General features: G+C 46.7%; 4 protein-coding genes and 1 pseudogene across 13 annotated transcripts; 2 read left to right on the forward strand and 3 right to left on the reverse strand.

The window, feature by feature from the left end:
* Positions 1-472: 472 nt before the first annotated feature.
* On the reverse strand, positions 473-13,919 carry LOC110197178 (actin, cytoplasmic-like). Its single transcript, XM_020970861.1, has 9 exons — positions 13,846-13,919; positions 13,368-13,507; positions 9,073-9,201; positions 8,587-8,697; positions 7,501-7,585; positions 6,714-6,875; positions 5,298-5,483; positions 2,989-3,170; positions 473-830 (listed from the first exon to the last, which is right to left on the reverse strand). The coding sequence occupies exons 1-9, from the start codon at positions 13,880-13,882 to the stop codon at positions 687-689; spliced, it is 1,176 nt and encodes a 391-aa protein (XP_020826520.1). The 5' UTR covers positions 13,883-13,919; the 3' UTR covers positions 473-686.
* A 23,956-nt stretch (positions 13,920-37,875) lies between these two features.
* Positions 37,876-66,252, reverse strand: DHCR7 (7-dehydrocholesterol reductase). Of its 3 annotated transcripts, XM_078148783.1 has the most exons (9): positions 66,145-66,162; positions 51,713-51,854; positions 51,416-51,519; positions 46,251-46,473; positions 45,859-45,949; positions 45,304-45,517; positions 43,340-43,544; positions 42,354-42,485; positions 37,876-40,584 (listed from the first exon to the last, which is right to left on the reverse strand). In XM_078148783.1, the coding sequence occupies exons 3-9, from the start codon at positions 51,511-51,513 to the stop codon at positions 40,120-40,122; spliced, it is 1,428 nt and encodes a 475-aa protein (XP_078004909.1). In that variant the 5' UTR covers positions 51,514-51,519; positions 51,713-51,854; positions 66,145-66,162; the 3' UTR covers positions 37,876-40,119. The 3 variants fall into 3 exon arrangements, with proteins under 3 accessions (XP_078004909.1, XP_020826513.1, XP_078004910.1); XM_020970854.2 differs by lacking the exon at positions 51,713-51,854 and having other exon boundaries at positions 66,145-66,252; XM_078148784.1 differs by lacking the exons at positions 51,713-51,854; positions 66,145-66,162 and adding an exon at positions 59,822-59,897.
* Positions 66,253-66,931: 679 nt separating this feature from the next.
* Positions 66,932-95,443, forward strand: NADSYN1 (NAD synthetase 1). 6 transcript variants are annotated; one of them, XM_020970850.2, is made up of 21 exons: positions 66,945-67,591; positions 70,665-70,725; positions 72,199-72,315; positions 73,141-73,194; positions 73,844-73,933; positions 75,557-75,608; positions 76,718-76,806; positions 76,945-77,062; positions 77,828-77,959; positions 79,464-79,538; positions 79,820-79,944; positions 80,861-80,909; positions 84,667-84,769; positions 87,040-87,208; positions 87,897-88,032; positions 89,703-89,809; positions 90,053-90,184; positions 91,339-91,408; positions 92,498-92,626; positions 93,503-93,679; positions 95,197-95,443. In XM_020970850.2, exons 1-21 carry the CDS (start codon positions 67,507-67,509, stop codon positions 95,248-95,250), a joined length of 2,124 nt encoding a protein of 707 aa, XP_020826509.1. In that variant the 5' UTR covers positions 66,945-67,506; the 3' UTR covers positions 95,251-95,443. The 6 variants fall into 6 exon arrangements, 5 of the variants coding, with proteins under 5 accessions (XP_078004644.1, XP_078004646.1, XP_078004645.1 ...); XM_078148521.1 differs by lacking the exon at positions 70,665-70,725 and having other exon boundaries at positions 66,947-67,591; XM_078148519.1 differs by lacking the exons at positions 89,703-89,809; positions 90,053-90,184; positions 91,339-91,408 and having other exon boundaries at positions 66,941-67,591.
* Positions 95,444-95,535: 92 nt separating this feature from the next.
* LOC110197176 (mas-related G-protein coupled receptor member A-like) lies at positions 95,536-98,902 on the forward strand. 3 transcript variants are annotated; one of them, XM_020970857.2, is made up of 3 exons: positions 96,135-97,427; positions 97,622-97,937; positions 98,046-98,902. In XM_020970857.2, exons 1-3 carry the CDS (start codon positions 97,354-97,356, stop codon positions 98,739-98,741), a joined length of 1,086 nt encoding a protein of 361 aa, XP_020826516.1. In that variant the 5' UTR covers positions 96,135-97,353; the 3' UTR covers positions 98,742-98,902. The 3 variants fall into 3 exon arrangements, with proteins under 3 accessions (XP_020826517.1, XP_020826516.1, XP_020826515.1); XM_020970858.2 differs by lacking the exon at positions 96,135-97,427 and adding an exon at positions 95,536-96,127 and having other exon boundaries at positions 97,622-98,902; XM_020970856.2 differs by having other exon boundaries at positions 97,622-98,902.
* Positions 98,903-108,582: 9,680 nt separating this feature from the next.
* Positions 108,583-109,662, reverse strand: LOC144455475 (mas-related G-protein coupled receptor member X4-like; annotated as a pseudogene).
* Positions 109,663-141,689: the final 32,027 nt, after the last annotated feature.

Below are 141,689 nucleotides of genomic sequence, written 5' to 3' on the forward strand. Positions count from 1 at the left end.
TTTCCTCTCCTCCCACTTGATCTCTCATCAGCACCCATGCATTTTAACTGCCATCTCTATGCTGATGATTCTCAAATCTCTCCATCCTGACCCAACCCCTCTTAACTCTAGTGCCTTCTCTCTGTTATTTCCTATTTGTCCTTAGCACAGTGCCTGGCATATAGTAGGTGCTTTGTAAATATTTATGATTAATCGATGGATTAATTCTTACAGGGTTGTGGAGAAAATGAAGGAAAAATTAAGGATTAGTGATAAGGTATATATATATATATTATATGTATGTATGTATATATGTGAATATGTGTGTGTATGTATAGATGTATGTATGTATACCCACGATTTAGTCTAGAGGGTAGTGTTTCTTTTTACAATAACTTCGGGTCTAATGACACTAACAATTCTGTTAACTACAACTTAACATAGTACTTTAAGGTTTGCAATGCTCTTTACATATATAGACTTACATGTGTGCACGTATGTGTGTATTCATCTCATTTCAGCCTTCTAACAACCCTGCTGGGAATAGGCACTACAGTTGTTGTTATCTCCAAATTTTAGATGCCCCAAAGATGACTCAGGTTGAACCTTCAGAAAGAAGGCCAACAGGATGTGTGCTGGTACCCCAGCTTTTTATCGAGGGCTACCTGAGCGTGAAGATCAGAGTTGGGGCAGGGGTAGTAGCAAACTCAGAAGCCTCGACGATGGATGATAGAAGGGCCGAAGTCCTCATATTCATAAGCATAGATCCACATGTGTTGGAAAGAATTCAGGGTGGTCAGGATGGAGCCTCCAAACCAGGAACAGAAACGGCATTCTGTCGGCACGACCACCTGGAGGAGGAAGCAGAAGGAGGAAGTGGGAGCCTCCTGGGGCTGAGGACTGGCGTGGGCACGGGCCTGAACTCAAGAGGCAGAAAAGACCTTGCTCCCACCCTTACCAGCTGCATAGCCTCCTCCTACTAGTGCTATGATGTCAAAGGGCTGTTATCAATAGAGTATGGGGAAAGACCACTGGCTGTGGACTTAGAGGATCTAGATTCAAATCCTGCCTCTGGCATTTACTGCTTGCAATATTATGGGAAAGTCATGCCTGTGGGACTTTGAGCAAGTCACTTAAGCTCTCTATGCTTATGAGCTGGTAGAGGCATTTATACAAAATAGATACCCATTTTTGTCAGATGAGGGCACTGAGGAACAGAAGGAATATGTGACTTGCTCAAGGCTATAGAATGAGTCCTCCTGACTTTGCATAAAGAGTATCCCTGGTGCTTTTAGGAACTTTACAGACTATTAAAGACCTGTCTGAGCAAATGGCCTCCTTAAAGACTCTGGGTTGGTGTTCTCTGCTCACCAGGACTCTGGTCCTGGGAAAAAAAATGCATACATAGATCACAGGAGCTGGAGCTTACATTTGTATCTCCATGTCTTGGCACCTAGGAAGCACGCGACAAATCCTTCAATGCATTCATTAGAAGAGATCTTAAGGGGCCATCTATTCTAACCCTTATTCATTTTGACAAAGGAGGAAATTGAGTCCCAGAGAGGGGAAGGGGCTCTCCTACACTCAAAATAAGGGGAAAAGTTGTTATTTGAACTCAAACTCTTCCCCTTGTCTGTGTCCTTTAAAAACAATGATTCACACATGTAAACTCGATACTTCAACTGAGGTCTAAGACAGGCAGAGCCCTTGAGGACATCCTTATTCCTGGACAGTCTTTTCCTATTAGTGTATCTTGGGGAAAACATTAGCATTTTGAGCTACCATATGGCCCTCTTGCTTCTCATTGGTTTTAAGAGACCACCAAAATCAATGGATCTTCTCAAGGGGATTCCTATCTAGAGGTGCTCCTAACAAGACCCCATCAGCACCCATGAGCCCAGTTCATTCTCATTTCTCTCTAGGCAGTCACAGGCTACTTCCCTATCTAGTTGGAAACAGGAGGATGGGTCAAGGATAGGTGAGTGGGAGAGAAAAGCAGCCTGGAAAATGGTGGATTTTTTCTCCCTTAACTATAACTGAAACAACAGCTGAGATGATTAAACTCTCATCATCAGCATGTTTTCAAGGGGAGAAAGGGCCATATTTCTGCCCCTGAGCTTTCTGGGCCACCAGCAAGCAAGCCAATCTTGTCTCAAGTCCATGGCCTTGCTGGCAAAGGGGTCCACCTTAGAGGTGTGCCCCCTGGCTCTTGCTACCTGCCCTGTCACTAACAAGTTGTGCTCATTTACATCAGCCTCCAATTCCTTGTGCTTCTTTCTGGCTTTCCTTTCTCATTTCCAAAATATTTCTATATCAAATTTCACAATAATCTTGTGCCGTGAAGAGGAAAAGATTTTTTCCTTCTTCTAAACAGAGAAGGCTGTGTATGCTAGCAGGCACATTTGCTTGCTTTGCTTAACCAATGCCCTTAGGGAGAGGCCATCCTAGTGGGGGAGAGTTATTAGGATGTGGCTGTTATGGTAAAAAAAAATCTCAGAAATAAGTATCAATGAAACATTTTTAAAAGAAAGGGGAAAAGAGAAGAAGTTCCACAGGATTTAAAAGGTAGTCTTCTCCACATTCTACTAATGAGGAAGTGGGTCCTGAGAAGGGACTTGCTGAGGTCACGTAGTACGTTAGGAAAAGAGCTCAGATGAGAAGGCGCCTAACACCATGTTCCAACCACTCCTGTCATATAAATGCCAACAAGTGGAAAAGGAGCACATGGGGCCAAGAGAAGGAAAAATAAGTGTCTGATAGATGAAATTAAATACTCAGTCATGTTTTCTGAAAGCCTGCAGGGAGTTCATCCAAAGAACTATTCTGTGCTGCTGGCAGTCTGCTGAGAAGGGTCTCTTTGTTGGGCCATGGACCAATCACATAACTAAGCCTTAGTTTCCTGGGCTGTAAATTGGGGATAATATCAACTATCAGTCTCTCATGGAAAGCATTACCAGACTCAGGATTATCCAACTGGGAGACACCTGCCCTACTTTAGGAGCAAACTACCTTGATCTTAGTCATCTGGGGTGCCTGGGCCTTGATTTCCTTCGTCACACGTTCATTCATGCCTGGGAATGACATGTTGCCTCCACAAAGGATAGTGTTCACATAAAATGTCTTCCTTATTTCAAAATCACATTTCATGAGGCTCTCATGTATGTTTTTATGAAGACCTGGAGATGTGGCCCCTGCAAAGAAAAGGGAGTGGGGACGGGTTAGCATTTGTCTCTTAGGAAAGCCCTCTGTACTAGCAGCAGGGAAACAGCAGAGCAGGCAACGCTTGAGCTCCGTCAGCACCATGGCTAGGTCCAGGAGCAGATCTGCAAATTGCTGAGCTGCCTGCTGCAGCTAACTGCTGGAGAGAGCACTCAGGGCTGGCGAAGCTATTCAAAAGGGAGGCAGAATTTTCCCAAGGGCTTAGAATTATCCAACTGGGCTGGCTTCTGAGCCCTCAGGGACTTTAGATTATTCCCAAAATAAGTCCAATGAGGTTAAACCCACCAGGGTCAGAAAGTTCTTCATGGTATTGTTTGTGTTTCCCAAAGAGAAATGTCTCTGATGTGGGTCTGTTAGTCAGTCAACAAACATTTGTTGTGGTTACAAAGAAAAGCAAAAGACAGCCCCTTTTCAAGGAACTCATTCTAATGGAGGAGACAACATGAAACTGAATATGTAGAAACAAGACATAGACATGACAAATTAGAGATAATGCACAGAAGGAAAGCCCCTAACATTAAGGAAGGAATCAGGAAGGGCTTCTTGTAGAAAGTGAGATTTTAGTTTATCTCTGGATCTCTTCCCTGGTGCATAGACCAGCAGGGATGCAGTTAGGGAAGGCTTCTCTATATCTGCCAATCCTCTGCCCAGATGTTATGTGTCCTGGAGCGATTCCTGGTGCCATCCCCAGGGGAGGAAGGTGGTGCTGATCTGCCAGTCAGGCTGAGTCTTTGATGATAAGCCTGTGGTGAGGCAGCTTGGGATGCATCTCTTATAAAATGAGGATCCGATTCTCTGTCTGTCTCTCTCTCCCTCCCCCCTCCTTCCCATTCTCTTTCTCTCTCCCTCCCTCTATCCTTCCCACTCCCTCTCCCTCCCCCCTCCTTCCCACTCTCTCTCTCTCTATCCCCCTCTCTCCCTCCCCCCCCGTTTCTGTTTCTCTCTGTGTCTGACATCAGTTTGCATGACTTCCGTTATCCCTTCCATGCAGCTGATTCACAGATCTATGTATCTAGCTCTGATCTCTCTCTTGAGCTCCAGACCACCATCACTGGAGCTGCCTGTTGGGCATTTCAAACTGGATGCCCCGCAATACATCCCTAACTGAGCTCATTATCTCATCCCACCCTCCCCTCTTCCTGATTACTGTCAAGGGCCCCACTAGCCTCACAGTTGTCCTAGTTCAAAACCTCAGAGTTCTTTAGTTTTCCCTTTCCTAATTTCCAACATCTAATCATTGTCATGTCTTAGCCATTCTATCACTACCACCACATCCCTCCTGACCCTTCTTACCACTCACATGGCTACTTAGTCCCACTAGCTTGCCTTCACAACTGCCATGGCTTCCTAATTGCTCTCCCTGCTTTCCAGTGTCTCCACACTCCAATCCTCCTTCTCACAGCTGCCCAAATGATGTTTCCAAAGCAGAGATCTGACTGTGTCACTCCTCTGCTCAAGAAGCCCTGGGGCTCCCAGTTGCTTCTAGTATAAATCAAAAAAGCCTGTTTGGCATTTAAAACTCTGGCCTTCAGTTACCCTTGCAGGCTTACTGTACATTCTCCTTCACTCTAATTTCAAATAAACTGGCCTTGCTGCTGGTCTTCTAGTTTAGTCTGTCTTGCTCCTTCCCCAGTGCCCTCCCTTCCAGAAATCGCTTTATGTTAAAAATATGATTCTGAGAAGGGATCTTCAGGCTTCATTAGACTGCCTAAGGGGGCCAGGACATGAACAAAGAGCCCTTGTCCTCATAAGCATAAGCCCCATGAGGGCAGGAGTGATCTCTTTTTGTCTGTGAAATGTGGATGCCTAACACAACACCTGGCACATACTGTGCACTTACTAAACGAAGGTCCCCTCCCCTCCCCTCCCCCCAAGTCTTCTCTTCTCAAGCATGAAGCCTTCATTTCCTCCCGCCCCCTCCGCATTCTGGCTGGGACTGCCCCGGTTCATTTGTTCAACACTGGCCCTCATAATCCCTGTCCATGTAATTACTGTCTGCTTTGGAAAATCCTAGAGCAATGGATGGTCCATGTGTAACAGGTGGCATAAGAAGTATGTATGTATGGGGCAGAAATGTGCTCTGTCTCTGGTGGACACACCTAACCTGGATGGTTCGAACAAGGCTTCAGGACAGCGGAACCTCTCCCTGCCCATGGTAATGATTCTGCCATCAGGGAGCTCATATTCCTTCTGTAGGGAGGCTTCTGGAGTATGCATCTCCTCTATGTAGTCCAAAGCCACGTAGCACAATTTCTCCTTCATGGTTCTGACCATTTCCCATTCAGCTGGGGAAGAGAGAACACTGTAAAGAAAAACGTGCCCACAAAAAGCAAGGTGTGTTTAAGGTCCAGTACCTCATGGGGCTAAGGCTATGAGCGGGGTGGGCTGGGAGGATGCCCCCTTTTTTAGAAGGGACTTTTACTAGAAATGACCACCCAAGTAGCATATAAGCTTTTTGAGGCAAGTCCTTTCTCCCCTCTTTTCTTTTTTAATCATCTCTGTATCCTCAGTTCCTGCCACATATTCATCTATGTATCCATCTATTCACTCATCCATTCTTTCAAGTATCCATTAAGTACCACCACATGCCAAGCCCTGTGCCAGGTGTTGGGGATACAAATCCCAAATAGAATAGCCCCTGACTTTGGACCTTACATTTAATTGGGGGTGGAGCTTGGAGAATGGACAGCAGGCACACCAATGCACAGATAAGTAATTGCAAAGTACACTCCTCCAAGGGCCTGTGATCCAGTGTGAGTGACGTTCACTCCTACCATGACACAGATAAAATAAAATAAATACCAAGTCATTTTGCTGTATGGGGGCCATTAATAACGAATGAATGGCTGAGATCAGGAAAGATGTCTTGAAGGAGGCAGCTTGAAGAAGCTGAGCCTTGGAAAGGGAGAATGAAAAGGCACGGGGAGAACACTTCAGGCACAGGAGCACAGTCCTTGCCAAGCCACTGAGGCAAGAGAGAAAATCCTGTCTATGGAAAACAGCTCCCAGGAAAGGCAGGTGAGAGCAGAGAGCTTGGAGGGATGGGATGAGGAAAGCTATCTTCCTGGAAATCTTCCTAGAAAGGTAGGCTACACCCAAACTGTGAGGGGGCTTTAAATGCCAAACAGAAGAGTTCGTATTTCATCCTAGTGGCAACAGATGGCTAGCCACTGACCAATACCTCTGGCGCAGGGGTAGTGACATGATCAGGCCTGTACTCTAGGCGTATCAATTTAGCAGCTGCGTAGAATACAAGTCAGAGGAGACAGACGGGGAACAGGGAGCTCAGTCGGGAGATCATTGTAATGGTTTAGGAGAAAAGGAATGAGGGCCCAAGTAAGTACACATTTAATGTATGCTTGTTGAATCACAGCCCATCTCTAAGGGCAATCCCTAACACGCCACTTGTCCTATTGGTTGACCCTCTGTAGAGCAGAGGAGGGGTCTGGTTTTGGCTGCATCATGAGGCTTAGCTCCTTTCCCTGGGTTGCCTGGTCAGGGCTGTGCTGTCTCACCCATGGTGCTAAGGGAGTAGCCTTTGTCCACTAGAATCTTCGTAAGGTACGTAGAGAGGTCCTGGCCCGACACTTCCAGGTTCACGATGGCGTCAGACAAGATGTAGCCACCTTCGATGGGAACGCTGTAGGTCACCTCATCCCCGGAATGCACCACGAGCCCTAGAGCAGGAGAAGGCACTGGTGTGTCCCAAGGAAGAAGCTTGCTCTCCTCTTAAGGAAGTTAGATAATCATCAGCCTGATTATAGAACAGCCTAAGCCAGGTAATTTGCGACTAAGCTACGTGAGGAAAACTACACAGGGAAAGGGAGAAAACCAGGGTATTAGAGAACCACTGCCGCCTGTTGGTGAATATGCACTTATATTCCCCTCACTAGTCTTGAGGTCAGGGAGCTTCGGAAGATCCTTAGAAGAGGGGCATGGGAGGTCACAAGCTGGGAAGGGCCTTAGAACACAGCGTGTCAAGAGCTGGCAGGGACCTTATACCATGAAATCTTAAGAACAGGGAGAGACCTTAGAATATGAAAGATCAGAGCTGTCATGGCATTAGAGCATAGAATACTATAGCTGGGAGGGACCTGAAAACACAGAAAAGAGTGTTAGAGCTGGGAAGGACCCTAGAACCTAGAAAGTGTCAGACTGTGAATGTCAGAGATAGAGGAGACCCTGAAGTATTGAACGTAAGAGTTTGGGGGGGGGTGTTTCTTAGAGATAATGTAATCTACCCCTTTCCTCCTTTATAACTGAGGTTTCAAGGTAAAACAGAATGGATACATCAGCACTCACCGGTGGTCCGGCCCGAAGAGAAAAGGGACAGAATGTCCTGGATTCCTACGTACAAAGCTGGTATTTTAAAGGTTTCAAACATAATCTAGAAAGGAGAATCAGCAGTCAAAAGGGCCTCTATTGGATGGAGAGGAGGCAGACCAGGAGGAGGCAGTATTTCAAGAGATAATATGAATTTTCAGTCTCAAAGGCAATATTTACTCACAGAGTTCTGGAGTATCACTGTTAGAAAAGACCCCAGCCCACTGACCCTCCTTCTCACCTGAACCTCTCAGCTACAAGGAATCCCCAGCCTCCTTCAAAGCACCACCAGATGCTGCCTTCTACTCGAGGCCTTTCCTATTCCCACCCCCATCCTCACCCCCAGTTACCAGTGCTGGGTCCCTCTTGAAATTGTGTTGAATTCCTTTGCGTTTACCTCTCTGAGACACACGTTATCTTGCAGATAGAACATAAGCTCCCTGAAGACAGGAAATGTGTAATTTTTTATCTTTTCTTTTTTAGCCCCTAGGACAATGCCTGGAACAACAGCAATCTCTTCTGCTACAAACCCGCCAAGCAGCAATCCAGCCTTTGCTTGCAAACCTCCCATATTGATGTCTAGGGCCATGTTGGGAATTGGCACCTTAGGGTAAGATTGGGAGATATGACAATCTCCAACAAGGGAAGGCCAGCTCAGGGTGGTGCATGTACTGTGCACCTTTAAAGGGGGAAGAAGCAAAGGAAGACCCTGGACACCTCCCTCATTGTTCACTTCACCAACGCACACACAGTCTCATAGAGGTTCTGAATTCATAAGGAAGTAAGTCAGGATTATGGTATATTTAAGCCACGGAGAGGTTTCGCTCCCTTCCCACAGAGACACACCCATATCGATAACAGGAACCCAGATCTAAGAAGAAATCTTAGAATGCAGAATATCAGAGCTGGACGGGATAAGAGAACGTTAGAACTTGGAAGCCCCTTAGAACATGGAGTGTAGAGTCAGAGCTGGGAGGAGTCTCAGGTTATAGAATGTCAGGACTGGGAGGGACTTCAGAGGTTGGCATTCTTCCCATTCCTTCTCTCATTCACTACCTGGCTTACCTGTATTAATTTCTCTTGGTTGGCCTTTGGGTTGGTGATGCTCTCTGTCATCAGGAGGGGATGTTCTTCTGGGTCTATGCAGAGCATATTGTAGTAAGCGTGATGCCAGATCTTAGGGGAAGAAGCAAATTGGTGTAACTCAGCTCCTGCCCATAGCAGCAGCCATCTCCCATGATCTCATTTGGGATTCATGCAACATTCTACATCTGTAACATGCCCTTCCCCCAGCACACCTCCACTCTATTTTTTTTTAAAGTTAAATCTAGTTGAACCCTCTATGAGGACGGGATTCCTGAGTTATCTAGTCCTGCGGCACACTTCTCTGGATATGATTTAATTGCTCAGGGATCCTAACAAATCTCTTCTATTAAGGCACTCCTTCCCTAGCCATGGACATAGGTATTGTGGTGGTTTGGTCTAGCCGAGTGGTCCCAATAGCAGCCATCCTGACCAAAACCTTCCCCAATGCCCTGGCTGCACACTGACCTTCTCCATGTCTTCCCAGTTGGTGACAATTCCACGCTCAATGGGATATTTCACTGTGAGCTTTCCCCGCTTATTGGTGACTTCATTTCCAATGAAAGTCTCCCTCGCGTACATTCCACGCATCACACTCTGGAAAATGCAGGTAGCGACTTGTCACTGGCAGGACAATCAGCATGCCACAGTGGGAGGCAGAGGGTCATTTTATGTGGGACCCGGGGGCACTTCTGCCTTGATGTCCCTTCCAGCTACCATTTGTTGAAATGCCTATGAATTAAGTGTTCTCAATAACTCCTCTGGGAGGTGGTCGAGTAGGGGCATTCCTCATTCCAGACAACAGGCATTTTGTAGACAAAGCAAATGAGGCTTGCTTACATTACCGAGCCAGTCTTATTCCTTCGGGAAGACTATCTTCACTCACTTTTCCTGCAGAATTTTCTGCAGAATTCTCCTCCTCTTCCCAAGTACCTCCCTGCTCAAAGCCCTTTGTCTCTGAGCTGCTCCACAGACTTCATTTTACCCTATCCTTACACGATGTGGTGTGGTAGGGGCCTCAAGCCAACCAAGGCTTTCCAGTGACCCAATGGCCAGGCACCGAGAGATGATAACTTCAGATTAAATACAAGTGGCTGCAAGCAGGGCAGAGTAAGCAAATGCTAAGCACTTATGCTCAAGACTGTAGTAGGATTTAAGTTGGATCTCCATGTCCCTGGACTTGACGAAGCATGCCTGAATAGGATCTGTGCTTAAGAGAATAGAGAAATGGCCAGGTGAAAAGCATCCTGGATTTGGAGTCTGGAGACCTGGTGTCTCCTGCCTAGGGGTACCCCAGTGCAAGTTCATGATCTGAAAAGAGTGGATCCAGATTTTTAAAGAGTCCTTTAGCAAACACAAGCAAACACCCACTGGAGCTACAAAGATGCTCATCAACGACACCTCCAGGTGCGTTCTGGCCCACAGGCACACAACTACCTCAATGACATGGACCATCCCATGAGAACGAACAGTTCATCACATCCAAACAACTCCTCCCTTCTTGATACTGGTTACTACGTGATTCCTGAAAGCTACAGGTAACCCCTCCCTCCTCTGATTTCCATGATGAAGGCCTACAACTGCATTTCAAATAATTAATGCCTGATCAGTCCCTGTTGGCCCAGGGCCTGGGCAGAGCAAGTATTGCCTGCGATGCCTGGGTTCTCCTCTCAGCTCTGATGCTGACGCATCGTATGAGCATGAGCGGACTCATCCTTCTCTGTCAAATGAAGATAATGGGAATCCTTGCCTGAGCTGACACAAAGGAAAAGCACATGAGATGCTGAGAAGGCTTGGTAGCAATAAAGCCCAATACAGTGCAACCCATAATTAATTAATCGTGATTATTTTTTATTATTGTCTTCAGAATCACAGAATTTCAAAGTAGAGAGAACTCAAGGCTGACCAAGCATCCCCTCAGTGATATACTTCCCTAATAAGAGGTCCTTCAGCCTCCGCTTGAAGACCTCTAGGGACAGGGAGCTCACTACTTCCCAAGGTAGCAGCCATATTTGGGCAGCCAACATTGTCAGGAAAGTCCATCTCCATTTGCTTCTTACCAACCTCCATTCAGGTTTCATTGTGGTGCCTTCTGGATCAGACAAAACATGTCTCATGGCTCAGAGATGGTTATCTGGCCTCCTTTGCTTTTCTCTGCTCCAAGCTAAACATCCCTGGTTTCCTCAACCACACGTGTGTGTGTGTGCGCGCGCGCATAGATGTCAGTATATATACATGTATATATGTACAAATACATGTGTTTGTGTGTCAGCAACTCCCCGTGATTTATACTCCTTAGAACCGGCATGAGAGAGCAGATGATTAGCTTTGGGATCAGGAACAGCAGAGTTCAAGGCCAAAGTGTGACACCCATGGGTTGGGTGGCAGGGTGAGTGCGGCTCAGCTCCTGCCAGGGATGCCAAGGGGGTGGTCAATGGATTCCTGTGGATCATCAGGCCCAGGTGTGTGGATAGTGGGGGACAGGGAAGCTTAGCCTCAGTTTTGGGACTCCCAAAAAGGGAGTTTAGATGCCCTTTCATTGTATTTTCAAGTAAAAAGCCTTTTAAAGGGCCTTGTCCTCTAACAGCTGGGACTGTGTTTGGTGCCTGCTGACCTGCCACAGTATATAAAGCAGTGGGCCTCAAGTCAGGAAGCCATGAGGCTATATTCAACCTCAGACACTTATCAGCTATGCGACCCTGGGGCAGGCCACTTAACCTCTGTTTGCCTCAGTTGCTTCAGTGGTGAAATGGGAATAATAATAAGTTTGACCTCTCAGTGTTGTCATGAGGATCAAATGAAATAATATTTATAAAGTGCTGGTTCAGTGCATGGTGCCTGGCACTCAGTAGGTGCTATTTAAAGCTTTTCCCTTTCCTCTCATAGCAAAGCTCTAATTTGAGCCCAGATTCTGTGATTCTAAACCAAGTACTCTTTCTACCCTGGGTAAGCTGGGTTTCTGGGAAAATAAATTCACGTCAAAATCAGCCAGAGTCAAACATAATTTGGAAAGTTATTAATGACTCCTATCTTGTCTCTCAAAGCAAAACAGACACAATTGGCCTTTGAATGGACTACTGCTGTTTTAGGTTACCCAGAAATCCAGAGCCTCATAGATAACTGGGAGTCATATTGATGTCATGATTTAAGGTGTGTGTGTGTGTGTGTGTGTGTGTGTGTGTGTGTGGTTATGACCCTGATTTCACAGGAAAATGACAGTAAAGCCCAGAGGGGTGGAGGGATTGGCCCAAGGTGGCCCAGCTAGTCATTGTGAAGGATTTACAAGGGGATTATACCCAAGAGGGAGAAAAATCTCCCCAAATACTACTAGCTATGCTTGGCCTCTACCTGGAGAGCCTCATGGGATAGATGGAGGCGTTTCATTCAGGAGTAAAAGGAGATATAGAGTTTGAGAAGTCAACTAAAACGTAGGAAGAGGGCAGAGCCAGAGGGAAGGCACAGGGAGGTACCTGGCTCCTTTAAGCTCAAATGAGGGGTTACAATAGCATCTTTCCAAAGGAGGAGAGGCTGAAGGAGACTCTGAGAGTGGAAGGGACTTGGCCAAGGTCACACAGTTATTGGGGGCAGGTCCAGGGCAATAACTCAAGTGGGGCCATTCAAAAAAGCCTTCAGTTTTATGGGCCTCTTTGAGAATCATAAGGCTCATGTTTAGCTCTCTGCCCTGCTGACTGGAATCTTCCATACCAGAATTTTCTGTGCTGGAAACTTGTACAGCCTGCACCTCTTAGCCAATCCCTGACCTCTGATTACTTATGACATCAGAGATGGGAAGCCAATCAGACACTGCTGAGTGAGACTCCACCCTCTCTTAAAAGAGCAACAAATTGCATTAATTACATTGCTAATGCCTAAGGAGGTTGCAGTCCATTAAAACCCACAGATCCTTTTCTAACTCTTGTGAACTTACATCTTGTATTGTGAGGTTGAGTTTTTGAATCCAGGTACAAAACTTTACATTTATTCCTATTGGACTTTATCTTATTTGATCCAACCCAATGGCCCAGTCTGTCAAAATTCTTTTGGACCAGTCACTCACTGTGTTAGCTCTCCTCCCTCACAGCTTTGTCATCTGTGAATGATAAATACGTCATCAATACCTTTTCCAAGTCCTTGATAACAATATCAACGAGCAATAGGTCAGGCATAGATCCCCATGGTCCCCACTGGAGACCTCCTTCCACCTTGACATTAAAACATTCACCCTTGCTAGTCCTGAATTCATCTGCCTGTATTACTATACTCTTGCCTACACCTCTTCATCTTCTCCAGAAGAATTGTATGAGCTACCTGTTAAAAGCTTTGCTAATTTAGGTGAAGCATAATTTTGCCTCATCTATTATAGTTTAGTAGTCCTGTCAAAAAAAAATTGAGGTTAGTCTGGCATGACCTACTCTTTATGAAGCCCAACTGGCTCTCTGTGATCACTGCTTCCCTTTCTAATTGTTCAGGAACCATCTTTTTAATGATTTCTTCTACAATTTTCCCAGCGTCATTCCCTGCCCTGAACCCCACTCTCCTTCATGTCCCTCCCATTGTAAGTACAGCCTCAAGATGTCCTTTGTATGAATTTGAAGGTGCCTATACTGAAGGCCTCTGGCTTTTTCACATAACTAGTCAGTCAGTCTGTTTCTTTTATGAAAGCCTCTGAGTCCCAGAGCAGCTGTGGGGACTGCCCCTCCCAGCTTGGTGTTCCCCAAAGAACTCCACAGATATGGAGGCTATTCATCTCAGCGAACACTAACCTGCCTTTGGTAGCACCCAACCACGCATGGGAAAACAAATCGGGGGGCTTGTTCTCCGCCATACCCCACTTTGAAGTACCTGGAGCCACCATCAAATACAACAGCCACAGGATCTTCAACTTCTCCCAACTTCTTTGTGGCTGTTGAAAAGAGACGGTGTAGTCCTGCTTTGTCCTGGGTCCAGTCTTAGGGCTGCTAGGTCCTCAGCCAAAAGGCAAAGACTGAGGATCTCAGAGACCCAGAGGCGGTCGTTCCTTGTCCCTGGGGACTCAACCATCCTCCCACCCATCACCACACTGAGGAAGGCAGCTGCTAAGCAGAGAAATAGAGCCCCTTTCCGATCAGGGCCAGCCACCCAGCGCCCTGCTGTCCAGTTCCACCACTCAGGGCCCCAGGGAGGTGTTGTCAGCACCACAGGCTTTCCTTGGGCATCTTTGCTGCTGGTTCCCCCCCTCCCCCCACTTCCTCATTCTCTCACATGATTGGCTTTGACGGCCCCATGCATTTATAACCATTTCCACCGTGACTTTCTTTGCTTACTGACCCAGGTATCCTTGGACCCTGATTTGGCAGGGCCTGTCTGCATTGTGACCTTTGCAGGACCTACATCTCTGACCCTGGGGGGTCCTGGGCCTCACTTCTGTCTAACCTACTGAGGCTGTGACAGCCCCTACCTGAGCTAGATATCTGGGGCCCCAAATTGTCTGGCTTCTATTCACCTCTAGACACTTTCCCGGTCGGTGTCAGGTGGCTGAAAAACTCCTAGATTGGAAGTCATGGAACCTGGGTTCACACTGGCTTTGCTGCCTATGGTAGTGGGTAAATTCCTTTCCCTCTCCACACCTTACTTTCTGACCCTGTAAAATGAGGGGATTGTTGGACTTGGTTATCTCTTACATTCTATGTTCATTGTTTTAAGGACCCTCACAATTTAAGATCCAGTGATCTGGCTATACATGGAGATTGAACATATATGATGGCAGAGTGGCCTGGCCAGTCTTCGCTAGACCTAAGTTTTGGGGAATAGTTGCCCTCAACCCATGCCACAGACAATAAAATCAACTGCTTTATCTCCCTGCCCTAAGACTTCTTCTAGAATTGAGTTGTTATTTCACTCTTCATCTGCCAATACCATTACCATTGACAGGTAAGCAAACTTTTGCTTTATAGGTGAAATGCTATCATACAGTGAGAGGAAGTGTTACCTAATGGATGGAGAACCAGTCGGGGTGAAGAAACCTAACAATCCCTTGGGCCACATTGCAGCTCTCCATGCTGGAGGGCCCTACCTTAGTTATCCACCTCTACAATACTTCATTTTTTTCAATGAATGCATTTTGCTTATTTTTGATTTACCATCACAGTGATTTCCAATGTAACCTCACCCCCAATCCCAATGAAACATTCCCTTGTTAAGAAAGACAAAAAGAGAAAAAATGACCCAGCTCTGATGTCCTCTTCATGTGACATTGTGTATTGTCGCAAGCTTCTGGACAGCCCCACAAGATGAAGAATTGTAATCACAGAGAGGGAAGGAAACTTGGACATGCTTTATTTTACAGGTGAAGAAACTGAGGCTTAGAGAGGTAAAGGGCAAGGTCAGTCACACAGTTCATAAGAGGCAGGGCATAGGTTAGATTCTAACCCAGGTCTCCTGTATTCCAATCCAGCACTTACTGTATTCACCCCAATCCCTAGGTGTCCACAGCATGTGGCACACAGTGGGCATTTAGTTAATATTTGGCTAATGAAATGAATAAATGAATATACGGAGGCAGCTGTCACCTCATATAGCCAAAAAATATTGCTTATGTGGCTCAGAAAAAAAAAATTAATGTGACATTTATTAGCTGATCATGGACATATTGTGTTTCAGCAAAGCTGACAAACATAAACAAAAATCAAACATGAACAACGCATACTCCCTGAAAACTGCTACTCAAGCCAGCACAAAAGCAGGAAGGCCAAGAATTCTCACTTTTACAAGCTAAGACCAACCCCACGGCCATTGCTTTTCCCCTGCATCTTGCATCCCTTTGGGGTTGTCTTCATCTGCCTTCTTAAAGTTTCTGTGGATGTGGCTTCCGTGGCTTGACTTTCTTTATGCTATCTCCCCGCATCTCTCCAAATGCTTCACACTCATTTCCTACCACGTGCAATAATATTCCATTCCATTTCCAATCAATGGGCACGTAACTTCCAGATTTTGGCTATTACAAGTAATGCTCCTGTGAATAATTTTTCTCCAGAAGGGACTTTTTAATTTTGTAAATAACCTCCTTCAGGGCATAGAGACTTAGTAGTGGGATCCCACAGTCAGAGGATGTAACAGTTCTAGAACTTTTCTTGTCTAATTCCTAAAGTGATTTCCAAAGCAATCATCTTAATTAGTAGCAGTAGATTAGTGCCTGGCTTCCTTCAGCCCCACCAACATGGTGAGAAAATACAGAGATTATATAGAAGAAACCCCAATTTTCTCCCTCCTCACGTCAACCTCCTGGCTTCCTTCAAGTCCCAGCTAAAACCCCACCTGCTACAAGAAGCCTTTACTAACACCCCTAATGTCCTCCCCTTAGATTATCTCCAATTCATCTTGTATACATCTTGTCTATACTTAATTGTTTAACCCCCCAAACTGGAAGCTCACTGAGGGCAGGGATCATCTTTCTGCCTTTGTTATCTCCAGCATTTAGCATAGTGCTTGACATCTAGGAGGTGCTTAGTAATAGTTGGTGAATGAGCAAATGACTATCTTGTGACTGTCAGAGCAGGTAAGGAAACACAGACCAATGCAGCTTAATTGTGCGTTCATGTTCTTTGGTTGCTTTTTTGTTGATCTTTTTTCCTCATGCTGACAATTCACAGTTAAATCGACTGTTGATCATAATGATCTCCTGACTCTTGTGATTCAGCCTCTAGTCAGCTCTGGTGTTTACACAATATTCTACACTGGATCTATTTCATTAAAAACCATTGGGAAGTACCCAATGTACTCCTTTTTTTTCCAGTAGAATCCAAGTTCCTTGAGGACAGGGGCCATTTTTTTTTCTCTTTTTCAGTAGCATCTAGCACAAAACCTGGCACATCATAAGCTTTTAATAAACGCTTATTGAATTGGATTGAATTGAAGGGGCTCTGCTATAAAAATGATTCACTGCCTTGGACTAAAATCATTAATAAAATTTTGGCCAAGCACCACTGAGCCTATTTACTGCCTGTTCTGAGGAAGCTACAATGGGAACCTTACACATTGTCTCTAGTTCAAAGTGCAAAAGGACAAAGGCACAATGTGACAGCATCCATGCATTCACAAAAGTTATTTTAACTTAAAGTGGATCAGTACACATGAGTACTTGGAGACCTAAATCATTTTCAAGATGACAGGAAGGTTAGCGTCACAGCCCCGAGAATTAGGCTATTCCTTGCAGCTGTTAGCATACCTGCACCAGGTCTCTGGTCAAATTCAAGATGATCCTCATTTCTTTGTTAAGCCCATAGCCATGGAGGTCTGGTATTGGTGAAAATGGGGTCAGAGGAGGAAATGGGACCAGCAGCAAAGGAAAAAGAAGGTCATTAGACAATGGAAACTGAGATATAAATGTGTCCAAGGGACATTATACAGACTTCAGGGAAGCTGGCAGGAGGCGACTTTATTTAGTGCAGAAGAATTTTCAGCATCATTCAGATCATAATCCAGAGATTCCCTACTTGTCTATGCCTAACATTCAGCACTGTCTGTGGACTCCAGAGTCCAGGGTTCCAAATATATTGGTGGAATGCAAGATCCTCGAGGGCAGCATCTGTTTCCTGCCTGTCTTTGTGTTCCCAGTGCCTGCTATAATTCATGGCGTAGTAGGCCCACTAACTTGTACTTATTAATTGAGCCATTAGTTGATCTCTGAAGATGGACTTCTCTTCTAAAACGTCTAGTCCTTTGCAGTTGCAGCATTTAGCTTCTTGTGTCCATTTTTAAATCCATGGGCTTCTAATGCTTTGACATTAATTTTATGAGAAAATCCAAGCTATAATCATCTAAGGAGGGGTGGGCTGGTCACAAAGCAAGAGTGACGCATCACAGAGAGACAGCCTCAGGTAGTGTTCCTGTGGGGGCAGCCACAGACCAAATCAGGGAGCCTGTTTCAGCACCTGAGACAGCTTCTCTAGAGAGTGCTGGAGAGACACTGAACATCTCAGAGGAGGTAACCAAACGGATGAGAACTCTCAAAATATGGAAGACTTTCAACATTGATTTTCGGAATTCTGCTCTTGAAGTAAACTAGTGTGATATTTGAGTTCAATTAGCTTGTTCTCTTTTAGGAGGGATTGTTCCTAGAGGTCTTTCATTTGTGTAATTTCTTCTAAGACACTTTTTCTTTAATTTTTCATTATTGCTTTGGGACAACCAAACAAAAAATACATATTGAAGTCAATTGAATCCATTTGCTTTTCACAATGATGGCATAATTGTGCTGCCTTGCCCCTCCAGAGGCCAGTTCTGATCTCTTCTTCAGAGCATCCTATGTAATTTGCAGTCATCAGTTTCCTGGCCAAGAATGCTGGCTATCACTCCCTGGAGCCAGCATTTCCATTGATTTCATTATTTGTTGTCTCTTGCCTTCTGATTATAATCTTCACATTTTTGTCGTGGAAGAAGCATCTGCTAGGCAGGAGCAGAGCTCTGATTTCTATGAGCTGTTGTTGTGGAAGAGTCAACTTCGACTAGGAAGCTGGCATTTCTCTCATTATTTTGGCTTTTATTGGTTTCTTCTCTCCTTAACATTTTAGAGTTCATAATTTCAGAAATTAAAATCAACATGTGCTACAAGAAAGTCAGAAGTCTAGCTGAAAGGCATAGGAAATGGTTGCGACCTAGAAAAATTAATGGAAAGGATCATGGTGCACGCTTACATACAGAGTTTTGTTTGCTTTTCAGGATGATTTATTGTGTCTCTCCATGTTGGTGTTTATCAATAAAGCTGTTTTGTACAAAACTGGAATGATTTTTTTTTGTATTTATGGATTCCCTCTGGCTGCTAGTGACCTCCTTGGGCTACAATCACAGTAGTGGGACCTAGGGGTCAATTGGAATGAACAGCTGGATAACTTTTTTGGATAATACTTTTCAGAATGGCTGAATCAATTCCCAGCTGCAAGCGATTTAGTATTCCTGTTGGCCTGGTCCTAACAATAAGTGTACTCAATTTTCAGCATCTTTGATAGCTGAGCGGATACCTAAGGGTTGCCGTAATGTGTATTTCTCTGGTTATTATCATACGTGTTTTAACGTACTCAACGAGCATTGTGGTGAATTAATCTGTCACTGCTGCTTTTCTTAATTCAAGGGACAATGCAAGCTAATTCAAAGCGCTCATCCTCCACATGAACACATACCTGACCTTAGATAGACAGACAGACAGATAGATAGATAGACAGGGCCTTGATTAAGTGTTTACTATGCAGTAGCATTGTGCTAAGGGATAGAGATGCAAATATAAGCAAATTAGGCAATTTCTCCCCTCAAGCTGCTTACATTTTAATGAGTGAAGACAGCACCCAAAGGAGTACTAGAAAGGAGGGAACTGGGGAAAGGGTAGCTAAGTGGAGCCAGATTGGTGGGGACGAAGTTTGGAGAGGGAGTTGAATCAGGAATGAAATGAGCATAGCAAGCTAGAGTCTCTCACGAAATGGTGGTTTAGGCTAGGGACTCAACCAGTCTTCTTTATCTATATTGGAGAGAACCCTGGAGCATGAAGCTCTCCGGAGGAATCAAAATTGCAGGTTACACTAAGGACCATGGTGGCTGTAAGTAATCAGCAGCATAATATTAACAAGATGTTGGTGTAAGAAGGGACAACAAGGTTATTATCCCAGAAATGTGTGAACTGAAAGGAGGCAGATTATGAAATGAGGGGAATGGGGAATCGATGGAGAGGATGAGGACATTCTTAATTCAGCCCAAACTCAACATGGACAAAACAGAGTTGACCGACTCCTGCCCCTCACAACAACCTAGCTCCTCTACAAACCCCTCTAGCTCTGCTAAGGGGATGGCCACCCCAAGGTCGCCTCCTTCTCCCTCCTCTCATATATTCAATCACTCGGCAAGTCTCGCTGATTCTATCTTCAAAACAGCTCTCACATTCACCCCCTAGGCAATGAGGAGGAGGAGGAAGAGGAGGATGGCAATGATGACTATGACAATATCAGCAACTAGCACTTATATGGCAACATACAGGTTTGTAAAAGATATCACAGCTGTCTCATTTTATTCTAATAACTACTATGGGAGATGGCGCTATTAGAGCTATCACAGATGAGGAATCTGAAACTGCCCATAGGTTGAGTGACTTATGCATCAGTGTCTAGGGCTGGATGTAAACACAAGTCCTCCTGACTCCAGGACCAACTGTCTCTCTACTGGGCTACCTACCTGTTAGGCTCATACAGTCACCAGCCTCATGAAGGCTCTATCACCTCTCCCTTGGACACTTGCAGCAGACCTTATTGATCTCACTGCCTCAAGCCTTTCTTCTTGAATACATCTTCCCCGAATATCTAACCACCTCAGGCCCCTGCTCAGGAAGCCCCAGTGCTTCCTTATTGCCTTGGGGAGGAAATAGGATCCCCCCTGGCATTTCAAACCCTTCACAGTCTAGCTCCAACCTACATCACCAGGCTCATTGCATATTCCCCCCCTTACCGCCTTTTCTGGTCCAACCAAACTGAGGCACTTACTCCTTGGATACAAAGTTTCACCTGTAATTTCTGTGCCTTTGCTTAGATGGTCCCACTGTTCAGCCCAGAAAGCAGTACTTCCTCACCTCCACTTGTCATGGTGGTCTGCTCTCTTCAACACTCAGCTCAAGTACCTCTCCCCGCCCGGCATGAGACTTCCCGATGCCCCCGGTCACTAATTCTCTTTTCATCCCTGAAATGTCTGTACATGTACTTTGTGTATTTTTAAGTGATAGCCAGCATGGATAGAATGCTTTGAGGTGTACAAGATATTTTATACTTCTTACCTCACTTGCTCCTCTCGACAACCCTGTGAGGGAGACACTATTATTTCCTTTGAAGATGAAGAATCTGAGACTAAGAACGGGCAAGTGAGTTACCCAGGGTCACGCAGCTGATAAATGTCTGAGGGGGGATGGGATCTCAGGTCTTCCTGAGCCCAAGTCCAGTACTCTGTCCATTGCTCTACTCAGCTGCGTAACATTTTGTATTCCAGTATATGTGTACACATTAATTCCCCCATTAGAATGTAAATTTTTTGAGGGAAGAGTTTGACTTTGTTTTTCCAGTGCCTGACACATTGCAGGCCTTAATAAATGCTTGTTAAAGGAATGAGTGAAATATGCCCAAGAAAAGAGGTTTTCTGGAGGAGCAGAATGCAGCCTAGATTTTGTCACAGGAGGCCCAGGACTTGGGTCAGATGGTCAGAGGGCAGCTAAGGATCGAGAACCACAGGAAAGGGTTAGGGCAGATTCTATCACTTCTTCCCAAGCTTGCTGCACATATCCCTGGGTCAGCTCCATACAATAGGGTTGTTCTGGGATATGGAAGAGGTGCAGAAGTTTTATAAAGCAGGGGTTCAGTCTCATAACATGTATTTAATTGGCCTCACTCTCAGAGAGGCATCAGTCAGCATGGTATCTGGAGATAGAAAGTCCGGGGGGGGGGGGCGGGGATGGGGTTAGGGGACTTGGCCAAGGCAGAGAACACTTGTCAAGGCCACATCAGCCTCCTTTTCCCCACCAGGGAGGTTCTAGGCTGATCCAGGCTCTGCCTCTGATGAAGAATGTCTGTTACCTGGATTTCAACCCACAGTTACATGTGAGATCCCTATAGAATTTGTCCAACAGTCTGTGTAACTGGGAGCAACAGTGCAGATGGCCACAGGGTTGACAAGGGCAGAGAGACTGAGCTGCATCACCTTCAGGAAATGGCCAAGCTCTTTTCCTGACCTCAATGTTCCCATGAAAGCCAAGGCTCACCTGGCCAATGATACAGGTGTTGCTATTTGGTAGTGAATGAATGAGCGCCACTGCCTACGAAGGGCTCAGGGTGAGCATCCCAGAGAAAGGCAGGGCAGGTGAGAGCAGGCTGTAATTCCTAACTGAGGAGGGACTCTGAAGAGGAGCAGAAGACCAGATGCAGGAATCAAAGAAAGGTGGGCTTGGGGCAGGAGGCACATTGGAGGGATGAACTGGAGAACTGGAAGGGCCCCCTGAAGATGTCAGCAGAAAGTCAGGATGGCCCCCAGCATGTTGGGTGGCCAACTTGTGAGAGGACCTGGGCAAGGGCTATATGAGATGGGCAGGCATGGGAGGGGACGTCTGGTCCAGGTTGCGGGAAGGAACTCCAGAGCTGAGGAGGACACACTCATCAGAGGCTTTGAGAGTGAGCCAGATGCTAGGGATGCAGAGACAGAATCTGTTCTTGCTTCCTCTGCCTGGCCACATGCCCCCACCAGGGGCAATAGTGGGTGCCATGCTAGCCTTCTCTGTTTTTCTTCCCTAATCAAAACTACCTCTCCCACGCCATCCCATCTCCTGTCATCTGACAAAAGAAGGGGTTTTCAAAAGACTACCATGCATCCATTCCCTCCCTGGCCCCCCACAATGTAATTATGCAAGAATGGGGTCTGGTGCCTTACTGAACCCCACCTGCAAAGGGACTGGGGCAGCTGTCTAGGGGAGGCACATTTTAATGCCCTCCTCTCTGTGTGTGAGCTGGCTTTGCTGTCTTCACTCACTGCACACTTTTCCATTCCTCTAACTCAGAAGGTTTTTAATTTTCTGCCTCAGACAAAGGCACTGCTGCCCTTCCTTTCATCTCTGCTCCTTCATCTGAGTGTCAAAGCTGCTTCCCCACAATGGAGTACAAGGAGACACATCGTGCAGCTCTGTGTGCACTGTTTGGTTTAATGGGGTAAATTGCTCCTCCGTGTCTTTGGAAGTCTTGGGTAACTGGGGGCATCCACAGGGTTGTTTGGAGTAAGTGAAAGGTCTTGTTTCAAGTCCTAAACACAAAGAAAACAAACAAAAGAGGCCAGATGTTAGATTTTTCAGTGTAACAGCTAAAGTGCCCTGAGACCACCTGAACATGTCCTGGACTCAGGAGGAGGGAGTCCTGCTATATCCTGTCCTGGTGAGAACATGCCTAGAGGACTGTGGGCGGTTCGAGGTACCATGTTTTAGGAAGGACATTGATAACCCAGAATGGCAGTGGGCTGGACGGCTTGGGTTATGCCGAAGGAAATGGGGGTAGTTAGCCTGGAGAAGACCCAGGAGGGACATAATGGCTGCGTTCAAGTATTTGAAGGGCAAAGGCAAGAGGGAGCAGCCGTGTTCTGCTTGGCCCCAGAGGGTAGATATGTTACAAAGACACAGATTTTGGTTTGAGGTAAGGACAATTTCCTAACAACTGGAACTGTCCAAAAAGAAGGATGAATTGTCCTAGGAAGTAGTGACGTTATTCATCGGAGGTCAGACAGCCCCTTGTTGAGGAGGATGGAGAGGGGGTTCTTATTCCAGTATGGGTCAGACTAAAGAACACTGAGGTTTCTTCTAACTGAGCTTTAGAGCTCAAGATGGTTGGCTTTCTTCCCCTGTATCTTGTCCAATGAAAGAGAACAGGGCATAGGGAGTACTCTCCGATTGTCTAATTCATGTGATTAGTTAGGTTCCATCTCCCTTCCTGCTTGGTGAACTAGACTGAAAAGCACTGAGAAAAAAGCCCCTGAGAAACCCCGAGACCCCTTTACCTCAGGTCTGCCAGCACCAGATGTATGCAGGACTGTGTCTGTAGCCTATGACCTATATTTGCCCCTCCCTGGAGGCATTTGCTCATAAATTCAGAACAAGGAGAGACCTGAGTGATTGTCCAGTCCAGGTACCTCATTTTATAGATGAGGAAGCTGAACTCCAGAAGGGTTAATGATCATAACAGCAAGGATTTACGTAGCGCTTTGAGGTTTGCAAAGCACTTTATACATTTGATCCCCATAACAACCTCATTTCTATTGTCTCTATTTTAAAGACGAGTAGAATGGGGCACAGAGAGGTTAAGGGACCTTTCCCAGGGTTCATACAGCCCATAAGTGTCAGAGATGAGATTTGAACTCAGATCTTTCTGATTCCCAGGTCTAGCACTCTATCCATCACACTACCTGTTGGGTTTAGTTAGCTGCCCCAGTCATGCCAGTAGTAAGGCAACAAATACCAGAACCAGGATTTGAACTCAGGTCTTCCAACATTAAATTCATCACTCTTTCCACTATTCCTCCCTGCAAGCCCATTTTCTGAGAGTCTCAACATTCCACCTGCCAAAACATTCCCCCTTTGGAAGCTTCATCTTTGAGAGGCAATGCACATGGCATCAGTCAAAGCCCACATGAGTCACAGGATTCCAGGCTGAATCTCATCTCTGATAGACTAAGCTGGGCAAATCATTTCTTCTCTCTGACCCTGAATGTCCTTATCTATGAAAGGGGGATTGTTAGGGCTTTATATGACCTGTTCCATGGGGTTGTTGTCATGAAGGTCCTTTGTAAATCAGAGAGAGTTACTGGGGAAATATAGTGTCTGGTTTCTTACTTTATCACCAGGTGGAATATCTTTCTACCTCTTGGATCATCTGGTCAAAACTGGTATTTGAACCCAGCTCATCTGACCAGCACCCTCTCCTGTCTATAATGGACTGCCTGGAGCAGTTCTACCCCTAGTCTATCAATCATCATTAGTCAGGCATTGTTGTGAGTCTTTCATTATCCCATCTTTCCTCCCTGAATAAATACAGTGTGCAAAAGCAATGCCCTGTTCAAGGTCATCATTCGGGAAACTCTGAGATCTCTTTCCCACACACCCTCCTTGCCCTAGCTTTTGTCCCAGTTCTATGACCTCATTTCTATGTTCTTCCCATTTCTTCTGCATCCGCCCATGCCGGGGTTTACCTGCTCTCCTCTGGTTCTCCCAGGACCCTCCCTTTCTTTCCTCTGATACTCTCTCGTCCCACCCTACCATGTCCTCTTGGGGGACCATCCCAAATTGAGATGCTCTGCCTGCCAGGTCATGAAAGACCACACCTGCATAGGGACAGGAGAACTAAGTTACGTCCAAGGCAGAGATGACTCATCCAGCTGGGGTAGACTCAATCTTTTCAATGCTATTCTTTTTGTTCATTGTCCTTTCTTCTCTTCCAACCTTCCCTAGTATTATGTGCAGGGCACCACCATTCTCCTGGTCACCCAGGTTCCCAACTTAGGTAACAACAATAATAAGCTAGCCCTTATATAACATGTACTATGTGCCCAGGCCCTGTGCTAAGCTCTTTACAAATGTTATCTCATTTGATTCTTGCAACAACTATGGGAAGGAGATGCTATTATTATCCCCATTTTACGGTTGAGGACACTGAGGAAGACAGTGATTAAGTGACTTGTCCAAGGTCACATAGCTAGTATGAATCTGAGGATAGATTTGAACTCAGGTCTTCCTGATTCCAGGCTCAGCATTTTGTCCACTGCAGCACTTAGCTGCCTGATGGCAGCTTCAATTCCTGTTTCTCTTTCCCTTGCCATAATCAATCTGTTTTCAAGGCCCATCAGTTTTAACTTAGGAACATTTCTTGCCTATGTCCTCTTCTCTCCTCTGACCCTGCTCCCACCCTGGAGCAGACCCTCATCACCTCATACCTGGACTATAGGAATAGCTGGTGGGGGTGGGGGTGGGGTGGAGGTCTGCCTGCCTGCAGTCCCTCCCTGCTCCAGGCCATCCTCTACAGCCACCAAAGTGACCATGGTGTCCTCTATTCAGCAGACCACAGGGGCTCCCTGTCACCTCCACGATCAAATGTGCAACCTGGCTTGACTGTTAAAGCCCTTTATGACCTGGGCCTTTCCATCTTCTTTTTTGTAAGAGCTTTCTTCCCTCCAGATACTCTGTGACCCAGTACCTCTGTCCTTCTGCTTGCTCCTCAAACAAAGCCCTCGATCTCTCCCCACTTGGGGCATTTTTACTGGCTCTCCTTCACTCCTGGAATCTCCCCTCCCCCATCTTCTCTAGCTCCCTCCTAAAGACCAACCCAGCTGAAATCTCACCTCCTCCGGAAGCCCTTCCAAATCTCCCTGGATGCTGCCTTCCACTGAAGGAGATTACTGCAAATTCCTCCTGTCTATCCCTCGTTTGGTCCCGCTTTGCATGTGTCTTCCTCATTAGGCTGAGCTGAGGGCAGGGACTGAAAGCTTTGGATTTGTCTTTGTATGCCCAGGATTTAGCACAGTGCTGGGTACACAGTAGGTGCTTAATAAATGCTTGTTGAATTGTTGTCTTGTTCAAGTGGATAAGCAGCATATACTGGTGGCATCTAGGGGGCACCGCAGTACAAACAGCTAGAGTCAGGAAGATGAGTCTTCCTGAGTTCAAATCTGGCCTCAGACACTTACTGTGTGATCCTGGGAAGTCCCTTAACTCTGTTTGCCTTCATTTCCTCATCTGTAAAATGAGCTGGAGAAAGAAATGGCAAACCCCTCTAGTATTTCTGCCATTACAATTCTATGTGGGGTCATGAAGAGTTGGAAACAATTGAAATAACTGAGCAACACGCCAGTGAGCTCTGGATGTGGCAATCAGAGGATGTGGGTTCAAATTCTGTGCCTAAATTTATCCTCTATGTGGCTGAACAAGTCCCTTAACTTCTCTTCCTCAGTTTCCTTATCAGTAAAATGGTGATGATAAACGGGATGATCCCTGCTTCCTGGGGACTGTTAGGGGTGGGGCCTTAGCCTGTGATCTCATGAGTCTAGAGAGCTGCCAGGCAAGGAAGCTCAGCCCCTCTGGACCCAGGCCATCCCAAAGCCAGTAAGGGCCGGAAGGGGGACCTGACCCCGGGCCTTCCGGTGTGTGGCATGCACTATAGCAGGCTACCCTGGGACAGCACCACGGGGTCTTGGTGAGGAGCCAGGGAGATCACGGGTGTGGAGTATTGACTGCCCTCTACAAAGACTCATTAAGGACCCAAGTTCCTCTGGGGACTGCTCTCCTTCTCAGCTTAGACCTGAGCTTCAGGCGGACCCTCCCCCTCCTCAGGGGCTCCCATCAGGCTTTGGGACACTGGAGCTCAGATCGTGGCATTCTTCAGTGAATAAAAATAGAGAAAATGAGGGCGTATTCTTATTTCCTTTTCTTTACCAAGGTAAATCCAACCAAGGCACCACTGCCCTCTGGTGACACATCTCCTAACTGCAGGCTAGGAGCTTAGAACACTGGCAGTCAGAGGTGGATGGGACCTCAGGGCAGGGAAATGTGGAATGTCCAAGCTAGAACCTAGCTTGCTAGAGCTGGGAAGGACCTTGGAACATGGATTGTCAAAGATGCGAGGGCCCTTAGACTGCAGAACCTAGGTCAGAGCTGGGAGTGGGGTGCTGCCCCCTAGTCAGTGTGCCCCCCATTTGACTTGTGAAGAGAGGCCATTTCAGTCCCTGTGGCCCTGGGACCCAGCTGTGCCCTGGGGATGTGGCGTCTGAATGAACGCATGTGTCCAGCTTGCAGTACAACAGAGCTCATGTGTCCTGAGAAGGCTATGAAGCCTGGTTTTTGAGAGTGCCAGGGCAGTGTCCTCAGTATTGCTGCCCCTCCCCCTTGTACCTGGCACCAGAGAGGCAGCAAGGGAAGAGGGCCTCACCTGGCTGGGCCCCAGAAGCCACTCCAGGGAAGGGCAGGGGAGGAAGGCAGTCTTTCCTTTACCTTGGAGAGAAGCTTGGTAGAACTGGAGTCCTGCCCCACTGAGTCAAAGTCATCCATGCAGTCCAGACCCTGATGCCAACTCTCAGAGCCCCTACCCCGGGCTGGAACCCATTCCTGGTCCCGAGGCCTCCCAGGGCGAGAGCAGAGCTCCTGCTCAGAGCCAAATTCTTCCATCAAACAGCAGCGGCTTCCTGAGCTGGAGGCCTCTGGATTCCTGTGATGCTGCGACAGTAGCTTGCCCATCATCTGCAGCTTCCCCAGATGGACCTCAGGGCTGCTGGGGCCAGGATGGCCGACTCCCCCAACCTGTTCCTGGGGGGCTCAGAGAACACAGGGGGCTGGGTGATGAGGTATTTCCTTGATATCACAATGCAGGCTCTTTTAGGTAAATTGGTCCTCTCTTTATGAGCCTAAGTGATTTGCTGGCAGCAGCTAGGGGGTAGAGGGGATAATGTTCTGGGTCTACAGTCAAGAAGGCCTGAGTTCAAATCTGGCCTCGGACACTCGCTAGATGTGTGACCCTGGCTAAGCCACTTTAACTGCTGTGTGCCTCTCTTTCCTCCGCTGCAGTACTAGCTACTTCCTGGAGTTGTGAGAATCAAGAGAGATATTTGTAAACAGCTTAGTACAGCACCCAGAATGCAGTAGGTGCTATGTAAATGCTGGCTATATTAACAGCTGGATCAGACATGAGAAAGAATGGCCCAGGGGTGGGTTGGTGGGTGACAAGTAACCCAATTAGAGAAGCCAGGAGTATCAGAAGAGGGAATATTTTACTCATCAACCCCAAGAAACTGGAGCATGCAGAAGAGGAAACTGAGGTCCAGAGGCTCATAGACCTGGAGAGCTGGAAAGGACCTCGGTGAGCACTGGTCCAACACTGGCCCAATGGCCATCCGGCCTCCCACCTGAAGGAGGAGGAATTCCCCTTGCCTCCTGCTTTGGGGCGGGTCTCATGATAGGAAGCATTTCTTGATCTCCAGCTTAAAATCACCTTCTGGAAATTTCTGCTGGTTCCTCCTGGTTCTGCCCTGTGGGGCCACAGAGAAGTCTCCCCCTTCCTCCTCAGGGGCTTGAGGGAGGTATCTTGTCTGCCAAGTCTTCCCTTCTTTCCCCTGTCTTTCTCAGGCCTCTTCCTCTGGACCTGCTGGCCCAGTGATTCTCCAGGTGAAATCTAACCAGGGAACAGCGGTAAGGCTGTCAACTGCAAATTTCTGGACGTTCTGCTGTCTTCATCCAGCTAATCTTATTTTGGGCTGCCGGACTCCACCGCTGACTCCTACAGAAGGTAGGATTTGAAGTGAGTGTTGAAGGAAGTCAGAGAACCAGGAGGTGGGGAAGAAGAGGGAAAACATTCCAGGCAGAGATAGGAACAGTGAGTGCATGGGGTGTTGAGTTCAAGAAGTAGCAAGGAGACCTGTATCATCTTTGAATCCAAGAATAGGTTGGAGGGGAGGAAGGTGGAGGAAGCCTGGAAGGGTGGGGAGGGGGTTAGGAAGCCTCTGAAAGCCAGACAGAGGACTTTACATTGGTTCTGGAGGAAATAGAGAGCCATTGCAGTTTACTGAGGAGGGGAGTAGCCTGGTTAGCCTTCTGTTTAAGAAAATCAGTTTGGCACCTGAGCGGCTTGTAATGGGGAAGTGGTTCTGGTGGCCAGGGAGGCCAATCAGGAGACTGGGACCATCATCCAGGCAAGAGGCGGTGAGGACCCTCACTCCAGGGCAGGGCTGAGTCAGAGGAGACAAGGCAGGTGGGATGCATGTTTTGAGAGTAGAAGTGACAAGCCTTGGTCACAAATAGGATCCATGGAGTGAGTGAGTGCGTGTGAGAAGGAAATTGAGAAGGACATTGATGCCATGACCCTGAGGGACAGGGAAGGTTGGAAGAGGGAAAGGTTTGGGGGGAAGATGATGAGCTCAGTTCTGGACAGTTTGAGATGTCCTTCCCACAGGCAGCTGGTGGTGCTGAAGGGACTTGTTTCTTCTTGTTTGCTGGGTAGCAATGTAGTGGGCTTTAAAACTGCTGGTTTTCAATATTGGAGCTTTTCTTGTATTGTCTTTTGTGAATTTCTGGCTGTCTCATTGGCTTTTCTTGACTGTGTTCTATGGTATCTCATTCTAGGAAAGTACAGGGGGGGTCATTTCTCCACATGCCCCCACCCTCTTTTTAAATTGAAAACCTCTTTGATTAGGTTGGCAAGACACCTGACACATTCTTACCAGCCTTTGTTAGGTGTGCTCCATTTCTGGTCAGGAACTGGTCATCCCCATCTTGGATGCAGTGGTCCAGAAGCTCACTGCCAGGCCCCACTTCCCAAATCCATTTTTCTCTTTGCTATTTCTCGCCTTCAATGGACATCAGGGAAAACAGCCTGTGCCCCTGTGGCCTTCAGTTTCTTTCTCTGGACTTCTCCATTGTTGGCCAGACATTTTTGCTTCCTTCTGAGGGATCATTTGTGCCCATCCATGTACATCCCCAGTGATGGGTAAAGCTTATCAGTTTGGGGCAGTCTCCAGAGATTTTCTGTTATGTCTTGGACACCAGCCCAGGAATTAGTAAGTTAATTTAGGTAAAATTGTCAATTTTATTATATTGTCTTGACTTACCCATGAGCAATTAATATTTTCCCAATAGTTTAAATCTGCCTTTATTTGTGTGAAAAGTGTTTTATAGTTGTGTTTATACAGTTTCTGGGTTTGTTTTGGCAGGTAGACTCTCAAGTATTTTATACTGTCTACAGTTATTTTAAATGCAATTTCTCTTTCTATCTGTTGCTGCTGGACTTTGTTGGTAATGTACAGAAATGCTGATGATTTATGTGGGTTTATTTTCTATCCTGCAACATTGCTAAAGTTGTCAATAATTTCAGGTAGGTTTTTAGTTGATTCTCTAGGATTTTCTAAGTATAACATCACATCATCTGCAAAGTGATAGTTCTGTTTCCTCACTGCCTATTCTAGTTACTTCAATTTCTTTTTTTCTTATTTCTATAACTAACATTTCTAGTACAATATTAAATAATAGAGGTGATCATGGGCATCCTTGCTTCCCCCTTCATTGTACTGGGAAGGCTTCTGGCTTATCCCCCTTACAGATAATGCTGCTGCTGATTTTAAACAAATATCACTCATCATTTCAATGGAAGCTCCATTTATTCCTATGCTCTCAAGTATTTTTAATAGGAATGGGTGCTGTATTTTGTCAAAGGCTTTTTCTGCATCTATTGAGATAATTATATAATTTCTGTTGGTTTTGTTATTAATATGGTCAATTATGCTGATAGTTTTCCTCATATTAAACCAGCCCTGCATTCCTGGTATAAATCCCACCTGGTCATAGTGAATGATTCTTGTGATATGTTGCTGTAATCTCTTTGTCAATATTTTATTTAAAAATTTTGCATCAATATTCATTAGGGAAATTGCTTTAATTTTCTTTTTCTGTTCTGGCTCTTTCTGGTTTAGGTGTCAGTACCACATTTGTATCTTAAAAGAATTTGGTAGGACTCCTTCACCTATTTTTCCAAATAGTTTATATAGTATTGAGATTCATTATTCCTTAAATGTTTGATAGCATTCGCTTGTGAATCCATCTGGTCCTGGGGATTTTTTCCTTAGGAAGTTCATTGATGGCTTGTTCGATTTCTTTTTCTAAAACTGGATAATTTAAGTATTTTATTTCTTCTTCTGTTAATCTGGGTAATTTAGATTTTTGTAGCTATTCATTCATTTCAATTAGTTTGTCAAATTTATTGTCATATAATTGGGTAAAATAGCTCCTAACAATTGTCTCAATTTCCTCTTCATTAGTGGTGAATTCAGCCCTTTCATTTTTGATACTAGTAATTAGGTTTTCTTCTCCTTTCCTTTTTTAAAATCAAGTTAACAAACGGTTTATCTATTTTATTGTTTTTTCCCCATAAAACCAGCTTCTAGTTTTATTTATTGGTTCAATGGTTTTCTTACTTTCCTATTAATCTCTCCTTTGATTTTCAGGATTTCCAATTTGGTGTTTAATTGGGTATTTTTAATTTGTTATTTTTTTAGTTTTTTAATTTCATGCCCAATTCACTGATCTGCCTTTTCTCTATCTTGTTGATGCTTAAGTAATTAGAGATATAAAATTTCTCGTAAGTACCACTTCGGCTGCATCCCATAAATTTTGGTAGGTTGTCTCATTGTCATTTGCTTTAATGAAATGATCAGTTGTTTCTATAATTTGTTCTTTGACCCACTGTTTTTTTAGGATGAGATTCTTTAATTTCTAGTTAATCTTTAATCTCCATTGTCCATGCATTGAATGTAATTTTTATTGAATTATGATCTGAAAAGGATGCATTTTACTATTTCTCCTTTTCTGCATTTGGTTCTGAGGTTTCTAATGTCCTAATACATGGCCAATTTTTGTATAGGTGCCATGTACTGCTGAGAAAAGGGTAGATTCCTTTCTATTCCATTCATTTTTCTCCAGAGATCTACCATATCTAACTTTTTCAGAATTGTATTCGTCTTCTTAATTTCTTTCTTGTTTATTTTTTGATTAGATTATCTAGTTCCGAAAGGGGAAAGTTGAGGTGTCTCCCACCAGTTATAGCTTTATTATCTATTTCCTCTTGTAATTCATTCAACTTCAAAAATTTAGATGCTGTATCATTTGGTGTATATATATTTAGTATTGGTATGACTTCATTTTCTGTGGTACCTTTCAGCAAGATACAGTTTCCTTCCTTATCTCTTTTAATTACATCTCTTTTTGCCTTTGCTTTTTCTGAGATCATGATCGCTACCCCCACTTTCTTTGCTTCAGCTAAAGCATAATAGATTCTGCTCCAGTCCCTTAACTTTACCCTGTATGTATCTCTGCTTCAAATGTATTTCTTGTAAACAACATATTGTAGGATTCTGGTTTTTAATCCATTCTGCTATCCAATTCTGTTTTATGGGTGAGCTCATCCCATTCACATTTATAGTTACAATAACTAACAACGTATTTCCCTCCATCCTATTTTTCCCTTGTTTATCCCCCCCTCTCTGTTACCCCCACCCTTCCCCTTCTCAGAAGTGTTTTACTTCTGATCACCACCTTCCCCAATCTACCATCCCTTTTATCAGTCCCACCTCCCCTTTCTATTATCCCCATCCCTTTTTACTTTTTTATAGAGTAAGATAGATTTCTGCATGTAATGGAGTGTGTGTGTTATTCACTGTTTGAGCCAATTTTGATGAGAGTTAAGGTTTAAGCTTTGGCCTGTCACCTCCGCCTTCCCCCACCCCGATCTTTTCCTCCATTATAATAGCTCTTTCATGTGTCTTTTATGTGGGATAATTTACACCCATTCCCTCCTCCCAATGCAATTTTCTTTCTCACCCCTTTAATTTTTTTTGGGGGGGGATATCATCCCATCAAAGTCACCTTATATCCACACTATGTCTATTTATACTCCTAATTGCTCTTATAGTAACAAAGTTCTTAAGAGTTAAAAATATTATCTTGCCGTATAGAAATATTAAGTTTATCCTTATTGAATTTATGTTTTCTCTTTCTTGTTTCTTTTTTACCTTTTTATGTTTCCCTTAAGTCTTGTGTTTAAAGGTCAAATTTTTTATTTAGCTCTGGTCTTTTAATTAGAAATGCTTGAAAATCCTCTCTTTTATTAAATATACATTTTTTTCCTTGAAAGATTATATTCGATTTTGCTAGGTAGGTGATTCTTGGTTGTAATCCTAACTCCTTTGCCTTCTGGGATATCATATTCCAAACCCTCCAGTTTTTTATTGTGGAAGCTGCCAGATAAACTTTCTCTTTGATCTGTGAGCTCTAGAATTTGGCTATGATGTTACTGGGAGTTTTCATTTTGGGATCTCTTTCAGGTGGTGACAGGCGGATTCTTTCAATTTCTATTTTGCCCTCTGGTTCTAATATATTAGGGCAGTTTCTTTTGATAATTTCTTGAAAGATGTCATCCAGGCTTTTTTTTTTGATCATGCTTTTCAGGTAGTCCAGTAATTCTTACATTATCTCTCCTGTATCTGTTTTCTAAGTCAGTTGTTTTTCCAATGAGGAATTTCACATTTTCTTCTATTTTTTTTTTACTTTTGTTTTATAGTATCTTGTTATTTTATAGAGTCATTAGCTTCTACTTGCTCAATTCTAATTTTTAAGGAATTTTTTTTTTATTGAGCTTGTGTACCTCCTGTTCCATTTGACCAATTCTATTTTTTATTTTTTATGGAGTTATTTTTGCTGGTAAATTTTTGTATATCTTTTCCCATACTATTAACTGTTTTTTTCATGATTCTCCTGCATTATTTGCATTTCTTTTCCTAACCTTTCTTATACTTTTCTAATTTGCTTTTTAAAATCCCTTTTGAATTCTTTCAGGAATTCTTTTTGGGCCTAAGACCAAAATGTATTTTTCTTTGAGGCTTCACATGCAGCCCTTTTGACACTACGGTCCTTTTCTAAATTTATGCCTTGATCCTCCCTGTCACCATAGTAACTTTCTATAGTCAAATTCTCTTTTATTTGTTTGTTTTCTGTTCATTTTCTCTGCATTTTTTGGTGACCTGATGTTTTTTATGTGAGAGTTGGGCTCTGGTCCTGCACCGTCCCAAGCTTTCTGTGCTGGGCTCAGGGTCTTACTGCAGGCTTTCCCTGGGCTGATTCGGGGCTTGGCTGCTTGCTTTCTCTGGAGGGTAGGCTTCCCTTCTGGCTTGTACTGGGGGGTGGGGCCTCCTTGCTGGCCTGTCCCAGGGGTAGGGCCTTGCTGCTGTGTTGCTATGGAAACAGGACCTCTGCCAGCAGGCCCCAGGAGTGGAGCTTCACTAGTAGTCAGCAGTGGGGTCAAGAAGCCTTCCTGGGGGCTTTGCTGCACCGTGCAGACTGCTCACTTGCCTGGGGGCTCCTGGTTTGCAAGAGGGGAGGGCCTCGCTGGTGGATTGCCCCAGGCTAGGAGCCCTACTGCAGGGCCCCTACTGGGAGGCTGGCTGCTGCTGCTGCTGCTCTTGGACCCTACTGCCTCCCACCCCAGGGGGGTGGACCTTTCCTGCCAGCCTGGTCAGCCGCTTGCCTGCTCCCAGACCAGTTCTGAAGTGGTCTTCTAGTTGTCTGCAGGGGAGCTGGGGCAGAGGGGGGGGGCTTCAGAGGGCTCCGCCTTCTTGGCACGAAGTTCTCAGCTCCTCTTCATGTACAATTTTCTCCCATTAGAACGCAAGCTCTTTGAGGGCAAGGGATGTCTTTCTTTCTGGATTTGTATCAGCATCCCCATCCCTTAGCACAGCTCCTGCCCTGCTCCTCCCGGGGTGGCCTGGTCCACTTTCACAGAGCTCTGATCATCAGGAAGGTCCTTGTAACTGTCACCAGCCATTCACAGTTTTTCCATCCCGGCCATGCCGGAGTCAAAACCTTCTCTTCCACAGGAAAGCCTTTCAAATACCTGAATTTAGCGCTCATTCCCTGCTCCATTCCTCTTCCCCCACCCCACCCCACTCCTGTTTTCTTTAGCTTTCTTTAGCTAAATTTCCCCATCCCCTGCCACTCTTCCTCATAGGGCTTGTCCTCAGAGACCTGCACCGTCTTCTCTGTCCTCTGGACACTTCAGCTCACTAATGTCCTTCATAAACCATGATGTCTGGAGCTCAGCCGAACAGTCCAGATGGGCCGACCAGGTCAGAGGCGAGGAGGATGTCCTGGGAACTGGGCACTGCCTCCACCAGGCAGCCCGAGGCCACCCTGGCTCCTCTGGTTTCCGGATCACAGGGTTGGCTTGTTGAGCTTCTGGGTAATTCAGGGAGAGCTAATTTCTAACCCTGCCTCCCCTAATGCCTGGTGCACAGGATGCATTGACTGAAAGACAGGAAGCTGATTTCATCAAATTAGATGTAAGGCTTTTCATCTGTCCCTCTTATATTTCATTTCATTTCATTCAGGCGAATTTCCTAAACTGCCAAGATCCTTTTCTGATCCTGTAATCTGGGGTTTTAATTACGCCTTCTCCTCTTCGTCCTCATCCTAACGTAAGGAGTATTGATGTAGGATTTTAAGGTTTGAAAAACACTTGAAATGTTTCTCTTCACAACAGCTCTATGAGGAAGGTACAATTATTATCTTCATTTTGTATATGAAGAAACAGGCTGAGAAATTTGAAGTGCCATGCCCAGGGTCACCTATCTGGTCAGTGTATGAGACAGGATTTGAACTCAGATCTTTCTGACTCCAGGTCCAAAACTATCCACCAAGTCACCTGTATGCCTAATTTGACAAACAACATCTATACCTTTATGCAAATTACTGATATAAAATATTCTAAATCACAGGGTCAGGGAGAGATCCCTGGAACACTCCACTGGTGACTGTCTTCCCAGTTGACATAGAACCTTCACTACTACTCTTTGAGTTGCATTACACAACATTAAACATAAGTATGATTTTTTAATATTTATATCACATTTCCAAGGACATCCCTTCTCCTCCCCTTATAAAAAGCCATCCCTTATTTAAAAAAAAATGAAAAAGAAGCTCAGCAGAATGAACAAGGCAAATTCTCTAAACTGTTATAATCCACAAAGGAATCCCCTAATCCCCAAGGGTGGAGCACCTGTGATGAGTCACCAGTTCCAAAGTCTGCTCATTCCCTTTTCATTTGAATTTACAGACATTCCTGAAAGGGGATTTTCCCACTCACTGAAACTGGTTGCTTTCCTCCCTGCCTCCAGCTAAGGATGGTTCTGACTCCTCAGGCTCATCTCTACTCAGGCGAAGTCTTCCAGGACTCTGATGCTAGGGCAGGGAGGAAAAAGATGGCAACATAGAATTAGTCAAGAGCCCCAGCGCAGGCTCGTGGTAGGAGATGGATAAGACTTGTCTAATTTTGCTGGGTTGTAGGTAAATGATAACCACCACTCCTCCTCTTCTTACCACCACCACAGCCAGCACCACCACCACCACCACTGCTACCACTGCCACTACCACTGCCACCACCACCACCACTATTACCACTACCATTGCCATCACTACCACTGCCATCACTACCACCACCCACCACCACCACCACTGCCATTACCACTACCACCACCACTACTACCACTACCATTGCCATCACTACCACTACTACTACCACCACCACCACCACTACTACCCTTATTAAGCCTCCCCACCATTACTACCACTTGGTAGACAGGTGCTATTATCATCCTCATTTTACAGTTGAGGAAACTGAGGCAAGCAGGTGAAGTGACTTGCCTAGATTTACACAGCCGTCTGAGGTCAGGATGAACTCTGGTTTTCCTGACTGTAGGCCCAGCACCTTATCCGCTGCACGACCTGTGTTACTAATGAAGATTTGGGGGTGGAGGAGTAACATTGGCTAGAGAAATAAGAACACCTTTTTTTAAAGGACTTATTCTGTGTACCAACCATGAGGATGAAAATAGAAGGGTGAGACAGCTCCTGTTCTCGAGGGGCTCCCACCTAAGTGAGGTGAAAGCATATGAGCAAGGCTTCGGTTCGTGGTGGACACAAAAGTCCTGGTGGTCCTTGGGTCCCAGCAGACGACATCAGGGCAGATGGAGGGCCCTGAGGGCCTTGGAAGCAACAGCAGGGCAGCATCCAGACAAGTGGGTCCCTCAACACGGGTGGGAACGGGTCGCTGGGGGGCTCGGTTGAGGAAGGGGACAAGGGTCTGTTGGTCCTCATCTGGTAGCCAGGAACACTGGTCCTGGGGATGGGGTGGCTGCTGGTGAGCCAGGAAGTGGGAGGTCCCCAGCTCGGCCTGAGGAAAGAGCAGGGCCAGGAGATTTTCTCAGCAGAGCACGAGGGCTAGGCATGTTTACATACATCAGGCAAAGTGCTGGGAAATAACCGGCTGAAGATGAAGAGAATGATCTGTGGCACAAGCCAGGCAGCGGGAGGGTCTTGTTGCCAGGGCACAAGTAGAGGGATGGCTTCAGGAACAGGTGAGTCATATCTTCCTCTGAGATTTGGGTCCAGGAGGTGAGGATAGGAGTAGCGCACGTTTATTAAGCATCTGCTACATGCCGTGCCGTAAGCTGTGCTAAGCGTGTTACAAATATTACCTTATTTGATCCTCACAACCACCCTGCAAGGTTGGTGCTGATATTAAACCCATTTTATAAATAAAGAAACAGATGACAACAGAGGTTATGTGACTTACCCAGGGTCACACAGCTAGTAGTGTCTAGGGCTGGATTTGAATTTGGGTTTTCTGACTCTAGGCCCAAGTTTCTATCCCCTGGCCATCTGCTGAGGCTGATGGGCTTGGAGGACAGGGTGATCGAAGGGCCGTCAAGCGTCCAAGAGGAAGATGGGGGTGGGATGAAGCCGGGGCAAGAGAGGAAGGTGAGTGATGGAGAGGGGGCTTGTACCAGTGTTTCCCCACCCTTTCCTTCCTCCCCCTGACCCTGGTGTCAAAATGGTGGTTGTTATAAGAGGATCAAGTGAAAAATGAATGAATGAAAAAACGTTTACGTGCTTACTACCAATCACCAGGGATCCAATCAGAAGATCACATTCTACAAGGGAGACTCCGTACAGGGAAGTAACTGACAAGGGCAGAGTGAGGGAGGGCTCACGGAGGGCAGGCTGGCAAGGCAAGGGCCTTGAATGCCAGGCCATTAGGGGGTCCACAGGCAGGGTTTGAGGAGGGGAGGGACACAGGCAGGTCTCCAGGCATGAGGAAGATTCACCTGCTTCGGTACGGCATCAGATTGCAGAGGGGAGCGCTAATGCGTCAGACAACAGAATTCATTTTTTCACAAATGTTTATTAAGCACCTGCTGTATGTGGAACACAGGGCTCAGTGTTAAGATACAAAGATTGGAAAAGAACGCATTCCTGACCACGTGGAACTTCCAGTCTAGGAGATTCAAAAGCATCTTCCCAAGGTAGGAGAAAATTCAGTAAGAATCAAAGGGGTCTCACTTTTGCTTTAAAAAAATCAACAGAAAAAGCACAGGTTTGGGGAGGCACCTGAACCAGAAAAGGGAACATGAACGGAGGTTTCAGTGATGGTGGCATGGCTTATGGAGATGGGTGTCTTCTGATCTCCTGGCCTGGTCGCCACATACCTGAGGGCAGAGCTTCTGGACGGGCCCCCAGGACGGTGAGAGGACGGAGACCCTGCCACATGCAGGCTTAAGAGGGATGAAAACCCTTGGGGAGGGTGGGTCTGGCCCCAAGGCAGATGGGCAGGAAGGTCCTGGCACCAAGTGCCACATGGTCCCCCCTCAGGGCAAGGCACAGGGGCCCCTTGGAGGTTAGCACCCTGGAACAAAGTCCCGTCTGAGGCTGGGGGAAGGGCCTGGGGACAGAAGGCAAAAATTGGGGTGTGGAAAGGTTATAACTATTTTTAGGTAGAACCAGGAATGGTGGTTCTAGGCGGCAGAGGTGATATCAAGGCTATGGGCAAACAGGCTTTCCTAAGAATTAGTACTCTCAATCAACAACCATTTATTGAATGCCACTGTATACAAAGGCACTGTGCTTGGGGCTGGGCCACAAAGCCAGTCGGGAAATAGCAAAGGGGAGGATCTTGGGGACTCCTGTCCAGCTCCATCACAGGGGTCCTGAAGTTCCCTTTAAGCCCTGGGACTCTAATTCTGCCGGGGATGGACCCCCAGATGTCCTGGGCAGTGTGGAAGTGGGGGGACCTATCAGGAAGCTTGCTCCATACCAAAGAGCTGATGCTCTTCTGGGCCACAGTGAAAGCAGTCTGGACTGGCACAGAGCGTCACCAGCATCCTTCCCGTCTACAGAGCTTTGCTTCAAAGATGCCCAGTGGCTGAAGGCCAGACAAACTTCACGGCCCCAGGGGCAACGGCATGAGGGGGAGAATTTGTTTTGGTGGGGTCCAAACCTGATTTTATTGAAGTGGAGAGCTCAGCTCTTCCAGTGTGGAAACTACCTCCACAGAGGCAGTTCAGAGCTGCCCAAGGCACTGAGAAATGGTCACCTGACCCTGGTTTTCCAGACAGTCTGAGCCACAGACGGGTACCCCGTGCCAAGGCCTCAAGGCCACGGTGCTCTGCCTCCAATGGATTTGATCTGAACCTAAAAGAGACCAGCTGAATAGAAGGCCCGAGTCACTTACTCAGGCTCGCAGACTGAGGCGTCCAGCCCTAAGCTCCCCTAAGCCCCAGGATACAAGAGCAAACGTCCTGCTCAGCTCTGTCTCGTTGCCCCCGCCGGCCCTTCCAGGATGCACGGGCCTTACACCGCCATGCTCTCAGCAATCCAGTGACTCCGGCCTCCCGGCTACTCCCTGTCTAAGGGCCTCCATCTCCCCAGCACCTCATCCTGCCTCCCGGCCACCACCTTATACAGGAAGCCCCTCCTGGACTTCCTCAACGCCAGTGCCCTCCCTCTGCAGGCAATTCCAATCCATCCTGTCCATCCTGTTTGGCCACAGCTGCTTGCACGTTGGCTCCTCCCCAGGAGGTAAGCTCCTTGAGGGCAGGAATGGTCACCGGCCTTTCGTTGTATCACTGGAGCCCAGCACAGTGTCCAGAACACAGTAGGTGTGTAAGAAATGCTAGTGGATTGACTAACGGGATTAAAGCCTTAGCTTTCAGTAAGAAAGGTAGAAAAAGGGAAAAAAAAAGACTCCTTTGACTTGCTGAGGAAAAGAAATCCGATTCAGACCCTGGGATATTGTGCAAGAAAATTGGGCCGCAGGGGCCCGAGACCGAGCGTGGGCAGAGAGAACTTGGCTTCTGATCTGAGGGGCGGCTGGAGGAGCTCAGGGCACGAATCCCCGAGGCGGAGTCGACCTGTACCCGAGGTAGCGTTCCCCACTCAGCTTCCCAGACTCTGGTTCACAGAGTTTCTTACCACTATCGAGAATCCCAGAGCACACCAGGGAATCAAAGGACCTCACACTGCCCTTCTGACCACGAGCTGGCCTCTGTACACAGGCTGTGTGGCTGCTGAGAACGGGGCGCTGGGGGAGCTCCTGCAGCCCTCTGGGGCTCGGGCCCCACCGGGTCCCCCTAGAAGAGGCCAGGCAGCAGGCGCTTGGGCACAGCCGTGGTGTAGCGCTCCCAGTCGCGGCCGTACTTGCGGGAGCAGCGGTCCTCGTCACGCAGGCAGCGGTGGACAAGCAGGAGGGACATGTAGATGACGTAGAAGTAGGGCAGGAGGTGGGAGAAGCCGCAGGCCAGGCAGTAGGCCAGGCTGCCCATGAGGTCCCCCGTGTAGTTGAGGTGGCGAGCCAGGCCCCAGAAGCCTGACACCATCAGCTTGCTGCGATGCCTCCGCCCATCGGCCGACACGTAGGAGCACTCGATGTACTTGGGCTTCCGGCCCCAGATCTGGCAGTTCCCGTCGGTCTTCCGGAAGAGGTCCTTCTGGTGGTTGGCCTCCCGGAAGACGCAGTAGCCCGCGAGGCCCAGCAGCAGGACCGCCAGCGCGTGCGGCGTGGAGAGCTGCACCGGATGGTAGACCAAATACAGGCCCTGCGGGGACGACGAGAGGAAAGGGGAAGCCTGGAGGGCTGGGCGCTGATCTCGCGGTTCTCAAAATGGCGGCCATCGCCCTGGCACAGACCAGCCTCGCCTTCCCTCGCTGTCAAATGAACCGGTGGCCCTGGAGGACACTTCTAAAAGCCCACCCTCCTCCCAGGACCCACGAAGCATCGTGAAGACTGAGGGCAAACACAACCCCATCCCCCTCCCTCACAAGGGGCATCCATTCCCAGGGCACCCCTTTGCCTGGCTGGATGTCCCCACCCGACTTCTGCACCCATCAGATCTCCATCTGAGCCATCCAGGTGCTGTAAGGCTGAAGGACGCCCACAACGATGCCCTGATTGGGGTCCTCTGGACATCGGGGTCCCCATTTTACAGGTGAGAAAACCGAGGCTCAACGACATGGAAGGAGGTGTCCGGGCTTCTAAGCTGGACGGGCAGGATGTGGCCCTGTCCTCTCCTGACTGTCACTGTCCTGGAGGCCTTACCCTGGGGTCTGTGAGCTTCCAAAAAACGATAACTGGATTTCAACAGAATTCACTTCTTTTTTTTTTTGGGCTAGGCAAAGGGGTTAAGTGACTTGCCCAGGGTCACACAGCTAGTAAGTGTTATGTGTCTGAGGCCAGATTTGAACTCAGGGTCCTCCTGAATCCAGGGCCGGTGCTCTATCCACTGCACCACCTACCTGCCCCCTAGAACTCACTTCTATTGTAATCCCATGTGATTTATCTTAGGCGTTCTGGGAAGGGGTGCTCAGGTTTTGCCAAAGGGCCCCAGGGCACAAGGGTGGGGATCCCTGCATCATGCCGCTGATCTGGTCAGTGCTGAGGAGCCCCCCGCAGGGAGGAAGGCTTTTCTGGGGGCATTCACTGAGTGCCCTCAGGGAGATAAACTGGGAAGCCAAAGGCCCGAGGGCAAATTCTGGCTCTGCTATTTCCTATCTGGCCGCGCTGCACCGGAGACACTCTGGATTCCGAATGAGGAGCGATCTGGGTTCAAATCCTGCCTGGGACCTTTACTAGCTGTGTGAGCGAGGGCAGGAAGCTCCCTGAGCTTCAGAGGCTACCCCGTGTGTACGATGGGTCCTGGTGAGGCTCGGATCACGTGCTGCAGAAATGCCCGTTGCTGTCATCACTTACCCAGCTCCGGCCCTTACCTTTTTCATCTACAAAATGGGGACAAAAACAGACTCCCTGGCTTTCCTACCACACAGGCTGGGGCAAGGACCAGACGAGCCAGTCTGCGCCCAAGAAGCTGGTACAACGTATTTTCAGATGAGCACAACATGGCATTGGCTGTCAGTCACATCTCCCTAAACACACTTTTCTCATTTCCTATGTTGGGTGCAGTATTGGTCCGTAAGATTTTAATCTACTTTTTAAACTCAACATTTATTAAGCACCTACTGTGTGCCAGAGTCTTTTGTCTCTTCTTCTATCCCCAGTGCTGTCACACAGGAGGTGCTTAATAAGGCTGATAAGTCCCATTTCTCAGAAAGACCACGGTGTCAGGGGTGCATCCTGCTAATAATACTGGCCCCCCGAACCTGAACGGAGGGTCTTCATGAGTTCATATGGCCTAACAACCATGGAGGCCAGCCCCATGTTGGCAATGGGCGATGCCTCCTCCACTTTGGAAGGCTGATGGGGACAGAACAATTCCTGGTTGTGTCTGCCAGGGAGCCTGGATCATGCCTTCCCCCTCCCAAGAAGGTCTGAAAGGAGGCGGGATGAACTTCCCACCTCCACACATCTCACCTGGAGGGTGTAGAGGTAAGGCAGCCAGACGCAGTCGCCCCAGCCCAGGTACCAGCCAAAGTGGTCATGGCAGATGTCAATGGTTTTCAGATACCAGGTTTCATTCCAGAAAAAGTCTACCACATAAAGAGCCTGAAAGATAGCAAGGGAAAGTTCACTGGCCTGGTATCCGCCAGGACCCTCAACCAGTCTCTGGGGGTGGGTACAAAGTCCAGAGAACTGATGAAAAGGAGAAAGGAGGCAATTTCGGGGGGATTAGCCAAGGCCTTGGTAGCATCTGAGCTGTGCCTTGAGGAAGCTAAGGGTCTCAATAGGCAGAGTGAAGGGCAGAGGCTGCCAGGCAGAGGGGCCACCTAGCCCAATGGTGCCCAAGTGGGCTTTTTCACCCATTGGTCAAATATGGCACCAGGACCTGGCTCTCAGGGTGGGTGAGGCTGGGGGACAGAAATGGAGGCTTGGGGCAGCCACTTCCTGGAGTGGGTAGATGGACAGATCCTTAGCTGCACTGAAGGCAATTCCAGCTGAAATGGGCTAACACAAGTCTGCAGTTGATTTCCTAATGCAGCTCCCTCAGCACTGCAGGGGCAGGAGCGGAGGAGCAGGGAGGTGGGGGGTGATGCCAGAGGTGAACAGCATTGTGACCGTGGAAAAGGCCTCGGGTAGGGGCTGGGCAAGAGCCCCACTCTTGTGTTTGCTGACCTCACAGTTTGGAAATCCTGTCTTCAGTTACCAAAGACTTTGTAAGTGCCAGATCCTGAGGCCTTTTCTCACCACTCATCCCGTCTGACATCTCTGCACTGGTGAGGGCCGGACACCCCCGGTCAGGGATGAGCTAGACTCCCACACAGAGGTGCAGGAGCCCCACCCCAATGGGGAGGGCCCGCCGTCACCCAGGAAGGGCCGACTCCTTACAGACACCACCGTCGCTGACAGCCACGGCACAGAACAGCTGAGCCGGCTGGTGCCCAGGGCACGCACTCACTCACCTGCAGGACGTTGACCAGGATCATGGCGTTGGTCACCGAGCCAAAGCGCTCCTGCTGCTTGGCCGCAAAGGACAAGTTGATGAGCGTCCAGGCGACGATGCCCGGGCGGCCGTTGAAGAAGAGTTTAAAGTCAAACCACTTCCCTATCCTTGGGTTGAACTCCACGCCCATCATGTAGTTGTAGAAGAAGTTGCCTGTGAACTTACTGAAATGGGCAGAAAGAGCAAGAGGTGACCAGGGGCAGCAGATGCCTCAGCCTAGTGGCCACGACCTCTAAGTGGGAACCGCTTCTCTTCCCGTGAGCTCTGAGGTCCATGAGGTGGTGGTATTGGACCCAGCATCAGGAAACGGAGCTGAAATGACCCCGCCTCACCTGTAAAATGGGGTTAGTAACAGCACTGACCCCACAGGGCTGCCACTGTCGGTAAAGTGCTCAGTGAACCTGAAAAGCACTCTCCAAGTGCTAGCTACTCTTTCCGTTTAACCGTCTACTCTGTTCATTCCCCAAGCCCTTGGCCACCTTACAATCTGGCCACACTAGTCACGTGGCATTCCATTTCTGGCCCCTGGGCCTTTGCAGACGGGTCCCCACACCTGAAATCCCTCCTCTGCCTTTTGAAACCAGGAGCACCTGTCAAAGGTCAGCTCCAGGGTGACCTTCTAGACCTGGCCCTTCCTGATTTCCCAGTGGTCAATGTCCTGTCTCTCCCCCTAATCCACACAAGTATATACTGTGTTTTATAGACACGTATATACACACTACATTAACACATTATATATATATATACCTGTGTTATATGTATTTTGCATAAACATATATAGATAAATATGAAAATGTTCTCTCTGTTAGTGAAAATTCAGAATCCCAATAAACAAACACATCCCGATATGTTGGTGAAATGTTACTAGTAGAATGCAGCCCCCTGAAAGGCTGTTTCACATTCGGTCATCGCCTCTCCACTGCCCAGCACACAGTAAATGCTTACTACTTGTTGGGGGTGTGTTTTAGAGGGGATACTTGTTCAGGCACCTGCTAGACTAAATGGTTCCGGGGTCTCTGCCAAACCTGACATTTTATGGATTTTATGGTTCTGTGACGTGACCGCCCTATCATGGGGGCTGGGCTGCGGCCCCCTGTGATGAGGAAGTTTAAAAAAAAAAATAGAATGTAGCATGGCTTCAGTTATGACCTGAAAACCAGGAATCTTCCCTTAAAAATGCTTCTGCTGCAGATTTTCAGGAGTCAAATGGATCCAGAAGTGGTAGAAGCCCTCTTCAGACCCACATCTTCCAGAGGACGTTCTGCAGGGCGCACAGTAGGTGCTTAATAAGTGGCAGGTTCAGCAAGACCTCTGGATTTAGAATCCGCTTTCCCAGCTCTGTGCTCCGGGGCTCTCCCAGCCTGGACTGTCCACGATTTGAGGGTTTATTGAGAGTGTCAGGGGAAGAGGTCACCGAGTCCCATTCTGTTGCTTTCAGGCGGGGAGTGGACGTCACAGTCAACACCCAGCGTCTCACAGAGAGCAAGTTGGGGGGAGGGGAACCCTTGACTCCACCCCCAATCCTGGTGTTCCTTGCATTAGGGCAGAGCCCCTTGCTGCCCACACCTCTGGGACTCACTGGTGACCATGGCAACAGCTTAGGTCGGGAGGAGGGCTTGGAGAGATGCCTGGGAGATCTCCACAGAGTATTCTGCTTACTATGGCAGGAGAATGGAATCCAACATTTTTTAAAGTCTTTAAACTTTTTACGTTTTAAAAACATTGTAAAGGAGCAGGGTGAAACCTAATAGACATTTAGCTAGTCAGAAATGAATAAAAGTATACTGGTGATCTGGGGTTTCAGCTGCTGAGTCTCCTCCTTTCCTCCTCCTCCCCCCACCCCCAATGCATTCTCCTCTTCCTCCTCCTCCCCATGAGAAACCAAAGGTCCATGTGATTTTCCCACCTGGCCATGGAACATACCAGTCTTTGGCATTGGTGGGGAACAAATATCCTTTGATGAGCGCGAAGGTGGACACAGTGTAGCCAAGAATATTGGCGCACCAGAGCAGCGGTATCCAGTTGTCGAAAATGATGGTAGGAGAGAACCAGTGAAAGAGATGAGCATTTGCGAACCACAGAAGGTGCGTGATGAGCCAGGCCTGAAGACCGTTGATCTCATACTTATTTACCATTCCTGCAAGGGAAGCAAGACAGGATGGGGGAGCAGCTGCATGTGTGGCCAGGGAGACGGGCGCATCAGCAATGCTCTCCTCTCCACCTCTAGAGGGGGCGAGCGTCCTGTTACTCCTTCCCAGGCCACAGCGACCCTTCCGTCCCAGGTGGGGGCTCAGAGGCAAGGGCCGCAGGTCAGGAGGCCCCAGCGCTGGCCCAGGACATGCCTCTCCTGCGCCGTCCCCTTCTGGGCTGGACGTTCTTTTCTATCAATCTGGGCACCCCTACGCTGTTGCAGACAGGGAAGGGAAGCACAATGAGATGGGGACTCTGGCCGTCTTCTGGCCAGCGGACAATAGTTACCTGCAGGGGTTACAGCCCCTTCCTGAACGCCTCCCACGTAGCCAGGCAGAAATTTGTGGCAAAAGTCAGGAATCATCATGTACAAAACCACCTGAAATAAGATGTGTGGGGACAAAATTACTGGTCAGGTTGCGACAGTCAGGGTCTGTAAGCAGGGGAGCCTCTCTGATCTGAGGGTATTTGCAACTCAGAGAAACCTCATCGTTAACTTAGCCTTTCCTCCTGCCAAAGGGGTCACGAGGCAGAGACAGCTGTAATCCAGCAAGGGAACTCCAGTCTCTTTGAAAGTGTGTCTTGGCAGCCTGGGCTATTTGCACTCAGAGTCAACAGGAAATGCGGTAGCCACCCCGGCCTGAGTACTGTAACAGCTGTTTAGGAAAGGGGGGGCTGACCTGAAAAGTGACCCAGGTGACGTAGATCTGAGCCGCTCTGGCCGTCACACCCGGCGTGTGGGCCCAGATGTCCGAGAGGCTGGATTTCCCAGTCACCATCTCCACCACGGGCGCAGTGAGGGAACAGCCATACTGATCACAGGACATGATGAAGTAATAAACAATGAGTGGAGCAAACACGAGCAGGAATATGACGCTGGCCAAGGAGAACCAGTCCACCTCCCTGCGAGAGAAGACAGCACAGGGTCACTGGGGTGCAGGTACCAGCATGCCCGCCCGCCCTCTGGGGAAGGCAGCCAAGTCCATGGTGGCTAATCGGGCCAGCCCGAGGCCATGAGGGCAGGGCCAGGGAGAGCCGAACCCACCAGGCTGCTTTCTGGGGCTCTGTGGGAAGGGCCCTCTGGACCCTCTCGAGGCATTTTCTTAGGACACTGGGAGGTCCAACAACAGTTAGGGCCGGGTGCAAACAGCATTAAGCCCTTGTGGCTGAGCTGGTCTGACCATTAATTAGACTGGGAACTTCTTGAGGGGGGGACTGGTCACATTTTATAGATAACCAGAATGTAGCATAATGCCCAGCACACAGTAGGTGCTTAATAAACGCTAGCCACGGACTCCCAAAGCCAGCCTGTCCACGTGTAAAAGAGCCCTGTCAGTGAAACGAGAGAACTCCGGGGGTGGGGAGCAGATGGATGGCACAATACACCCCCACCCCCACTTCTAGTGCAATATCACCCCAGGGGCTATGTCACCTGCCATCGTGCCCCAAGTGTGCACCTGTGCGTGTGCGTGTGTCTGTTCTTTACGTGGTGCAGATAAAACCAGGGACAATCCCAGCCCCTTCCTCCCAGGGATGTTTGGAGTGCCAAGGGAGATAAAGGTGAAGCGCTTTGAGACAGGACCTGGCACACAGCAGGGGACACACAGACTTACCTGTAGTTATTATTATTAAAGCTAGTGTGTTTGATCTTGGCAGAATTACAACCCAGCCAAACTGGACATGCTCAAAACATGCTTTCCCCTTAACTTAGGAAGGTGAGAATAATTAATGACATCAGGACAGCAATTATAGCTACCATGGAGAGGGAGCCCTGAGGTCTGCAAAGCGCTTTACAAACAGGATCACACCTGGGTCTCCCAACTGCCCTGGGAGGTAGATGCTGCTATCATCCCCACTCTACCCATGAGGCAACCGAGGCACACAGTAAGTGACTTGCCCAGGGTCCCCCAGCTAGGAGGTGCCTGAAGCCAGATTTTAACCTGGGTCTTCCCAGGCCCTGCGGTGCCCCCTAAGTACCTCCAGGACCTTCTGAACCCGGGTTTTCCCACAATGCTTTGTCGCTCCTGCTTCCTGGTATCAATTATTTGTGCATGAAGGGTCCGTGTCTGAACACCGTGTCTCCCTCCTCCCTCCCTGGGACAGCAAGTACCTTCCTGGACATGGCTCAGTTAATCCCCAGCTGGTGCGGCTGGGAACAGCCAGTTCCTTTGAAATCAAGTAAGGCCGCGGCCCCTTTCAACATCCCACATTCCTCACGTACAAGGATCAGGGGGTCAAGAACCCGACATCATCCACCAAGACCCCCCATGTGGTCAGCAGGGAGACGGTGCCCAGGTTTCACCTGGCAGGAGCCTGAGAGCCCAGAGAGTGGATATGGGCACCTGGCCACCCGCATCCCAGCTAGGCTCTCCACCCACCTGCATTCCACCCTCCCCACAGCAGCCAGACCTGGGCTGCTTAACGCACAGGCATGACCGGGAGCCACCTTGCCCAGGGGCTCCCTCTTGTCCTCCACACACACACAGATTCCTCCGGTTGGCATCTTAATGCCCTCCATGAGCAGCCTCCAGCTCATCTTGGCCACCTTATTACATATTATTCACAACATATCATCTCCTGCCTCCAGGTCTTTGCCCAGGCTGTCCCTTCTGCCAGGACTGCACTCACTCCCTCCTCAGCTGAACTCTTTGAATCCCTTCAAAGCTCAGCTCAAGGGCTACATTCTAGATGAGGGCCTTCCGGACTCCCTCCCTTCCTCTCCCCTTACCCTTTCCCCTGAACGTCTTTATGTGAGCACATTCCCACCACCTCCAACAGAATGGAAAGTCCTTCAAGACAGACACTATCTCTTTTTTTTTATCCCTACACATAGTAGATACTTGACGGATTAAGCCAATTTCACAAATATTAAGTACTTGCTGTGGGGAAGGCACTCAGCGAGACCCTGGGAAGACAAGGACATGATGGAAAGTGGGACCTGTCTTCAGGGAGCTTCCATTCTACCGGTGGGGAAAAGCCCAAAGGCACAGATAAAACACCTACACAAAGTGGGGGGCACTCAGAACAGGGGGCACCAGGAGAGGCTTCCTGCTGGAGGTCGCGCCTGAGCTGACCCCCAAAAGGAACTGGGGCATGGCATTCCAGGCAGGGGAGCCTGTCCATGCAAAGGCATGAGGGTGGAAGAAGGTGGGTCACGTAGTGTGGACACCAGTGGGACCCTTCCCTTTTCTAGGTCTCAGTTTCCTTCTCTGTCAAACCATCACCTTAGACTAGGTGACCTTCAAGCTTCTTCCAGTCCCCCATCCTGCATCACCATCTTCAGGGAATGAGATATTAGGGTTGAGGGCAAGATATGAAAGGGAGAGAGGGGGTCCTGAGGCCCATTCCCCTGGGGTTCACAATCCAAGTGGAGGGAGAGACCAACCTTTGGTGCATTCTGTGCGATTATTTAAGATACACTTCCAGAACAGCAATCACAGCTGTAAAAACACCACTTAGAAACCGTCCCATCCTTTAGGCAGGCTCCAAATTGGGAGTTTCATTTTCACTAAGTCTGAATCTCCCCAGGGGATGTCCCCATCGGAAGTTTAACCATAATTCCTTCATGTTCCATTCTCTCTAACAGCTGGTCACAAGTTTTAATTGGGGGAAATGTGAACATGATTACTGTCTGTTTTACTTTAATAATAATGTAAGTACAATATTGAAATTATCGTAATAGTAATATTACAATTATAATATCAGAAACAATCCTACCCTTCTGTGGTATCCTGCACAGATGTCGCAGGGTTGGCCCGTAGCTTTGTGGATGGACTTCCAGATCAGGACATTTATACAGGGGCCAAGTTAAACATCTGCCTCTATAACTGTGTATGCTTTTTGAAAAATAATTCGGAAATGTCATTCGTGGCTGAGAAAAACTAAAAATGCACAGAATGACTTTGGCTATAAACTTAGCCGTGACCATTTCTGATCAATCCCTAGGACTCACCCATATTTGACACATCCTTGTAATCCTCACACTACCGTGCCTCAGCCTTACTTCAATGCTCTGTGTCACTTGGAAGTTGAAGATAAAGTAAAAAAAGGATTCTATGAAGAATTTGATTAAGATTCTCCAAATGGAATCAGCATCTAATGCTTGATACTCAGGGGCTTGGACACCACGGTGGGTGCATGGGACAATCTGGGATAAAGAAATGAGGGGCGGCTAGATGGTTCAGTGGATAGAGCTCCAGCCTTGGAGTCAGGAGAACCTGAGTTCAAATCTGGCTTCAGACATTTGATACTTACTAGCCATGTGACCCTGGGCAAGTCACTTAACCCCTACTGCTTCACCAAAAAAAAGAAAAGAAAAGAAAAAGGTCCAGGTTAAGCCTCAAAAGCATAAACCCTGTGAGACAGCAGAGGCACTGGATATGGGGGGCACCATCCAAAAGGGAAACCTATGCTATGACTGGACGCCACGGGGAGCCATGCACCATGTGCCAGTGACTTGAGATTTACTAACTATGGACAGCAAGCACTCAGTCCATGGACTACTTAGAATGAAGGTGAAAAGTCACTCCCAAAAGGGTATGCTACACACATTGCCCATACATGGTTGGTGAACCAGCTGGTTTTGCTGAACTGATTTTTTTCCCTTGCTGTTCCCCTTGGGTTTTAATTATTTGCTGGGAAGGAAGATGGCATGCCGCCGTGGACTGCGGGCCAGTCTCAAAGCCAAGAAGACTTCTAGCCTTTGACACTGTGAAGCCACTTAATCTTTCAGTGCCCTTGGCAGTGAAGACTATGTTGCAGAGAAGATGCCAGCCTGCATTTGCGGAGGGAGCAGTGAAATTCCAGGTCAAGTCCCTAGCTCTCAGTCTATCTAGGTAGGAGAGGAGAAGGTGGGATTTCTCTGGAAAAGATGGCAAGGTAAACAACAAAGGTGCTCACTATAACTAAGAAGTGAGAGACTGACATTCAGTTCTAAGACAGATCAAGAGCAGGAGTGGCCTGAAATCAGGACAGCTCAAACAGCCTAGTTAATCCAGTGGTTAAGGCTGAGAGAGAGAGACAGAGACAGGGACTGAGAAAGAGAATGAGGGGTGGGGGAGGGGGAAGACAGCAACTCCAGTTACCATCGCTGCTTATTCAAGAGTGAACGGGGCAAAGAGTCACCCTGACAAACAGGCGGATGGGGGCCGGGAGCTCGTGGATCTGCAGCTGGGCCCCGGGGCTCCCATAGCAGCTGATGCTTACTCTCGGTAATCAAGTCACTCACCCTCCCTAGGATCCAGTTTCCTGTTCTGTAAAATGAGGGTGTTGGGCTCAATGACAGGAGGCTCCCCTGCCCGCCCCAACTCAGATGTCCGACCCTAAGACAAAGTGTGTGCATACAGGCACACACATACGCACTCATGCATGAGGAAGAAGGGGAGAGCTGATAGCTGAAGGGGCCTCACACTCGTCACGCTGGGAGGGATCAAGAGGGTGCCAGGCAGAGGCAGCAGCCCCCGTGCTTCGGCCACTCTTGCTAGGCCTTGTGGCTCTCACTGACGCTCTTCTACTCATGGGGGGGTGGGGGGAGGGCTTAGACTTGTCAGGAAGAGTGGGGGCCAAATCTCTTCTCTGACAAAAGTGGCCACAGGCCGGCCCTCACTATTCTCCTCCAGAAAGCTCAGAGAATTCCTCTAATATTTACTGGCTATGGGGAGGCTCAAATGAAATGAGATAATGTATATGAAATGTGGGTAATTATTGGTCTTATTTACAGCAAAAACAACTTTACAAAAGCTTGGGCAAACGAGACATGGCTAGAGCCCAAGGCCTTCTACTGTTGGCCACCCACCACACCATGGCCACCCTGCCCCAGGCCGTGGAGCTGGAAGGAGGATCTTACCAGGCTCGGCCCCACTTCCCTTGAGCTGTGTTGTCACCATTTGCGATCTTGTTGGGGTCCCTCTGCTTGGGGGAGCCGGCCGAGGCACGCATCGCCATTGGACCCTAAAGAGAAGAGATCCATATTACTGCTTGGGTGCAATAATGGTGAAATTCCCAAACAATCCCTAAGCATGTATTAAGTACCTACTACGTTCCAGGCATTCTGACACTAGTTGATCAAGGTTGAGTCACCTGAGCCTCAGTTTACTTATTTCTAAATAAATTTTAAAAAGGGAATCCTGTTTGTAGCACTTACCTATCCAATGGCAGTTAGGTGGCGCAGTGAATACAGTACTGGGCCTGGTGTCAAGATCCGAATTCAAATCCAGGATAAGACACTTTCTAGCTGTGTGACCCAGGACAAGTCACTCAACTTCTGCTTGCCTCAGTTTCCTCCACTGCAAAAGGGGGGTTATAATAGCACCTAGTTCTCAAGTTTGTTGTGAGGATTAAATGAGATAATATTTGTAAAGCGCTTAGCATGGTGCCTGGCACACAACAGGTGATCTATAAATCTGACAGCTCACCGTGGCACGGACGGGCATTGGGCATGGGCAGAGTGATGGACTTCATGTTTACTGTGTCTAGGACTGGTCACCGGGGGCAGATGTTGGGGCAGCGTTCCCCAGAGGCCACACAGAAAGAGGACAAGAGCCTTTCGGGACCAACGGCCATCCAGAGCCGCTGGCAGGGTACAAAGAGGGGCTGGAAATCAGCTGCTCTGCAGACCTCAAGAGCTCTGCAAACACCACTTTTATTTAAAACAAAACAAAACAAAATAAAACAACAACAAAAAAACCCAACACTTTGCAAAAACAAGAGGCAATTGTTACTTTCCACAATAAACTTTATTCTACCTGACACCATGCAAAATGCTGAAATTAAGAGGAAAATAACAGCTGCACCTTTTTGAAATTCATGAAAAACCAGAGTTTAGCCAATGGCTTAGGCCACCAAAGCCAGTCCATCCAAAGCAAAGCAGCACCTGCCAGTTAAACACTCCAACAGCCTTCTGGAAGAAGGGAATTCACTTCACAGCTCCCTGTGGCTTTCAATGGACAGTAGCTGAACAAATTTCAAAAATTACAAAATTATGGGGTGTTTTAGCAGTCTCCACCACTTGTTTTTGTTTTTTATACTTTATTGTATCAATATATTATTAATTATATGTAATTAATATATTAATATAATAGACAGTTTATATTATACATTTACAACTGTACATGTAATTATACAATAATCCCAAAAACATCTGGAATAAAACAATCCATCAGTCCCTTCCAGGAAGAATTACAGGTCAAGACAGTTCAGTGGACTTTGAAAGGTCAGAGTCCTTAGCTAATATAAACAACACACTGGCCTTGCCAACCACGTAGTTTGTTTCCATTTATCTTTCAAAGGATTATTTAGAAGGACCTTTTTGAAGGTCATGCAGTGAGCTTTCCTTGGGCTTATCTTAACTATATTTTGTGGCCCATAATGTATTTAAATTTTAGGAGACTACTTCATGATAAATAAACTCCAAAAAATCACATCCATCCCACAACCTTTTCCTTCCTCACCTCCTATGTGTAAAAGCAGTCAGGATTTTTCCACTGCTACAGTGTATGTTTGGATTCTGGAGAAATAATCCAGCATTAGATGTCATGTTGGTAAGCCTATGTAAAAAGAGCATTTCTCTGCAGTCCAATTCTTACCGTCCCCACTGTTTTGAACACCATCTGATCACAGGATTACAACGGGATCAGAAATCAGGGACCACCCAGTTCAACGTCCTCGGTTTAAGGATGAGAAAACTGACCCCGAATGATTTACTAAGATCAACCGAAGAGTAAATAATCAATCCAGGATTTAAATTCTTGTCTTCTGACCCAAATCTAGTATCTTTTTCCATGCCCAATGACGACTAAGGATCTGGGGTCCTTAACGGGACCTTAGACATCATATAGTCTAACAGCTTCATTTAACATATGAAAAAACTAAGGTCTAAAGATAGCAAATGAAATGCCTACAGCCTCCAACGAAGCTTTTGACATGCATGTGTGTGTGTGTGTGTGTGTGTGTGTGTGTGTGTGTGTGTAAGAAGAAGTGACTCTAGATTGGTGGAGAACATGGTGATAAAGACATGATCCTGCACACACGCATATAAGAAGAAGTTGGGATTGAGCTCTGGGGAGAGAAGCGTGTGAATTCAGAGACATTTTGAGAGAGACATACATAGAGATGGCAATATTTAGGAGAAGCTAATGTCCTGTAATTTGCCTTCCTAGAGACTTCTAAACTTGATCTTCTTTCTTTTTTAAAAAATCTATTTATGTATTTTTAGTTTTCAACATTCACTTCCAGAAGCTTTTGTTTTAAATTTTCTCTCCTTCCTCTCCTCCCCCTCCCCAGGATGGTGTGCAGTCTGATAAAGGCTCTACTTAAAGAGCAAACAGCCTGCTTTCATCTGCATTCAGACTCCCTAGTTCTTTCTCTGGATGGGACAGCATTTTCCATCCTGAGTCTTTTGGAGCTGTTTCAGATTCTTGTACCGCTGAGATCTCCACCACTTATCTCCACGCGATGAGGAAATACTGGGGAGAAAGAGACCATTACCTGATCTCCTCTTTACAAATTAATCCAACGCAAGTAGAATCAGAAGAACAGTTCAGCCAGCTGGTCAGTCACCAAGCATTTATTAAGCACCCAGGGAGGACTAGGGGCACAAAATCACAATGGGACCAATGTGCCAACCCGACCAGACCTGACGGGCTGACTCGTCTGCCCTGCTCAGGAATATAAAGATTTATGGTAGTCGTTGCAATGGCCTCACAAACTTGGAGATACAGCCACACCGGCCTCCCGGCTGTTCCTTGTCCGAGGCTCTCTGTGTGTTCTGCAATGTTCTGCCTCAGCCTGGAGTCTCTTTCTCTCATGCCCTGGACACTCTGAATCACTCTATCTTCTTACACTTTCAGTACGTACTATAGACCAAAAAGCAAAATCTATTTTTAAGGTGGACACTATCTTGTTTAGGTTTTCTGATGCTAAATATTGCATCAGAGGAGCCGGAGGTCACAGGAGACCAAACACACAAATTATGAGATTGTCCAGTTATCAAAAATAAAGCATTAGGAGAAGCCTGTTTAGCTGGTCAGAAGAGAAACGTGATTTTTACTACAAAACAGCTGATCTAAGTACGGAGGGATCAATGCAGAGGGCCTCCTTCACTTACTCGCTAACATTCCACCTTCCACAGGAAGTCCTTCCAGGTTCCTTTAATCTTCCAGGCTTTCCTCAGGCTTATCTCCCTTAGAGGTATCTGCATGTGGTCTCCCTGTCACACTGAGCTCCTCAGGGCAGGGTCTGCTTTCACTTTTCTCACTATCCTGGCCCTTAGCCCAGGGCATGGTTGGCACTTCCTTAATGTTTGTCGACTGACATATGCCCAGACTTCTTTCCCAGAAATAACCGGCTTTCCTTTCATCCAGAGTTGACACAGTCTTGGACAAGGAAATGAAGGTCACTCTACCGGGAAAAGTCACCTGACATGCCCCATCAATCTTGTTGCTCTTAATGGGCACTTCTGATGGCCTCTTAATTTGCTCCAGTCATTTTTTTTATTAATTTATTTTGATTTATCAACAATCACTTCCATATGCTTTTGAGTTGAAAATTTTTCTCCTCCTTCCTCCACCCCACCCTCCCCAAGACGGCACACAATCTGACATAGGCTTTACATTTACATACCCATTAAACATATTTTCACATTAGTGAAGTTGTAAGTAAAAATTAAAACCAATAAGAGGAACCATCAGAAAGATGAAACAAAACTCAACAGAAGGTAAAAATAAGTGATAGCGATTCGACTTCCATAGTTCTTTCTTTGGATGTGGACAGCATTTTCCATCCCGAGGCCTCTGGAGATGTCTTAGATCCTCGTGATGCTGAGAAGGGTTCAGTTTAACAATCTTAGTCATTGCATAACGTGGCTGTTATTGTGTACAAAGTCCTCTTGGTTCTGCTCACTTCACTCACCATCAGACCATATAAGTCTTTCCAGGTTTTTCTGAAGTCAGCCTGTTCATCATTTCTTATAGCACAATAGTATTCCATTACATTCATATACCACAACTTGCTCAGCCATTCCCCAATGGATGGGCATCCTCTCAATTTCCAATTCATTGCCACCACAAAAAGAGCTGCTATGAATATTTTTGTACATGTGGGTCCTTTTCCCATTTGTTTGATCTCTTTGGGATATAGCCCTAGAAGTGCTATTGCTGGATCAAAGGGTATGCACATTTTTGTAGCCCTTTGGGCATAGTTCCAAATTGTTCTCCAAAATGGTTGGATCATTTCACAACTCCACCAACAATGTATTAGTGTTCCAATTTTCCACATCTTTCCAACATTTATCATTTTCCTGTTTTGTCATGTTGGCCAATCTGATAGGTGTGATGTGGTACCTCAGAGTTGTTTTGATTTGCATTTCTCTAATCAATAACGATTTAGAGCATTTTTTCATATGACTATAGATGGCTTTAATTTCTTCATCTGAGAACTGTCTGTTCATAATCCTTTGACCATTTATCCATTGGGGAATGGCTTGTGTTCTTATAAATTTGTCTTAATTCTCTATATATTTTAGAAATGAGGCCTTTATCAGAGAGACTGGTTGTAAAAATTCTTTCCCAATTTTCTACCTTCCTTCTAATCTTATTTGCATTAGCTTTGTTTGTGCAAAAACTTTTCAATTTAATGTAATCAAAATTATCCATTTTGCTTTTCATAATGTTCTCTATCTCCTGTTTGGTCATGAATTCTTCTGTTCTCCATAGATCTGATAGGTAAACTATTCCTTGTTCTCCCAGTTTACTTATGGTATCAGCCTTTATATCTAAGTCCTGAACCCATTTTGACTTTATTTTGGTATATGGTGTGAGATTTGGGTCTATGCCTAGTTTCTGCCATACTCTTTTCCAGTTTTCCCAGCAGTTTTTTTCAAAGAGTGGGTTCTTATCCCAGAAGCTGGGGTCTTTGGGTTTATCAAATAATAGATTACTATAGTCATTGACTACTGTGTCTTGCATATTTAACCTATTCCACTGATCCACCTCCCTATTTCTTAGCCAGTACCAAGCAGTTTTGATGATTGCTGCTTTATAATACAATTTAAGATCTGGAATTGCTAGGCCACCTTCCCCTGCATTTCTTTTCATTAGTTCCTTTGATATTCTGGACCTTTTGTTTTCCAAATGAATCTTGTTATTATTTTTCTAACTCTATAAAATAATTTGGTAGTTTGATTGGTATGGCACTGAATAAGTAAATTAGCTTAGGTAGGATTGTCATTTTTTATATTAGCTCGGCCTACCCATGAGCAACTGATGTTTTTCCAATTATTTAGATCTGATTTTATTTGTGTGAAAAGTGTTTTGTAATTGTGTTCATAGAGTTCCTGGGTTTGTTTCGGGAGGTAGACTCCTAAATATTTTATAATGTCTACAGTAAGTTTAAATGGGATTTCTCTTTCTATCTCTTGCTGTGGGCTTTGTTGGTAATATATAGAAATGCTGATGATTTATGTGGGTTTATTTTATAGCCTGCAACTTTGCTAAAGTTGTTTATTAACTCAAGTAGTTTTTTACTTGATTCTCTAGGATTCTCTAAGTATATCATCATGTCATCTGCAAAGAGTGATAGCTTTGTTTCTTCTTTGCCTATTCTAATGCCTTCAATTTCTTTTTCTTCTCTTATTGCTAAAGCTAACGTTTCCAGTACAATATTGAATAACAGGGGTGATAATGGACATCCTTGTTTCACCCCCGATCTTATTGGAAATGCTTCTAGCCTGTCCCCATTACATATAATGCTTGTTGAAGGTTTTAGATAAATGCTATTTATTATTTTAAGGAAGACTCCATTTATACCTATGCTTTCTAGTGTTTTTAATAGGAATGGGTGTTGTATTTTATCAAAAGCTTTTTCTGCGTCTATTGAGATGATCATGTGGTTTCTGTTGGTGTTGTTGTTGATATGCTCAATGATGCTGATAGTTTTCCTAATATTGAACCAACCCTGCATTCCTGGTATAAATCCTACCTGGTCATAGTGTATTATTCTTGTGATAAGTTGCTGCAATCTACTTGCTAGTATTTTGTTTAAAATTTTTGCATCTATATTCATTAGAGAAATTGGTCTATAATTTTCTTTCTCTATTTTTGACTCTTCCTGGTTTAGGTATCAACACCATATTTGTATCATAAAAAGAATTTGGTAAGACTCCTTCTTCACCTATTTTCCCAAATAGTCTATATAGTATTGGAATTAATTGTTCTTTAAATGTTTGATAGAATTCACATGTAAATCCATCTGGCCCTGGAGATTTTTTCCTAGGGAGTTCATCAATGGCTTGTTCAATTTCTTTTTCTGAGATGGGGTTATTTAAGTATTTTACTTCCTCTTCAGTTAATCTGGGCAATTTATATTTTTGTAAATATGTATCCATTTCACTAAGATTGTCAAATTTGTTGGCATATAGTTGGGCAAAATAATTCCTAATTATTGTTTTAATTTCCTCTTCCTTGGTGGTAGCTTTGCCCTTTTCATTCTTGATACTAGTAATTTGGTTTTCTTCTTTCTTTTTTTAAATTAAATTAACCAAAGGCTTATCTATTTTATTGGTTTTTTCATAAAACCAGCTCTTAGTTTTATTTATTAGTTCAATAGTTTTCTTAATTTCAATTTTATTAATTTTCCTTTGGTTTTCAATATTTCTAATTTGTGTTTAGTTGAGGATTTTTAAGTTGTTCTTTTTCTAGTTTTTTTAGTTGTATGCCCAATTCATTAATCTCCTCTTTTTCTATTTTATTTATGTAAGCATTTAGAGATATAAAACTTCCCTAAGAACTGCTTTCGCTGCATCCCATAGGTTTTGGTATGTTGTCTCATTATTGTCATTCTCTTGAATGAAATTATTGATTGTTTCTATGATTTGTTGTTTGACCCAATCATTTTTTAGGATTAGATTATTTAGTTTCCAATTATTTTTTAGTCTATCTTTCCATGGCCCTTTATTACATATAATTTTTATTGTGTCATGATCTGAAAAGGATGCATTTAATATTTCTGCATTGGATTGTGAGGTTTTTATGCCCTAGTACATGGTCAATTTTTGTGTATGTGCCATGTACTGCTGAGAAAAAAGTATATTCCTTTCTATCCCCATTCAGTTTTCTCCAGAGGTCTATCATACCTAACTTTTCTAATGTTCTATTCACCTCCTTAACTTCTTTCTTGTTTGTTTTGTGGTTAGACTTATCTAGTGCAGAGGGGGAGGTTCAGGTCCCCACTAGTATAGTTTTGCTGTCTATTTCTTCCTGTAACTCCCTGAACTTCTCCTGTAAGAATTTGGATGCTATACCATTTGGTGCATATATGTTTAGTAATGATATTACTTCATTGTCTATGGTGCCTTTTAGCAGGATGTAGTTTCCTTCCTTATCTCTTTTGATTAGATCTATTTTTGCTTTTGCTTTGTCTGAGATCAGGATTGCTACCCCTGCTTTTTTTACTTCAGCTGACGCATAATATATTCTGCTCCAGCCTTTTACCTTTACCCTGTATGTGTCACTCTTTTTCAAATGTGTTTCCTGTAAACAACATATTGTAGGATTATGGTTTTTAATCCATTCTGCAATCCATTTCTTTTATGGGAGAGTTCATCCCATTCACATTCACAGTTATGATTACTATCTGTGTCTTTTTCTCCATCCTTTTCCCCCATTTATGCTTTTCTTTCTCCTTTTTCCTTTCCCCTTCACTAGTGTTTTGCTTTTGACCACCGCCTCCTTCAGTCCCTCCCCCTTTTATTATCCCTTTCCCTTTTCTTCCCTTTAGTCTTACTGTTCTCTCCTCTTCTTTCCCCCCTTTTCTTTCCCCCTCCCTTTTCTTTCCCCTTTTCCCTCCTACTGCCTATAGGGCAAGTTAGATTTCTATACCTAACTGATTATGTTATGCCCTTCTTGAGCCAAATCTGATGAGAGTAAGGTTCAAACAATGCTCCCCCCTCCTCTTTCCCTCTGCTGTAATAGGATTTTGTGTCTTTTCCTGTAATGTAATTTACCCTTGTCTGCCTCCTCCTTTCTCAGTACATTTTCTAAGATCAGATTGATCCACTTATTTTGATCCATTTAACCCACTTGATTAGATTATTTTTTATCATTACATCAGAGTCAACTAATATCCAGCCTCTTTACTTATACTCCTTTAACATGGTGTAATAACAATACAGTTCTCAAGGGTTGCAAGTCATATTCCCTTGTAGGGGTTTAAACAGCCCCCCCATTAACAACATATTGTATCTTTCTGTCCCATTTACCTTTTTAAGTCCTTCTTGAGTCCTGTACTTGAAGATCAAATTTTTTGTTGAGCTCTGGTCTTTTTATCAGGAAAGTTTGGAAGTCTCCTATTTTTTGAATATCCACTCCTCCCTTGAAAAATGATGCTCATTTTTGCTGGGTAATTGATCCTTGGCTGCATTCCAAGCTCCTTTGCCTTATGGAATATCATGTTCCATGCCCTGCGGTCTTTTAATGTAGAAGCTGCAAGGTCCTGTGTAATCCTGACTGTGGTTCCATGATATTTAAATTGTTTCTTTCTGGCTGCTTGCAGCACCTTCTCTTTCATCTGGTAATTTTGGAATTTTGCTATTATATTCTTGGTAATTTGGGATCTCTTTCAGGTGGTGATCGGTGGATTCTTTCTATGGTTATTTTCCCTTCTGGTTCTAGGACTTCGGGCAGTTTTCCTTTATGATTTCCTGAAAGATACTGTCCAGGCTCTTTTTTTCATCATGATTTTCAGGTAGTCCAATAATTTTTAAATTGTCTCTCCTGAGTCGATTTTCCAGGTCGGTTGTTTTACTGATGAGGTATTTTACATTTTCATCTATTTTTTCATTTTTTGTTTCTATTTGACTGATTCTTGCTCTCTCATAGAGACATTAGTTTCCATTTGTCCAATTCTAGTTTTTAACAGATTGTTTTCTTCTGTTAGTTTTTGTACTTCCTTCTTCAATTGGCCAATTGTGTTTTTTAGGGACTTGTTTTCTTCAGTGTATTTTTTTTCCAATTGGCCAATTGTATTTTTGAAGGACTCTTCTACCTCTCTCATTTGACTATTAAAATCCTTCTTGAGCTCTTCTAAGAAGGCTTTTTGGATTTCAGACCATTTCAAATTCCCTTTTGGTGTTGCAGATGTGGGTTTGTTGACAATGTTGTTCTCTTCAGAATTTCTGTCTTGATCTTCATTCTTCTCATAATATGAATCTATGGTATCGTTTCTTTTTACTCATGGTGTTTCTTTATTCCCTGGCCTTTAAAGAGATTGAGCTCTCCTGCTGGGGAACAGAGGGTACTGACCCAAGCTTCTTGTGTTGGGAGCCTAGGTCTTGGTCACTGGCTTTGTGTGCTGGGGCCTCTTATGCTGGCAATTGGAGGCTGTAGGTTTCTGCCAGCTTACCTCGTGTTGGGCTGGAATCAGCAAGGCTGGAACTTTCAGGCAATTCTAGGTTGCCTGCTTTTCCTTTCCTTTAGCTTTCTTCAGCTCTTTTTAGATGGGTGCTGCAGGGTGTTTATCTGCCTGGGGCCCCTGCAGTGTTGTCTCCCTGTTTCTGCTAATGCAGCAGGAGATTCCTTTGCGGTGGAGTGCCGAGGCTCCTGGTGGTTTTTTGAGCTGGTTTCCACTGGTTCCCATGCCCTCACTGAGGCACTCAGAGGTCCAAGTGTTGTTTGCCTGCTCTACCACCTGGGCTTCAGGATTTCTTCACAATTGGAGGCTTCAGGGCTCCTACAGCTCACCTGGTGTTGGGTTGGAATCAGCAAGGCCAGGGCTTTAGGAAGCCTTTAGGTTGTTTTCTTCACCTCCTTTCAGATGAATGCCCCTGCTTACTTATCTGCCTGGGGCCCCTTGTAGTTCTGCCTCCCTTATTTTTCCTGAGGCACTGGGAGACCCATTTGCTGGGTCTCCTGCTGCTCCTCGTCTTTCTTCTAGTTCAGGTGTTCCAGGGTTGTTTTTCTGGGGTGATATTTTCTGGGTTTTCAGAGGTTGATAGGGGAGAGTGAGAATGACTACCTTTTCACTCCGCCATCTTGGCTCCCGGAAGCGGAAATGTGCTCCAGTCATTTTCAAAAAAAGCAGCTCATCTTGGGCTCATTTCCAGGGCTTTGGATTGGGGAGGATTTGAGTCTGAATCCCACTTCTGATGCGTACTCTGCTCAAGTCACCTAGCCTCTCTAGATCTCAGCTTCCTCATCTGTAAAAAGAAGGGACTGGATTTAATGGTCCCTAAAGCCCCTCCAGGTCTAAATTCGTGCTAGCCAGGAGAGGTGGTGGATGGAGAATGGTAGTCGGTCCTCTATACCCATAACTGACACCCCCCGTTCAGGCCTGCTAGTGCTGGGGAGCACCAGGCAGCCCGCTTCACTAAACATATACATCTCTCCTCTGTCCCCACCTTGCCAAGCTGAGAGCCCACTCATCAGACAGATGGGTCAATAAGGCTGAGGTCTTCCTAGCAGAAGGACACATCTTCTTCTCCCAGGACACACAAATATCTTTGTAACAGGGGCCTTCTGGAGACAACTCTCCCAAATTGACGAAGGGAGACTATGTCCGTCCCACCAGGGCGAGGGGAGGGCACCATCCTGGCTGGCCAGGGCAGGGGCGAGATGTGGGAGGAGGAGGAGGGCTTTGTGACCTTCTGAAGCTAGCCTGCAGCACTGTTCTCCATGTCAGGAACAGGCTGCCCCAGTCAACATGCTTTTTTGTCACCTGAAACATCTAAACCTGCTCATCTTTCCCAACTGAATCAAACACGCATTGACAGAGTCCTCGATGGCTGGTGAGGAAGAGCTGTGTCTCTGAAGGCAGCAGGCATGAGAAGGGATGGGGGAGGGCAGCGAGGCTCGCTATCCAAGGACACCTCCTTCCACAAGAAGATTCCAAGACTGGGCCCAGCGTGTGCCAGGGGCCAACTGACTCAGCTCCTGAGTTTGGGAGGGGAGTGGGCTGAAGAGCTGGCAGGTGTCTTCTGCCAGATGCACCCTCTGCCAAGACAGCTGCCTCTGAAATCCTTCAAATATTCACCTGTCTAGGACTCCAACAAAGGGCCTTGCTTTAGAGCTGGTCCAACCTGTCTCCTCGTACAGAAAAAGCAGTCTAACTAAACAAAGGTTAAAAAAAAAAGCCTAAATGAGTAAAACAGGAATAGAGATCTTTAAAAAACTCAATTTCAGGAAAAACAATTCAAACTAGCTTGGTCCGGATATAGTTATAGTTGAATTGTATCCAGCTTCTAAAGAACAACAGTTCCGTACTGTTAAACATTGGGAATGAAAACACTGCCATTTAGGAGATAACTATATTCTTCATCCTTAACACTAGGGAAGGGGAAGGCCAAGAAAGCCCCACGTCCCTAAGTCATGGATGAAGATTAATCCAATTATTGACTGTTGACTCTCCTTTGCCTCTGCATCGGACTCCTTCTAGACTGGGCTCAAATCCCACCTGGACCTGGAAGCCTTTCCCAGGCCCCTGGCTCCCCCCCACCCCCGCCCCCATCACAGCACCTTCGGGGCTCCTCAGTCCCTGTCTTATGGCCACCTAATTGTGGACATGTGCTTTCTCCTCTGCCTTTTTTGTAGGCCCACAAGTTAGCACAGTGCCTTGTATACCTTCAGCGTTTACTAAATGCTTATGGACTGAAGGAGCACAACCAGGAAAAATGGAAAAACAAGACCCAAGATGAATAATGTGTAATTTTATAATGATCAAGCTTAACTTTTACTGCCTCGCCCTCTCCTTTCTCCCACATGAGGTCGGGGCTATGAGTGTGGACTCCTGAAAACAGTGTCCCATGGTCGGTTTACTGACTAATTTCACCTTCGCACCTTTCCTTCTTTCCTCCTCAGGTTGTGGTTATTCTTAGGCAAAGAAATCCATGGTGCTCTGGAAAACCAGCCAGGAGGGAGCCGGGTAGGAAATCCATTGGGAAATGAAGGTGACGCAATAATAATAAAACAATAATAATACTATAAATACTATATATATATAATACTATATATAAATAAATAATATAAACAACAACAATAATAAAACTGTGACAACCTAGTCTTCCTCGTCATCACAGTGACTAGAATAAATATATTTTAAAAAGGAAATGAGGAGGAAAGAGTCCCTCCCCCCCCCCCGGTTGCCTGGAGGCCCCCAGAAGTCAGTCTGGTTTGGAATAGTCATCCTGGTTTTTCTGAGAGGTGTTAGACAGGTCCTGCTCCTCCTAACTGCATCCAAAATACAATATGAGTTTGAAATCATATTTCAATGGAAACCACGAGATTTTCAGGAAATGCCCCCAGCCAGGGAAGCTGGGTCTGAATCCCTGTAGGGATACTTGGCTACTCGCCCTCTCTGGGCCTCAGTTTCCTCAACTGCAAAAGGAAGGGGCCAGACTGGGTGATCTCTAGGCTCCTTTAAGCTCTAAGCATATGACCTGAAGCTTTGGTGACCAACACTCTGGGGCTCATTTCAGCCAAGATCAAGTCAGCAGGGAGTGAAGCTGTCTGTTCTGGAGGATAAAAAAAGAACCAGATAAACATCCCTCCCCCCAAATGGGCCAAGAGCCAGCTCAGTCCAGTTTGCCTCAGAAATACCTTTACACTGCTTTGGGGGCGTGGCCCCTTTGGGCTGTTGCTGAAGCCTCTGGATTCCTTCTCAGAATCACTTTTTTAAAAGCACAAAATATATAGGATTACCAAGGTAATCATTTCTATTGAACACTATTCTATATTGTCAAAGCTTGCAAAATCTCTGCTCTAGAAAGAGGAAAATGTGTTTCCTTGGGCTGGATTCTGATCAAGGAAGCCCCGCTCATCAAAGACGGCTGGGCCCTGAGCCTCCAGAATCCTCCCTTCCCCAGAACCACTCCATAGGAAAAGGAAGATTAAAACATTTACAGAGCACTTTATCTACACACATCTCATTTGAGCCTCACTATGAGCCTGGGAGAGAAGTGGGAGCAGGAGGAGGGGATAAACATCTAGGTAGCACCCACTAAGCTATCTCCTTAGGTCCTCAAACTCTGCTGCAGTCACAAGATTAACTGTCAGGCTGGATTTGAACTCAGGTCTTTCTGATAGTACTTTCTGACTGTAGGCCCTGCACTGTACCAGCAGCTACTTCCCCATTAATGGAAATACTACCACCACCTAATGCCAAGGGAGCTAGCATGAGTTCAAACATGCCATTGAGAACCTGAACAATTTGCTTTAGCTTTCCCGTTTATAACAGGGGGTCCTTTCCCACTCTAGATCCTAATGAAGATCTGTACCCTTGGGGTGGGGTCATCAAAGTCAGAATAGGGACTCCCCCCAGGAGGAGGCAGGAGCCCAAGCTCAACCAGAGAAAGAACAACCCTCTTCTACTATCCACAACAGGACCTGAAAGTTTTAATGCTACCTGACGTTGTCCAGGGGTTTGCCCCCTAGAAAATTAAAAGAAAAAACCAAACTGTCTCTAGAGCTCTCATCTTGATTCTGTTTGGCTGGAAACCACACCAAGCTAACTCAGAGTTTACTTACCCAACACCACGATTCGAGAGAGGCCATTGTTAACACCTTTCAGAGAAACAATTTTGGGTTTTTTGGGGGGTCACTTTTTGTAATCACATAATATCGGTTTTCTTTGCCCATGAACAACAATTCAAACAGTCTGAACCATCTCTACACCTCACACCACTGGTGGATAACAAATCAGAGCAAAAGTCCAAGGACGTTTCAGAGAGAGGAGGGGGAAAGCTGGGCCGTCCCCAGTTTTCTGCACCTCTGCCAGTCAGGCACATTTACTCATGAAGATGAATTCTCTGGGGTAATTTAGGAAAAGCAAAACCAAAACGCTGCCATTTTGCCCCGATCTCTTATTTCACTTCAGAGCTCAGTTTATCTTGAAGGTTATTTTTTCAATTTCATAGTTATCATTTCATTCGATTCTTTAATGTGGTTGGTGTGTACCATGTGTTTGTTTGCATTACAAGATGGTGGTTAAGATTAAGAACTGACTGCCCAGGCTTTCTTTGGCATTTTCACTAGACTGAGTTATGTTCTGAATATAGTTAGAGCTGGGCTGCTGCCTCGTTTTCATATTGCAAGGTTTAAAATGTGAAATAAATGCAAAAGCCCTCGAAATTGAAATCAGAGAGCAGCAAGTCTGCTCAGTGTTTTTGAAAGGCATTGCAGCATTTTCCCGAGCTCCTACTAAACGCTTCTGTGGGCTCTGCAGGCTCTCTGGAGCACTCCCCTCGGACCTGGGTAGCTAGTGCCCCTTCTCCGGGAAGGCCTTAGAGATGGAGCCACCTTTAGATTCATCACAGCTACGACTGTGAAAGCCTACAAGAGAGACAAGCACTGGGGCGCCTCTCAGCCAAGATTTAGGGAGCGCTGGGGTAGGCCTCGGAGATGCAAAGACAAAGGCACCTGCAATCTAACACATCTGGACACCCCATGAAGGGCCGACGCGTGTGCTCTGTGAGCCAAAGCCAAGATGCTGCTTGTCCAGAGTGTCCCACAGTACCCCAGGTGAACCTCTCCAACTAGCTTGTTTGCTTGGAATCCCCAAAGTCCTTGGGCCAGTTCCCGCTAGGTTTCTTACCTCCCGCACGCTTCCGCGACCCAGCACACCCAGAGATGCTTCTAAAGGTAGGAGGGCTGGGAGCCCAAATTGATGCAACCGCTTAGGGACCGCCCTCCGAGCCGATGCGTCCCGCGGAGGCGGCCAATGGGCTGCCACAGATCCCCCGATCAGAGTGCTCTACACCCTTAGATTGGTGCAGAGGCCTCAAGCCACCCCGAGCCCACCAAGGAGGAGCCAGTCTGGCCACTCAGCAGCAGGAACAGGGGCGGGACCCTGGTTCAAAGGCGCCATTTCCCTCCCCCTCGGCCCAAGCCAGGCTTTCTCCTGGGCGGGGATCATCAGAGAGGGTGGGTCTTTAGGGAGCCCCAGGGGGAGGGACAGTGAACCGGCATCCAGCTGCAGGTAGCCTGCGTTGTAACCGCCAGGAGTATCTGCTTCCCTCTAGCAAGAAGCACAAAATGCTTTGTTTGTCCTATTATTCCTAGCTCTGTATGCTTTACTCGAGAATCCAGCCGTGCTGGCCTATTTTCTGGACCTGCCCCCGATCCCGGGAATGTCCCCCTCCCCCGTCTGTTCTGTAGTGGTCTTGTATGTGCACGTGTATGTGCACGTTGTCTTCCCCGTTGCTGTGTAAATGCCCCTGGAGGGCCAGGGATTTTTTCCTTCTTTGTATTCTCAGGGTCTGGCCAAGTAGCGTCTAAACAATGCTTTTTGATTATTAGGGCTAGGACTGGTGATAGCGCGTCAACCCCACCCCCACCTTGGGATTTAAAAGGACTTCGTCCTCTGAGGCAAGCTTTAGCTGTCTCAGGCCACGGGACCGAACCTACCGATGTGGTCACTGGGGCCACATCTGGAGGGGGAGGGGAGGAAGAAAGGTGCTGGAGGTCTCGCGGACAGTACTTGACCTATCACTATCTGGCCAGCTGGTGCCACAGCGTGTCAGCTCGTCTGAACAGCCTAGTCCGCATTCTCAGTCTGGCCCGGCAAACCTTCCGCCCTCCAGCTCTGAGGTCTCTCTCTGGCCAAGCCCGGCCGGGACGCGGGAGGGGGCCGGGCTGGGGCTGTAGCCCCTGCCCGGTTCAGCTCCGGGCGTACCCGGAGCCAGCGTCCGCGAGCACGACCCCCCTCCCCAGGGGTACGCTAGGGCGTACGGCGCGGAAGGCTCGGCCAGGAAGCTCCCGGCGCAGACCAATCCGGGACAGCCAAGGATACTTTGTAACCTTTTGGCTCACTGCATTCCATCGCAGCGTTGCGCGGCGCTCGGAGCCCGGAAGAGAGAAGGCCGCGGCCCCTGCCGTTGCCCTTACCCTTGCCCTTGCTCCCCCGGGTGCGGATCGAAGGAAGGACGGACCGAAGGAGGCCGACGAGGCAGCAGGCATGGGCAGGAAGGTGACCGTGGCCACCTGCTCGCTCAATCAGTGGGCCCTAGATTTTGAGGGCAATTTGCGGAGGATTTTAAGGAGTGAGTATGAGGGGAAGGGGAGGGTGCCCCCTCCTTGCAGGCCTGGGCTGTCGGGCGTCGGGCGAGGGGCCCGAGGGGGCAGGGATAAGAGCCGCCTCGCACCCCAGGCGAAATCCTCCCGCTTTGCTCAGTGGCCCCCCAACCCCCAGGTCTTCTGAGCCTCCTCCAGGGAAAATTCCTGTGGGCACAACACCCCAGGACAGGGCGGCTGGAAAACTCGTTCAGTCCCACTAACAAGTGCCAAGCAACCCCTAGTCTCTTCAGACACCTCCCTGCCTCCCCAGATTGGGGTGTCTCCCCTGCTCAAAGTTTGGGATAGTGTTCATTCTTTGTACGTGTATCCTCAGTGCCTGGCACACAGTAGGTGCATGATAAGTGCTTGCCCAGCGCAAGGCATCCCGGGAAAAAGGCCCTAGTGATCCCCCCAGGGTAGATCCCAGGCCACCCTTACCTTCCTCACAAAAACCATGGATCCTTTTCAATTGTACAAAGCTGTAGTAACCAGCCCTTGGGCGGCCTGCCTGTGAGTAGGGGCTGGTTCTGGGAAGCCTGAAGCTTTCCCAGCAGCTCCCCATCGGATCCCTGGCAAAGTCTCCAGCAGGCTGGGGCCTCACCTCCAGACATCCCCTGGGCAAATCAGCCCCAAGACTTTGGACGGTGGATCTTTGTGCCAGCCAGTGGACCATCTAAGAAGGTGTGACCGGCAAACTTCGGACACTTAAGATAAGGGCTACACAAACATTTGATAGGGTTTTATCACCTTGTTGTCATTAGTCTCAGTAAACATGGAGTTGGCCTTGGATTTCCTCAGTTTTAAGGTGAGATGGGACACCATAATACCTTTTCCCTTCCGCAGTGGGCTACTCTTCTGGATCTGATGTCAAGAGGCTGCCAGGGGAGGAACGTGTCCTTTTCTTCCTGCCCCTCCACGCCCTGGGCGCCTGGCTGCCTGCATGCTGGGCTCCAGCCCCAACCTTCTGCACATGATAAACAGCAACTAACATTTACATAGCAATAATGAAAGAACAGCTCATGCTTATGTGTGACGTTGGCTAAGTCAGCTGGCTCATCTGAGGCTCATATTGGAAATCCACTTACTTCCTTGGCTGCCTCGTGAGGACAGTGAAGACTGGGCTGAGATAAGGATATCAGTGAAAGCGCTATACACGCATCCTTCACTACACTGTGGCCCTAGGCCCGGGCCCATTTCCACTGGTGTACCATACATCACCTTAGAGACGAGCGAGGCCCAGAGTGGTTAAGGCTCTGACCTAGAGCACGTGTCACCGGGGAAAATCCTGGCTCCCACTCCTGTGTTTTATCCCATACTGAGCAGTAGTGACCGGAGCTTGGCGCTATCTCAGTCACTCATCGCCTCTCTGAGTCTCAGTTTCCTTATCTGAAAACGGGATAAAGACGGTAACACCAGAAGTGCAAACCTCCAGGCTCTGTATATTTGTGATGTCTTGTTGTTACAGTAATGAAGCTCTGTCAGCTTGGGAGCTGTTATTAGTGGCCTGGTAGCGATGTCCCATTAGCTTTAGTACTATGTTCTATAGAAGTGGGGCTGGCCTCTGATTTCATTGGTACAGGGAACTCCTGCTCATACGGACTGGTATACTGAGAGGCTGCCTGGGGGCAAGGGAAGGAGCTAATAATAATTATACCTTACATTTATATAGCACCTACTATGTGTTAAGCACCATGTGAAGGACTTTTAAATAATTATAATCATAATAAATATGTAACATTTATGTGGGCTTGCTATGTGCCAGGCACTATGGGAAACCCTTTATTAGTAATAACAAATATCTAACATTTATATAGCACCTACTATGTGCCAGGAACCGTGCAAAGCACTTTTAGTGCAGTAACAATAATAGCACACACTAAGTGCTATATAAATGTTAGCTATAATAATAAATTATAGCTAACATTTATATAGCACTTACTGTGTGCTAGGACCTATGTGGATCATTTTTTATTAATAATAATAGCAAACATCTAACATTTATCTAGTGCCTGCTATGTGCTAGCACTTTTAAATAATAATAACAATAATAAACTATAGTTTATATAGTCCCTACTCTGTGCCAGGAACTATGCAAAGCACTTTTTATGAATAATAAAAAGTAATAGCTAACATTTTTATAGCACCTACTATGTGTCAAACATTATGTACTTAATAATAATCCGCTGTACTTAAATAATATATGTTATGGTTATAATATGTTTATATAGCACCTACGATGTGCCAGGCACAATGCAAAGCATTTTTTAATAATAATAATAATAATAATAATAAAAACCAGCTATCATTACTACGTGCTAGGCACTGTGCTAAGCACTTTTGATGAAAATGATACTAAATAGCTAACATTTTCATAGCCCCTACTGTGTGCCAGGCACTGTGCGAAGCACTTTTATTAATAATAATGCTAATTGTAACTAACATGTGTACGTGCTGGGCATTGGGCTAAGCGCTCATAACAATCCTACAGGGAGGTGTTGCTATTATCCCTGTGCTATAGCTGAGGAAACTGGCGCGAGCTGAGGGGAAGTGCCCTGGCCCAGGGTCACAAAGCTAGCAAGTGTCTGGGACTGGATTTGAACTGAGGTCTTGCTCACTCCAGGCCCAGGGCTCTCTCCACCTGGTCACCAGCTAACCCTGGGGCCCTGAGAGAGACGTCAAGTGACTGGCTTGGGGTCCCGCAGTCATTGTTTGTCAGAGACGTCACGGCACTGTCTCTTAATATAGCATCTAAGGTGTGACAATTATACATCATAATATAAATCTACATGTATTAAATATGGATGTAGAATTTCTATACACATCCCCACAGATACACACACACACACACACACACACACACACACACACAGAGTCTTCTGTTCCTGTCATCTCTGGCTGGCTTGTCTAGGCCTGGGTGTGACCCGGGGTCTTTATTATATTGAATTAATTCAAAAGATGATCTTGTTGAGAAGCCAGGTTGCTCAGGAGTGAGGAACGAGGCTTTCCTTTGCACGGAGAGATGCTTCTCTCATTTTTTTCTCTTTTGCACGTTTATAACAGGCATCGAAATTGCCAGAAACAAAGGCGCAAGGTACCGGCTCGGACCTGAGCTCGAAATATGGTGAGCCTCCTGGGTTGATGAACAGAAGGGACAAACTCTGTAACCCTGACACCAGACCATTTGCCTTCACAGACTGTTCTTGAGCACCTGTTGTATTCTAGGTGCTCTCCCCCGGGCTGGAGATACAAGACAAAACCTGAGCATTTCCTGTCCTTGAGGGGTCACGTTCTGCTGGGGAGATATGTAGAAAAATAAATACAAATGGGCAGGGGGATGGTCGGGGAAGGCCTCTCGGGGAGAACCACCTGAAATTGAGCTGAGCCTTAGAGAAAGAATAAGGATTCTGTGAGGCAAAGGTAAGGAGGGGGGGTATTCCTGGCATGGGGGACAGCCACGTGCAAAGACACGGAGGGGGGAGATGAGCCTTGTGCAGGGCACAAGCACGGCCAGTTTGTCTGGAACAGAGAAGGGTCGCCATTCGGCAGTAGCGGGAAGGATGTGGCGGACTGAGGCGGAATTAACCTGACGTCCCAGACTGGAACAGCCCAGCTTATCATTTCTGCACAGGAGCAGGTCACCTCCAAAGACTTCTCACAGAAGAATGAGTTGCTGCTCCTGCTTAAGACTTTCCTGGCCCGGGGGTCCTGAAGCAGGGGCCAGACGAGCACAGGCAGGGGCCATTGGACATAGATGGGGGTCCTGGCCATCCTGTCCGATTCAGAGACTGGGGGATTCAGCACCTTCCTGACGTTCTCGGATCCCTTTTGGAAGGGAGTGAGGTGGTGTGATCAATAGAGAGGTCAGCCTGTGGTTAGGAAGACCTGAGTTCCAGTCCTGCCTCAGCCACTTACTAGCTTTGTGACCCTGGGCAAGTCACTTAACCTCTGCCTGCCTTAGTTTCCTCAGCTGTAAAGTGAGGATAACAATAGAGCACCTACCCCCCAGGTTTGTTGTGAGAATTTGATGAGCTGATACTTTTAAAGCTCTTTGCAAACCTTAAAGTGCTGTCTGAATGATGAATTAAACATTTATTAAAGACTTCCTCTGCAAAACTAGAACAGTGAGACCCCTTCTAATAGGGGAGAGCCCTGGAGGGATGACCCTAAGTGCCATGTAGATGCCAAGGCCAGCTCCTTCTCAGTGTCTGGGGGAGGGGTTAGAGAGGAAGAGAATTTGGAACTGAATGAATTTTTTTTAAATACAACTAAAAATAAACTCTTCCCTCTACCCCTCACCCACCCCCGTTTGTAGGGACTCCCTCTTGGCCGAGGCAGGTGGCACCCGCGCTGTCATCGCTGGAGGCTCGGGGGCTCGAAGGCGGACCTCGTTTCTTTCATCTCAGTCCTGCACATGTTTGTGGCTAATCGGACACAGCCATCTCCCCTGGGACCCTAAGACCCTCAGGCTGGGGGTTGGGCGGGTCTCTTCTGCCTGGAGCCTGGGGGCGTTCAGAAATCATTCCCTGGAGCGCCTAGCTGCCCACCTCCAGCTGGGCCTGTCCCTGGCTGCTCTGACGCGCCTTTCTCCCTGCAGTGGCTATGGCTGTTGGGATCACTACTTTGAGTCTGACACCATTTTGCATTCGTACCAAGTTCTGGCCCAGCTTTTGGTCGCGCCTGTCACCCAAAACATCATCTGTGACGTTGGAATGTAAGCGTCAGCGCCGTTGTACCGGGCTGGGGGAGGGGCGGGTTTAGGAAAACCCCAGGTGGCAGCCGGTGGAATGGAGCACCCCACAGTGCTGGGCCCTGGGCTAGCCGAGGAGCTCATGGATGTGGGAGCGCACCACGTCAGCGTGGTCACCCTGTCAAGATGTGGAAGGTGCTGTGGCCTCTTGTGGGGGCCATGGGGCTATCAGGTTATTCTCCGTTGCCTCCATGAGGACGTAGCCTAATAGAGGAGGATATCTGCAGTGCCCTGAGAGATGCCCTGGCTTCCTTCGTAATCCATATAAAAACCTTATTCTAGGGGGCAGCTGGGTGGTACAGTGGTTAGAGCTCTGGGCCTGTTGTAAGGAAGACTCATCTTCACGAGTTCAAATCTGGCCTCAGACACTTAGCTGTGTGACCCTGGGCAAGTCACTTAGTGCTGTTTGCCTCAGTTTCCTCATCTGTAAAATGAGCTGGAGAAGGAAATGGCAAACTATGCTAGTATCTTTGCCAAGAAAATCCCAAATGGGGTCACAAAGAGTCTGACACACTGAGCAGCATAACAAATTTCACTGATTGACAGAGCAGTAGGCGGAGGGCGTTCCTGTGTAGGGTAAACAGAAAGAAGCATCTGTAGTGTCTTGCGCTTAAGGGGGAGGCTGTTGACATTGAGTGATGCGGAATCCAACCTCTCTTTAAAACTGATTTAGGAGAAAGCTGCTTGGGGATCGCAGCGCACACTGGGAGGTTCTCCTTTTAAAGTCTGGGGGTGGATGGGCCCTCCACAGGTGGCCCTGACCAGTCTGTCTCTTTTTCGCCTCTCCAGGCCTGTGATGCACCGGAACGTTCGCTACAACTGCAGAGTGATCTTTCTCAATGGGTAGGCTCCTCCTCCAGGGCCCGACGCGCGGGGTGCCCCGTTTTCATTTCCCCAGCCCCGTTGGCAGAGGCTCTGGGCCTGTGAAGCAGCCAGCTGTCCTGCAGACGGATTGCTACTGTTTGCCTTTTCCTAGACTGACATCTTCAGCCGGGGGGGGGGGCAGGTGTGCTTATGGACTGACTGCATCCGGGTGGGGTCTTTTGGTGGGTCTGAGCCCCACCTGCTGGGGGGGGGGTCCTCAGTTCTGTAAAGGGAAAAGGAAAGTTCCGGATCTGGTTCTCAGCCGCGGTGTGGAGTTTCTGGAGCCGAGTCTTTGGTCACTCAGGCGTAGCCCACCGTTCTGTGTATCATTGTGAGAACATCAGGGATCTTTGGCAGAGCCTCTGGTTGAGTAACTGGCCAGTCGGGGGCTCTGGAGGGCTCTTTGGATTACAACCAGGAGGGGACGGCAGAGGCCCTGGACTGACTAACGGGTGGTGAGGGTGAGGGGTTGGGGGCGCAGCGAGGGAAGGGGACTTGGCCCGAGGTCACTCAGAGCCCCAACTTGGCCACCCCCGTCATTCCTCTTAGAGACTGGGTCAAGGTAGCCTTGACCTCTGTCAGTCCTGGTAGGGCAGGCCACAAACCGTTCTTCATCTCTCCTTTCTAGAAAAATCCTTCTGATTCGCCCCAAAATGGTCTTGGCCAACGAAGGGAACTACCAGGAGATGCGCTGGTTTGCTCCGTGGCCGAGGAGCCGGTGAGCCCAGGCCCCGTGCTGTGCTTCCTGCACCCCGTGTCCGTGGTGACCCTAGCTCCTGGGCTTAGCGCTCGGGGCTCCGCGGGAGCCAGCCCTTCTGTCGGCCCTGAGTCCTCCTGCTGTCCCAGCATCTCTGCCTGTGCTGTGCAGGCCGGATGGCCCCCTCCGCTGGCCTGGGAGGACAAAGGCCCTGCTCTGGGACTCCACCTGGCCCGCCTCAGCTTCCTCATCCCTAACCTGAGGGCTTGGATGGGCGGCCTCCGAGGCACTTCCTGCTCTAGATCCGGCCGTTGTCTCGTCCTCAGTGGAAGCCCCAGGAGAGCAGGGGCACGTTCATTTCTGCCTGGGCCCCTAGCGGCCCGTGAAATGCTTGGCTTCAAGCCTCACCTCTTCCAGGGAGCCCACCCTGATTGCCTCAGCTTTGGGGAAACTCTTCTTTCTCGGAACTCCCAGAGGAGGAGAGATGTAGAGCTGTGAGAGACAGTCATCTTATCCAAATGGACTCAAATCAAGTGACTGGTCCAGGCCCCTCCAGTAATAAGTGGCAGTCAGGATTCCCATTCAGGGCCTGGGATACCCGCTGTTCCCTCTTTCTGCCCTCAACCCTCCCCCCCCAATTGTAAGCCAATTGAGGGCAGGGTGGAAAGGTGTGCATTTTTCTTTTTTTTTTTGGTGAGGGCAATTGAGGTTAAGTGACTTGCCCAGGGTCACATAGCTAGTTAGTGTTATGTGTCTGAGGCCGGATTTGAACTCAGGTCCTCCTGACTCCAGGGCTAGTGCTCTATCCACTGCGCCACCTCGCTGCCCCTGTTTATTTTTAAAATGACAGTTTGTCACTGCCTTTTGTCACAGGAACATCATTATCCTCCCCGCCCCCCAGTTGTTCTCTCCCTTATGACAGAGAAAAACATTAAGCAAGAACTTGGCATTCAGTGCCTGCCCCACTCTGCCCCGCTAGGCGGCCGCCCTCTGTGGCATGGTGTGATTTCTGTCCAGCACCTTCGTGGCTCAGAGCTCAACTTTATCTCCAGGGCTGACTCATTAGGCGTGTTCCTGGCTCTGCATCCTCCCTTCATTTCTTCTACACAGTAACAGAGCGCTACATTCACACTCCTCCTCCGTCCACAGGCACCAGCTTTGTTTCTAGTTCTTTGTCCCACAAAGAGGGCTGCCGCAACTGATGCCGTGCATATTTGACCTTTGTTTCTATCTTTGACCATCTTGAACTTTAGGCCCAAGAGTGGCATTTCTGTGTCAAAGACCGCTCCACCAACAGTGTATCAGTGTGCCTGTCTTCTCATAGTCCTCCGGCGTTGACGCGATGAATGTTAGTTTTTTCTGAAAAAGGTTCCCCACGTTCTATGACCTTTTCTACTTTTTCTCCCCTACTTTGTCAGCACACTCACAGACTGATTCTGCCCTCATAAGGTGGTTGTCGCAGCTGACACACGGGGTGACCCCCTCTCCCCCCTCTTAAGTCCAGTGACTCAAGTGGCCTCGCCACCAGTGGTTCACGTGTGTGTTCAAGGCAGATCCTGAGTTGAAAGCCTGTGGTCACCCTTGCAAGTTCAGCCTCCTTTTTCCTCAACCCCCTCTCATAAGGCTCTGCCCTCTCCTTCCCAGGCAAGCCGAGGACCACTTCCTCCCACGAATGATTCAAAAGCTGACCAAACAGGTGAGCCCCAGGGTGCATAAGCGGGCCCCCATTCTCAGTATTTCGGGGCAGTGTGGAGGAGCCCAGTGGTCGGGGCTGGAGGGCAAGGTCCGGCGGCCCTTTGTAGGATGATTCTCTGTGGAGTGAAGAGCCATGGGGTTGGGTTTCTGGCAGCCGCCGGATTGGGCCGAGGAAGCGAGGAAGGGGCAGGATGGGGTTCTCGAGAGCCAGGCTGCGTGCAGGAGTGCTGGCTTTGCCGCCTTCTCCCAGATGAGCCAAGTCGGGCTTGGCGATGCGAGCGGAGGTCTCAGATGAACCCAAACTTGGGCTTCTGACTACACGTCGTGCACTCCTTCCTTTCCTCGGTGGAGTCCGTCTCCTGCTTCCCTCAGTGTCCTCATCTGCACAATGGGAATGATTGCCCTCTCTTTTCCATGGGGTTGTGAATTGTGTTCATTTCTGATCGCATTCTTGACAGGTTGTAAGACCAGGAGCAGGGGGCTGGTTGCTGTAAGCCAGCATTATCCTTTTATCAGAGTCGGGATCTCCCTGGGCGGAAGTCCCTCACCAAGACAGGCTAGCATCTTCTCTGCTATGCCTAGTCTCAGAGAGTTGCCCGGGGCTTGCAGAGGTCCAGAGGCCTGCCCAGGCACCTAGAGCCAGGAGGGGTCAGAGGCAAGGCTTGAACGCAGGCCCTCCCGACCCTGAGGTCACCCCTGAGTCACTACCCCACACTGCCTGTCAGGGAGGTTCCAGTGAGCGGGGCCTTGCCCCCGTTGGGGGAAGGAGAAGGAGGAGGAGCAAAATGAATGGGCCTGGACCTGGCCAGATGGTTAGTGTACTTAGGGCCCGCCTTCACGGCAGTGGGGCTGGGGAAGAGATGCTGGGTTCTAATTCTGCTTTGCTGATTCCTCATTGGGGACCTCTGGCGAGGACCTTAATCCTTGGTGGGTCTCAGTGTCGTCAGAGGGGCACCCTCTGGCATTGGCCCTGAATCCCACGAGTGGGCAAGAGGAGCCCCAGCCAGGGGCAGGCCCTCCCCGCAGCATCCGTGGCAGCTCATCGTGGCGGGAGAGAGCCGTCTCATGAAGAGGCAGATTGCCCATCCATGGCTTTCCTTCTGCAAACAGGATCTGGTTCCTTTTGGTGATTTGGTGCTGGCAACCAAAGACACCTGTATCGGCACAGAAATCTGCGAGGAGCTCTGGACACCTCACAGGTAATCTCTGGGCCCAGGCCTTGGCCTCCTGGAGAAGCGCAGGAGTCCCCGGGGCTCCAGGATGCCCCGGGCGGTGAGGAGGATGCTGGGCAGATGCACCTGGCCATTCAGCAGTCTGCCCACTCATCTTTTCTTTAGCCCACACATTGATATGGGCCTGGACGGGGTGGAAATCTTCACCAATTCCTCGGGGAGTCACCATGTACTGCGGAAGGCCCACACCAGAGTGGATTTGGTGAACCTGGCCACCTTAAAGGTAGGTCCACACAAGCCTGCTCTGTTGAGAGCGTCTCTTGTCTGGGAAGACGCTTTCAGGGCATGGATCACGTGTGCGTGGGGGCTGGGAACATTGTTGGGTAGAGTTACCAAAGGCCCGGCTGCTTCAGGCTCCTCCTCTAGAAAGTGGGAGCTGCCATTTTCCTCCTCCCTCCCTCACAGGGCCATTGGGGGAGGGGAAGCACGTTGTGGTCCAGATTAGAGTCTTGTTGGCTAGCCCCTCAGATTTTAGGATGGCGTTTGCTTTTCACCCTCTCTGTACGCCCAGGAGAGGGGCTGTGTGGAAAGAGGATTCTGTAAGGGCTCTGGGTCAGCTGCCTTAAAGGATTCTGGGAAGTCGTCATTTCCAGAGCAGTCTTTTATTTTCTAGGCAGAATAGCGGAAAGCCCTCGTTCACCCCTCCCTGACCACGTCCTCCTGTCCGTAAACTGTTGGTCCCCCAGAAGGGCCGTTCACCCCCACCTCATCCCTCTGGCTTCTCCCACCATTGTGAAATCACACCATCACCACGGGCCTCTCTGCCTGCTGGGTCCCATGCCAGGCCGTCTCTCCTTCTGTGGTGGTGGAAGTCAGTCCCAAGTGGGACTCTTCCCCGGCAGCTGCCAAGAAGACACTGTGGGGGTGCCGTCACGGGACTAGGAAGGGGGCGAGGCCTCCCAGCTACATCCGGGGTCTTTTGGGCCTGGAAAGCCGAGGTGCCTCTGCGAACATCCGGGGACGGTGGCAATGCGCTTTTCTTTTCCAGAACGGTGGCATTTATCTCATGGCCAATCAGAAGGGCTGTGACGGCGGCCGACTATACTATGATGGATGTTCCATGATCTCTGTGAACGGCTCCACCGTCGCCCAAGGCGCGCAGTTTTCCCTGGATGATGTGGTGAGGCGCTTGAGCGTGTGTGTGGCAGGAGGGTGACTCTCCTGCTCTTCTTTTCCCAGGTCATTTGTCCTGCCCACAGGCAGGGGGTTAGAGCCGGAAGACCTGGGTTCGAGAGTTGCCTCTGACATTTGTCTGTAAAGGGGAGTAAGTCTCTTTATCTAGCCCTGCAGGGTTGTTGTCAGGAAAGCAGTCATCCATCCATCCAGCCACTCATGCATTCCCTTGTTCAGTGTAAACACCACAGGCAGGTGAGCTGTTATTCAGGTAGACTGGGGGACTGTTTCGGGAGCACCAGCTGGGTATCGACACTGGGGATGCAAAGAGGAAATTGGCCCCCCCCAGATTTTCTTTTTTTCCTATTGAGGACACCATAATGCACCCCCACCCCCAGCCACTCATGTGGAGCCAGCGGAGACCCTTCCCTCGCCTCTGACCCCCAGGACCAGTCCGCTGCCAACTTTGTAATTCTGCCTCGTTGACATCTCCTAGCTCAGTGTCACCGAGCCCCCACCCTCACACACACCTGGATCATCAAGACAGCTTCCTCATTAGCTTCCTGGCCTGCAGTGTCCCTCTCTGATTGTGGGGCTCCCGGCTTCCCGAGCAGCCTTTCTCAGCCCCCAGTCTGTGGCTCCCTCACCTGGGTGACGAGAGCATCGTCAGCCTGGCTTCCCATGACTCCCCTTCCCATTCTGGCCTGCTGTCCTATCTCTGTACTCTTCGTGTCTTGGCCTCTGTTTCCTTGCTTCAGGGCTCAGCAGAGAAGCCACCTCCTCTGTGAAGCCCTCCTGCATTCCTGCCTCCTTTCTTGCTGTCTCCTCCTTGGAGCCTTCTCCTGGAGCCCTCTGTCTGCCCCACCCCCTTCTCACATGGACATCCTGTTCTCCACCCTCTCACACGCAGTGTAGCTCTCTGGAAGCTTGGAGGAAAGGGCCTGGCCATTTTGTCTTGAGAACCTCAGTTCCATGCCTTGTGCTTAGTAGGCACTTTGTGGTGAATGAATGAGGGGCACACATAGGGGACGATAGCGCAGACGCTGATGACCGAGGAGTGATTTGGCAACACGTGTGTGCGTGCACATGTGTGTGACAAGCAGCCAGCATCCCTCTGTGTGCAGCTGGTTTACCAGTTGCATTTTTAGGAAAAGCAGCATTAAAATAGGGAGACCCTAGTGACGCCTGAAAGGTGTGGTGGGAGGGGTCAAAAGGGCACTAGGAAACAGCGGTCCAGGTGGGAGATGCATGGACACAGAGAGTTGGTGCCCCCACACCGGCCCTGGCTTTGTCATGGTCGGGGCAGTCATCGAAAAGCCTGCCTGGGCTCGGTCTCGAGGGACCTGGGCTCGCGTTCTGGGGCCTGTCGCTGAATTCTCTGTACCATGATTGATTACCTCATCCACAGAGTAGGGGGGCCAGGGCACTGCTCCCATGGGGTTTCGGTAAGGGAAGCCCACAGGAATGGTGCATGGAATCCATTCTCTTTCCTCCGGATGTTTATTTGCTAGGAGGTCCTCACGGCCACCGTCGATTTGGAGGACATCCGCAGCTACCGGGCTGAGATTTCTTCTCGTAACTTGATGGTGAGTATCCGGTCAGGGCGTGAGTCCAGACCTGGTCTCTGTGGCCTGTCCGAGGGAGGTGGCGTGGGGCCCTGGCGGGGGTGGCGGGGACCTTGTGCTATCGTCCCAGCCCCATTCCCGAGGAGCCACGTCCCCTTCTGAGCTTGGGTGTCGCCAGGGCAGCCACCGTGCAGTCGTTTGGACCCTGGGAGATTCCTCCCGCAGGGCTAGGGGCCGTCCCTGGACTCCCCAAGGAGCTCCTGCGCTAAGGAGGGGAGCCCATGTCTTGCTTCACCCATTAGGCCAGCACAGTGGTTCCCTACACCCGCGTCCTGGTCGACTTTGCGCTGTCCTGCCGTAATGATGTGCTGCTGTCCACCTCGGAGCCGATCACGTGGCAGTTTCACAGCCTCGGGGAGGAGATCAGGTGTGTGTGTGGGCTGGGAATGGCCGAGCCACACCCAGGTGTGCCTCTGCTCTGTGCGAGTCTCCAGCCAGACTCAGGCCTGCCAAGGAGTCCCCAGCCTGACCTGGTGCTCCTCCTCCAAGGTTTCGTACTTGGAACCTTGTCCTTGACTCTGAAGAGTTATTAAGAATATTCTCCAGATACCTCTTACCCCCTCACACACCACCCTCGTGTCTCACTTCCGGGCCTCAGTTTCCTCATCTGTGAAAGGAGCATCGTGGTCCCTGCACTTCCCCTTGTGATTAAGAGGTCACGATGTGCATGGTCAGTTGGGTTGGCTCAACTTAGGTGTTGAGTTTGGAGGTAAGGAGGGCACGGTGCCATTAAGCCAAGGCATTTGTCTGGTCCGAGGGCACAAGGCATGAAAGGTGGGTACAGTCCCTCAGCCCCGAGTCAGGATTCTGATCCTCAGGTGGTGGAGAAGCTGCAGTCCTTCACTGGGGGATTGTGAGCAGGGGCACGCCCGGCACGGGTACCCAGGGCAGACCTGGCATCCCCCCACCGGCGCTCAGTGCTTGGATGATCCCGGGCGAGGCCCCCAGGTTTCCTTGTCTTTGGGAGGGGGCTAGCTAGATGACAGGTAGATATGGAAGTACATGTGTATGTAGATGGATATATAGATGGATGACGATGGATAGATAGACAGTGACAGATAAATAGATCGTTGCATGGATGATAGAAAGATAGTAGAAAAAAGTGGGAGGGCTGGATAATTCCCTTCTGCAGCACAAGGTGGGCTTGTAATCCCACGGGTTGCCGTGGGCAGAGACAAGTCTTTTGAGAAGTCCTCTGCGGCTGGGCCCCTCCAGATGGGGGTCGTGGGGGCTCATGCACGGGCGGAGCTTGTCTTCACCCTCTGTTTCTGCTTCCTTGGCAGCCTTGGCCCTGCGTGTTGGCTCTGGGATTACTTGAGGCGCAGTGAGCAGGTGAGTCCGGCTCCCTCTGTGTTTGGGCATGCGTGGGGATGCATAAAACACCTCAGAAATGGGCGCCGGCTCCTGTGGTTCTGGTGGCCGTGTGGCCTGTGGTGATGAGGCCTTTCCCTGGGCTGGCTGATCTGCCCATGTGGCGTCCCTGGGGGGCCTCCTGCCTCCGGCCTTCAGACGATGCCTGTGTCGGATCATTGCCCAGAATCTCTGAGCCCGACGGAAGCTCTGAGCCTTTGGGCCCCAGATGGACTTGGACCAAAATCCCCTTCAGAAATCTGCTGCTCCAGGGGCTGTTCCACCTCTTCTGGGACATCTTTAGTGGAAAGGTCCCAAGGCCTCCCCGGGCACTCCTCCCTACTTGGGGAGTGCTCCTCCCCATAGGACACGTTGCTTCTGTTCCTGCTGGGGCCAGCAGGACAAAGCTGCTTCGTCTTCCCCAAGGCAGCGCTCGTTTTTTCTTTTTAATAGTATTTTATTTTTTTCCCCAGTTACAAGTCAAGAACATTTTTAGCATTTATTTTTTTCTTAATTTATTTTTAGTTTTCAACAATCACTTCCATAAGCTTTTGAATTTTAAATTTTCTTGCCCTCCCTCCCCCCCTCCCCAAGACAGCATGCAGCCTGATATAGGCTCTACGTATACATTCCTATTAAATATATTTTCACACTAGTCATGTTGTAAAGAAGAATTAGAACTGACGGGAGGAACCACCAGAAAGAAGCAGCAAAAGAAAACAGAAGGAAAAAAAAGAGCAAACAGTCTGCTTCGATCTGCATTTAAACCCCATCGTTCTTTCTCTGGAGGTGGAGAGCATTTTCCATCATGAGATTTTGGAGATGTCTTAGATCCTTGCATTGCTGAGAAGGGCTAAGTCTGTCAAAGTCAGTCATCATACAATGCGGCTGTTATTGTGTACAACATTCTCCTGGTCCTGCTCACTTCACTCAGCATCAGTCCATACGAGTCTTTCCAGGTCTTTCTGAAGTTCACCTGCTCACCATTTGTTATAGTACAATAGTATTCCATTATTACATCCATATACCACAACTTGCTTGGCCATTCCTCAATTGATGGGCATCCTCTCAATTTCCAATTCTTTGCCACCACAGAAAGAGCTGCTATAAATATTTTTGTACATGTGGGTCCTTTCCCATTTGTATGACCTTTTTGGGATACAGTCCTAGAACTGCTATTGCTGGATCAAAGGGTAAGCACAATTTTATAGCTCTTTGGGCATAGTTCTAAATTGTTTTCCAGAATGGTTGGATCAGTTCACAACTCCACCAACAATGTATTAATGTTCCATTTTTCCCACATCTTCTCCAACATTTATCATTTTCCTGTTTTGTCATGTTAGCCAATCTCACAGGTGTAATGCGGTACCTCAAAGTTGTTTTGATTTGCATTTCTCTAATCAGTAGTGATTTAGACCATTTTTTAATATGATTATAGATAGCTTTAACTTCTTCCTCTGAAAACTGCCTGTTCATATCCTTTGACCGTTTATCAATTGGGGAATGACTTGTGTTCTTACAAATTTGTCTTAATTCTCTATATATCTTAGAAATGAGGCCTTTATCAGAGATGCTGGTTGTAAAAATTCTTTCCCAGTTTTCTGCTTCCATCCTAATCTTGGTTGCATTGGCTTTGTTTGTGCAAAAATTTTTCCATTTAATGTAATCAAAATTATCCATTTTGCATTTCATGATCTCTATCTCTTGTTTGGTCATAAATTCTTCTGTTCTCCATAAATCTGACAGGTAAACTATTCCTTGCCTTTATATCTAAATCATGTACCCATTTGTACTTTATCTTGGTATAAGGTGTAAGTTGTTGGTCTATGCCTACTTTCTGCCATACTCTTTTCCAGTTTTCCCAGCAATTTTTGTCAAAGAGTGGGTTCTTATCCCAGAAGCTGGGGCTTTGTGTTTATCAAATAGTAGATTACTAGTCATTGACTACTGTGTCTTGTGTACCTAACCTATTCCACTGATCCACCACTCTATTTCTTAGCCAATACCAAGCAGTTTTGATGATTGCTGCTTTATAATACAGTTGAAGATCTGGGATTGCTAGGCCACCTTGCCCTACATTTCTTTTCATTAGTTCCCTTGATGTTCTGGACCTTTTGTTCTTCCAAATGAATCTTGTTAATATTTTTTCTAGCTCTGTAAGATAATTTTTGGTAGTCCGGTTGGCATGGCACTGAGTAAGTAAATTAGCTTAGGAAGAATTGTCATTTTTGTTATATTAGCTCGGCTGACCCATGAGCAGCTGGTGTTTTTTCCAGTTATTTAGATCTGATTTTATTTGTGTGAAAAGCACAAAAAGTTTTCTGCTTCCTCCTTTCCTCCTCCCATTACAGTTCCTTTTCACCACTTCATTACTTTTTTTTTCATCACATCAAAGTCAACTTAACCCCACCCCCTCTGTCTATGTATACCCCTTTTGAATGTCTTAATAACAATACAGTTCTCAAGAGTTATAAGTATCATCTTCCCAGGTAGGGATATAAACAGTTTACCCTTATTGAATAATATATTGTGGTTATTTTTTTAAACATTTTGTTTGTTTGTTTGGGCTAGGCAATGGGGTTAAGTGACTTGCCCAGGGTCACACAGCTAGTAAGTGTTATGTGTCTGAGGCCAGATTTGAACTCCTGACTCCAGGGCCAGCGCTCTCTCCTAGAGTGCCACCTACCTGCCCCATTGTTTTTTTTTCTCCCCTTTTCTTTTTACCTTTTTATGCCTCTTTTGAGTTTTGTATTTGGAGATCAAATTTTCCATTGAGCTCTGGTCTTTCCATCAGGAAAATCTGGAAGTCTCCTATTTCATGCAATGTCCATCTCCTCCCCTGAAAGATTATGCTCAGATTTGTTGGGTAGTTGATCTTTGGTTGTAATCCAAGCTCCTTTGCCGTATGGAACATCGTATTCCATACCTTCCGACCTTTTAATTTAGAAGCTGCAAGGTCCTGCGTAATCCTGACTGCAGTTCCAAAACATCTGAATTGTTTCTTCCTGGCTGCTTGCCGGATTTTCTCCTTGACCTGATAATTCTGGAATTTGGCTACAATATTCCTTGGCATTTTCATTTTGGGATCCCTTTCAGGAGGTGATCGATGGATTCTTTCGATGACTATTTTACCCTCTGGTTCTAGGACATCCAGGCAGTTTTCTTTCGTGTGTGTTCTTTCACAACATGACTACTATGGAAATATGTTGTCCCTGACATTACATGTCTAATCAATATGAAATTTCTCGCCTTCTCAAAGAGGGAAAAGGGATGGAAGTGAGAAGTAGAATTTGCAACTCAATAATTTTTTAAATGAGGGTTAATTTCTTTTTTTATGTATAACTGGGAAATATTTAATGAAATAAGTAAAAGCAACTTTAAAATGACAACATATTAAGTTCTTGAAATTTGCCAGGAACTGAAATGCCACTTGTACACCAGCCTGGCATTTGCAGTAGCAGCGTCTTCCTCTTTTGAAAGTCAGGGAGGGGCCCTTCTCAGTCTCAGGGCATCTTCTCCTTCTCCTTGACCCTTCAAAGGTCGTTGCAAGCTTTGGCCGGGGCTGGGGGGGAGGGGAGACACAGTTTTCACCAGGTAGGGCAGTTTCTCATGGTTTCTCAAAGCCTCTGCGATGGTTACCCCTGGATGGGAGTTCTGATGTCGGGGTGCACTTTGGTTGAAAGAAACGCGCTTGCCCGGGACGCTTTTCTCATGCTTTTCTTTGATTTGCTCTTTCAAGGCCGGATTTTTCCTCCCCCTTAGTGGTGGACTGGACAGCTCTGCCACGGCCTGCCTGGTCTACTCCATGTGCCGCCAGGTCTGCCAAGCCGTGAGTAATGGAAGTAAGTGGTGAGGATGCTGCAGGCTCTCCTGGGGGCCTCTGCCAAGTCAGCGGATGCTCTCTGCTCTGCCTTGGTGACTCTGAAATGGGATGATAATAGCGCCCAGCCCGGAAAGCTATTGCCAGGGCAGCTAGGGGGCGCCACAGTGCGCAGAGCCCTGGGCTTGGATTTGGGAAGACTCCTCTCCCTGAGTTCACATCCAGCCTCAGACACTTAACTAGCTGTGTGACCCTGGGCAAGTCACTTCACCCTCTTTGCCTCAGTTTCCTAATTTGTGAAATGAGCCAGAGAAGAAAATGGCAAACCCTTCTAGTGTCTCTTCCAAGAAAACTCCTAATGGGGTCATAGAACCGGACGCGACCGAAATGAGTCCACAACAACACAGGGCCGTTGTCGTGGTCAGGACACACACATGGAAAGTGCTCTGCAGACCCTCCCAGAGAGGGCGGCTGCTATTCGCCCACCTCCGGGACTTTGCACAGCCTGCCCATGAAGCCGTTCTCAGCACCAGCTGCTGGTGCATTTCCTCCCCAGGGGTCTTGCTGCTGTCTGTCTGTCCACCTCAGTACACCCAGATTAGACCCCTGGCTAGGCGTGAGCTCTTTGACGGCTAGGGTGCGGTGCCTGGCACATCACAGGAGCTAATACATGGTGGTTGGTTGACTCTGGCATGCACTGTGTGCCAGGCCCAGCTGGACGCTGGAGGTACAGACCCCATGAAATGGTCCCTGCCCTCGGGAAGCTTAAGCTCAGCTGAGAAGACACTCAGCGTATCCAGATAGCTATGAAATACACATTGAGTCAATAGGGAGCCATTTCAGAAGGAAGGGGTGCTACCAGTTCATTGGGAGTGGCCTCCTGGGGACTTGGTGCTGGAAGGACCGTTGGGATTCCTAGAGGCAGAGGTGAGAAGGGAGAGTGCTCATCCGGACCCTGGGGAGATGGGGCTGGGAGCCCAGGATGACTCCCCCAGCCAGGCCCTCAGCCTTTACAATCATCTCGTTTTACCTGCTGGGGACGTGGTCTGGGCGAGGCTCCCCATGCCCATTTTACAGAGGGGCAAGCTGAGACGGGTGCCTGGCATCCCCAGTGAGTCAGACTTGCACCCAGGTCTTAGAACTCCCAGTTGTCTGCCTCCTGACTTCTCGACTTTGCCTCAGGCGAGAGTCACAGTTGGTGTGTTGGCTCAGCACTACAGTGGCCTCACCTGCTGCCTGGGCTGCCCCTCCTCAGGCCTGGGGGAAGAGCATGCCTTTGTTTACCAGCTTCCTCCTCTCTGAGCCTCAGTTTCCCCCTCTGTAAAACAAGGCTGGGCTCAGGGACTGCTGGTGTCCCTGCCTCAGCCTATTCAGCCTCACGTGTGGGTGTTTGTTTTTAATCCTCAACGACAGAGGTGAAAAATCCAGTGTGCGCTTAGCCCTCAGTCCTCCAGATGCTTCTGTGACCTCAGAGTCCTCAGAAGTGTCCATGCTTCTCCTTCATACTCACAGCAGCCTACCTAGGGGGGTTAATGAGGAAACTGAGGCAGGCAATAAGTCCCTTGTCCAGGGTCATACAGCCAAAGGAGTGTCTGAGGCTGGATTTGAACTCGAGTCTTACTGACCCCAGGTCCAGCTCTTCCACTGCACCTCTAGCTGCCGTGACCTTGGTGGGGGCTGCTTGGACTGAGTCTGCCCAGCTTAGCCAGGTTGCTGTCCACCCCCAGGGCCAGGCTCCAGGCCCCCTGGGCATGGCGGAGTGTTCAGGAAGGGGGGGGGGGGCCTCCGAGCATCTGTGATGCAGCTGTGCATGTGATTGTATGTGTGTATCATGGTTGTGAGTTTGTTATACGTGTGAGTGTGTGTGCATGGATATTTGTGTTTGTGTTTCTGTGACTTATTGTGATTGTGTTTGTGATTATGTGTGTATGTGATAGCGTAACTGTGTATGTGTCTCAGTATGTTTGTATGGGTGTGCATGTGTGTGTGTATGCATGTGTATCTATAAGTATATGTATGAGTGTGTATTTGTAATTGTGTGTGTGATTTGTGTGCGTGTGTGATCATGTGATTGTGCGTATGTGTGATCTTGGAATTGTGTGTATGTGTCTGAGAATGTGTGCATGGGTGTGTGTGTGTTATGTTGTGAGTGTGAGTATGTATGCGTGTGTATCTGTATCTGTATGAGTGTGTATTTGTGATTGTGTGTGGTTTGTGTGCATGTGTGTGATCTGTGATTGTCAGTGTGGGGGGGGGGGGGCTGAGTGCCACCTCCGTCTGCTCTGTTTCCAGATAAGGAGGTGCTGGCCGATGTGCAGAGGATCTTGAACCGTGATGATTTCCTCCCCCAGGACCCCCAGAAGCTGTGTGGTCAGTTGCTGACCACGTGCTACATGGCCACGCAGAATTCCTCTCGGGACACCTACAACAAGGCCCAGGAGCTGGCCGAGCAGATCGGAAGGTAGTGGGGCGGCTTCTGGGGGGACTCGAGGCTGGGGGGAGCTCCTCCAGACTCCCAGGGCGTCGCCCTTGCAACTGAACCCCGATCACCCCTGACTTGGGGTGGCTCTGGCTCAGCCCCCGGCCTCAGTTTCCGCATGTGAAACAACTGCAGCCTGGGGCCTGGGGCCTGGGGCTGGGACCGAAGGTGAATCTTGCTTGGTTTCCTGCATTTCCCGTCCCAGCGGTAAAGTGGTGTGCGCCCAGCTGTTTGGGTCGCTGACAGGGTTTGGGATTTGTCTTTCGCTGCCTCCCCTCGCCCTAGTGAGGCAGCTGCTGGTTGTTTTCCTGGGTGTCCGAGGTTTCCTGTGAGACTTCCCATCTACACCATTCCTGCCAGCCTTTCTTCCTGCCCCTTTACACTCCCCCGTCCTTCGGAGCCGCCCCCAACTGTCTTTGGGCGTTTGCTTAGCTTTGATTTCCTCAACAGCGGCGGCAGCGGGCAGGGGCCGGCCCCTCCTCTCCTCCAGGCTTCCGATGGCGCCGTCGTGGGGCGTGGCTTTTGGGGGCGCAGTTTTGACTCCCCGGCGCTGTTTCCTGGTGCGGGGGGGACTCTGGCTTTTTCCGCACTGGTCCGTCCGCCGGCCTCTTGGAAGCCGGGGCGTTGGACTTGCTGGTCGGCCCTCACTGACGCGGCCCCCTCCCCGCAGTTACCACATCAGCCTCAACATAGATACGGTCGTCAACATCATCATGGAGATCTTCCGCGTGACCACCGGCAAGATGCCTCAGTTCTTGGTGCATGGGGGAAGCAGCCGCGAGGATGTGGCCATGCAGAACGTGCAGGTGGGTCCTCCCGGGGGCTGGCCAGCGGCTTCCTGGGCTCCTTCCCGTGGCGCGAGGCCTCGCCATGCCCCGGATTGAGGTCTCACGGAAACCCCCTCCTCAGCGTGTTCTGCCTGGGTTCTGGGTTCTGACGCTTTCCTAGCCGTGTGACCGTGGGCAAGTCTGAACCTCAGCTTCTTCCTCTGTGAAATGGGGTAACGGCACCGCAGTTCTGACCTCTAGAGGTTGTGGTGTCGGTCGTCCCCTGCAGGCAGCACACAGCAGGTGCTTAACGCTCGTGGGGCTCGGGTGAGACGCACATGTTAAAGCGCCCCGTTAAGGTCAGTTGCCGTTTTTGACCTCGTTGGCAGTTGGGACAGTCGGGTGGCGCAGTCACGGCCTGTCGGCCCGTGTCACACTCATCCTCACTGTTTGTTTTAGTGTGAGAGGAGGGGGAGGCGTGGAGTCGGCTCTCCAGGGAGCCCATCCCCGTCTTTGGGAAGCTGGCCTCAGTGTCCTCCTGTAATGAGGCGCCGGGCATGGTGCATGAGCTCGCGCTGCCCTCTACTTGGAGGTTTTCAAAGCACTTGACCCGCGTGGTCTCACTTTGTCCACCCCGAGGGCCCTGGGCACGCTTCCTGATTTGTGGGGCTGACGCGAGGAAAGGACTTGGTAAATCTCCGGGCATCAGAGAAACGGAGGTGATGATGCCAGGAGTCAGTCAGTAGACATTTATTAGGCACCTACTGTGTGCCAGGCCCTGTGCCAATCAATAGGCATACAAAAGCGAGCAAGAGAAATTCCCTGCCCTGGGGGAGACAAGAGTCAGTCAGTAAATATGTATTAAGCGCCTGCTGTATGCCGGGTACTTTGCCAAGTGCTGGAGATAGAAATCTGATACAGCGTTCAGGCAAGCACAGTGCCTGGCACATAGTAGGCACCTAATGCGTATTGATTGATTGATTGATTAATAACTGTGTTCCCACATGCTACAGACAGGATAAATTGGAGATTATCAGCAGGGGGACCTGGGAAGGCTCTCCAGAGGTGAGATTTTGTCTGGGACTTGAATAGGGCCAGGGTGGTCAGTGGGCAGAGGAGGAGGGTTTCTTGACTGACAGAGAGAGAATGTCCCAGTATTGTTCCGTGATCGTTAGAAGTAGCAGTTAGGCTTCTAGACCCCAGATGGAGGTGGTGATGGTGAGGACCTCAGGCCAGGAGTTCAGTCCTTTCGTTTCACAGGTGAGGAAACTGAGGTCTGGAATGGCCCAGGGCCTCAGGGGCCCAGGGCTTGTGAGCGGTCAGGGGCAGGCACCCTCCCCCTCAGACCATCCCCTCGGCTGCTGCAGTAATCCAGATGCGGGGCGGGGGCAGTGCTGGAGGACAGGAGGGGCGCCTCCGAGACGTCAACGTAGAAACGACGGGACGTGCTCACTGTCCACTCCTCTCGCCCTCACCCCTTGGCCATTCCCCACGGCCCCTCGTTTCTCCACTTTCCAGGTGGCCCACAGGTGCCTGGTGGCATCTGTTGGGCTGCCGTGGCACGAGGCGCCCCGGAGTCTTTGGTGTCTGCCGCATACTGGGAGGTCTTCTGGGGGCTGTTTGCCCTTTTTGAACAAAGCCATGTTTCCTTGGAGGCAATAAAGGAAACTGGGCTGCTGTTTGCCCTCTAATTTTCCCTTATCTCGTAGGCACGGGTCAGGATGGTCTTTTCCTATCTCTTCGCTCAGCTGAGCTTGTGGTCACGGGGGATGCGAGGGGGACTCCTGGTGCTGGGCACCACTAATGTGGATGAGTGGTACGTGCCAGAGCGTTGGAGATCTGCTGGCTTGTGCGTGATGGGCCGGGGGCCGCAGGGGGATGCTCGGACTCTCTCTGAGTCACGGAGGAGAAGCGGGCCGGGGCAAGGCTCTCCCTCCGTCCTGGGCGCTGGCTCAGGGCTTCCTGGTCAGGGCTCTGACACCCTGAAGTCTCCCAGGCCTGTGGCCTCTCCCCCCCCCCGCCACCCCCTGCCTGAAGTGAGGGTCTTCTTTGCTCCCAGCCTCCGAGGTTATGTCACCAAGTATGACTGCTCCAGTGCAGATATCAACCCCATCGGGGGCATGAGCAAGACTGACATCAGGACCTTCATCCAGTATTGCATAGAGCGCTTCCATCTTGTGTGCCTGCAGAGGTGAGCTAGGCCTGAGCCCGAGGCTGACCCGGCCATCCGGGCCCTTCCAGATAAAACCCCTGCCCCCGAGCCTGGCCGTGGAGGCCCTCCATACTCTTAAGTCCCTTGCACTGAAGAGTCGAGACGTGATCAGTGAGCACTTACTGTATGCGAGGCGTGTTCCCTCTGTAAGGAAGGGTTTCATCGATTTGGAAGATAACCGTGCCTTCATCCAGCCACGTAGGTTAGGCTGCATTCAGAGGGGGCGGGGCCCACGCCCCACAGTGTGAAGCTCATGTGATCCCCTTTCACATTCAGTTCAGAGTCTTATTGGGGACGGGTCTCTGATGACGGGGGGGGGATCAGGAAAGGCCTGGTGGACGGTGTGGCACCTGAGCTGAGGACTCCAGGAGGAGTGAGTGAGGAGGAGGGCCCCTCTACCCACAGGGCAGAGACAAGGAGGTCAGAGATGGCGTGCTGGCCGTTCAGTCTGGCCGGCACCAGAGCGAACGAGAGGGCCTCAGTGTGGCATCAGAGCCTGATTACGGGGGTTCAGATGCTAAGTGGAAGGGATTGTGTTTTACCCTCCTGGTAACAGGGAGCCGTGGAATGGTCTTCATTCGGGAAGGGCCGTGGTCAGACTTGGTGGCTGGTGGAGCCTGGAGCGGGGAAGCCAAGGAGGAGGTCATTGTAGTGGTCTAGGCCAGGGCAGTGAGGCCTGAGCTGGGGAAGGGTCAGATGGCAGAGATGAAAATTGATCAGACTCGGCTGGTGGCTGTCCACCGCCCCCAAATCTTGTCCCCGTGCCTGGCCTTTGAATCTGGCTCGCGGGACATTAACTCCTTCCGCTGTGCTCTGTTCCCCCTCCCTGACCACCATGTCCCACCTGACCTCCCTTCAGGGCTCAGCTGAGGCCCCACCTCCTCCAGGAGGCCTTCCATGATCAGTGGCCTCTCAGCTGATTGGACGGAGCTGGTCGAACCTGTCAGGAAAAGGGGGGCTGCTCAGGGAAGCTTTGAGTGGCTGGGCTAGGAGGAGCCGTCAGCCAGGGCTCCCCACTCGCTTGGGCTCAGGGTTTGGAGCGTTTGGGTCTGGAGCAGTGTGCCCCCTTCCCCCTCCACCATCCCGGGAGGAGAGAGCCGTGTAGCAGCCACACCCGCCTCCTTCTCTTACAGCATCATGGCTGCACCAGCCACTGCGGAGCTGAAGCCCTTGGCCGAAGGACAGGTGTCCCAGACTGATGAGGTAGCGTGCTGGCCGACCCTTGGGCGGAGGACTCGGGGGCTCCCTGTTCACAAGGAGGCCAGGGTGGGGGCCTCAGAGAGCTGCTACTTTCTGCTGGACAGTGGGCTGGCATGGAGTTGGGGGAGACAGGAGGACCTGAGTTTGAGCTCTGCCTCAGATGCTGGCTAGCTGGGTGACCCTGGGCTTGTCACTTAAATGCCCTCTGCCTTGGTTTTCTTATCTGTAAAGTGGGGAGAGGCACCCACCTTTTAGGATTATGGGGAGGATCCAGCAAGGGGACGTGGAGAGCATGTGGCCAACCTTCACATGCTGTATAAATGTTGTTCTCATTGTTGTCAGTAACATCTGAGGCACTGAGTGAATGCTTCTTGTCCACATTCCTGGCTTTGTGGCCCTGAACAAATCACAGAACCTTGCTAGGACTCATTTTCTCCATCAACAAAATGGGTTCATAAATACTTAGTGAGGAAAACTCCATGAAAATGGGCTGCTCCAGGGGACAGCCATGACCTGGAAGGATGCTGGGCCTCCTCCCGTAGTGAGGCTGTGCTGGCATTTTGGCTCAGGAGTCTGAGGACCCGAGTTCGAGTGCCACCTCTCGTCACTTAAGCCTGTGTGACCCCGGGCAGGTCGCCTCCCCTCTCGGAGGCCCAACGGCCTCTGAGGTCCTCCGGTGCTAAGTTCTTGGTGCCCACCTTTGCTGTTCCTCCTCGAGCCCCCAGCTGGCTCATCTCCTTTTTGGGTGGGTGGCCTCACCCGGAGCGTGGGCCTCCGTCCATCTGTGGCTGTTAGGGCTCTAAGCCTCGGAGGTAGGCACGACAGCCAGTGTGCCCATTTCACAGATAGAGCAATTGAGGGCCCACACAGCCAGGAAATGGCCCCGCTAGGGCCCGAACCCGGGCTCGTCGTGTCCTTTCGCCTTCCCAGAGGCATCTCCTCCTTGGGAGCCCTCGGCCGACCGTGTCTCGGCAGAATTCTGGCTTTGTCTGGTGCCCAGCTCAGGAGTGTGGGGGCGGTCAGGCGGCCCTTGAGGGTGGGGGACAGGACCCAGGCCTTGCTCCTGAAGCTTTGCGGGCCTTGTTTCCGCAGGAAGACATGGGGGTGACCTACAAGGAGCTGGCCGTCTTTGGGAGACTGAGGAAGATGGGGAAGGCCGGACCATACAGCATGTTCTGCAAACTCGTCAACATGTGGAAGGAGATCTGTACCCCCAGAGAGGTAGCAGAGCATCCCGCGTGCCCCTCCCCCTGCCGCCGGGCGGCCCTGGGCCCGCACCATCCCCTCGGCTCCTTCGGGATGGGCTGTCACTGGAGCCCCCAGTTAGGAAACGCCCCAGCTCACTGCTGCCTGGCCCACGAGCGGCCGACCACTGGTGTCTACAGGTGGTCACCCATCAGTGGGAGGGAAACAGCCCACCTTGTGCTGGGGCTCCTGTCCTGGACATCTCCCCTCTCTGCCCCTGCCTGGTCCTGCTGTGCACCCGGCACTAGGCTGGACAGCCCCTGCCCTCGAGGAGTTTCTAATCTGAAGGGGAGGCCACGTGCATGTCTGTACCAAGCAAGCCAGAGACAGGCTAAATAGGAAACAACGAATAGAGGAAGATGCTAGAATGACCAGGGGTAGGAAGGCGCAGTTCCGCATTGGATTCAGTCCAACAAGGGGGCTGAAGCAGGATTCTGCCCTCAGGGACATGGATCTCAGGAGTCCGGGGTCCTTGGAAGTCATAACTTCATAACTCTTAGACCATTATCGCTGCTGTCAAGGCCCCCGGTTTGCTTAGGATGCTTGCCTACTCCCACCAGGCATTGATCAGGCACCTATTGTGTGCGTATCACAAGACCCAGACGTAAGGGGTGTCTGCCCTCCAAGGAGGCAGCACCTTCAGACCTGCTTCCCATACAGGATAGGAGCTGCCACACGGGTCTGGCCGGGCTGGGGGCGTCTTCCCAGGCCCCAGACCAGACCGTGGCCCAGGTTCCCCGGCATTGGGTGCACTGTGAGCCTGATGCGCGAGTCTCTCCACATCCCACTGTGTAGTCAGTTGTCTGCACCCCAGAGGCTCCCGGGCCGCCTGCCCAGTGTTTTGTCCTCCAGGTGGCCGACAAGGTGAAACACTTCTTCCGGAAGTACTCACTGAATAGACACAAGATGACCACCCTCACTCCCTCCTATCACGCTGAGAACTACAGCCCAGATGACAACAGGTTCGACCCGAGGCCCTTCCTGTACCAGTCCAGCTGGCCCTGGCAGTTCCGCTGCATCGACCAGCAGGTGAGGCACGCGACCTGGCCATTCCCAGGTGGGCCGTCCCAGGGCGCCAGGTCCGAGTCTGTGGAGATGCTGGGAGCCTGTGCGATGCCAGCTGACCCTTTGGATGAAGGGGCAGCGCTGCACCGCCGCCGGCCCTTGGAGGTTTCCCGATGGCTTCCAGGCAGAATCTCCAAAGCTCACAAGGAGCTGAGAGAATGGGGCTGCTATTAGCCTAATTTTATGCTTGGGAAGCCGCTCTCGGGGCAGAAGTGACTTCACCCAGGGTCACAGTCTGAAAGCCACTTTCAGCTCTGGAGACAGCGGCTTTCAGTCGTACAGACGCCCCCAGCACCTTGCACCCCACCCTCCTTGGGATCTGGAGTCTCTGGCTGCTGCTGACTGCCTAGTCTATCTGAGAATGTGGGAGCTGCCTCCCCCCTCCCCCATCTTGGCCCTGGCACCGGGGTGGGAGCTGCCAGGACCGTCTTCTTCCCCCCCTCCCGCATCTTGGCCCTGGCTCAGGGTAGGAGCTGCCAGGACCATCTTCTTCCCGCCCCCTCCTCCGTCTTGGCCCTGGCACCGGGGTGGGAGCTGCCAGGACCGTCTTCTTTCTCCCATCCCCCATCTTGGCCCTGGCACCGGGGTGGGAGCTGCCAGGACCGTCTTCTTTCTCCCCTCCCCCATCTTGGCCCTGGCACCGGGGTGGGAGCTGCCAGGACCGTCTTCTTTCTCCCCTCCCCCATCTTGGCCCTGGCTCAGGATGGGAGCTGCCAGGACCGTCTTCTTCCCGCCCCCTCCTCCGTCTTGGCCCTGGCACCGGGGTGGGAGCTGCCAGGACCGTCTTGTTTCTCCCTTCCCCCATCTTGGCCCTGGCACCGGGGTGGGATAGACCTAGAGCATGCAGCTCGTGACCTTGTGGGGTCCAGAGACTTCCCTGAATGACTGTGTAGCTCAGCCTTGGGGTCTGGAGGCCTGGGTTCAATTTCACCAGGTATAATAACACTAGCTAGTGTTTACCCAGCTCTTTACAGATAACTTTAAAGAGATTATCTCTTAGTTCTCACAACTACCCTGAAAGGCAGGCATAGTAATTTCACAGATAAGGAGCCAGAGGCTCCCCCTCAGTGGTCACATAATTAGTGTCAGAGGGAGGATTTGAACTCAAGACCATTCAACAGGAAGAGAAGACAGATGAGGGCAGAGAGCATCCCCCCTGAAAGCCTTGGTCTGACATCCGGGAGACCTCAGGTCCTGCACATGTTCTACTGGCGCTGGCTCTGAGCCCCAGTGTCCTCATCTTTAAAATGGGCACTCTGATCATACCTGCAGTGTCTCGCTCCGTAGGTTGTTAGGAGCTAATGAGATAATGTGAAGCACCGTATAGAAGTCATCCCGACTTACCTTATGCGTTCTTGGGAGAGGGGCTGCTGCTGCCCCGGGGCAGTGAAGAGCCCTGGCTCCTCAGGGCTGAGCCTTCTCTGAGTTAGAACAGAGGGCCGTACTGCCTGGGGGTAGCCTCCACCCTCTCTTCCTTGCAGGTGATGAAGCTGGAAGGCACCGAAGGGGAGCAGGACTTTGATGATCTGGTGTGATGGACGCCTCCTCTGGCCGTGCTGCGGTGCAGGCATCCCCTCCCCCCACCCCAGCAGTTATTTTGTCTCTCTCTCTGAAACGAGGTGTTAAAATTACCCTGGCTGGCATGACACGCAGGTCTGCCTGCACTGGGGTCAGTGGGTTCTGATTCTTTACAAAAACTGTCTAAAATAAAAATCCATGTTTACTGTTCTTCCGAGATCCCTGGGTGACTTTCCTGGGGCCCTAGGGTGCCTCCTGCTTTCCAGCTGAAGACAGTGGGTGGTCCCACATCCCTTGGGGAGGTTTATTTCTTAGAGTGACATTAGGCCACTAAGCACTGAAGTGATTCAGGAAGAAAGCTGCTCCTTGGTCCACAGAATCTGGGCGCTCTTGGAGTGGTGAGAGCTCTCAGCCAGCAGGAAACTCCTACTACTTGCTTGGGAACCTGAGCCATCAGGGCCGGGAGAGACCGGAGGTTGCTAATGCAGCAGGGTTTCGTGAATGCAATTAACTTGGAATGATTGGCCCAGAAGCTTGAGTTCACTCATCACTTGTAAAGAAGGAAAAACACTGGGAAACAGATTGAGTGTTCTGGGGGGAGGAGGTAATGGGCCTTTTCCGGCCCGCTTCGGCCTGGCGCCCAAGAAGCTTTCAGTACAGAAGGTGGGCACGGCCCACCTCGTGCTCTCAGTCTGGCTTTGGGGAGCGCTTTAGCTCAATCAGACCATTCCTCCTGGGTGAGCTGTGAGGGAGGGAGGGGATTTAAAGGCTCGGAACTGCCGTTCTCCTCCCACCTCGCAGACGGAGAGCGCCTAGGTGTCCCACTTCCTGGGGGGTGAATTCAGCTCTTGCCAGCGCTAAGCCCGTGACGCCCACTTCCCTGAAGTTTTCTCAGTAAGTCTTTTTCCCCATTATCCCTGAAATGGGGAAATGTCGGGAGATGGGGGAGAGCACAGGGAATCACGGCTGTTGGGGGCTCAGGTGGGGTTGGCAGGTGCGTACTTATCCAGGCGGGAGACACATATTCAGCCTGGCTCCTCCTGTCCCTCCCCCAGTGAGGTTCAGAATGTTCCGCTGGGGCTGGGTTGGAGGCTAAGCTGCTGGTCAACCCAGAGCTGGCTTCAGTGAGACGTGACCCCTCCCCAAAGGAGGGGGTCCCAGAGGTCTCAGAGGTGAAACACTGTAAGGTAGGGGTCCTTCCACGTCTGAACTAATGTTGACGGCTACTCGGGTTGTCCCTAGGATGGATCCTACTGTCCCCAGTGACCCCTGACTGACCCATAGGATTCTATCCTATCCAGATCATTCGTGGATCTCTGGACTCTGGGGGTGGGGTGAGGATGGGAGTCCAGGGTAGGGCATAGTGGGGAATCTTGGATGTGACTTCACAACCGTGAGAGCCAGGGGGCTGGGACCCCAACCCGTTCCTCCCTGATGGGCGCTACCCTAGTAACTCTGGGGATGGGGGGGGGAGACATGGAAGTGTCAAAAGTGAACAGTAACCATTCCAAAGGCATCTCAAGCCAAGACTGGTCCCAGCCCTGTCCAGGGCGAAGACACAGTCAGAGCTGGCTTGGCTCCCTCAGTGTCCAAGACCCGTCTCCACCCCACTCCTCAGCCCCACGATTGTCAGTCAGCCACACTAAGCTTACCCTTGAATCAACTCTTTTTTAATTTTTTAGTGGGGTTGTGGGCAGAGAATGGGCATATGAGGGGAGAGATAGGCATGTCTTACACCACTGTGGCCTCCAGGGGGTGCCTTCCTAAGTGTGAATTCCGGGGCAGAATTAGGCAGTCTGTCTCTTACCTCTGAGTCTTTGCCCGGCTGTACCAATCCCGTGATACACTTCTTCCTCACGGCTGTGTCTGAGAATAATCAGCTCTCTCCGAGGCACAGTCTCTTAGGAGATGCCTTTACCAACCCGCCGCTTTGTTAGCCAAATCTCCCTTTCTCAAATCATCTTACACTTCTTGCTTGTCCTGCATGGTCTGCTCATGCTGCGTACCCCAAGACTCTTCTTGTTTTTGTCTTTCTGTACTCGGTTCGAGCGTGGCGTCCGGGCACTTTACACATTCTTGTCAGATTGCTTTTGAATCGGTCTGACCCAACATTTGCAAGAATGGGATATGGGCAATGGAGAAAGATAAAAGGAAGAAAAAAGGGCACTTCTTCCCTCAGGAGCCTTCCTTGTTGGTAAATGTCCCTCTCTGTCTTCATAATGTCCACTACATGACTATGACATGGAGACAGGGTCCAGGGGAAGTGTATAGGGGCCACGGGCTCCCCTGCCCATAATGCACGTCTCCACGTTCTCCTCCTCTTGCCTGCTGTGGTTGGGGTGATACTAAGTTCCTTGTGTCTTTCCGATTATTCTGTTCTATTCACAGGCGTGTCCCTGGGGGCAGAAGAGCCTTCCTGAGGCCACATCCAATGACCGTGGACCAGACTCCCATGCCATGTTCCTGGAAACTAAATGACGTTAATGAGACAGAGAGAAATGAGACTATACCATATCAAGGGAGCAGAGCCGATGCTAAGGCGCTACCCATTATCATCCCCTACCTCACCGTGCTCATCAGCCTGGTTGGGTTGGTGGGCAATGGGATTGTCCTCTGGCTTCTGGGCTTCCGCATTAAGAGGAACCCCTTCTCTGTCTACATTCTCAACCTTGCTGGGGCAGATTTCGTCTTCCTTTCCTGCCAGGTGTTTTATGCTGCGGTCGACATTTTAAAAGATTGTTATGACACTTTGTCTTCTGTGGCTCACTTTTATGTCACCTGGTTCTTCTATTCCTCCTTTCCTGCACTAAAGGTGCTGGCCCCCATCACCTTCTCCTCCTACACCATGGATCTGAGCGTGCTGGCAGCCATCAGCACTGAGCGCTGTCTGTCCGTCCTCTTCCCTGTCTGGTACCGATGCCAGCGCCCCAAGCACACCTCCACGCTGGTGTGTGCCCTGCTCTGGATCGAGTCTGTGATGATCAGTGTGCTGACAGGAGATGGCTGTGGCTTCTTTTACAGAAAGTACAGTAAGCAGGCTTGCTATGACTTCACCATAGCCAGTGCTGTGCTGGTTTTTTCCCTGTTCTTTCTGACGTGTGTGTCCAGTCTGACTCTCTTCCTCAGGGTCCAGGGCAACTCACGGAGACGTCGGTCTCCCAAGATCTACATTGTCATTCTGTGCACGGTCCTCATGTTTCTCCTCCTGGGTCTTCCCTTCAGCATCTATTGGTTTCTTTTGTCCTGGTGGGAGGACACCTTTCTCAAGGACTGGAACCTGCCGTACTTCATCATTGACACACTCTCCTGTGCGAATAGTACCATCAACCCGTTCATTTACTTCTTCGTGGGGAGCTTCAGACAGCAGAAATCTTGGGAGCCCTTCAGGGTGGTCCTCCAGAGGGCCCTGCAGGATGAGGCAGAGCTGCGGGAGGAGGGAGAGATTTCACACCCAGAGATCATGAAGCTATCAGCTTGCGACTGCCAGAAGGGGGAAGGAGAGATGTAGAGAAATAATAACGTTATGATTACATTGTGCCTGTTGTCTTTCCCTTCGGACTATGAGCTCCCTGAAGGCATGACTGTCTTCAGCCTCTTTTTGTATCCACAGTGCTTAGCACTGTGCCTGGCACATAGTAGGTGTTTAATAAATGTTCATTAACAGATTAATGACTCTGTGTGTGTGTGTGTGTGTGTGTGTGTGTTTGTGTGTGTGTGTGCACGCGTGCATCATGGCCCTCTTTGTTGTGTCTGGTAAAGCCAACAGACTTCTCAGAATCATGTTTTTAAATGCATAAAACAAAACACAGAATTACAAGGGAAGTCCATTATATTGAAATAGTTATATTTTAGAAACCTCATAGATACCCTGAAATCTATCCGCAGACCTCCGAGGGAGCCTCGGGTGAAAGCCCCGTACACTGCCCTGTGTTGCCTTTTAGACCCTGAGAAGCAAAGTCACTTTTTTATCCCAGCCGTCGCTTTAGCTGCGTCCACCACTGCTGCCCTGTTCCATTGGAGAGGCAAGGGTTCGGCCGCCGTGTTCTTTCCCAGGGTCCGCTCTGTGCTTTCGCTACGCTGAAGAAAAGTCTAGAATTCTCAGTTTTACAGGAGGGTCTGCATCAGGAGCGTTGGAGTCATGGACTACAAGCTCAGCAGGCCTGGGTTCTACTTTCGCCTTTGCTCCCTACAGCCTGTGTGGCCTTGGACAAGCTAGTCAGATTACTGGACCTCTTGTTTCTTGCATGTGAAAGGAAGGTGCTGGATTAGAGAGATTTCAGGGGTCCCTCGCGGGTCCCAGTGGCTCTCTAAGGGCCAGGCTTGTGGACCTTGATTCAACGGCAATGAGGCCCAGAGGGCTCAGCTCATTTTTTTTTTTTTTGGTGAGGCAATTGGGGTTAAGTGACTTGCCCAGAGTCACACAATTAGTGAGTGTTACGTGTCTGAGGCCGGATTTGAACTCAGGTCCTCCTGACTCCAGGAGAGTGCTCTATCCCCTACACCACCTAGCTGCTCCTAGCTCATCCCATTCTTCTGGAGGAAAGAAAATGGGCAACAGTATCTATTTTGCACCAGGGGATCCTTATACTGGGGCATCCAGCCAGCCAAGCCGGGCACCACATTGACTTGCCTTCGGCACTACGGCCTCAGATCCTATTCTTCAGAATAGGGCCTGTCTACGTTAATGGAGTCAACACCTTTCCTGATTAATCATGACCCCACCCCCCACCCGTGCCCAGTCTTTTACCACGAAGAAACACTAGGGTATAGAAAGAGACCAAAACTGAGTGTGGGATTCCTAGCTGTTAAGTTTTACCCTAAAGCCATGAGAAGCATGGGTAGATTAATGGACATGTGGGTGTCAGATGTCACCGGTTAAGGGCCCAGTAGAATTCCATGGGTGGCTCTGCATATATCTCTGTCCTCAATTCTGCCTGACCTCTCTGAGGAGGACATGAGATAGCCTCTCTCTGTGTGTGTCTCTGCCTCTGTCTCTCCCTCCCTCTCTCTCTCCCTCTCCCTCCCTTCCTGTCACTCCCCTTCTCCCCCTGTCCCCCTCTCTATTTCCCTCTCTCCCTTCCATCTGATGGATCCGGCATCTTTCTAGAACCCCTCTCAGGCCTGGGAAAGGAGGCAGGCTTGGAGAAAGGAAACCAGAGGCAAATGGGAGCATCTGCCTTTGGCCAGAGGAGCATGGAGGGGGCAGAGAAGAAAGACTGCAGTCCCCCCCACCCCCAGCTCTGACATTGTTATCACTCCAGGCGCAGCTGGCCTACTCCACAGGTTTTCATGTGACACAAAGCTGGTCAGTGTCTACCCTATGGGATGACAGAGTCCAGACCCACGAAAGAACAAAGCATCAGATCTAAGAAAAGGCCACTGAATAAGCATGCTCAGACTTCTCTTAACACTCTAAGCTTTACCAAAGGCTTTCCAGGCGTTATCCCTATGGGTGCTCACAACTGCTTTGGCAGGCACGTGCTGTTATTACCCCTATTTTACTGATGGTGAAACTGAGGTAGACAGAGGCTAAGTGGCCTTCCAGGGTTATCTGAGGCAGGATTCAAAGCCATGCCTTCCTGACCCCAAGAAAAGTGAACGAGACAGAATGTGTCCCACGGAAGCGTGTTTATTTTGCATTTGCATTTGTGTTTGTATAGGTGTATATGTGTATGTGTGAATATGTCTCTCTATATATGTGTCTATGTTTATAGACACAAATGTTACTTAATGTGATTTAATAATAGCTAGCTTTAAGGTTTACAAAGCACTTTGCAAATGTTATCACATTTTTTGGAAATTGGATCATTACAGCAAACTCTGAGAAGTAGGGCTATTATTCTCATTTTTTACAGATGAGGAAACCAAGGCTAAGGTTAAGTGACTAGCCCAAGGTCATATATCTAGGAAGTGTCTGAGGTTGGATCTGAACTCAGGTTTTCCTGACTTCAGGCCCAGAGTTCTATCCACTGGGCCATTTAGCTACTTTTTATCACTAACTTTTTACCTAATACAGATGTTTTTTCTAATTTTTGAAAAACAGGTAAAGAAATAGCCTGTTACTAGTCTTTTCATGTCTGTCAGGCAAGGTGGTATATGTTTTGTGTGTATGTGTATGCATATGTGTATTTATATTGTATATATGTACGTGCATGTCTAAGTTTGTGCATATGTGTATGTATGTGCATATATATTCTATGTGTATGTGTGCATGGATGTATGTGGGTGTTTGTGTATATTGTGTACCTGTGAGCATGTGTATGTGTGCATATGTTTGTGTGTGCCTCCTTCTCTGCTCACGTAAGACATTTTTTCAGACAGCAGGAAAGCAATAAAAGATCATCACTTTACTTAAAGTTGTTTTCAAATTCATGCTTTCCCACTAACAAATGTATATATTTATGATAAGGGAGGCTACTGCGAATCCAGATTATCTAGCTATACATTAGCAGAAAACGACATTTCACGTTTTTATTTTGAGTACTCATCAATAGAAGTTAGTGATAAAAAGGGGCTAAATGGCCCAGTGACCAAGGATGGAGGAGGAGTTTGGGACCCAATTCCTTGGGCTCCGCAGTCGTGGACTAAGTGACGGGAAAAAGTCTGGCAAGATGTGCAGTGTGTAACACCTGTGGACCGCCCACCTCCATGATGGGATAGGTTGGGGATGTCTTCTATTTCTTCATTTGAGTCCCACTTAATCCTCATAATTTTGTTACATTTCCTTTTTTTTTTTTTTGGTCTGTTGCTGTACTGATTATTCTTTAAAAAATTGATAGAATTCCCCTGCAAATCCACTGGGACTAGGAATTTGCCCTGTGGTACTTTTTTTTTTTTTTACAACTAGATCTATTTCCTTTTCTGAGATTGGGTTATTTAAGATCTCCATCTTAATTTAACTTGGGTATTTAATATTTTTGAAGGTATTCCTCTGTTTCTTTTTGTTCTCAATTTTGTTAGTTTATAATTGTGCATAATGTATTCTGATTTTGTTGTTGTATCATCTGATGGCATGAGAGTAGAAGGAATCATAGATGAGGCCAAGTTCTCAAAAACCAAATGATCTGTGAGAGGCTGGGGGCAGAGAAACTAAAGGGGCCTCTGGGATGTGGAAGACCGAGACTTCCAGTCAGCATCTAGGTTCTCAATAGGGTCTTTCTGCTTTTGACCCAGGCTTCCCTTCCAAGTCAGGATCTCAGAGAAGTCAGAGAGCTCATGGGTAGAGCCTAGTCATTGACTAGATCTTGGTTTGGAACAAATGGGTAAAGTGTAGTCTGAGCATTGAAAATACTCGCCTGGGCAGGCACACGGGGTGGAAGTGGGCAGGTCACAAAGCATCAGAGTAAGAGGGCCATGAGCAAGTCATAGAGAGATGCTGAGATAATTCCCCTGCGGGAACAGTTTTCAATAATCCTAGTCCTTGAATGGACAGTCCTACTACATAGGAAACCTCAAGGACTTGTCCAAACTCTTCATTCCACTTGCTGTGGCCTCCAGGAAGACTCCTCTTCCCGAGTTCAAATCTTGCCTCAGACTTTGATTGGCTAGGTGACCTTCAACAAGTCCCTTAACCCTGTTTGCCTCAGTTTCCTCATTTGTATAATGATTTGAAGAAGGAAATGGCAAACCATTCCAAGAATGGTGTTTGCCAAGAAAACCTCAAATGGGTTTACAAAGAGTCAAATGTGACTGAAAAATGACTGAACCATAATAAGAAATGATGAGCAGAGCAGGAGAATTTCAGAAAAATGTGGGAAGATTCATCTAAACTCTTGCCAAGTGAAATGAGCAGAAGCAGGAGAACACTGTACACCACACCAGCAGCATTGTAAGGATGATCAAGCATAGAAGACTTAGCTACAATGATCAAGACGATGATCCAACACGATTCCAAGGGTTTATGATGCAAAATGCTACCAACCTCCACAGGGAAAACTGCTGGACTCGGAGTGCAGGTGGAAGCACACTTTTCTTAAACTTTCCTTATTTTTATTCTCTTGTTTGTGTTTTTTTAAACATTGTAGATATGATAATACACTTCACATGACTTTGTATGTAGCATCAATAGCAAATTGCTTGCATTTTCAAGGAGGGAAGAGGGTGGGAGAGAGGGAGAGAATTTGGAACTCCAAACTGAAAAAAATATATAATCATTAAGAATTTTTCACATAAATTTGAGAAAGAGTCAATTAAATAAATAAAAATAATTTTAATAAAAGAAACAGAGGGAAAGTTAGGGAGCCTGAAGGCAACACATCCCTCCACACAGAGACTGACCAGGAAAACACAGGCAAAGGGCTTGAGAAAATAACATTCCTTCTCTCTCCCTCAGGACACGGGCAGGGCTCATTTGTGGGAGTTTTTCTCCTTTCAAAGAATCACACATGAGGTCCTAGACCTCACCCTCCAAACAAACTCTTGTTTTTACAGCCTCGGGGACAGTTTCACAGAAGATTCCTTGGGTACCACAATGGTAGGGGCGCTCTCTTTTCTGTGAGGGAGGCTGCAGCTGACAATGCTCAGCGTCCTAATGGAGAGATATCTTTCATGGGCACCCCTTCTTAGTCATCCCATGGAACGTGTTCACTGTGTGCCTCCCTGCCTCTTTTCCTCCTGATCTGCTAGTTTATCACTTTGATATTTCAGAGATGCTGAATGCCCTGGCTACTTCCAGCCATGTTCAGTGCTGAAAGATAAGGATGCTTTGAAATGATGAAGCCACTGTCTCATTGACGGGGGGTGGGGCTGGTGATGCTGCCTAGACCTGTGAAAAGATGAAACAGATTCTATCTTAGACTTTTCATTTAAATCTTCTATGTGACAAATAGTGCACTTTGTCTGCAGATTTCCCATGGTGAGGATGATGTGTTCTTTGCTCCAATCTTGCCACCATTCCCGTGTAGGAAGTAGATTTATTCAGACATCTTTGCACCAGCTACCCTGGCAAACTTTTCTGTTCCTCCTTTCTGTTCCTGAGTAGGTGGTCAAACATCAACCTTCTAAGAAGGTCCAGAGTCCCAAGCAGCGAACCTGGCTGAGGGCAAGGAGACCTCTTTCATCAGTGAAGACAACTATTAAGCAGAAAAGTGATACAAGTTTGGCTCATTTTACCAGCAGACATGTAGCAAATGTTGTGGGGATATTTAGAGACTTGTGACAATTAAAAATGTCTAAATAGTAATCATGCAAACTGCCTTTTTTCTTTATCAGTCTCCTGACAATAATGCAGATCAGAAACTTCAATCCTTTCTTTGGTCCAGAAACAATCCCGTCAATTTACTATAACCTTATCTGTCTACGCATGTCTCAGCCCCAATGTATTGATTCTCTTAGATTATGTGGAGATCCTGGTACAAGGAATAGATTCCTGGACTTCAAGTCAGGAAATCTGGGTTCAAATCCTGCCTCTTATTAACTGTAAGATTTTGGACAATTAACGTAGCTCCTCTAAGCCTCTTTGAATTTCCCCATGTCTCAGAGAGGTAAAATAGTAGCACCTACATTCTAGGTGGAATTAGGGGACTGTCCAATCTTGAAACAGCTCATGGAGAGGTTCAATGTGGCTGTTTCCAGATGTGTGTGATGGAGGCAGGACCTTTATCTGTCCCCCTCCCCTTCAGAGCATGGGCAGGGATTCCATGACTCAATTGCTTTGTCTTCTGGTTAAAAGTAAGAATGGAGTGTGCATACAAAAGACAGATGGAGGGAGGGGAGAGTGTTTGAATGAGGTCCATCAGGAAATAGGAACTGGGGAATTCTTTTTTTAATGCTCTTTTTAATTTTAAAAAGTATTTTGTTATTCCATTTATGTCTAAAGGTTATTTTTTATGTTCATGTTTTATATAACATTTTGAATTGCAATTTTTCTCCCTCCTTCCCTCCCCTGGTCCCTCTCCAAAGCAGTAAGCAATTAGATATAGGTTATATATGTGCAATCATGTAAAACATCTTTCCACATTAGTCACGTTGTGAAAGAAGAAACAGAACAAATAGGAAAAAAACTGTGAAGAAAATAAAGAAAGTTGTGATAGTATATTTCTGTCTGCATTCATACTCCATCAGTTCTTTCTCTGGATGTGGATGATATTTTTCATTATGGGTCTTTTGGATTTTTCTTGGATCACTGCATTTCTGAGAAGGGAGAAGTCAATCACAGTTGATCAGCTTACAGTGTTGCTGTTACAGTATGTAATGTCCTCCTGGGTCTGCTCACTTCACTCAGCATCAGACCATACAAGTCTTTCCAGGTTTTTCTGAAGTCAGCCTGCTCACCATTTCTTATAGCATAATAGAATTCCTTTAAATTCATGTACCACAACTTGTTCAGCCATCCCCCAATGGATGGGCATTCTCTCAATTTCCAATTCTTGGCCACCACAAAAAGAGCTGCTATAACTATTTTTGTACATGGGGGCTTTTTTCCCATTTTTAAGATCTCTTTGGGGTAGAGACCTAGCAGTGATATTGCTGGATTGAAGAGTATGCACAGTATGATGACCCTTTGGGCATAGGAACTGGGGAATATTTTTTTTTTGGCTAGGCAATGGGGTTAAGTGACTTGCCCAGGGTCACACAGCTAGTAAGTGTTATGTGTCTGAGGCCAGATTTGAACTCAGGTCCTCCTGAATCCAGGGCTGATGCTCTATCCACTGAGCCACCTAGCTGCCCCAGAACTGGGGAACTCTTAACTCCAGGATGAAGATTCTAATGGAGTATGAACTGAACCCACACTCATAGTGCCCAAACCATCAGCAGCTCCAAAACCGCAAGTGATTAATACTGACATCTCCACAATACAAACAGAATCCCTAGTGATAAGTCTAAGTATAGAAGTCTTTCAATTATTCAAAGAAGCATTACAGTGGATTCTACCTGACAGGAGGCCTCTGCTTGGACTGGAGGGCACAGACTTCTCACCTCTTTGGAGAGAGGATGGGAGAGAGAGAACTGGAGAAAGACTGTAAAGCCAGGCCTCTCCACGCCCCCTTGGTCATAGACAGGACAGGGAACGATGTCTCCAGCTCCCCCTATGCTGTGCCGAAGTAGCAGGGGCAGAGAGGTGTAGACTAGCAGGCTGCTTGCTGCTACAAGGTAAATAAAAGCACAAATTCAGCCACAGGTCCCCCCTCAGCTCCATGTCCCAGAAGGCCATGCTTTCTTTATTTTCCTGGAAGTTAGGGAGGGAAAAGAAGAAGAATTCATTAAAGGTCCCCTATGTGCCAAGAACTGTGCTAATTACCTTACAGATATTATCCTCATTTGAACTTTGCCAGCCCAAGTCTGGAAGTCTGGTCCAAATTAAGGAACAAGACTTCTGTCTCTGAAGAGCACTGAATCAAATAGAGTCCTGAACTATGCCTGTGATTCTGTGATTAAAATGTTCCCTTATTAAGTGGCCTAGTGGGGCATGTGTGGTGAAGGGAATCCCTTTTCCATGACCAGAAAGTGTGAAGTATCAGCTGCTAGTTGGATGGTGCAGAATGTTGGACCTGGAGTCAGGAAGGCCTTCAAAACTGACCTTAAACATTTAACAGCTGTGTGACCCTGGACAAGTCACTTAAACTCTACTTGCCTCAGTGTCTCCAATTATAGAATGGGGCTAATAACAGCACTGACCTTGCAAGGCTGATGTAAAGATATAATGTGATCATATTTGTGAGGTCTTTAGCACAGTGCCTGACACTTTGTAGACACGATATCTATGCTTATTCCCTTCTCCGTTTCCAGCTTTGGAGCAGGGTCTCATACCCTGTAGGTTTCCCCTACTGGGGCTTGGTGTTATCTATCAATGTGTCAATCATTTCACCAATTGTGAGAGAAGCTGAGGGCACAGCCAATCAGTATCAGTGTTTAAAGATGGCATGAGCAAGGAAAGTGGGGTGCCATGGACACCCCATGACACTCCCTGCCTTGGTGACTGTCTAATTCTTGTGATCATGCCCATCACATGAGCAATGACAAGAGGAGCTGAGAATGCCCTGTCACCATTTCTTACCTGGACCAGGTAAAAGATGGGACCTGCAAAAACCTGAGCAGAGAGTGGGGTGCTCCTAAAGGGTTCAAAGGGAGACTGGATGATTGGTCACAGTCTGTACATTTCAGAGCTGATTATGGTTCAGTGTGCGTGTGTGTGCGTGTGTGTGTGTGTGTTGCTTACATGTCTGTGTCTGTTGTATGATATGTGTGTTGTATTGCTGTGTTTTGTGCATATGTGTGTGCTGAGTATGCATGTTGTGTGGCATGTGTATGTCTGTTGTGTGACATGTATGCGTGTGCTGAGTATGCATGTTGTGATACGTATATGTCTGTTGCATGTGATATGTATATGTGCTGAGTATGCATGTTGTGTGACATGTGCATGTCTGTTGTGTGTGATGTGTATGTGTGTCAGAGATGGTGTGTCCCCTTCCCCTGCGTTGGCCTCAGTAGGTTTCTCCCGTCATAAAATACACTTAAAATACCTTCTCTGAAACAATGACCTCATCAAGAACTGGGTTGTGCAATGTGAAAGAGATTGGAATGGAGAGAGTCACAGAGAAAGAGAAATACAGAGATTCAGAGAGACTGAGACCTGGGGAGACAGAATGAAAACAAGAGAGCATGCTGAGCCCCAGCCTTGATCTTTAGAGGCAGAGAAATATTTAGCTCAGCTCCTATGATGCCAGTGGGAGGAGGGAAAGGAATAGAGGAGGGGCATTGCTGAGCTGAAGTCATCGCTGTTCTGGACTGGGAGGTGGGAAGGAGGCCTGAGGAAACCTTATAGATCAAGCCTGAGAGAAGAAGACTAGGTGGGGAGGGGGGCGGTCATGGCCCATGGAACCTCCAGGAATCTGACTCCTGACTCTGCCTTCATTTCCAGAGATTGACAAGGAGAGGTCAGGGAAATAGGGTGGTTTAGATGGTGTGTTTCCTCTTCCTCTGCTCTCCAGCACAGGGACAGTGGCCATCTGTTGGAGTGGCCCACCTCTGGGGCTCACACGTGAAGCCCTGGACCTCCCTCCCCATGTTTAGTAATTCCTGAAGCCTCTAGCCATCTAGGGGGCTCCAGAGAGCACAGAGCACTGGACCTAGAGTCAGGAATACCTGAGTTCAAATCCAATCTGAGTCACTTACTAGCTTTGGGACCAGGGCCAGTCACCGAATCTCTGCCTGCCTCAGTTTCATCCACTGTAAAAATGGGGACCATGAGATCAAAATATCCGGCGATATGTTGGGAATTAAATGAGATATATATAAAGCTCTTAGCATAGAGCCTGGCACACATTAGGCGTCTTATAAACGATTATTCATTACTTAGAGTTCAAACCCTAGGTACCAACGAAGACATGGAGGAAATCCTGGCTCTCTTCTCAGGGAGGTGGGAGGAGGCCTGCAGCTGGGGCAGAGAGCTCATTTCCTGGGCTCCTGTGCCCGAGCATCTTCTTCTTATCATTAGAATGACGTCTCCCAGGCGTTAGTGTGGTGTCCTTTCTTCCACCCTCCAACTCCTGTTCGTCCTCCAGAGCCCTCTGGAGAACCACCCTGAGGGGATCCTTCCCTCTTCTATACCATTGTCTGCCCAGCAAGAAGTAGATGAAGCGGTGTGCCCTGAGGTTGACGCAGGCCAGGAAGGAAGGGAGCCAATAAGGTATGAAATCTAAGCTGAAATACGGTCTTACACCTTGGATCGCCAGGGGCAGGCTACAGAGCGGAACACGAGGACCATGAGCAGGACCAGGAGGTAGAGCCTGGGGGGCTGCACCGCACCCTCAGCAGCAGAGTCAGGCTGGACCCGCACAGCGCTGGGATGAAGTGGGCTAACCACACCAACTGCACTCTGGAGAATTTGCTACAGAGAGCCCGACTGCTTACGTAATGACAAAGGACAAAATCTGCTGCCCAGAACAGGCCGGTCACTGACGACAGGACAGCGCACACAACCGCAGACGTGTGCTTGGGGCGGTGATGCAGGTACGAGCTGGGGCAGAGCACGGCTAGACAGCGCTCGGTGCTGATCGCGGCCAGGAGGCTCAGGCCCACACAGCAGAAAAAGAATGTGGTGTTTATCAGAAACTCATGAATATTAACATGAATAAAATATACAACAAAGCTCCGTATGCAGAGGGAAAAAATGCTGCAAAGACAAAGGGTTGTCAGCCCAGGCCAGGGTGAGGATGTAGACGGAGAAGGGGTTCTTCTACATGGCGAAGGTCAGGAAGCACAGGACGATGCCGGTCCCCACCAGCCCAAGCAGCGTGACCAGATCGGGGATCAGCGTCCAGTCAAATTCTCCAGGAACTAAAATCCCTTTTTCATTCTTCTCTGTTGCATTGTCATGAACATATTCCCACCGCCCTTGTGTAGAGGACACAGACATGGCGGTTGGTCCCAGCTCCAGGAAGCCGGGCTCCTCTCAGACGCCCTGGGGACACGAAGCCAAAGAAAGGCATCAGCGACTTCTCCAGAGATTTACTCCCCTCTCCCTTCTCAGGAGTTAGAGCCTCTTCTTTCTCTCACCCTCTCTCTTGGCGGCAGCTAGGTGGCGCCACAGTGCACAGAGCGCTGGGCTAGAGCAAGAAATGTTTTCTAATGTAGCCTCAGACACTTACTATCTGTGTGGCACTGGACAAGTCACCTAACATCTGTCTGCCTCAGGTTCTTCAAATATAAAATGGGGCTAGTAAGAGCTCCTACCTCACAGGGTTCTTCCAAGGGTCAAAGGAGATAATATTTGTAAAGTGTTTAACACATGTAGGTGCTCAATAAATGCTTTTTCTGTTCTCCACTTTCCCCTCTCCTGTCATGGTGTTACAGTGTAGTATAGAAATGAGCCTCCTACAGATAACTAGAGTAACACCTGCCACTCCTCTTTCCCTGACCAGGCTCCAACCCATCCTTCACTTTCTCTCTTCTCCTTCTTTAGGCTGCAGAAGAATGCATGAGGGCTTGGCTTCCTTCTATGACCCATGTGGACACACTTAAGGCTGGGCTGAACCACTCAATACAACAAACATTTCTTTATTCATTTATTTATGAATGAATTCATTTGTTTGTTCATTTACTTATTTATTAATTGATGAATTTATTCATATTTTAAAATATCTATCAACAACTTTTAAAAATTATTTTTATTGTTCAATGTCATGCACCCCCACCTAGAGTCCATCTTTTTTTAAACCAGTAATAAAATAGAAAGAGGAAAATACTTTAGCACAACTAGCCACCATATTGACCAAGTCCAACAGTATATACATTATTCCACACCCATAGTATCCATCTCTGAAAAGGAGGGAAGGAAATGTAATAATCTATTGTTTTTCTGTGTTAACTTTCAATAAACACTAGTGTTTGTGAGATACTGAGAGCAAAGTCATTTTCAGCACCAGGCTTGGTATTGAGAATGCAAAGAAAATGAAATTGTCCCTACCCTGAAGTGACTGATATTCTACTGTGGGTGGACAGAGGGGAGAAGCCTGCAGGCCCAGGCAGTCACCTTATGCAAAGCCAGGTAATTAACCAGCACAGAACAGGATCAACTGCTCGTGTCAGGTAGTTTTTTGGTTTTTCTATTACTTTAGGTACTCTTTATTAACAAATGATGCCTTTTAGCAACAGATAAGCATGGCAGAGTCGGGGTATTTCTCCAGACTGAGACATTGAGAAAAATCAAGGAGACATGGTGCCCATTCACACCAAACCAGAGGCTTGGGATGAGAGAGTGGGGACAAGAACATTGGCATCTTCTGTCAGTGGGTATAGATGAAGGATTCAAAGCAAGACTGCCTCTCACTGCTAGGGATCAGATTGAAAATGTTTTTACATATAATTGGAACATATTTAATGAAACATATTAAAACATGTATGAAAAAGGAGAAAAAGAAATCTTAAAAGGAAATTGCCAGATTATCTTAGAACTAGAGCTTAGAACAAAGTGGAAGAAGAAAGAATGAGCTGGCTTTCTTTCCCAAATGAAAACCCCAGGAACGTCATGGCCAAAATGCGGGACTTTCTCTTTGAAGAAGAAAAAAAAATCACTGCAAAAAACAGGAAAGAATAAATTCAAGTAGTGAGGAGTCACAATTGGGATCACACATAATTTAGCAGCAGAGAACTTGTAATAAGACATGCCAGAAGGCACATGGTAGAGGCTTATAGTCACAATTAACTTACTTAGCAGAAATGAATAAAATCCTGCTGGAGAGTGAGGCTTTTTAGTGAAATAGAGGACTTCCAAGCAATCCTGATGAAAAGATTAGGGATATGTATAAATACTGAAGTTCACACTCAGGAGTCAAGAGAAACATCAAAAGGTAAACAGAAATGAACAATGATAAAAACCAAACAAGGGGGAATTGCTTACATTCTGTTATGCAGAGATGGTACATGTGTCTCTTCTGGACTGGAACATCCTCAGTGGACATGGACTGGAAGAAGGTCTGTGTTTGATCTGAAGGAAAGAATAGAAAGAGAAGGGAAAAGGAATATACTGGGTGGGGGGAGAGGGAAAGGAAATATATGGAAAATTTTCTCAAAAAATCAGGGTGTGAAAGTACATATGTATATAAACAAGGGAGAGGTGGGAACCTTCCTCTCATCTGAACTGATCAAAGTAGCAAAGAACACACAGACAAAGACACACAGTGGGAACAGAAATACCTTTCATTCAACAGGGATATAGATGGAAAAAGGGAGAATGGGGAATGAAATACTAGAGAACAGGTTAAGAAAGGACTGAAAATGTTGAATAAGGGTTTCTTAGGCTGTGACTAGATGATTATCAAGTATCTTAAAGAAGGGATTCTTTTTCAGACATGGATTAGAACAGTCACTAACTTCACTTCAACATGTGAAATCCTATAGCATTGTTAAACCTTGGTCTCCACAGTCCAATGAGGTAGACTCAGGAGTTGCCGAATATGAAGTTTGAGGAGAATCACTTTGGGAAAATTCCATCTTTTTTTTTTCTTTTCCAGGCGGGTCTGGGCCCCAAAGAAAAGGATCCCCTAATGCATGTCTATTTTTTCTCCCCCCTATCTCTTGCCAGCCTCTACTTGCGATTCTAGACAGTCTCAAACAAACAGAACTGCAGAAATGGGACAGAGGGCTCAGTGGCCATGAGTTCACTCCAAGCTCAGCTTCTTCAAACACTTTTAAGGATTAAACAAATGATTCCTTTCCTTCCTGGACACAAGATGAGACCTTTTAAGATCCCCTTACCTATTGCTTCATTGTCTGAATCTCCCTATTCTCTTCCCTCCCTGCTCATTCTTCTGAACATGCCTGCAGACCACATGTGCTATCCCTCTCAGAACCTGTGTAGAGCAGACAGACAATGCCACAAAATACCTCCCACATCCACTGTAAAGGACAGGAGAAGGAGCTGAGTCTCTCTGAGGCTTCAGTGTTCAGGAGCCCAGGTCTCCTACTCTACTTTCCCCCAATGTATGGCCCATCTAGATTGTTCTAGATCTTGTTGATGTCTCTAGAATATTTCTATTCTCTCCCATCTTTGTATCCCTTTAATTTTTTTAATATGCTATATGCCTTTATTTAAGTGTTCGATAAAAATTACAAAGATCCTATCAAAATAGATGTCTCTGGTGCCCTACATTGGACTCTTCCCACCAAGTTGATGTCAAAAGATGAATAATTATTTTTTTGCCTGACAATTCAATCAGTTTTGAAATCATTTAACAGAACTATCAATCATAGCAGTCTCCTTCATAAAAGGAAACTTTAAAAAATAATTTGTTAAAATATAAGCAAAGCCTGTTACATTCACAGAGCATGAACACTCACCCTCTTCAAGTACCACACCCCTTCAGATATATGAGATGATATATACCTACTCTCCCTTTTGACTTGCCTCTTCTTACCCACCCTGAGCCTGGAAAGTCTAACAGGGTCACCCTCCTCCCCCAATAAGCATAATATCCATGAGAAAATAAAGGCAGATATTTATGGGATCCTGGCTGGCAAGCACAGTTAGGGATAAAATTCTCTTGTTTCAGGTACTTCCCACCTTGGGACCCAAGGCTCTGATGTTCATATCTATTCAGGAACATCTGAATCCCTTAAAAGTATTTTTCTGCTCAGTACTTGACTTTCAGTGCTCACTACTGGCAGTTGCACAAAACATCTCCTCTTTTCTACTCAAACATAACATTTGTAAACTCTTTCAAATTACATTGAACTTTGAACGAGGGCTTAAAATATGTTACCTCTTAATGGGACTAGAAAGTTTTTTGTTTTTTGTGGGTTTTTTTTTTGTAAGTCAGTCTTGCAAACTTCATCAGCCTGGTGATTCTTTGGGTCTGGAGAGAGGAACGATTAATTCTTTACTCATCTGCATTCTGTATTAGTCAGACAATCAAACAGCCATTATTAAGCAACTACTATGTCCCAGGTACTACTATGTGTGTGTGTGTGTGTGTGTGTGGTGAGCTATATGGATACAAAGACACACACACACACACACACACACACACACACACACAAAGAGTTCCTGCTCTCAAGGAGATCACAATACAACAGCACAGCCAATATCCAATCATGTGTGAGCAAAGATTCTATGGACAGGATACATTAAGAAGAGTCACAGTGGGAAAGGAAGAAGGAGAAGGGAAAGGCAGAATGATAAAGGGGAACTGGGAAAGGATGCTTGCGGAAAGTGGGACTTTAGCTGAGACTTGAAGGAAGCCCAAATATAGAGGAGATGGTGGACACATAGAAACAACAAGTTCTGACAATTGAATGAACATGTGGTGTGTGAAGAGAGAAGTTGAGGATGAAACCACAACAATAAGAGGGCAGTTAAGAAGATGGTGGGGTTTATGTGATAGTGAGATGATTAGATCTGTTTTACACATGTTGATTTTAAAATACCTCTGGGACATTCAGGTTAAGATGTTCAAAAAATATTTAATGAAGAGAGATTAAGTGTCAGGAAAGAAGTTAGACCTGCAAGCGCATACATGTGTACGTACTTTATGTGTATACACATGTGAGTGCAAGCACATACATTTGTGTGTACACACAGATATACATATTCATAAACACATGGAAAAATGAAAAATATGTGTGTGTATATATGTATATGCACACACACATGCATGTGTGTGTGTGTGTGTGTGTGTGTGTGTGTATGGGTGGAAGGAAATGGAAATAAAGGGAATTGGAGGATGGCATTTGAGTAATGGCAATGTGGGGTTCAGAATCATTGGCATGGCATTGGTATGATGGAGTGGAAGCATGTTAATCATTGAGCAATTTGTTAATTTGGTGTCAAAGTACCTTAAACAAAAGCATTCTCCTCCCTCGTGTGTTTCCCAGCAAGGCTCTTATAAATGTCTGTCTTCTCTTTCCCATGGTTATTGAGTGCATTGGTGGGACAGTGACCCAGGTTTAAATATAAATTATGGTGTATTTTAGTTTTTATGCATTTGCTTTAATATATTAGTGCTATGTTTCCTTTTTTGTCTTTTTATTGGTAGATATATTTAAAACATAAAAGTATAATATAAAGACCTAAACTATCACACATGGTATTGGTGCATTATATTGTGAATGGATGGTTGTATAGAGCCAGATGGGAACCCAAGAGCTGCAGAGATGACTAAAGGAATTTCATTTCATCTCAGAAGCTGTAAAACTAGAACCCTCAGAGTTTGGGTATAACCACGTGGTTGTGTTCTCTTGCTGGGGATCTAGACCTGCTCATTCATTGTTCACAGGTGTGCATCTTCAGGTTAGTTGTCCCAGGACTTCAGGTATCTGTGTGTGGCTGGAAAGAGAGCATAGAAGGGGTAGGGTCCTAGAAGTTGTCAGGGCAGGGGAAAGGAAAGTCCTGTAGAGTTCTAGTCTTCTACAGATGGTACCTGCCATCCCAGTACCTTTCAGGTTCAAAATGTCCCTCCTGGTGATCATTCATATGTGGGTTTTCTCTACCATTAAAATGTAAGCTGTGTAGCCCAATTGGATGGAGCTCACAGCAATACAATCCAGGTGATCTCTAAGCCAGGCAAACACACCCAGCCCTCTTCACCAGGATTAGAAATCTGATTCAAATCTCCTGCTTTTCCTCCTCAAGACAGAGGTGGCAGCTGAGAACAACAGACTTGTATGAAAATCTTCCCTCCTCAGTTCTAGGTGACTGACCTGTACAAGCTGTCACTGAAGCTCTTGCTCAGTGAAATCAGTATTCTTTCACACTTGTCAGGAGTCTCTTGGCTGAAGCTTTCTCTCAGCTCCCAATTTCTAAGGCCCAGAGCTCCCACAGAGCAGGTTTTCTTGGCCCCAATCCCTGATTCTTCTACCAGGCTTTCATCTCCCAAGTTCTCATTCTCCAATGACTTAAAGGAGAGCCTCCTGACTTTCTGTGACTCATTTTTCTTTTTAACAGTCTCAGCTCCCCAAATTTCCCCTGTCTAATCAACAGTCCTTGGGAAACCATGTGTATCAACATCATGACATGATTTCTCATTGTTTTCACTTTTACCCTCTTTAATCATGAAATATTCCTGTGCAGATGATCTGAGTTACTATAATCCTTTGCAGGCCTGCAGTTTCCAGTGTGCCCCAGTAACCCTGATGTCCTCGAAATTATGTTAGTTTAGAGTCATAATTCTCCACTCTTCAATAATTAAAATATTATCTTCACCTCTTTATAGCAAAGCCAAGACAATATTCACACACAAATGAACGTTATATTTTTCCCCAAGTAATATATTTACAGGCACACACATAATTCCCCCAAGTTACACATGCATACACACACACACACACACACACATACATATACATAATTCAGAGTACTGCTCATTTTTCTGTTACCAACTGCCCACATTCTATCTTAAAGTTACATATCTTCACACTCATAGATTAGCAGTCTCTTTTAAAAAATTCAGAGGTAGTTCTTTTCCTTCTCCTTTGAGAAGGAAAATCAAAATGTTCATCTGCAAAAACTGGTGATTAATCAGTCAACATTTATTAAGTGCCTACAATGGACTAGGCAGTGTTCTAAATGCTTATATGCTTTTTGAATGAATGTAAATATATTCTGAAACAGAAATATACTTTTTTGTTCCTTTTATCATTGAGACAGACCTTTCCTGACAACTTTCTCAGATGTCTTCAGCTGGCCAACTGTTTCATCCTACCCTTTTGTTGGTTTTGCCCCTCCAGAGTTCATAGTGAGGCATTATTTTAAAATCATGTGGCAGGTAATTTGGAAGAGCTCAGGTGAGTCTCAGCCATTGCTCCATCATCTTGTCTCCATTCTCTTGGTACATTATATTATGAATGACTGCATAGAGGCAAATCCAGCCAAATGGGAGCTGAAGAGCTGAAGAGATGATTGAAGGAATTTTATTTCATCTCAAAAAGTGTAAACCTAAAACCTTCAGAGTTTGGGTATAACCATACGGTTCTGTTCTATTACTGGGGATCTAGACCTACTCATTCATTGTCCACAGGTGTGCATCTTCAGGTTAGTTTTCCTGGGACTTCAGGTATCTGTGAGCGGCTGGAAAGAGAGCATGGAAGGGGTGGTGTCCTAGAAGTTGTCAGGGCAGGGGAAAGGAAAGTCCTGTGGAGTTCTAGGCTTCTACAGATGGTACCTGCCATCCCAGTATCTTTCAGGTCCAAAGTGCCCCTCCTAGTGGTGATTCATATTTGAGTTTTCTCCCCCATTAAAATGTAAGCTGTGTTGACCAATTAGGATGAAGCTCACAGCAATACAATCCAGGTGATCTCTGAGCAAGGCAAACATATCCAATCCTCTTCACCAGAATTATAAATCTGTTCCAAACCTCCTTCTGTTTTTCCTCCTCAAGATTGAGGAGGCAGCTGAGAGCAACAGACTTGTATGAAAAACTTCCCACCTCTTAATTCTAGGTGATTGACCTGCACTAGTTGTCACTGAACTTCTTGCTCAGTTCTCTCCCACCTGTCAGGAGTATCTTGGCAGAATCCTTCACCCAGCTCCCAATTTCTAAGGCCCAGAGCTCCCACAGAGCAGGTCTTCTTGGCCTCAACCCTCAATTCTTCTACTAGCTTTTCATCTCCCAAGTTCTCAAGCTTCAATGACTTAAATGAAAGCCTACTGACTTTCAGTAACTCATCTTTCTTTTAAATGGTCACAACTCCCCTAATTTCCCCTGTCTAATCAATAGTCCTTGGGAAATCATGTGTCTCAACATCATGACATGATTTCTCATTGTTTTCACTTTTACCCTCTTTAATCATGAAATATGCCTGTGCAGATGACCTGAGTTACCATAATCCTTTGCAGGTTTGCAATTCCCAATGTATTCTGGTGACCCCGATGTCCTTGAAATTATGTTAGTTTAGAGCCATAATTCTCCACTGTTCAATAATTAAAATATTATCTTCACCTCTTTATAGCAAAGCCAAGATAATATTCCCACACAAATGGAGCTTAAATTGTTTCCCAGGTAATACATACATACATGTATGTATATGTATATATATATATATATGTATATATATATATATATATATATATATATATATATATATATGAATTTGCAAATGACATCACATCCTGTCTTAAAGTTGTGCATCTTCACACTCATATGTTAGCAGGGGTTTTTTAATATTCAAAGATAGTTCTTTTCCTCCTTTGAGGTATCAAAATGTTCATCTGTAAAAAGTGATAATCAGTCAGCAGGGATTAAGTGCCTACTATGTGCTAGGCAATGTTCTAAGTGCTTATATGCTTTTAGAATTAATGTAAATATATTCTTAAAAAGAAAAATATTTTTTTTACTCATTTTGTCACTGAAATTCTCTACATGAAAAGAAACTTAGAGAGATTACTCTTTGTCTCTAGTTTTTCAACCAGTTTCATATATAATAAAAATAGCTAATAACTGACATTTACATAGCATTTTCTACATGCCAGGCACTGTGCTAAGTGCTTTACAATTATTGTCTGAACTGATCCTTACAACAATCTCAGATGGTAGGTGTAATTATCCCCATTTTACAGATCAAAAAGCTAATAAGTGTCTGGGCTGCATTTGAACTCTGCTCTTCTCTCATTTCAGGCCCCATGATCTATCCAGGATACCACCTAGCTGCCTCACCACCATGTCATCTCTCTCACACATCTTTCCTTTCGATAGGCAAGATAGGAGATAAATGCTTCAGAAAATGCTTTGCTAAATACCAGGAAATGATTTCTACTGAACCCACCATATCTATGTAGAAAGGAAGTTTTAGGAGGGACATGACATCTGTCTTCCAATATATGAAGAGCTTTTAGGCAACAAGGGGGTTAGATTTGTGTTGCCTGGACCCTTGAGTGGAATGAAGAGCAAGGGAATAGCTTGCCAAGAGAAAGATGTGGTGAGAAGGGTAGAACCTCTTCAAAATTAGCACCATCCCTTAGTGAGTTGGGTTACTTCAGAAGATCTCTCTTGTTGGAGATATTTGGGCAGTCGTCACCACTTTATGTTATGTTTGCCTGTGTACAGGATTCTTGTTCAGGAACAGATTGGGAGAGATGGACTCCTAGGTCCCTGACCTTTCTGAGATTGCATGCCACTCTAGCAATTTCCCATAATGGAAATGCATTGATTCCAGAATGACTTGTCTTTGGTGGAATCAAGATGGCTTCTTGGGATCATTGCTTCCTTTTCCAGATGTTCACTAAGCACAATACACAACGACCAAACTCATCAGCATCGAAAATCAGGAAAATACAAGTGGACAGAAGAAAATTAAACTCAGTCTTGCCTGAATTCAAATGCCAAGAGGAAGACAATAAGGGAAGTAGAACATTCAAATAATTGTTCAAGTACAAAAAGATTAGGAAAGAATTGTGCCCCCAGAAGATCTTTTGGGTGAATACATGGAAGACAGACTGTCTTAGAAGTAATGCAATATCAGTAAAAAGTAAAGAAGAAAATAATTTCATGTCTCTACTTCAGAAACTTGAAGAGAGACACACTGGCTAGAGAAAACCTGATTCCGTGAACAAGTAAAGGAGAAAGAAACCAGATACATATTTTGTCTTCACATCCAGAAACCTACCCTGATATCTGTAAAATGACCCCCTCAGTTTAGATTATTCACCTTTTCAGTAGAATTGAGGGTGTTTCTTTCACCCATCCTCCTTCTAATTTGTCGTCCTCTGTAGACACACTTAGGGAGAAGGAAGGAATAGTTGAAGTAGAAAACACAATGGAACCAACGTAAAGGGATAAGGGAGTGGGGAAGGGAAGAGAAGCATTCATTCCTCTATGATTTCCTTAGAATTGTCCCCCCAAATTCTGAGAACCCAGGCCTCTGTCACATACCATAATTCCTAAGGGTGATAATATAACCCAGCCTTTCCTTTCTACATCATTTTCTTCAGGGGAGAGGGAGTAGGTCTGCCCTGAAGAGCAGGCATATCCCTGGGATGACTGACTTGTGTACGATGCTCTGTTTTCTGGACCTGGGACTGCCGGTAAGAACCTCTGATTGGAAACTCAGGCCAGATCAAGTGGAATCAAGAGTTTTAAAAGTTCTTGTGGTTTCTGGTATAGCTAAACTGTCTAATCAGAGTCCAGAATCATTAAAAAGTGTCTCCTCAGCAGAATTATCTCAGCATCTCTCCATGACTGTTCATGTCCCTCTTCCTCTGATGCCTTGTGATTTGCCCACTTCCACCTCACTGTTTGCACTGGTCTCTGCTGATTAGGGCTTAGAGCAAGAATAGTTCCTTTACTTCCCTAGGATCTATAGTCCCAATCTGGTCATCCATGGTCTCCATTTTCTTCATTGATGGATTGCCTTTTGACACCTTTACTCTCATATAATTTGTAGAAGGGCCTTATATTATTCTGATCCTTCTCATCACCCCTTTATTTTTTGTGGATGGCCTGGGGAAGAAGAGACTGAAGGGACCACTTAGGGTGGGGCAGAGAGCACTGAGGGATGTGTCAGAAACAGGGAAGAATGGAGATCTTCCCTACATAGAAACCATGCAGATGGAAGCCAAGGGAACAGAAAGGGAACCTACAAGAATCGTGGAAAGTTTGCAATTCTCTAAAAGTGCTATGGAGTCCATCTCCTATTACAGTCCTTTTCACAACTGCTTTGTTAATCCGAATACATAAGCTTGGAGGATGCTTTTGATTCTTCACAAAATGAAGAAGCCAGATATCCACCTGTGCTCATTCCAAAGGTCATCTTCCTAGGGGAGGAATATTCCAGGGCTGTAGATTGGCCATTTGTAAAGGGAGTTTGTTCTGGGTCACAGAAACACAACTATTCTAGAGGTAAGAGAGTGGGGATAATTCCTTCTTTTTTTTCCCTTTTACATGTCATGTGTCATTAAGAAACAGCCTACTGGGAGAAGCTAGGTGGCACATTAGATAGAGTATTAGCCCTGGAGTCCGGGGGACCTGAGTTCAAATCCAGCCTCAGACACTTGATGCTCAGTAGCTGTGTGACCCTAGGGAAGTGACTTAACCTTGATTGCTATTAAAAAAAAAAGAACAATTGGCCTACTGAGAGTATTCTTGCGTTCTCTTTCTTTAATGAGGCCATCTTAAGTTGTGACTTATGGAATAGGGAAGAAGGAAGAGGGATTCAGAAATGAAGGGAAATTAAAAACCAAAGATATCAATACACACATTTTATGTAATAAAATAAAAGTTTTATATCTAATGCCCTCTGCCTCATCAAAAACAAAACCTCTTTGATTTTCCAAATTGGATATTGACTCAGTACAGAAAGAAAAAATAGCAGGTTTATTTTACTACCAGACATTCACTTCAGCATCATGGTTCAGTTGCATCTATGAAAACAATAGTTTCCCAGGCAGAATGACCACAGATACAGAGAGAGCTAGCAAATATCCCTTTGGCAATGATGGATATAAAGTGACTATCCCTATCCTTCTTTAATGACCTAGTTACTCCTCTGAAGAGGGGGAGAGGTTAGATCACTTCACTAATTTGATAGCAGTGTGGTTACTGCATAAAATGAATTTACTGCTACTAATGCTATATACTTACACATACACACACTCACACACCCACACTCATTCAACCCACAAATCCATTGGAGTGAGCTGGGGATTTTTGTTACGTAGGTGAAGCTTATGGGATGGAAGAGGAAGCATAGTAGGGTCAGAAAAAGAGGACACTTGAATGTTTAAGTGGGTCTTCGGGCCATGGAAGCATCACGGTACCAACCTTACCCTGGGCACTCAGAAGGAACTTCTCTTATTGTATCCGAGTCTCCTTTCCAAGCAAAGACTTCAAAGTAGGCTGGGACTCAGGGAGAAATCTTAGACGTTATACATGTAGCTGAGATGGAGGGTGCTCTAGAAACTAAAATAATTAGCTTGGGTGTTCCCATGATGGTGTAGTGATAGACTGGTAAAAATGCATTAGAGGAAATGTGTCATGAGCAAAGTCAAGGGGAGATAATGAGATGAAGCCCTAGCAGTGACACTTTCCAACAATCCCTGTGTTCTAATTGGTCATTAATGCATCACTGGAAATTAAAAGGCTCTGCAATCTCTTGATAACAATTTCTCTGGCATCAGTTCTAATCAGCAGTTCCTGCAGAGACCCCATTCACCACCCTAGGCCAAAGGACAGATCAGCATCTCCAAATCAGTCACTCCAGGGTGGTCCCTTCTCTTCAGGGCTAATCAATTCCCTTTACCCTAGAGAGAATTGGATGAAAAGATGGGAGGAGGATGATAGAAACAGGGAAAAGTGTCAGCTTTGCTGAAAGTGTAGGCATAATATAAGACGTAAAAAATAAAGCTAGATAGAATGATTTATTCCTTCAGGGTTCACTGGGACTGCATTTATTCTGAGGCTTCTTTTCCCAAATCTGAACTCAAAATTTATCCCTTCAGCAACCATTGTTCTTTCTCTCTCTCCATATCTCTCTGTATGTGCATCTTCTTCATTGATAATTTTACTACTTTCCCACTCAGAAGAGTTTTATGACTTTTTCTAGTTCAATTCAGCAATACAAAAAATATAATGTAAGGAGGTGGAGGGTGTTAATAATCCAGGGATAGGTTTCAGTAAGACATGATTAGTATCAGGACAAGGAAATAAGGGATTCAAGAGGAGAGGAGAGGATAGCATTGAACTGGCCAACCAAGGAGTCAATCCTGGAAAGAAAAGACACTGTAGTCAAAATATGGATGAGAGCCTGGGAGAGTAATGAAGAATTCAAGGACTGAAGTCATACTGAAGACATAAAGTAGATGTGAAGCAGTGAGGTATTGGAGAATATGAAACGATAAAAGATTATAATCAATGGAAATTCAGAGTTTTTAAAAATAAAAGAATAATCCTTATGGATGAGGAAAAGGTCAGCCATCTGTGTACCTGAAGTGTAGTACAAAAATAGGTCATAGCTAGAGTTTAGATTAAGAAACTATGAATCTGAAGGATGAAGCCAATATGGTGGAATAAAGTCAGAGATTTGTCTGAGCTCTCCCTACCTCCACTCCAAATAACTTTGAAACAACATCTCGAAATTAATCCAGGAGAGGCTGAACCAACAAAACAACAAGCTGAAACAATTTCTCAACCCAAGAAAATGTAGTTGAGCAGGAAAGGTTGCCTCATTGGAGTGAGAGTGGAGCATGGTCCAGCAGAGGTCATGTCCTAGCAAGCCAGCAGCAGACTTTGGGCATGACTGAATCAGTGGCTTCCAAAGGTTTCAGCTCACAGACTACAAAGGGGTCAGACAACTGATCAGAAGGAGATTATGGGGACCATTTGCTGGCAATAGGTGCAGAACTCTGCTGCATTGCTAATATGTGTTTCTGAATTGGAGTCCCAGGGCAAGGAAGAGCACTAGCTTTCTGCAGCCTATTGCTGCAGTGGGATAGGAACTCTGGTAACAGTTCCAGGGTGAAAAAGAGTGCTTGTGGTCACTAACAGACACAAACATAGGTCAAGAGGGCAGTGACCATACCTAGTCTTATATCATACCACATTGGAAGAACTAAACATTTACAGACCCCCAGAACTAGTTCTGAAAATAGCAGCACAAAATATTTGAAGCTTGGGACAATATCATCTCCACCATAGGAGCAGAGCCCAGCTTTAACATAAAGGTCAAAGTCAAGAAATACGCTGGAGAAAAATGAGCAAATAACAAAAAAAAAAAACCTATCTATAAAAAGTTATGATGATGACATGGAAGATCAAAACACAAACTCAGAAGAAGCCAGCCAAGTAAAAACTCCTACATTCAAAATCTCAAAGAAAAATGGAATTGGCTTCAAATCCTCCAAAAAAAAATCTTGGAAGAGTTCAAAAAGGATTTTTAAAAATCAAATAAAAGAAGTAGAGGAAAAGGTATGAAAATAAATGAGAGTGATGCAAGAGAATCAGGAAAAAAGAGTCAACAGCTTGGTAAATGAGGCACAAATAATACTAAGAAATTAATACTTACAAACAACATAGGCCAAATGCTGCAAGAGTCATAAAAATCCACTGATGAGAACTCCTTAAAAGGTAAATGGAAAAGAAATACAAAAACTCACTGAAGAAAATAATCCCTTAAAAATTAAAATTGGGCAAGGGGAAGCTAATGACTCCTTGAGACAATAAGAACCAATTAAAAAAGAATCCAAAGAATGAAAAAAATAGGAAAAAAACATGAAATATTGGAAAAACAAATGACTGGAAAAATAGATTGAGGAACTATAATTTAAAAAAATGTTAATGTCTTTTAAGAGATTATCAAGGAAAGGGGCAGCTAGGTGATGTAGTGGATAGAGGACTGGCCCTGGATTCAGGAGGACCTCAGTTCAAATCCAGCCTCAGACACATAACACTTACTAGCTGTGTGACTCTGGGCAAGTCACTTAACCCCATTGCCTAGCCAAAAAATAAAAAGAGATTATCAAGGAAAACTGCCCTGAAATCCTGGAACCAAAGGTAAAATGGAAATGGAAAGAACACACTGACAACCTCCTGAAAGAGATCTAAAAAATGAAAACTCCCTGGAATATTATAGACAAATTCTAGAGTTCCAAGGTCAAGGAATAAATATAAATAAATATAAAAATAAATAAAGAAGTCAGAAAGAAAAATAATCAAATATTGTGGAGTCACAGTCATGATAACACAGGATTTAGCAACTTCTACAATAAAGGATGAGAGGGCTTAGAATTTGATATTCTGGAGGGCAAAGGAGCTAGGATCACAACCAAGAATCACCTACACAGCAAAACTGAGTGTAATCCTTCACGGGGAAAATGATTATTTAATGAAATGGAGGATTTTCAAGCATTCCTGATGAAAAGAACAGACTGAATAAAAAATTTGACTTTCAAATACAAGACTCAAGACAAAAAGGTAAAAAGATAAACAGGATGAGATATCATAAAGGATTCAAAAAGGTTAAACTTTATATTCCTACATGGGAAGATGATACTTGTAACTTCTAAGAACTTTATCATTATTATGGCAGCTAGAAGGAGTATACATAGATAAAGAGCACAGGTACTAGTTAGCTATTATGGAATGATATTTTAAAAAATAAAATTAAGGGGTGAGAAAAAGGGATGCACTGTAAGAAGCAGAAAGGGGAAGTAGAATGGGACAAATTTTCTCACAGAAAAGAGGCAAGAAAGAACTTTTACATTAGAAGGGGAAGATAAGGGGATGGCAGACAATATTTGAACCTTAGTCTCGTCAGAATTGTCTCAAAAAGACAATAACATACACACTCAATTGAGTATAGAAATCTATCTTACCCTACGAGGGGGAAAGGGGAATAGGATCAGAGAAGGAGAAGTCTGACAGAAGAGAGGGAAGTGGACAGAAGATTAGGGAAGATGGTAGTCAGAAGCAAAACATTTTTGAGGAAGGATAGGGTGAAAGGAGAGAGATAGAAGAATAAACAGAGGAAATAGGAGAGAGGGAAACTAAATGTTAGTAATCATAACTTTTTTTTGCAACAAGTTTCTCTGATAAAGGCTTCATAATTCAAATATATAGAGAATTGGGTCAAATTTAGAAAAATACAAGTCATTCTGCAATTGAAAAATAGTCAAGGAATATGCACAGACAGTTTTTCAGGTGAAGAAATCAAAGCTTTCTATAGTCATATGAAAAATGCTCTAAAATGGGGCAGCTAGGTGGCACAGTAGAGAGAGCACCGGCCCTGAAGTCAGGAGTACCTGAGTTCAAATCTGGCCTCAGACCAAATACTTGACACTTATTAGCTGTGTGACCCTGGGCAAGTCACTTACCCCCAATTGCCTAAAAAAAGAAAAAAAGAAAAAAGAAAAATGCTCTAAATCACTATTGATTAGAGAGCACAAATTTAAACAACTCTGAGGTACCACCCCACACTTGTCAGATTGGCTAATATGACAGAAAATGAAAAATGATAAATATTGAAGGGGATGTGGGAAAATTGGGACACTAATGCACTGTTAGTGGAGTTGAGAACTAATCCAACCATTTTGGAGAGCAATTTGGAACTATGCCCAAGGGCATAAAACCATAAAATTCTTTGACCCAGTCATACCACTACTAGGTTTGTATCCTTAAAAGGTTATTTTTAAAAAAGGAAAACTATCTATGTGTGCAAAATATTTACAACACTTCTTTTTGTGGTGGCAAAGCATTGGAAATCAAGGTGATGCTCATCAATTGGGGAATGAGTTAACAAATTGTAATATATGATTGTGATGGAGTACTATTGTACTATTTTTAAAAATGACAAGGGTGATGGTTTCAGAGAAAACATGGGAAGACTTATATGAACTGATGCAAAGTGAACTGAGATGAACCAGAAGAACTGTGTACACAGAAACAGTAATATGGTATGATAATCAGTTGTAAATGACTTAGTTATTCTCAGCAATGCAATGATTCAAGACAATTCCAAAGGACTTATGATGAAAAATGCTATCTGCTTCCAGAGAAAGAACTGATAGAACTTGAATGTAGATCGAAGCATTTTAAAATTTTTTTTCTTTTAATTTTTTTTCTTCTGGTCTATTTTACTTCTCTCCACAACTTGTTTAATGCCTAAATATGATTTGCATGATTGCACATGCATCATCTACATCAAATTTCTTGCCTTTATCAATGAGGGGGAAGGGGAAGGAGAGAGGAAGAGAATTTGGAACTTAATGTTTTTAAAAATGAATGTTAAAATTGTTTTTACACATAGTTGGAGAAAACGAAATATTCAAATCATTTCAAAAATTAAAAAATAAATTAAAAAAACTGGGAAATTAGCTTGTCTGAAGGAACCACAGCACCTTTAGAAGGATGAAGAGAGTTGGTATGGAGAGAAAGACTGTGAGTCAGGCACTAAAGTATTTGAGAAAGGAGAGTATTCCCCTGGGTGCAGTAAACAGCAAATACCTAGCCTCACCATTTGGTGACAACTGTGAAGAGAATGAGCCTCCAAAGAGGACTGATCCCTTAGTGATGGTGGTAGAGGGAGAGTGTCCAAGGGGCAATGGGGAGCAAGAAGCATTAGGTGGGCTTTCATGCCCACACACACACACACACACACACACACACACACACACACTTAAATACACATTTACACACATATACATATACAAACACACAGAGAGTATGTCTGTATTCTGTGTATTATATATATATATGTATATGTATATATAGTGTGTGTGTGTGTGTGTGTGTGTGTGTGTGTGTGTGTGTGACATTTTGGCTATTGTGTGTGACAATCAGTGAACTTCTCATTAATTTGACATAATTTCTGCCTCTTGATTTTTACACCCCAACACTGGGAGCTCCATTCTTTTTGGAGAACACCATATCCCACTAAGTGAATAACTGGTCTGCTTTGTGTTTTGTTGCTGTTCAGCAATTTCAGTTGTTTCTGACTCTTTGTGACCCTATTTGGGATTTTCTTGGCAAAGACACTGGAAGGGTTTTCCATACCCTTCTCCAATAATTGTAAAGCACTTAGCACAGTGCCTGGCATATTTTTATTGTTGTTTATTGTTTTCAGTCATTTGTATAGCCCAGAGATATAGAAATACTTTCTAAGCTCTCTTCTAAGGATCTTTGTAAATTAAAAGCATTTGTAAATGTTAAGTCTTTGTAGAGATAAGAAGAGGGTTTGCCCACTTGATAACAGTGAGGAGTAAAAGTTAAGCAGTTAACAGAGAAATAATTTCACGTGGTACAGATGTTGTTGGATGGACAAATGAGAAAGGTAGGTGACCTAGTGGGCAGAATGTTGGACTTGGAATCCAGAAAAGCTGAATTCAAATCCTTCCTTGCATTCTTAAGAATTGCATGACTCTAGTCAAGCTACTTAATTCTCACCAGTCTTGGTTTCTTCATCTCTGAAAAAGTGATAAAAATAGCACACACTTCGATGGGCTATTGTGAGGATGACATGAGATAACATATAAAACCTCTATCCAATCTTAATGACTTTAATGTCTACAGTGCAGTTATGACTACCCCAAGCAGCTGTGCTCCAGGTTTATATGTAAACTGTGATGTATTTTACTATTTACTTATTAACTTTAATCTATTATTACTTGTGATATAATTATAAGAGTCAGTTGAAATCAGTCCATCTTCACTTTGACACCTTAACTAAATAAGAATAAGTTTTAATAGAATCAAACAATCAGAACTGAGTAGAACTGGAGACTGACACTTGACAGTTTCTTGAATCAATCAACACCACGCCAATGGCTGGGTCACCCTCCAAGCACTTAGTATAGAAGCAAGAAGCTTTCTTAGAAGTGCTGAGGAAACGTTCTGGTTGTCTGGATTTGAGAGTTTGGAGAAAGCATGGCATATCTAGCACAACTTTGAGGAGCAAAAGAACAGAGCTATGGAAGAGAAGGAGACATGGAGGAGAGTCTTCTGCTCTATAGGTATCTTTAAATTAGGGTTAGGACCCAAAGTGAGGGATATTCTATATGAAGGAAAGCTCTTTCTGGACTCCCCCTGATAATACCTTAAGCTAACCCTGCATAGATCAGGAGGCAAAGCTAGCATCAGTGGAGGGAAGTTACAAAGAGATAGACTCCAAAATCATTTTAAAAAATAAAGTTTTCCAAAGGAAAAGTGGTTGCCTTAGAAGGTTATCAGTTCCCTGGCATCAGAAATCTTAAAGCAAAGACTTTCTTACCCCTTGTTGGGTTTGCTGTGATGGGGGCTCTTATTCAAACACAGGCTGGATTAGAGGGTCTTAGGCATCTTGTATAACTTTCGAGATTCTACACCTGTTTAGCAATTCTATCTAAAAAGAAGGTCAAGGTGCGTCTGGTAGAATTTGTACTTGATGAAGCCTTACTGACTCTTTGGGATCCCTAATTCTTTCCATGGGCAGCTAGATGGTGCAGTGGGTAGAGTGCCAGGCCTGGAGTCAGAAGGACTCATCTTCCTGAGCTTGAATATGGCTTCACACTCAATAGTTGTGTAATCCTGGTTAAGTCACTTAACTCTGTTTGCCTCAGTTCCTCATCTGTAGAATGAGCTGAAGGAGGAAATGGCAAACCACTCCAGTATCTTTGCCAAGAAAACCCCAAATGAGATCACAAGGAGTCAGATACAACTGGAATGACTGAACTACAACAGAATTGTTTTAGTAGCTGTTCACTAAACAGGGTGAAGTAATCACCAAAGTCAATGAAATTTCATTGCTATTGAAAGACTGAAAATGTGAATGTGTAGGAGTAAAATTAGGGCCAAGGCAGTCTGTGATAATTTGTAAAAAAGGTAGTGGGCAAAGAAAACTATTCAAAATTGAAGTAGAAAAGAACTATGGAAAGAATTCTCTTAAATGATAGGTTGGGAAGACAGAAAAGAGGTGGATTCAGAATTAATGAGTAAGCACTGAGGAAGAAAATAATTCTTTTTTTTTTACATTTTTTTTGGGTGAGGCAATTGGGGTTAGGTGACTTGCACAAAGTCACACAGCTAGTGAGTGTTATGTGTCTAAGGCCAGATTTGAACTCAGGTCCTCCTGACTTTAGGGCCAGTGCTCTACCCACTGTGCCACCTAGCTGCCCCAAAGAAAAGAATTTTATCTCGATATTTCAGGAGATTGCAATCCCACGTTCAGAATGGATATCAGGGGCATACACAGAGATATACGAGTCCCTTCTACAAGGTTGACTATCTATGGACCACTGGATTTGTACATAAGAAGCAAGGAAGAGTTCACTACCTCCCACATCTATCCATCTCCCTTTGGGATAGCTCTCATTGCTGGGAAGTTTTTACTGACACTCTGTCCTGTACTGGGCATTTGAAATTGGATGTCTCATAGACAACTTAAATTCAACCTGTCCAAAACAACTTGTTTTCTTCCCCTGCCCCACCCCTTCTCCTTTTCTAACTTCCATATTACCATTGAGCCTACCATTGACCTCCTAGTCACTGAGGCTCAAAACCTGGATGTCATGCTTCACTCCTCCCCCAACCACACCCATATGTAATATGTTGCCAAGTCCCATTGGTTCTTTCTTCATAATATCCTTCATTCTTCTCAAGGCTGCACTTTAAACTTTCCCTCTAGAGATTTTCTTTACCATATTCCAGAAGTCTCTCCACTACAGAATTCACATATTCGCACCCTAGCCCCTGAGACCTCTCCTTCTGATTAGCCTATTCTTTTTTTCATACTCAGAACCTGGCCCCCTCTACCTTTCCTATCTTCTTACATCTTTCTACATTCTACATAATGTACAACCCAATGACTCTGACCTCCTTGCTGTTCCCCACACAAGATGTCCATCTCTTTACCCAGCATTTTCATTGGCTCCACTCCATGCCTGCAATGTTGTTCCTCCTCACCCTCTACCTCCTTCTTTCCCTACTTTCCTCCAATTTCAAGTTAAGACTCCACATTCTACAGCAACTTTTTCCCAGACACCCTTAGTGTTAGTTCCTTCCTATGGAAATTATTTCCAATTTATCCCATACATCTTGTCTGCATATAATTATTTGTATGTTTTCTCTCACATAAAATATTAAAATCCTTGAGAACAGAGATTACTGGTTTTGCCTTTATTTGCATTTTAGAGCTTATCACAATATCAGGCACAGTGTAGGTGCTTAATGAATGCTTGTTGACTAAAACTAACCTGATGGCAAGACTCAATTTCCCTTTCAGAAACTTTATAAGTCCTCTATTGGTACCTTCTGGAACCAAGAAGTTCAAGATTTATCCTCTTCTGAGTGATAGACTTTTAGATACCTGAGAAAGGTCATTGTGAAATGTCCACAAAATGCATCCTTTCTTTTGAGAATAGAACTGATGTCAATAATTTTCAGAGTAAGAGACACCCAGTTCTTATCAGAAAGAGGATGGAAATGATTGAGAATCATTCCCAAGCTCATAGCTTCCTTACAGCCCTAGTGCTCTCATCTTCTGATTCTAGGCATGTGTTTACTAATTAATTCCCCTTCTTTAAAATGATGAGAGAGTAATCTATAAGCTCCTCCTAGCTATAAATCTGTAAACATGAAAATGGACTGCCCTGGTGACTGAGAGGGCTTGCTATCTCTGGGAAAATGTTCAAGCCTAATCTGGATGATCGTTGATGGGGACATTGACAAGAGTTTTTGGTATGTTTATATCATTGTAGTGGGTTCATTCCTATTGAGTTTTCCTAATTCTAAGAATTCCAGGGAAATGGTGGAGAAAAACTGCTTTATGGAGGTAGTAACGAGCAAGGTTATGAGAAAATATGTGAACTGAAGGGATACATACTTTGGAAGCTGTCTGCAGAGCAGTAAAATGACCCATTTAGGTCAGATTAATCACCTTGTTATTCCAGCTGAGAGTAGTTCTTGCACTGTTTTTTTCCCTCTTCAGCTGCTTTCTGTGGTGTGTTGTATAGACACAGACAGAGAAATTACAGGGCCATTGGAGAGAGATCACAAAGACTCCAATGTCAAGTGAACATTTTCTGATAAAAGAAATAAGAGAAAGGGCTTTCCCTTGAGTAGTTTTCAGGAGTAAATCAGTTGGGGATCTTATTTCACACTCGGGTTCTCTTGGGATTTCAGTTTCTTTCCCAGATTAAAAAGATGTAAATTCTCATCTCCCATTATCCAGGGTTGCATATCTTAGCAACACAGAAGTTGGGAATGTAGAGTGATGGTGGTGGTAGGAGGGAGAAGCCTCCAGGGAGTATCAAGATCTTTTCATTATGTTTGAAGTGGAGGGTGTGTTCAGGGCATATTAGTACCTCTGGTGTGAGGGCTGCTGAGCCCTGCTCAGGGTTGCTTTCCACATTTGGTGTCCACCTGATCCACTCAACTCTCACCTGTGCCTCCAAGAAGCTGTAGCATGTGCAGTGGTCACACCCCAGGAAACCATTTTGGCAGATGGGCTGAACCAGGTTGAGGGTAACTGAGGGGTTTCAAACCCATTGGCGGGTTAGGGGAGTGTCTTTGTCAAGCCTGTGAAGACTCCTTCTGGTGAAATGGGAGGATGAGAACAATTTGTTCCAATGGCCATGAAGGGAGCTGAAGCAGATGCGGCCATGAAGGGAGCTGAAGCAGATGCTGTGAGTGTTTAGAACTTGGTTAGACATCAAAGATGCCAACGTTGTCCATTGCATCTTGATTCATCACCACTCATCTTGACTCTGTCTTGCCACTGGACTGTGATGACTCTGGATGAGAGAATGAGGCTGATGACTTCACGCAACTCTGCCTCACTTAAATCCAATTTACAAATGAATCAATAGTCATCTTCCATACTACTTTACCAATTTTAACTATCTCAAAGTCTTGCGGAGACAGACAAGTGACAAAGCAGCAGAAGCAGATACACTGAGGGCTGTATTCACAACCTTGCACACAAGCAGCTCAGGCCATAGGGTCATCTTCTCAGTGGAAGCAGCAGTGGGATTTGGCAGCCCCGTGGGTGTCCGAGCAGCCTTTCAAAGATTACACTGTTCACTTCTCAGTGTGAGGAAGGGGTTAGAAAAGGTGTCCTAAAAATTTCCTGCTTACCCAACCCTGACCTGATTACTTTGGCAGGCAGGATTCCACCCTGTGGTTGAAACACAAAAATGTACAAAAACATCTGCAGATGATTCCACTCACCATTGATACATGGAATGTGCACACACTTACAGACAACACAAAATCCAGTAGATCTGAAAGATAAACAGCTCTTTTTGTGAGAGAACTCAGCAGGCATTGCATTCAAATAGCAACCCTGAGTGAAACAAGGCTGGAGAACGAAGACCAGCTTACTGAAGTTGGAGCTGGATACATGCTTCTCTGGACTGGCCACAATGAAGGGGAACACTGGGAAGCTGGTGTAGGTTTCATCAAAACTAATCTAGTCAACAAGCTTGTATGCCTACCAAAAGGAATGAATGACAGGCTCATGACAATGCAATTGTGCCTTACAGGAAAATGTCATGCCACTATCATCTGGGCCTATGCTCCCACTACAGAGAACTCTGATGAGCCCAAAGAAAGAATTTTATGAAGACCTGATGACCCTTATCATCAATGTGCCCAAAGAGGACAAGCTTATAATTCTAGGTCACTTTAGTGTTAGAGTAGGCTCAGACTACCAGACTTGGCAGAGAGTCCTAGGAAGGAATGCAGTTGGAAACAGCAACAGCAATTATCACTTACTACTGAAGACTTGGGCATCTCATGACCTTCTCATCACCAACACTGTCTTCCGTTTACCTAAAGGCAATAAAAATTCATGGATGCACCCTCACCACAAACATTGGCATTTAACACACTATGTGTGAGGAGAAGAGACAGACAGGATGTGAGAGAAGGCAATGTGTGGTGCAGAGTGCTGGATAGACATCATCTTCAAGCTAAATATTCTCGTTCAACAAAAGTGTCGACCCCAAGGCAAAATGATACCAGCAGAATTAATATCAGCAGATTAGAGCTCTTCTCTGAATGGGAAAAGTTTTTTGCTAACTTGGAAGGAAAGCTGAGCCAACTCACATTTGGCAACAGTGGAGCAGAAAAAGAGTGGGCAGCTTTCAGAGATTTGGTGTATAGCACTACATTTGCTTGTCTGGGTCAGAACACTCACACACATCAAGACTGGTTTCATGAAAATGATGGGGAAGTTCAGAAGCTGCTAAGTGAAAAACAAGAACTCCATAGAGTTTACCAGCAGGATAGTTCATCCATCTCTAAGAAGGCAGCATTTTATTTCATCAAAAGTAAAGTGAAGCTTAGAGAGATGCAGGGTTCTTGGCTCAGTAAGAAGGAAGATAAAATTCCGTTTTATGCTGATAGTAACAATCCAAAGTGCTTTTATGATGCCCTGAAGGCTATTTATGGGCCAAAGACCTATGGTGCATCTCAACTACTCAGTGCTGTTGGAGCCACATTGATTAATAGTAAGGTCATGATCCTAGAGAGATGGGCTGAACACTTCCATAGTGTTCTCACTGTGGAAGTCATCAGTCAATGCTTGAAGTCACTGACCATTTACCTCAGGTTGAAGTCAGTCTCCACCCTGAGCTGAAGTTCCAACTGAAGAAGAGGTTTTGAATGTCATTAGGCTCCTTTTGTGTGGAAAAACACCTGGCACTGATTTTATTCTAGCTGAAATCTACAAAGTAGAGAGTCTATTGCTCATACAAAAGCTGACTGAAATTTTCCAGGTTATAAGGCAAGAGGAGGTTATCCCCCAGGAGTTCAAGGTTATTTCCATTGTCCATCTCTATAAAGGTAAAGGAAATAGATTGTCCTGTGACAATCACAGGGGGGTCTCTCCCTTAGTCATTTCTGGCAAGATTCTTGCCAGAGTCCTCCTTAATAGGCATATCCTTCATCTTGAAGATAGTCTTCTACCTGAGAGCCCGTGTGGCTTTAGAAAGGGTTGAGGAACAGTCACTATGGTGGTTGCTGCCTGACAACTTCAGGAGAAATGCCGGGAGCAGAACAGAGGTCTGGACCCAACATCTGTAGATCTGACCAAGGCCTTTGGTTGCCCAGAGAAGTTCATCAGCATTGTATATTAATTTCATGACAGCATGCTTGCCTGGGTTCTGGATAATGGACAATGCTTTCATGATTTCCCAGCCACCAATGGAGTGAAAAAAGGCTGTGTGCTTGATTCCATGCTTTTTGGCATGATATTTTCAGCCATGTTGTTAAATGTTTTCAATGAGAATGAACACACCATCAAGGTCAGCTACCGCAGTAATGGTAAATTCTTCCACTTGAAAAGGCTACAAGCCAAGACCAAAGTGCAGGGAGTGTGGGTGCCTGACTTTCTGTTTGCAGATGATTGTGCACTCAATGAAGCCTCTGAAGCTGAGATGCAACAGAGTATTGATTGTTTCCATGCTGCTTATGTTAATTTTGGCCTAAGAATTAACAACAAGAAAACACAAGTGCTCCATTACCCACCACACCATCTATGTATGGAACTATCCCTTACAGCAGATGGAGAATTTTGAATGCTGCGGATAAGTTCACTTACCTTGGCAGTATGCTTTCCAGGGATGTACACATTAATAATAAGGTTGATGCATATATTGCCAGAGCTATCCCAGTGTTTGGGAGGCTCTGAAGGAAAGTGTGGGAGAGAAGAGGTATTAGACTGACTACCAAACTGAAGGTCTACAGAGCCATTGTGCTGACCTCATTGTTGTATGCCCCTGAAATCTAGATAATATACCAGTGCCAGGTCAAGAAACTGAATCGCTTCCATTTGAATTGTCTTATGAAGATTCGGAAGATCACCTGGCAGGATGAGATACAGACACTGAGATCCTTTCTTGAACTAAACTGCCAAGCACTGAAACTCTACTGCAGACAGTGCAGCTCCAATGAGCTGGCCACATTGTATGAATGAAAAACATATGCTTGCCAAAAAGACTATTTTATAGAGAACACACACAGGACAGAGGCTTACATGGTGTTCAGAAGGACACATTCAAGGTCTCTCTTAAGAACTTTAGAATTGATTGTGTGACATGGGAGATATTGGCACAGGACGGTTCAGCATGGCATGCCCTCATCAGAGAAGGGACTGTGCTCTCTGAGCAAGGCAGAATTGAAAGTAGCTCAAAAGAAAAATGAGATGCACAAACTTAGAGGATCCACTCCAAATGTACTCACAGACTAATTATGCCCAACCTATGGAAGAACATCCTGAGCTCATATTGGTCAGCCACAGTTGGACACACTGTAACTTGACTCTAGCATGTTGATGTCATTTCAGATCTCTTTGAGAATGAAGGACAATAGCCAACCATGTTCTTATTTCCCTCCTGACTTCCCCCTTTCCCAGTCATTCCAGTGCTCACCAAAGGGCTGTGTGGGTCTCAGTCTTTGTTCTTTCTATGATGCTCTTAGATCTGACCCACGACTACAGAGAGTCCAGACTCCTGTCACAGATCACAATGCCTAGGAGTGACAAGGAAACCTGCCCTTCACCTTCACCCCTATTTCTTCAAGGATATAGGGTATAGATTTGTCTTGAAGAAAAGTGACCTACTTGGGGGAACTGACCTGAATATGCTATTTTATCCTCTGCCTTACAGTTCCCTTACTGAGGTTCTAGGGGATTTCCTGCCAAAGCCAGTGTTATCAAACCTTTAGAAGGCCCTATGATTTCCTGTGCAGTATCACAATACTTTCTGGTAAATACCAGCTCAGAGAACTTATTTCAGCATTTCCTGTTGACTGAGCTGATATTCTTCCTCCTTTGATGTCTTATGATCTGACTATCACCTGCCCATCTGGCCACACAGACTAACAACCTTAGTTTCCTAGGGTATTTTTCCCATTGATCTCCACATCAAGATTGTCCTATATCCTAAAAAAAAGGAGAAAAAGATATTTAATCCCGATGCTTGTCTGCAGTCCCTCCCAACTTTGTGTCAGCTATTAATCTCTGTCTTTCTGCAAATATTTTATGAAAATTTTGAATAGTCCAGCATCATCAGACAGAGATCCCTGCTGCCCAGCTTTGGAGAACTCCTTCCATGTTGAAATCAAGCCATTAGTGACAACTGTTTGGATCTATCCATTCAATCAATTTTGAATTTATCTAATTGTCCTATCAACTATCACACATTTCTCCATATTTTAAAAAATGTGAGAAACTTAGTAAAATACTTTAATAAAAGAGTAGCACCCTCTTTTTCAACCCCAGAAGAGAGAACATGGGTCAGCTATGATACCTGTTATCAAATATTCGAAGGGGTGCCATGAAGAAGAGGAATTCAACTTGTTACTCTTGAATCCAGACAGCATAAGTAGGAGCAGCATGTGTGTGTGTGCATGTGTGTGTGCATGTATGTGTGCATGTGTGTATGTGCGCATGTGTGTGCATGTGTGTATGTGTGCATGTGTGTGTGTGTGTGTGTGTGTGCATGTGCTGTGTACAATTGTAAAGAGGTAGAAGTCCAGGAAAACTTTTTAAAAAGTATGTTTATTAGAGCTTTCCAAGAGGCCTCCAGTTCCCACCTCAGAGAAAAGATGAAACATCCTCTCAGTACCTTGACGGATATAGATCACGGCAGCAAGAAAACTGGGAATGAAGATCATGACTTGACATCAGGATCTGAAGGCTTCTTCCCTGATTCTGCTTTTTTTTTTCTTTTAGTCTTTCTTTCTGTCACCAAACAGCTGTGTGGGCTTAAGTCCTCTCCATGATCCCACTGGAATTGCCTTCTGGTTCTCTCTATACCACTGTTACTGACCATCATCCCTTGCAATGCAAAGAAAGCCTCCCTTTCTCCATCTTATTCCCTCCAGAGAAGAGGGAATACATCACCTTTGAAAAGAAGGCAGCATCTCTAGGGTGACTGACATGATGCTGCTGCTCTGTCCTAACTCTGAGAATGTCTACAGGAGTCTCTGGGCTATGAGGTGGTGGAGAAGCCCTGGGAATTTCACAAGCAGCATCGCTAGTCACTCAAGGCCCAGGGCCCATTGGCAGTTGTCCCTTTAGTGAAGATAGCTTAGTATATGCCCCTGACTCTGCTCAAAGTCCTTGGCTGCTGTACACTACCTACCTTCAACACAGTCAACACACAGACTAATATTCTCCATGCCTAGATCATGTCTCACCCACTTGTCATTACCCCAGCCATGTGTAATGATCAGTATTTCTCTCTAACAATTTTCCTATCAGTACTTTTGCCTTTTCTGCAATCCTTACTTGAAAGAGGAGTTGGGGTCAGATGAAGGAAAACCCACCGAGTAACCAGATGATGGCTAGAACAAGATTCTCCCAGAACCTTGAGATCCCTTTAGTTTTCTCACTTCAGCTTCCCTGACACACTCTTTTTTCAGAGTATTGAGCCAAGAATCCTCCCACCTATGTTCCATGAGGTGCCTCAAGACAAGAGCAATGCTCTCCTATCTTCCTGGTACTCAGTCTGTTTATAAGCTGTATGTGTAGGCGCATAAGTACGTGCGTGTGTGCATGTGTGAGGGCACAAGGATCCAATAGTGGTGACCTCACATTTCCCACTTCTGTTGTGATAGATGATTTATTGGACACCTATTTTATTCCAGTCAGTATTAATCAGTTTGATATGATTTCATAGGGGTAATGATTACAAGTTCTGCTTAGCATGCCTCAGAGCTGTGAACTACAGATTTTAAGTTCGCTTGCTTAATAATAGGAAGCTAACTAGAGGCCCTCCATCCTTCTTTGTCCTTGTTATGATGACTAATTCCATCATGGCAGCAGTGACTCAATTATATGGAAAGCACACCAGATATTTTAGCTGCTCCTCCATCCCTTGCCATTCCTCTATTGCCCAACATGTGGACCCTGGGCACTTGACCAATGAGTGATCCTGGCTGCGGGCCTGTGGCCTGCCTTTCTACAAGACCATTGGCTGATGTAGATGGTTTGACATCTGTTTATGAGTGTACTCATTGGCTTGGTAGGACCTCCTGAAAGGTCAAGGTAGGTTTGTTAAGGTCTGCTCACTAGTCTGTTTGTCAACCAATGGGATTCTGTATTTTGTGTAGACCCTTCTAGAGAGTCAAGGGCAAGATCTATCCACCAACAAGACTGTATTTTTGGTTTGCTCCACCTGGATTGTTTGGGTATCAAGCATTATAAAACCAAGGTCCTGGAGGAATGGGCCACCTCAGATCATGAGGAAAATCTGAAGTCCACTTCATTAAAGGGGGCCACGGACCTTTTAATAGACTGCCATTGGCTCAGTGCTCTGCCTCAGTGATTTTTCTTGCGGGTTGGACAATTTTGAAAATCACCACACAGTGAAGGAGGAATAGTTTCTAGGATATTCTCATTGACAATAACAACAACAGCTGTATTTATGACTGGGCTACCTGGAAGTCCCTACAACTCCAAGATTTCACAGAAGTACCCTCCAACACTTTAGGTCACCATCTCTATAGTTTTGATGTAGGGCATCTCACCATCCCCCCACCCTGTGTCAACCCCATCTTCCAAGTGGCTCTGGAGAACCACTCTCAGAGGACCCCCAAATTTCCTCTGCCTCAGAATCCCCACAGACAAGTAAATTAGTGGAAGGGCACCACTATTTCCAATGAGCAGTAAAGGGAGAATCTTGCTAAGATAATATGTGTCTATACCTCTCACAAGAGCAAATGCACTGAAGGGAAGGCCACATATATGGAATAAGAGGACCATGAACAGGATGAGGAAGCACAGCATTGAATGCTGATGTGGCTATGAGCTGCACTGGATCCTGAGAATGGAATTCAGAATGGAAATGCTTTTGCTTTGGGACCACAAGGGGAAAAAAACACATTATTGAAGGTTCCATAAAAAGAAATAACCATCAGCTCCTGCAAAGGTGAGGATGTAGATGGAGAATGGATTCCTCTTCATGCTCACGTTCATAGAGAGCAAAAGAAAATAAGATTTCACATTTATTTTGTGCTTTGACATTTATCAAAAAAAGTAATCCTGAGTTTTTCTAGAAATCACACTGAAGAAGAGAAGTTCCAATAAGACCATGTGACACAGATGACATCACAACTAGGTAGATTTGGAACTGCTTGGATAGTCGGTTTCCAGGTTTAGTTATTATTGTTACTGATAGCTAATGTTTGATGTAGTGCTTAAAGGTTGACAAAGCGATTTTTATGTGGTATCTCATTTGATCTTCACAATAACCTTGTGATATAGGTGATATTGTTATCCCCTTTCACACATGAGGAAGCCGAGGCTGAGTTGATCTCTCTTCATACATCTCTGACCACTGCTCAGGCTCCTTGCATGGATCTTCATGCATGCCACACCTGTTAATGCAGTGGTCCCACAGGGCTCTCTCTGTCTTGGGATCTCTTCTGTTCTCCCTCTATACTCTTTCACTTGATGATCTCATCAGTTCCCATAGATTCAATAATAATTCAGTAGAATGTAATCATCCCTATGCTGATGATTTTCAAATCTACCTATGCAACTTTGATCTCTCTGCTGATCTCCAGTCTCTCTTCTCCAACTGCCCATTGAACACCTCAAACTGGATGTCTTGCATATTCCTTAAACTGAGCTTATCTTCCACACCCAGAAAAAAACCACTTTCCCTGTTCTTAACTTCCCTATTACTCTGGAGGCTGTCATCCCCTCTGTCACCCAGGCTTGAGACTTAAATGTTATCCTCTATTCCTAATGCTCTCAGCCCCACCCCAACCAATCTGTTATCAAGGCCTCTAGATTTTGTAATGTCTCTCACATTTGTCCTGTTCTCTCCTCTGCCACTAACAGCCTGGTGGAGGCCTCCATCACCTCACTTCTGGTGGCTCTCCCTGACACAAGTCTCTCCCCACTTCAATCCATCCTCCATTCAGCCACCAAAAGGACTTTCCTAAAGTGCAGGTCCATCACCTTCTCTCTCACACACACAAAAACACGCATGCATGCACACACATACACACACACACACCATTAGTTCAGTGAGGAGCAGGTTATGAAAGATTTGAATGCTTCCTCTGGGATCATATGTAAAATCTTCTTCTTGGCATTCAATTCCTTCATAACCTGCTCTCCCCTCCCTCGCTCCATTCTAGTCTTCTGACACCTTCCTTCCTTCCATACGATCTGCAGTCTAGGAGACACTGGCCTCTTCTCGGTTTCTAGAACAAGGCACTCCATCTCCTCCCTCTGGCCAATTTCAATTCTAGTTCCCCCCCACTCTGACTATTCCCACACATGGAATGCTCTCTTTCCTCATCTCTACCTTCTGGTTTCCCTGGCAGCTTTCAAAGACCAACTGAAATCTCACCTTTTACAGGAAGCCCTTACCAATCTCTCTTAATTCTAGTGCCCTCCTTCTGTTGATTATTTCTCATTTGTCCTGTATATTACGTGTTCACATATTGTATTGAACAATTATTCTGTGAGCTCCTCGAGAAAAGGGAAGTAACCCTAGGCATTCCAGTTTTTAGAATATAGTTGGCCCCTAATAAGTGTTAATTGATTGGTTGAATGCTTTACTGACAGAGAGAGGTTAAATGACTTTCCCAGGGTCCCACAGATAACGTTCAATTTGAAGTCAGCTCTACCTCATTTCAAGTCCAGAATTCTACCCATTTCGTCAATGGGAATATTGAGAAGGTGATCTATTCTCTAGGTATACAGTTTTCTGGGCCTCTTCTAACTGAGCTTCCAAAATTATATGAGCCTAAAGAAAGTGGTGGAGACAAAAATTTTGAGTGAGGGAGCAATGAGCAAGATCGCAAGAGAGGATGAGAACCCTGGGGGATATGTGTTCTGTTGTCATCACTAATGGTTTGAGGTCAGCATGGAAGGACATGTCCAGTGTTTGTAAGAACAGATCTCTGCCCAATGTGGGATCCTCAATGTTCTTATCAAGCACTCAAAGAGAAGCAGAAGTGGCACAGTTAACAATATTACAGTTGACGCAGAAGTGGCAGCAACAACTGAGGACAGTTCTGGTCTGGGAACAGAATGCACACGAGGTTCCAATCCTGTCTGCAGGGTCTGGGATGAGGCCAACATGGGCATGAGCGGGGAACGTCTAAGGAAAATGAGGTCGTCAGTATACGTAGCCAGATGATCTGGGAACAGGCAGATCACAAGTTATCAAAGGAAAAAGCAGATCGGCTGAGTCAATGGGAGACTGTGAGAGAAGGTCAGTGGGAGGGAAGAGGACGCTTTCCCGCGGGGCCTGGGTTCTGGTTGGCCAATGATTCTGGACAGTGACCCACAAGAATCTCTCTACACTCCTGGTAGTACTTGCTGTCTCTCCCACCCCAGCCCCTCCAGTTTTCACTGCCAGGAATCGCAGGGAGCGGCAGAGCAGCCCAGCGTCGGGCACAGACCTGTTCTTACAAACACTGGGCGCGTCCTTCCATGCTGACCTCAAACCATGGACGACGACTTTCGGGTCCGGCCATTCAGCAATTTTGAATCCAGCTAACTATTCTATGAGCTATTCTGTTGCTATTCTATTCCACATTACTTCACATAAGAAAGAGAAACATTAGTAAATACTTTGCTAAAACAGTAGCATCAC

Source organism: Phascolarctos cinereus, unplaced genomic scaffold, assembly GCF_003287225.1.
Source record: "Phascolarctos cinereus isolate Bilbo 61053 unplaced genomic scaffold, phaCin_HiC Scaffold_9;HRSCAF=440, whole genome shotgun sequence".
Classification (NCBI taxonomy): domain Eukaryota; kingdom Metazoa; phylum Chordata; class Mammalia; order Diprotodontia; family Phascolarctidae; genus Phascolarctos; species Phascolarctos cinereus.

Coding starts and splice junctions, on each gene's coding strand:
- DHCR7 (XM_020970854.2), bottom strand. CDS start 51,513: ATGGCGATGCGTGCCTCGGCCGGCTCCCCCAAGCAGAGGGACCCCAAC. Junction 45,518..45,858: donor AGGGGCTGTAACCCCTGCAG/GTAACTATTGTC, acceptor CTTCCCTTGCAG/GAATGGTAAATAAGTATGAG. Junction 40,585..42,353: donor CTTACCTCTACACCCTCCAG/GTGAGATGTGTG, acceptor TCGTCCCCGCAG/GGCCTGTATTTGGTCTACCA.
- LOC110197178 (XM_020970861.1), bottom strand. CDS start 13,882: ATGGTTATAAATGCATGGGGCCGTCAAAGCCAATCAT. Junction 13,508..13,845: donor GGGCCGTCAAAGCCAATCAT/GTGAGAGAATGA, acceptor TCTTTTCAACAG/CCACAAAGAAGTTGGGAGAA. Junction 6,876..7,500: donor CTCTTCGGGCCGGACCACCG/GTGAGTGCTGAT, acceptor CTCCTGCTCTAG/GGCTCGTGGTGCATTCCGGG.
- NADSYN1 (XM_020970850.2), top strand. CDS start 67,507: ATGGGCAGGAAGGTGACCGTGGCCACCTGCTCGCTCAATCAGTGGGCC. Junction 75,609..76,717: donor TTCAAAAGCTGACCAAACAG/GTGAGCCCCAGG, acceptor TTCTGCAAACAG/GATCTGGTTCCTTTTGGTGA. Junction 79,945..80,860: donor AGCCTCGGGGAGGAGATCAG/GTGTGTGTGTGG, acceptor CTTCCTTGGCAG/CCTTGGCCCTGCGTGTTGGC.
- LOC110197176 (XM_020970856.2), top strand. CDS start 97,354: ATGGGATATGGGCAATGGAGAAAGATAAAAGGAAGAAAAAAGGGCACT. Junction 97,428..97,621: donor CTCAGGAGCCTTCCTTGTTG/GTAAATGTCCCT, acceptor TTCTATTCACAG/GCGTGTCCCTGGGGGCAGAA.